The sequence below is a fragment of the Gordionus sp. m RMFG-2023 genome, chromosome 3 (genome assembly GCF_954871325.1).
Source record: "Gordionus sp. m RMFG-2023 chromosome 3, tfGorSpeb1-WG-v2, whole genome shotgun sequence".
Taxonomy (NCBI): Eukaryota; Metazoa; Nematomorpha; class Gordioida; order Chordodea; family Parachordodidae; genus Gordionus; species Gordionus sp. m RMFG-2023.
In genome coordinates this window covers 42,751,461-42,857,403 of record NC_088777.1, presented here as the reverse complement: position 1 = coordinate 42,857,403, position 105,943 = coordinate 42,751,461, and the positions used below count along the sequence as shown (strand labels likewise).

The following is a 105,943-nucleotide window of genomic DNA, read 5'->3' as shown; positions in this document are numbered from 1 at the left end:
ATCTTAGAGCAGTTATTATCTCTCTTATTCTTTCGTTTGATTTTCAAGAGGTATTTTTTTTAAGTACCATCTAATGTCACTAAATAATGTATAACTTGGACTAAACATAAGTTGTGTTCATAAAACTACCTAATCTAACCCTTTCTAACCAACAAAAGTATTTTTCAGAATTTATTGAAATTTTACAATCTCGTTTTAAATACAAAAGTCCCAAAGAATTTTCATGCGAATGATTTTCTATATTTATTATTTGCGGTAATAATATCAAAATCATTGATATATATTAAATGCCTAAGCAGACATTATCCATTTTAAAATATACAAATAAATAGTATCCTTTATAGTTTTCGATTTTTGATTGCATGATGGGGCGGCACATGTATATGATAACAATTTTATTTTAATCAGAGTTTGGTTGGAAAATACTTGGATCCACGAAACAAATATAAATTTAGGAACCAAAATTTGAAAACTTAATTTTAAATTACCAGGAATAAATTCCGGAAACCGATTAGAATATCTTAAACATTTTGTCATTCCTTGAAAAGGAATTATTTAAACGAAAGAAATATTGCTAAGAATTTATTATTTCATAAATTACCATTTCTAGTACTTGTAATTAATTCTTCTTATTAATCTTGTGTAAAAATCATATTGATTCATATAATGCTGCGAGAAAATTCGTAGTTAAATTTGTTGAGCCGAGCTAATACTAGTTTGTATCTCACGTAAATACTTAAATTAGGAGGGCATAGCAAAAGGCGACAAAGTTAATGGCTCCAATCTTTTACATGGTGTTCGAGATTATGCGTAATGAATACTATGGTAAGTATGTTATTTATTTTTACATAACTCCCTATCTTTAATATAAAATTTATTTAAATATCTTTTAACCTAACTTTAAAAATTTTAGTAATTAGTAACAAAAGTTATATTTAAATTAGAGCTAAAATTTAAAAATTATTAGATAAATATATATTCTTTTTTATACAAAGATTTTATATTAATTATGAGATTATAGCGTAGATAGGTATTCGTTCGGAGTTGTTCTCTACGAACTACTAATTAACCCAGTCGATTTATTAGTGTCTGATGAAGCTAGCTCTCGCTAATATTAGGTTCAATAAATTACACTTTTAATGTTACTTATTTATTTCTTTTACAAATAATTAGCTATTTAAAATTATATTTATTATTAATAACATGTAATTTGTTTAATTTTTTGTTAAATTCAGCAATACTTTCAGGTCCATGGCGTGTATCAGTCGAAGCCGCCTTGAATGGATTCCTCAATATGGTTTGATAATATAATTAGCTTATTTAAAATATTAATTATATATATTATAATAATATAATCCCGAGGAAAGACTAGGAGGAAATCAGAAAATGGTATTAATGATATTTCGTCCCATTCATTTTTTGCATCGATACCTTAGGATAGGGTAAAATGTGTTTTAAAATTTTAAAAAAGAAAAATATTTACATAGTATTATCATATTTTTCAAATTTTTTCTTCTCTCTTCCATTTAGCTCCAAGCAAAGAAATTATACCCACCTTACAAACAGAAGAGAAAAATAAATTTAGTGTTTTACGATATTTCTTCAATGCTCTTCTATGCATCACTATATTTAGCATAGATGAAGGATTTAATGTGATTATAATTATTAGTATCAAATCTAATAAATAGTTGAATAACTAATATTGAATATTATTTACTTTGACCTATGTTTTATATCCCTAAAGAAATTTGTTAATTTTTAATTGTCTTTTATATGGGTTATATTTTTAAATGTTGATAAATTTTTTAGATTTAAGAACAACGTAAGTTAAATTTCTTGAAATTAAAATTGAAATATATTATTAATTTGTAGTAAATTATTGAAAAATATTATTTTTTGAAAAATTTGTTTTGACAATGTTCCAACATATGACTAGTTTCGTTTTGCCCAATGCTAATATATTTATTTTATTGTTGCTTATGTAATTTTGGCGTATTTTTATAAGTTTAAACAAAATGCCGTGATCTTGATATAATTCAGGAAATGAATCAAGATTTTATATCTGGTTCTTTAGTAAAAAGATATAAGTTAGAGAGTTCTCTAAGTTCTCCCAAAAGCAAATATATAAATGAAACAAGGGTATGAGAATATAAAAAAATTATTTCATTTTATATTGTTAAAATACCAATACCAACTGGGGTATAATGTACAAAAATGGGAAGATTTACAAAACTAGAAAAACATGAAAATTTTAAACAATCCAAGATTTAATTTATAAAATGAATTTTCTTATAAAAAATTCAATAATATAGCTAATTAAAAAATTTTTTATAAAAATATTTTGTTTATCAACGCTTTTACCATCACAACCAATTTCCATTTGAGGTAAGCTCTATACCCATTAGTCAAATGTTCTAAATAAATCCTAGCTTTTATCTTTCAGCCACAAGACTGTGACTTATCCATATATTTTTCAAATGTCGTTTGGGTTATAAAAATAGAGGGTAAATATTTTCAGGTCCATGTTTGGAAATACAAGCCAGGAACCCGGGTTCAGAACTTCGGGTCCAGTTTCTTGAATTATATAATACTACCTATATTAACAAGACTTTCTTTTAATTCAATCCTTATTATTTCAATATATTATTTTTACATATATCTTAGTAATCTTGAATATTTAGTATTTTCTCTTGTCATTCTCCAGGATTTTTAAGTATTATCCAATAAATAGCTTAGATTTTCTATAAATATACGAGCTATTTATTGAACTAATTATATTATGAATATAAATCATTTCTTGAAATTATTGATTCTCGTCAAGTAAAGTATCAAATTATTTAATTATAGAAAATACCTCGGGAAAAGGGCATTTTATATAAATACACATAGGCAAAATGTTACTGCACAAAATTCCCTGATTTTTGAAATACTTAAATGTTTTTAAATATTTATATAAGACGATTTTCGCGTACTCTTTCCAATTCATGTCAAAATTATGTTTTACCATCATTTTGACTCCTAATTAATCTAATTAGGGCGAAAATATTTTTGCCAAATTTTAATTATTAAACTTAAAAATTCTAGCTGAGACCTCATTTGAATTAGGATTTAAAAATCGTTAATTATAGTTTTTTTTATAGATTTAAGAAATTTTATTTATTTTGATGATATACCTGATATTGTTAATTTTGACGAATTTAATTAGTAATACTATTCTATCACTAATTTCTTCAATAATATTTTTGCTTTATATTGCTCGGAATGGTATATCATGATTCATATATAAAATATAAATATTATTATAATTAATTATTTAAAGATTTTGATCAATATTGAAATTAAAAGATATGGGATTAAGGATGGTATAGGAAGATTTATATAAATATTTATAGAAGGAAATAATCGTGGAAATATTTATTTATTCCATTATGTGATTGCATTTAACCCCCCCCCCCCTTCTAGCACACTCCAACATTATAATGAATAATGAAGAAGCTATTTCTAACCTCTCCCACCCCCATCTTGGGATAAAGAATCTAAAACTATTACATAGTTATTTATATATTCCATTCCATTTAGTTGGGGTATTGATTTGCAAACTGGTTATTCTTTAGCATTATGTTATATAGTTTCATGTTATATTAACATCCAAATCATTCATTAATTTTTTTTTTATCTTTTTTTTTTAGAGATTTGATAGAAAACTTATTTATGAAGTCATGCCAGTACCTTCTAATATTAATTTAATATCGGTAAAAACTATGAATTCTGAAAATTCTTACGGTGAATCTTATTCAAATACTTCTATCAATTATTACCAAAATAATAGAACCGAAAGTTATGATGCCTCAAATCAGTCTGCTCAATTAAATTATGATCAGAATCATATTGAAGGGCAATATTTATCAAACAATGCATCAAATATACAAATGCAAAATGATTCACTTAATAATAACACAATAAATTGTAATTCAATTTCTTTAAGTCAGACTGCAACACAAATTCACAGTGAAATCCTACTTCCTTCGAATTTATCTTCTGAGGTAAAATATTTTATATTATATGTTATTCAAAATTTTTACATTTTAAATTATATAAATTCAAGAGGCTAGAATAAAAGAGGCGATTGCCCTATCTTTATATTTAATACCCATTATTATTTATATATCCCTTTGTAAACATAATGAGAGATAATGTTTATGACGTTATCATTGACTAATTATATTTTATAACAAATATTTAAATGAAATGGATAATATATATGATAATTAAGCTCTAATATATATATTTATATGTATATTAATTGATTTGAATATATTCTATTTTAATCTTTCAAATAGACCACACCAAATATTCTTCTAAATAAAGCAATAAACAATGAAAATCTTAATAATGTTGATAATAGGTTTAACAATATGCAAGATAATCACTCTCAGTTGGTTACATCAACCACAGATAATAGAATGCAGTCAAACCTTAGGAATACTTTTAATAATATAAACAATAATCTTTCTCCAAACAAAAGTCATACTATTAATGATCCTAATTCATATTATAAAAGCATTGATCAATTACCAAAAATTCCCAAAAAACCACATTTATCATCTCATAATAGTAGCAAAGACAAAAACAATAACAAAACAAAAATTATCAATTCATCATCTCATAAGAAACAAAAAATTCATAGTGAAACAGAGTCAGAGGATGATGAACCTTTAACATTAAAATTGAATAAGCTCTCAAAATTGAAAGTAAAAATTTTTTAATATCCATATTTTTATACTAATTTTGCTAAAAAAATTATAAAATTTTTGAAAATATTTTATAATAAATATTAGAGATCAGGCCCAGAATTGGGCTAAAAATGGTATTATTTTAAAAATACAGGATGGGCTTAAATTAAAAATTCATGCTAGACCTGTTTTAAAGTAATAAATTTTAATTATATCAATGGGGCATTTGATTTTCATTGACTGCCCACAATTTCAATTTCTCTTTGAAACAGTTTACAAAATATAGCCAAAACTATTTACAATAAAGAAATTTTAAAAATTCATGGCTAGGCCAAAAAATAACAATCTGGGCCAGGCCAAAAAATTCTCAAGAGGCTGGGCATGATAATAAATTTTTAGAAATCCCATACATGAAAAGAAATTTTTTTCTTCAAATTTAGACTATGTTGGGCTTAATTTTGACCTTTACTTTGATTAACATTAAACTTAAAAAGACATATAACACTAAATTTTTTAATATTATTAAAATTTATTGACTTCTCAAAATGATTAATAAACCTCCTCAATTTAAAACTTATATTTAGTTTTTTTGATGTAATTTTTAATAAAACATTTTAAATGCAGAGATATTTATTAAACGATGTATCAATATATCTATTTATTGTCTTTAATATAAATATTAATGCTCTCATTTAGGACCAAACAGTTAAAGATGAATCAAGCTCAAGCAAACCCCACCTCTCTACCCCCACCAAAAAATCAGGCCTTCATGTTCACCAAGAATATAAAGGGGGAAGCCCAAGAAACGATGATTCGATCGAAATTAAATCAGAAGCTCTACTTTCCCCTCCCAAAACTCCCAAGAAGGATCATATTTCGAGCCAGCAAATAAAGAGGCCAAAAATTGCTCCAGCAAGCGAAGATGATGATGATACACCCCTAAGTCTTAAATTTAAGCAACCGAAAGTTGATATTGAAATAAAAAACGAACATAGGGAAAATAAAAAGCAGACACACTCAGAATACAGAGAGGGTGGGAAGATTAAAAAGGAGAATAAAGAACATAAAGAAGAACATGATAGGCACAAGGAGAAGCACAAAGATCGGGAAAGAAAACAGGAAGTGGTCATTAAGGTATGTGTTTCATTTTTGGGCTGAAAAAGTTTACTCTTAATTCATCTATTTAAGGGAGAGAATTAGACTAATTCTCTATTTTTATTCTCACCTCCCAGCTTTTTTTATAAAATTTTTTAAATTAATATTTAATAAAGAAATGGAAAAATTAATGAGATATTGTTTTAATATTCTCATCCTAAGATTTAAGCAAATTCCAGGCCATCCCAGCCCAGAGCGTTCTAAAATTTGAGAAATGTGGTAGTCTTAAAAATTGAAATATAAATTTATAGCTATAAAATATATTAGTTTTAAATATAATTATATTATAAAGTTATTACTTTATTAAGAATATGGAAATTATTCGGAATATTAATATAATTAATGAGCTTAAGCAGACGGTAAAAAATGTGATGTCCAAACTTTCAAAAATATTCAAATTTTTTGGAAACTATATTTTGTAATGTTCTATTCATGGCTTGATATCTTTCAAAGTTCTGCACAGATACTTTAGAATGCTCTGATATGGCATTAGTATATAATATATTTTTTTTATAAAAAAAATTAAATTAATTTGTCAACTTATTTGACAAAAGACCGAAAAAAGGCACGGCGACTCCAAGTCATCTTCCGAGATCAAATCCCCTGTGAAAAAAATAAAATCAGAAAAATCCGATTACGAAGAACCGATCGGGAAAAAATCTACCCTCACGACGAAGACCAAAATTAAGAAGGAGGAAGGGAACGAAGGTGCAGATGGCGCCCACGTTTGGAAATGGTAAATACTTACCTTACTTCGCCAAAATTTATTCATTACAATTAAGGATGTACCGATATTTTTTATCGGATCGGGCCGATAGTTCACCTATTATATAATATCGGTTATCGGCCAATATTAAAAAATTTACCGATCCGATATAAAATGGCGTCCTTAACAAAAATAAAATGTTATAAATTTTTAAAAAGTTATATCGAAAATCATTTATTTTTATAAATAAATCGAAATCCATATTTATTTAATAATAACAATAGTTAATCATTTATAATTGTCTATTTTAAATCGTTTTTAGTGAAGCTGGTGATATTGACAGTTACCATCGCCGCAGGCTGATTTCGATAAATTGAAATTTGATATTTCTAAAAAGAAATCTTCGATATATTAATGTTAAATATTATTTTAAATATTTATTTAAATTTAATAATATATTTGTTTATTACTTATTATGTATATAGATTAAAGTTGTTACTTATTATATAAAAGTGATTTATAATAAAAATATTTTATATACTTTTAGGCAATAGAATTGCATATAAACTATAACTGATCATTATAATATATTTAAATGACATAAGTTATGGTATAATTAAAATATAGATGTTATACTAATAAAAAGTATATTACAAATTAAAACCATTGGTATCTTTACAGAATACAAAATTAGATGATATCGGATCAGTTATCGGCCGATATCAATTTAGTATCTAGAATATCGGATCGGATCGGCCTCCAAAAAGTGGTATCGGAACACTCCTAATTACAATACTGTCAGGAGGGCGCTTTAAATCATCTAAACTATAATAAGGCTGACCCCCCCCCCCAGCCTTGTAATTTCCTTCCTCTAGTTCCTTTTTGCCCCGCCACAGCTATAACAGATTCAATGCTTGATAGTATTAATATCCCCAAACTTCTATTTTCTATATAACCTGACTATAGAAAACACTTTTTAAGTTAATCATTATGTAATATTATAAAAATGTTTCCATCTTGTACGATTTTGTAAATAAGAGAAAAACAATTGAGTATTTAGGATTAATATAGCTATTACTTTTAAAAATTTAAATTCGCCATTTTATAAAATAAATTACTTATAAAACTCGAATAAGGTGGGAGGAAGATTCGACAGGGGATGGAGTTAAATGGAATACATTGGAACATAAGGGACCAATTTTTGCGCCTGATTACATACCTTTACCGAATGACGTGAGATTTAAATACGACGGTAAACATTATTTTTATTATTAAAAAAACAATGATAAATGTTTGTAAATGGTTTTTGTACTAATTATTGTTAATTTTTGATAACTGAAAATTTTATTTTCTTTTAAAGAAAAATAATGATCCCCACGTTCGTTCTAGAAAATTACGTAACATTATATTAAAATTTTGGCTTTAAATAATGATTTTCCAAAGTAAAATTAGCTGTTCTTTAAAAAAAAAATTATATTAGCATATAAAGTAATTTTTTCCATTTTTGGAAGAAAAAAAAGGAAAATAATATAATACCCCCTTTCCTCTTAGCTCAATAAATTAACTACTAATTCTCTCGCCTAATTTAGGAATTAATAATTGTACTCGTCAAAGATGCACAGCTAAAATAGCAGATTCGCTTGAAATTCAAACAAATATTTAAAAAAAGACGAGAAAATTCGTGGCTAATTTGATTGAGCGGGGTATGGGAAGGAGGGAAAAAAGGGAGAGTTTTGTTAATAAAATAACTTTGTGGGGACAAAAAAAATACAATAATTTAGGTAAAATAATGAAATTATCCCAAGACGCCGAGGAAGTTGCTGGCTTTTACGCGCGAATGTTAGAACACGATTATGTCACGAAATCTAAATTCAACGAGAATTTTTTTAAAGATTGGAGAAAGGTAATAAAAAACGAGAAACTATCGTAAATATATTTTAAAAAAAATACATTATTGATTATTTTAAGAAATTCATAAATGTTTCCTTTTCCGTTTATCAATATCCACATTTAAGCAATTTGATTTTTCTGAATAAGAAAGTTTATACATAGTACATATATTAAAAAAAAACATTCCGCCAACATGGCGATGTAAATTAGTTTTTATTTCTTTCATGAAAAAAAAAGAAAGTGAAGTTAAAAATGAAAAACTTTGTAATCGTAGCTTTTAGTTAATTTCAATGTTTTAAATTATTTTATGAATATTTTTAAATTAAAAACAAAGGTTATGAACAAGGATGAACGGGCTTTAATTATGGATTTGAACAAATGCGATTTCACCTCCATAGCAGAATATTACAAATTGAAGACGGAGGAAAGGAAGGCCATGCCAAAAGAAGAGAAATTGGTAAAAGGAGAATAATGGATAATATTATTTTTTTTTATAAAACGTTGATTTTTTTTGTAATCTTGACTTTTCATAATCAAACAATTTAAACACAGGACAATTATATCATTCATAATACATCATTATTAGTTTTCAAAAGTAAAATTTAAAAAAATTAGCTTTGGGATTTATTTTGATTTTTAAATTTGCCCGGGTAAACTAGTTTCCTCTTTGATTCCCCTTCTCTATTTTTTTACGTTCCTGAACATCGCTATGTATGAGACATTTTTCTCATATCTTCCGTTATAACTGGACCTCTTGAATTTTCCCAGTGGCCTTGATTTTCTTACTTCCAACAACGTGCATCTACCCAATCATCTTTCGTCCTCCGCTCGACATGCCCATACCATCTCAGTCTATTTCTTCTCATCAACATTTCGATCGCCTCTATTCCAATCCTTTTCCTTTCGCAATTTCTTACTTGTCTATCCTTCATAGATACTCACATTCATTTGATAATTAAAATCTCGTTGTAATCTTCCCTTATTTAACATATACCCCCACTTTTTAAAAACCATATAAAGTGTGAAATCAACATATTTCAGGTTTTGACATTTCCCACATTTGAAACTTTAAAAATATTTAACCCCCCCCCCCCCCTCCCCCGAGAAAGGCTAAATATAAATCTATTTAAGAAAAAGAGTAGTGAGTTTTTAAAGAAATTAAAATAAGTCTAATATTGAATTCAAATCAGGAAGTGTTATTAGGTCTTACTTGACGAAAATGTCTGAACCAGTTCAGATCGCTCTGCAATCTTAAAAAGCTCAATTATCTTTCTCAATTGAATTGAATTTTTTCTTTTGAAAAAAGCGCCTTAAAAAGGAACAGGAAGATATGCAAAACGAATACGGGGTATGCATTTTAGATGGTCGACCACAAAAGATAGGAAATTATAAGATAGAACCGCCCGGTCTTTTTAGAGGACGCGGAGATCATCCCAAAATGGGCAGGCTCAAAAAACGAATCACTCCCGAGGATGTTATTATAAATTGCGGAAAGTATGCACCCTCACTTTTTTTTATTGAATTACACTTTATTTAATATTATTTTATTGTACAATTTTACTTTGTAAAATAATCACAAACTAAATTTAATGTATCTTTCCAAATCTAGATAGTATCATTTTTAAACTTGAAATGTAACTTTTCAAACTATATATTTAAATTTTGCCAATATTTCATCATAAAAGGCTACGAGAAAACAATTAATTATGGGTAAATTTAAAATAATAAGATCAATTTTATTGTAGTCAAAATACAAGGCTATAAATTCCATTAATTAATCGCGGTTTAATTCTAGTCACATTATTATCATAAAAAATCATAGCATTTTTGTTAAAATAATACTTTTTTAATTATAATTTTACGTAAATAAATTGTTTAATCAGAAAAGGTAAAATACCGCAACCCCCAAAAGGACACAAGTGGAAAGAGGTGCGTCACGATAACAACGTTACCTGGCTCGCTAGTTGGACCGAAAACATTCAACAGAGCATCAAATACATCATGCTTAATCCTTCGTCCAAATTAAAAGTTTCGATTATTTTAGTTTTAGCCAGAGTTTGGAACTGGAATTCACCTAATTAGACACTCTTCTCTTAAAATTTAAAGAAACTGGAAGGGAACCTATTTTTGTAATTTTTCTGGAATCGAAACCGGTTCCACTAAAAGTGCAACTGATATATTATATTTTTATTTTTTCTTAATAGATTATTCTGATATTTATTCCGACATTTCGATTTTTTAGTTATCATTTTCAAGCAATGGAAACATATAAAATTTAAAATTATAATGAAAATTTTAAAGTTAATCCCGAAAGAAATAGGCCAAATTTTAAAAAGAATGTGAATAATTAATATGGTGAAAATAAATCATGTAAATTGGGGATATAATTAGGAAGGTTTATATTATAAATTTAAACATTCTAGTTTTGCTATTTAATATAATACAAATTTTTTTTTGACATATAAACTATAATGCACGTTAAAATATAAACATCTTAAATTTATATATTACAAATTGACTCTTTTTGAGTTTTAAATTCAAATAATATATTTTAAATGGGTAATGTAGAAATTTGGAAACTTTTTTGCGCAAAAAAATATACGAAAGAGTTTGCGAGTTTTCACATTTTTAAAAACAAATATCACTTCAATAACAATGAAGCCTTTTTTTTAGAAAAACGCAACGCTAAACGCTTTTTGAAGCACTATTAAATTGAATGTCGTGGGATTTATATGACAATGATGTATATATACTACTAAATTGGTAATTCATTAATAAGTGTCCAGACATAGGAGTCAGCTATAGCACATTTTTTGGTTTGCACTAGCAATTGGTTTATTTATCATTATATATAGCACATTATTGTCATTTAATCGACATGCGAACCATGGCGCTACTGCTGATTTCTATGTATGGACACATACATTTAATGAATGAAATTGCCTATCTAGTAAAATATTTACATATTATACATTTAGATGGCTTATTTTTTTATTGCTTAAATATTATTTTAATCCATAGCTTTTGAACAGAGTATAAAGCCAGAACCCTAATCTCTCAGAACCACTTTAAATCTAATAACCCATATGTCATTTTTAAAACTTATATAAACCAGAACTTTTAATCCAGGTTCCTAGCTGTTTAAAGCCTTTTTATTTAATTTATTTAGAGCAAGGAGAAGGGTCAGGTAGTTAAGAATAGGCAAGATTAAATAGAGATGAAAAAAAGGGGAATGTAAGCTATTTGGTTTTTAAAATTACTAAGTCTAAAAATTTACCGTAAAATTATTAAAGGGCGAAAAAGATTGGATGAAATACGAAACGGCTCGACGGCTCAAGACCTGCGTCGACAAAATCCGTCAACAATACAAAGAGGATTGGAAATCTAAATCCATGCTAGAACGTCAGCGTGGAGTAGCCTTGTATTTTATTGATAAGGTTTTTTTTAAAAAAAATTATTAATTATCACGATATTGGATATTATAACTTTTTCCGGCCTAAAAGTGTTTCTTTGTTTGAAGGAAAAAATAATAATTTAGAAAAGTCGCATCTCCAACTCTTTAAATTTAATTAGCAACCTAGCTAAAAAAAATTCCTTTTCTAAATGTTTTAATGATTTTGTTTGATATTCTTGCAGGGGCGAATCGAACTAATTTTTTTTTAAAAAATACAATTGCTATCGAAAAACACAAAAATTAATTTAAATGCTAAATTAAAAAAAAATTCTTTTAAGTTGGCACTCAGGGCTGGTAACGAAAAGGATGATGAGACCGCTGATACAGTAGGTTGCTGTTCCCTCAGAATCGAACACGTGACGCTACACGAGAAACTTGAAGATGACGAATGCGTCATTGATTTCGACTTTTTGGGTTATCATTTTCTTTTATACCATAAATACAATTCGGAGATCTTAATTTGAACGAGAAAAAGAAGGATAGGGAAGATGGTGAGGTCCTTTTATATGAAACGACCTCATTAAGTGTCAGACCACCTTTTTGAAAAATTGTTCCAAGGGCAGGTCTGAACTGGGCTGCGGATTTTTAGTTATTGGCGTACTTATAAAAATTCTTGTAGTGCTGGACATTTGCCTCTTTATATTACCTATATCCAAGTTGCTCAAATGTCTCACAGCCTAGTTAAATATAAATATCGTGATAGAGATTTATAGAACAAAGTTTTAGAGTCATTTCTCATTTCTATCCTCCATTTTCCGTTCCAAGACAACATACCTGTCATGCAATCAATTGGGAGAGGAAAAGAATATAGAGTCAAATTTAATATAAATTATTTTTCTGATAAGACATTAAAATTTTTCATTTTATTCCCTTACTCTTTACTTACCCTATTTTATTTATTAAATCTCATCGTTCAAAAATAAATTAAATATTCAGGTAAAGATTGTATCAGATATCAAAACAGGGTGCCCGTCGAAAAACGGGCTTTTAAAAATATCCAACTTTTTATGAAAAACAAGAACAAAGAAAACGAACTATTCGATAGATTAACGGTTTTATATTTGTTTTTTAAAAAAATGCATACTTCTATTTTACCCTTCATTCATAGTTAGCGCAAATTTGCGGCGAATTATACTAAAATACAATCTGAATGAAGGGTTACCTTGGATTCTCAATTAGCATAAATTCGCGGTGAAGTATATAAAATATGCTGTATTTTGGTGTATTTTTATATACTTCGCCGCTAATTCGCGCTAATTTTGAATACATGGTTACGTATCGATATTTTGTAAATTGAATGTCTAATTTACTTATGAATATGATAGTTTTATTAAATATTGATATTTGGTAAGATTCTAAGTGGTAAATAATTATTTTTTTTTTAAAAAACAAATACATAATTTTTATGTAATAGCAAAATATAATTACCCATAAAAAAAATTTACTTTTTTTTCCTTATCCAAAAAAGACTCAAATTTTGAACAAACATTTGAACGAACAAATGGAAGGTCTAACAGCTAAAGTGTTCCGTACTTTCAACGCTTCTCTAACCTTACAAGATCAACTCAACAAATTGACTGAAGGTATATTTTTTTTCACTTACATGTTACAACTATTGTTGGGTAATGCCTAAAAAAATAGTCTAATTCCGCTCAATCTTCAGTCGCGGGCGTAAGAAAATCCGCCAAGTATTGAGGCCAAAATTAATTTATTTATTATTTGTTTAAAGTTGGAGCTATATTTTTAAAAAAATCTGAAACCTAAATTATAGATTTCTATTAAATACTAGGTTTAATCAGCAAAGCTGTAAAAATTAAAACAATAACATAGTTATTACATATATGTATAGCTAGAGGATTCCAAAATTTATGGAATATTATATAAAATATTATGTTGTACGAAATATTTTTTTTGCCCCTCTCGCATTGATGAATATGTAAAAAATTAGATGATACAACTCTTCACGAAAAATTGTTGTCTTACAACAGAGCCAATAGAGCTGTAGCCATATTGTGTAACCATCAAAGGACTATTCCCAAAACGCACGGTAAACAAATGGAAAATTTGCAAGAAAAGGTATGATACACTAATCCATTTTTATCAAATTCTCAAATTTACTTTTTAATATTTAAAAATAATCGTTTTTTAGTAGATATATGTAAACTTCCCCTGAAAATTTGATTGAGAATTAACGAAATATATAGGGGAAATAATGGAAAGTTTGGGAAATTTGAAAAATAAATCGATTTTTTTTAAAAATGACTTTATGTTACCTCAAAATTGTTTGATGTTGATACACAGGATTTATAAATGTTTTGTATTTATTTTGACATGATGGTCAGTTGATCCTTTGAATTTATCTTTGATCGATATCAATTTCCAATCTCAAGTGCCTATAATACTTTTTATAATGAACTGGAAGGTGGCAAAACATCTTCTTGCTACTGCGCAAAGTGCCACAACCTTTTGTTTACTATGATTGGTGACCATTTTATTTTTGATTAATTAAACTGATCAGACCCAACCTAAGTTTTGGGAGAGTTATTATAATGAAAATTTTTATAATGATGACAAGCTTAATTTAAATAAATAAATATATTATCTCGAAACCAGGTGAAATCTAAAAAGGAGGCCATATCGGAAGCGAAGAAGGAAGCCAAAAGCGCTAAAACCGACTTCAAACGGGAAAAAAACCAGAAAAACGAGCTAGTTTACGAAAAAAAGAAGAGCAAACTGGAAAGGCTTAAAGAACAATTGCTCAAACTCGAGCTCCAGGCCACTGACAAGGTTTCACATCTTATGAAAATCTGTATATCTTGATTCAGGAAAAATTGGGTTGCTAAATTATTGAAAATGGCGCCTTAATTATTAATTTTGGAATTCGATTCCCAAATAGAGTATAATATTATAGCTCAGAATAGACACATTTAATTGTAGTATATATATAATTTATATTTTGAAATAAGTGTACTTGTAAATGTAAATAACTTTGTTTTTTAGTCATGGTAGATTTTCTTATTAATGTGCTTTCATATCTACTTTTACATCTTACTCGCCAACTATTCGTTTTATAATTTTTTTTAGGTGTAAATTAAAATATATATAATCATTTAATCTTGTTTTGTTTTCTGCATATAATTTATGTTGGTTTCTTATTTATTTTTTCTTATATTTATTATATATATAAGAAATTAATTTTTTTCTTCTCTTTATAATTATAGGAGGAAAATAAAACGATAGCATTGGGAACTTCCAAGCTAAATTATCTAGACCCCAGAATTACGGTTGCTTGGTAAGTAATACTCCCACCCCCCCCCCTCCTCATTCCATATATTAAAAGCTGTCAATGATTGAATTAATAAATAAGAGTTTAAAGAAGATACAAGCGTATTAGTTATAAATGAAAAATGGCTGCTTCTCTAAAATTTTAGTTTTATTATCTTAGTTTCCGTTAAATTAGGTTAAATTAATTATTTTTTATATAATATAAGTATATACGTGTTAAGAGGCATTGTTCTAGTTCACCGTTAACCCTGCTTTTTAAACACATTGAAAACGTTTTTTTTTAATGCTACATTCAAGAGGTGATTCAGGGCGATCTCTTAATTTTCATTCTAAACTTTTTCATTATATTTTTTTATGTGCAAAATAATTACATGAAACGATATTTTATAAGATAAAATTTTATATAATACAATTCACTCTAACAGGTGCAAAAAACACAGTATAAACGTGACCAAACTTTACAATAAAACTCAAAGAGATAAATTCAGATGGGCCATTGAAATGGCTACCCCAGAATACGTTTTTTAAATCGAAACGATTGTTAAAGAAAAAATTATATTATGTCTAGCACGAAAAATATTTGCATCTTTTTATACACGGTTTCATACACTTTTTTAAAAAAATGTGATTTTTTTTCTTTTGCTATAAATATGTCCCAGTTGTTTTCTTATAATCGGTTTTAAAAAATTGCAAAATATCTAATAAAAATATACGAATAACCCATTCCTTTATACATTTATTATATATAAACCTCTAGAAGTAATATTTTAATTGAATATAAATGATTATTAATTTGTACGCATATAACACTATAAAGCACGTGTTTGGTTTTTTCGAATGATTATGATTGATCTGACAGTCGACATACCGTATTTTTAATAGTAAATTATTAATCGAATTAAATATATTTTTAAATTAATGAATTTGAATTGTTTAAAAAAAGAATTTATATTATGATCTTTTTATTTTTTGTGATCTTTAAAATAAATTTTGGAATTTTTGTAAAAAATAAAAGACGATTTTAATGTATTTTCTATTTTATGTATTTTGTTTACTAAGTTTTAACTATATCTTATCTGAATTTAATTATTTATATATATTTATTTGTCCACTTAATATGTTTTTTTTTGAAAATGCAGAGTAAGTACCTTTTTATACTATAATGGTTATTTCTTATTTTTTATTTATATTTTTTTAATTCAAATTATTTATTATACAATTTTGTATATAAATTTTCAAATTTCTATAGAAATTATTTATATCTTATCAATCTACCTTTTCTTACCTCTATGAGTATTTTTTTTCAAAAAAAATTATATAATTATTATGAAATATTCTTGTTTTTGGCCTCTGTATATTATAGTTTTTTCTATAATAAAAATATAGTTTAAAACTAAGCATTTTTATTTTTAAGAAATGAATTCTGATTGTTCTTTTTTTTCTTTTCTTTTCATTTATTTTTAATTTTCTTATCTTATGTTTATATCGATTTTAATTTCCTTTATTCACTTATCTTAAAAGCTTGTATTAATCTATAAATACAAGGAAGGGACAGACTTAGAATTTATAGTTGGATGATGGCTAAATATCGGCTAATTCTACTCAATTTATAGGCGTATGCCGAGGAAAATCCGTTAACATGAAAGCGTTTTAATTTATTAGTTTCTTTCAAATTTGAGCTGCTATATTTTTTAAAAAAGAGGACTGATGTTTTTCGGACAAAAGATGATCGACAGTGCCCTCCCTAAAATATCAGCCTCTCTTACGTTTTGAAAAACACTATATAAAGGACGGGCTATTTGACTTAGAGCGTGTTTCATGTCATTTATTTTATTTTTTTAAAATTACAAATATGTTTTCCATCACCCCTTCCCCTCCTTTTTATTTTTTTAACCATATTTGGTGCCTCTCTTAGGCAATGCTTATTGGGAAAGGTTATCGATATCCTCTAAAATAATTTATAAAAAAGTAAAAATGATTTAATTCATAATTCTATTTAATAATTTTTTGGTTGAAAATTCTTTATCATCTTAGGAGTAAAATATGTACAAATTTGAATAAGAACGGTGGTGTATTGCTTGAAAATTTATTTATTTCCTTTGGTCTGTTTTTTTTAAAGGATTTCATTCGCCCCGCGTTAAGTCCTTTTAATATTTATGAACATTAAATTTGACAAATTATTTACTCTTAAATTCGTTCGATTATATATGAACAAATTCGTAAGATGAAACCCCAATTATCACTCTGCAATGATGGAGGATAAAGTATTAACACAGGAATTTTTAAAATCTTTTGGAATATCATAATGATTTTTATTTTTTTAAAAATATGAATCAATCAATAAAAAATGGTTCATTGGCAAAAGCCCACAGAGGAATCCGATAAATATTTTTTTGATGGGGAAATTTAGACCCTCTTAAAAATTTGGAAGGGGGTTAAAAATAAAAAGGAGGGGGGGGGGAGTGATGATATACCCCCCGTACCCTCCCCGCATATAACATTTTTTAAAAATAAATAAGAAGGAAATGGAGGACTAAAACAAAAAATAACAAGGAGGAAATGTATTAGAATGACTCACGAGCCCCCTCCCCCCACCCCCCGAGTTTTTGAATTTAGACACTAGTTTAAATAATACCCAAATTTGATGAAAGGAGCTTAATTTGTATGCCTATATTACTATGAAGGGCCAGACCCTCTTGGCCAAAGTGACCAAAAGTGCTGGTAATGTTAAAAATTTTGTGATGAAGCAAAACAGAATAGCTTATTTTTTATATAAATTAATATATAAAAATATTTAAAAAATTTCACCACGAGGAGTATTTATTTTCAATCTCAACTTTTGAAACGAGGTGTTTTTTGATCATCAATTTAAGCCATAAAAATCTCATACAATCTCTATGAAACTAATAATTTAATTTCTATTATTTATAACAACTTAATTTCTCCTCAAAGTTTGAAAGGAAAAATAATAGGAAGAAGGAAAAATAATAGGAAGAAGGAAAAATCAGACATTTCTGTCGGTCTAGAAATTTGTAGGCTTAATTATTTCTTTAAATTTGCAATAATTTATTTAATGTTTGGATAGGAGTTGAAACTAAAAAATATCGCCCGTTACAGATACTTCCGATATATAAAATATCTGCTCTGAATCTCCATGCAAGCAATCGATTAAAAAAAGAAAGATTTATTAAGGTTTAGTGAGATTTTATTTAGCATACTAACATTAATAATATAAAAAATAAAATGCAACAATTATGACAAGCAGAACATTTTAAAAGTGATATAAAATTAAGAATGAACTCGGAAATAAGCCAAAATATGAGGAGCTAACAAACAAAATTAATAGAACGCATGGTTTATCCTTTTTTTAAAATAATTTTTTTTATAAATTTATGTTATAAGTGTTGGGATAGTTGCTCGTCTTATATGTAAAATAATACATGTAATAATTATTGTTCAGGTGGTGTGCAAAGTTCGCATTGGCATGATTAATTTCAAAATCGTTACAATAATTAGAGTTCTTGTTTGGCTGTTCTAATAATGCCTGGATTGAAAATGGCAATGGTTGTTGATTCATCGCTAAAATAAGAGCGGCAAATTATAAAAATGTTAAAAAATCTAATGATTTATATATATATACAAGAGCGATTCAATATTTAACACTAAATAATGAATATACATTAATCTCATTTAATGGACATGCAAACCATAAAAAGTTGTTATAGCCATTGCCATTTATGGACACTTTTGCATTTAATGAATGATCCCCAATCTAGTGGTATATGCTGGGCTTTCCATTCAAAAAATGAAAAGTGTCAAACAAATTAAGGAAAAGTTAATCAAAAAAAGAAAAAGGTCCTACCAAAAAAGGGAAATGGTCTATCAAAAAATGTCAATCAAAAAAGGAAAATTGTATTTTTTAAAAATTTCAATTCTCTTGTCAATTTTTCTTAAATTTTTATTTTTTTTTATTTTACCTTCTTATTTGATTTCTAACTTGCGATTTCTTGAAGTATTTTTTAATCTTTATTTTTCTTATCTTTTCACAATTTTTTTTCTTTATTTTTGATCATTTTTTTTGTCTTTTTAAAAATAATATTTATTTTACCTGCCATTTTTCTTCGCTTCTCTATTTTATGTCATTTTTAACAATTCTTTTTCTTTTTTTTTCATCCTACTCAAGAAAATTTTTGACTTTTTATGATTTTTTTCTTGCATTTTTTTTAGAATTTCGCATAATTTTTTTTATTTTCGGCAATCAAATTTTTTTTTATTAATATTTTTTGCATATTAAATTATTCCACCATTATTCAATTATCTTAATCGTGTAGTAATGTACTATTTTAAAATTAAATAAATGAACTATAATATCTACCAAACAATATGTAGATTAAGGAATTATAATCATAAAGATATTCTTATTTTGAAATTTAATATTTATACAACAAGCATTCAATACTACTGAGCAAGTAAAAAGTTTTTTTTAGTTATTTTTAATAGTATACATTCATTCATCTATGAATAATTAAAAGTAAAAGTGAGGTAAATGTTATAATCTAAAGAATTTCAGTTTTTTTGTCATTCATTCCATTTGATGATTATATATTTTAAAAAGAATTATTTTTTGTTTTAAAAAATAAAATCATGAAGAAAGAAAAAAACATTAATAGTGCAATAAAAGCTCTAATAATTGACAGGTTAAAAAATCTTTTTTGATTAACATTTTTCCTTTTTTAATAGGACTTTTTCCTAAGACTTTTGCTTTTTTGATTGACAATTTTCATTTTTTGTTCGGACCTTTTCCTTTTATAATTGACCTTTTTTTGGATAGGAAACCCTATGTAAAATACTATAAAAACCTACGAGATTTTTAAAAAGGGTTAAATCAAGAGCCAAACATGTCTTACCTAACTCTAGAGATTTAGCCAAAAACATGGCAGATGAGTTTTTCCTCTATAGACAAAATCTCGAGGCTTCGGCACTGTTTGTGAATTTAGTCAGGTTTTAACAAAACTAGTAAATTATTAAATACAAAATATCTCTATAATTCCTCTTTAATATAAGGAGATTAATATGAAATTATATTCTTGTTTGTTTAAAAATAAGTTGAATTTTCTTAAGGATATTTATTTTCAAAAATTAGCCATCACTATTTATTCTAGAAGCGAAATTTCAAAAAAAAAATGTTCCTTTAAAAGGGAATCGGAAAATGTATTATTATTTTACGCAACGGGATGAAGGATAGAAATATTTAGAAAAATTGTTTTTTGGCAGATAGTATATTTTATTACCATGATATTAAAATATCATTTTACTTCTTACTATTATTAAACCTAAATTTTTATGTAAATTAGGATTTTATAAATACAATTTAAATTAGGGTAATAAAAGGGGGATTTTCATCTCTACCTGAGAAATCATGGTTGACATTTTTTCCACACTTTTTCATGTTCGAGCATAGATAATTATCTTGTATTGGAGTCATTCTATATGCCCTATGAAATAATCTCTGATAGAGGCCCACTTTATTATAAAAATCTAATCGTCTGTAATACATAGCCCTTTTCCATTTCAATCTCCCCTTCTGAACAGCTTTGATTAAATGAATAAAAGTAATACCAAATTTTAGACTAACAAGTCAAAAAAAAAATTGATATATATTAATTTTAAGTAACTTTTATCATAGTCAAAATGCCAACTATATTAAATTTATTGTAAATCTCGAATATTAAATAATCTTAAATAATTGATATATAGGAAGAAAATTAAATTTTAAAAAAGGTGGTTATTTTTTGGCCATTGTTAGTTACTACCAATGGCAGTGCAACGAATCGGTATTTATTGTTTGGACCAAGGCTGCTAATTATAATATTCGGTATTTATTGTTTGGACCAACGCTGCTAATTATAATATATATATATATTATAAAAATCATCGCTTTGAAAAGCGTTTGTGGCATAGTCGGTAAGTTTATCTATTATTAATCCCTAAGTTATGCTTACGAATCCAGCAAGAACCATATTTTTTCCTGAAGCCAACTAAGAAGGCCCCGTGCTAGAGGGGGTGATATATAAAATATCAAAGACGATATTGTGATTCAATCACTTAATATATATTATTTTTAAAATGATTTTATTGCATTTGAAAAAATAGGTCGTTGTTTAGCAAAGTGGGTTGTTGTTTATAATTGTTATTATGTTGACTTGGCAGTAACTAACATGAACCTTTTTTTTTTCAATATTAAAACCAAATGATTTACATTTTTTAAAAAATTAATAAAAAAATAATAGATTCAAAAAAAAAACTATGCTTCCTTTTTTCTACATTGATGTGTCCCGATAAGCTATGAATTTTAATTTATAATTACCATGACCTGCCTAACTTTACTACAGTGTCTTCATAGGGATGGGTATAGTAGAAGCCATTTCTCTTCATATATTTCAAAGTCTAGGGAGTAGGGATCTGTATCTGGCCCAATTTTTGAAGCACGCCTGAAAAAAAATATAAATCCGACTCGGCCATATTCCGAATAATATTTTTTTATTTACCCCAAAACCGACCCATAATAAAAACTATTTGCTGGACCAGCCCTAATTTATTTAAATTCGAAAAAATATCAATTTTTTTTTAAATTATAAAAATAATATTCTAACAAATAAAAAAAATATTGGCGCCTTGTTGTATCTTGCAAAAATTTTATATATCAAATTTATTTTACAAAATTGAATGATATTTTATTTAAAAATTTAAGTATGGCCCGGCCCGATTTATTTTGAAAAAAAAAATAGCCTCAACCCAATCCTGGCCGATAGTATTTTTAAATAAATACCGGCTGGGTTTTGCAAATCTCTACTATGGAGTAAAAATTATTTTGGGGATAAAGAGTTGAATCTAGGCGCATTGCCTCCAAAATATTTTCCCTCATTGAGAACCTCTAACTAATATTATTTTTAGGCTTTCAATTTTTTTTGTTTATTAATTTACGTGTGTTCAAAATACACTCAAATAGATGCCTATTTTAGGGCGTGCTTTTAAGAAAATTTAGAAGTTCCGAGTAACGATGTTAGCAATTCATACCACAACACCTCTGATATTCTGGCATATGCAATATTAGTTAGATCCATGAGAACTGCAAATATTTCATCCCGACTTTAGCCCTCCGGTCAGCTTCGTTACGGCCTGATAACGTGACCCTTATCTCGGGACTTTATTTGCATTAATCGTTCGGCAAAGTCTATCGTAATTTCCTTCATAGGACTGGAAATAATAAAACAAATATATGCTCATTTCGCCGACCTCACTCTCATTCCAATTGTATCAGATACTCTGAGCTCATTCAGGCTCATCAAATATTAAAATCTTTTGATCTAAATTGAGATCATTCGTAGGCGACTTTCAACTTCAAAGCATCAATGAATCATTGAGCCCTACCATATTTTTTCAACTTTAAATATTTTTCCTTTTTTAGCTAGTTAAATTTTTGTTTTAATAGTATTTTATTTCCAATATTTTCATATATTTTTTAGTTGCATATATATGCTTTTATATTGTGTATTAGTTAAATTTTTTTAAAGGTTACATAGGAAAATATGTTATTTACTTAAAATGAGTTTAAATAGTTATTCTTATCCATCAACGGAGAATATAAAACTGATGTAGTTCGATAGAATTATGCAGGGAATGACGATCAATGAGTCAGCAGATGTCTGGCGCAAAGTGAACTAAGCATGTTATAACCCGTTCTCTATTAAGTCTGAGTACGATGGCATAAAGTAGCTCATCGTTTGTAGGTAGTAAAAAGATTACTTGAAGGCGTGACTTCAACAAATTCATAACCTTTTCAAAAGGGTAAATTCCAATCTCTCTGCTATAAGATTAAGGAGAGTCGACTAGGAAAGAAAACTCGATGGCCTGAAAGAGTAGAGGGCTGGGTGAGTCATTAATTTGTTGATGATTGAGTCACATCATAAAAGTTAAGGTATGACGGCACTGACGGAGAGTAGGGGGCTGTAGCCAAGATAATTCTTCAAACTTAACGACTATTTGTTTGGTCAAGATTTTGTTTCATGGTCGTAGGTAGCAAGGATGGCAGGATATTGAATTACGTGTTAATCGTAGGATGTAAAAAATCTTTGGAATTACAAGATAATTCTTTTGCAGAAAAAAGACCTGAGTGGTGGGAAATTCAGTAAAATCTCATGCATTTGTTTCAAATCCCTTGAGGTATCTGTAAAAATTTAGTGAAGGAGTTCACTGCCTAAGGGTTAACCTATATTTGTGAGGTACTCTTTTTCAGTACTGTTAAACCTTAAATCATTTTAACATTACTGTTTGGGGGGTGGGCAGTATTCCAGAGGATTTATTTTTAGATCTATGTTTTCATAGGATTTTATTATGCTTGCCATGTTGATTTGGTGGGGCGAGTCGGCTATTCCAACAACATTGTTGCAAATGTTGAATTAAAGAGAAAAATAAAAATGTTTATTTATTTTCAAGAGATGTCATTCAGATTATTATTCTTTTAATAATATGTTTTTATTGTAAAAGTAATATTTTATTCAGTGTGTGATTTTTTATGAAATGAGTTGGAGATTTTTTTTATGAGATTATTAATATATATAATTTTGAATGTGAAAAATAAATAAATAATAAAATGCAATTTTTAAGTTAAAATTCTACATTTATTAAAGTTCCAAAAGTGTATATTTCTTATTTTTAGATAGTACAACATGTAATATCTTTAAATATTTTAATTCGATTTAATATTTAAACAAAACAATAAATCAATAAAATTGTTGTTATTATGAAATTCTATAATAAAATAAAGCAAAGTAGGCAGGACATGAGATATTTAAAAACAGGAAGTGAAAGTTATAGAATTGGGGAAGTTCTAAAGAGAAATGAACAAATAAATAGTTAAAATAAGAATTTATTAAACCATTCCTGTTCATGCCTTTATCGAGGCATTTTTGGAAACGACAAGCTTGACATTGATTTCTGTGGCATTTATCTATAGTGCAATTATTATTTTTCACGTGACACCTATGATTAGTATAAATATTAATATTATAAATAGTCTTACTTGCAATTTTTAAGAATACGCAAATGAAAAATTGTAACAATTATTATTTTGCAATATATTTCAAACAATTAAGGACACGGCCCAAGGGCTGGGCTAAATAAGCAATTTTCCCCTGTCGCTTAAGTTTGTGGCAACGATTTAATTTTTATGAAGGATATTTACTTGTTATTTACTATACTTAACTCAATATTTTTTCCAGTATCTTGGAACTTAACAACGTATAATGTTTCATAGCTTTTCCTCTTAAATCTATAGGTTTCTTTTGGCATTCTTTAAAAAAATTTGGCTATCCCGAGCCATATTCTATTATAATCCAGCCACGCCACTCAACAATTTTGTTTATTTTATAGAATCTATCGATCACCATATTTTTCATTTAAATTCAACTTATTTCGATTATGCACCACGATTCTTATTCATATCGTCCTTGCCATTTTTTTTAAACTCATCAATTTACTAAATTTTTAAAGGAAAAATTAAGCTGAGGAAAACCTTGTAACAAATAAAGAGATAAAAAGTAAAAGGTAGAAGTTAGATTTTTTAAAAAAATATATAGTATACGAATTTTAGTTTTACAAAGGATATTTCAAATTTGATTAAAAAAAAGGAAGAGACCACAAATAGCAGACCGATGGGTAAGCTGAATTTTTTGACTCCAGAGGAGCTATACTTATTTTTTCTTCTTCTACCTTATTTTATATAGTCTAAATGTTTAGAGCTAATATGTTTTATTCTTTTCTTCTACCTTATTTTATATAGTCTAAATGTTTAGAGCTAATATGTTTTATTCTCATCAATGTGTTGCTTAAACTTTAAATGAATTTTGTGTTTTTTTTTTAAAAAAAAATTAAATTTCAATTTACCGTAGCACTTGTAGAACACCTATTTTACGAATTTTATAAATTTCGAGGTCAACGTTTGAGTCATTTATAATTTGTAAACAAAAGCAAATTAAAATAACTATAAAAGATTATGATAAAATTTTCTAAAAATCCTAGTGTAGTTTTTCTAAACATCATAAAATACATTTCCGCTAAAAATCTAGATTTTTAGAATTAATAAAAATGCGAACGCATTTGCAGAAAAAACACATTGTGCTGACATATAAGGCCCTGTCATAGTTCGTCTTATTTTTAAAAAAACTCATCTTTGTTTAGACCATTCTATTCAGAATTTGAACTAGGACACACTATTCTGTTTTGTTTTAAGTTTGTATTAAATCTAAATAGCCTCATTCTGGGGAAGATATATAGAAGGCTAAATAGATTTATGGTTAGAGGTAAGACAAATCAGGACACAGCCATATGTTTTCAACACAATCTTCTTTTAGTCTCGTGAAAACTTTCTCTTTCATTAATTCCCAAATAAAATAGTTTCCCTTTTTTAAATTTCATATAAATTATATGCCAATTTCCAAAAACCTTCGATAAACCTAGAATAATAATTCATGAGTCCGACCAGAATAACTCATTCTAAACTTTAGGTTCAGTCATTATGCTAATCTGTCAATTTTTTCTTTATGGCTGTGTCCATTACTACTTATTAAGTAACCCAAATACTTATTGTTATCTTTACCAAATTTTCCTATTAAGCCAAATTCTATTATTCTTTTAAAAATCTTTTTCAATTTGCTAAAGTGATCTTCAGCATCCTTACCAAAAATGAATAAATCATCTAACTAATAAATGGCCCCATTTATGGAAAATATTTCATGTATAGTTTTTTGGTAATATGCAGTTGAAACTGTCAGCCCAAAAGGTAACCTGTTAAATTGAAGCCGACCTTTGTTTGTAGGCACCGTATGAAATTTTGATGTTTCTTTAGAGACAGGTTTGCAAATAAGCTGAAGAAAAGTCTACTTTTTAAATAATTTACCATTTTCAACCTTAGCAATAATGTCACTTATCCTTGGAAGAGGATATTCAAACTTTCTAATTGAGGATTTACTGTAAGTCTAAAATCAGCACAAACTCGTAAAGTATTAACTTTTTTTTTAAACCAAAACTAAGTAGCCAATTGCAAAAATCTAATAGGACTTATAATATCCTGCTTGTGCCATTGCTCAAGAATTCTTTCTAATTCTTCGTCCAATTAAAATGGCACTCTTCTGGCCCCAAAAATTTGGGCTCATAATCATCCTTTTAATAAAATGTTTATTTTAAAATTTTTTAACTCTTCCTAATTCATCATTAAAATCACTAATATATTCTTTAATTAAATTATTGAGGTTAATTCTAATTTCAGAAAATAATTCCATAGTATAAATTGAAGGAATTAACATCTTTCTTTACTTGGTTTAAAAATTGGTATATTTTTTATTTTTACATGGTAAAAGGATTGTTAAAAAAAATTTTATTATATCACCTATATTTTTTTTATTAATAATGTATATATCAAAATTATATTTTATTATATCAAACACTTTAATCCCCAATCCTAACCACATAAGGATGACTAATCTCCATTCAATACATAATAATTTAAATATTTCATAACATTTAAATATTTGACCTTACAATTGATAACTTTCCCAAGTGATGGCTACCCCTTCTTAAGAATGATTTTCTGGAACAACCACTCAATTCAATGTTTTCATAATTAGTGAGCCTTTCAAAATCTTTGATTGGCAAGGACGTCACTGGAGATCCATTATCAAACATTGCGATTATTTAATTCAAATCCATCGTATTTCCCTCTCAGTCTTACTTTAAGTTTTTCATTATGACAGCTAATCATGAATTGTACCACAATATATTCCGTATATTCAGCACAGAACCACAGCTTTTAAGCCGATCCAAATATTCTCTGGATGACTCCAATCTATCTGGTATGGAATTAAAAAGTTCAAATATTCTAGTAACCTTATTCTTTTCAACTTTTTTGAATCAAGTCATTCATTTGCTGCTAAAATAAATTATCTAGTCTTTAAAAGCACTTTAATTTTGATGTAATTTGTAACCTCCACCATGATGGGATTAACTCACTAATTTAAAAAAAAATCACTTTTCAAAGGACAAACGAGAGCGCAGCCTTAGATATAATAAATATCGAATTTAATAATTAAACAATTTATAAAAACTTTTTAACATATTTCTTTTAAAAAAATGGATTGGCCCACCACCCTAATGTTCTTATAAACCCCGAATTAGCAGATATTTTTTTATAAAAGGGATAATTAAGTTTTTATCCAAAAAATGTGTACCTAAGTATCAAAATTTCGACAAATGATGACAAAATGGTTATTTTGACAATCTATTGGTAAATCCTCGTGGCTTGGTTAAGAAAATCTTGGGTTAAATCGTGATTTAACCATTTAAAAAAAAGAACAAATTTAAGTTTTTTATAAAATCTACAAAAGATTTTACTATTTTTTAGTATCGTAAAGCAAAAAAAAAAAATTGAAATTGAATTTTTTTTTATAACTTGTATGCCAAATTTTTTCGGATGCTTCTTTTGAAAAAACCACTGCAGCCATTGCACGCAAAAATACCGTAATGTCTTCCGTTTGAAATATCGCCACAAACTAAACACGTTAATGAAGACATTTGAATTTTCATAATAAATTATATTTTCATTTTATAATGATAAAGTAATAACTATTTTATTTAAAAAATTATGAAATCAATTTGTCTATTTATCTAATTTTTTTTTATTTATGATTTGGATTTTAATGTTATATTCTAAATTAAAATTTTTATAAGTGTTAATTAAAATTTATATTTAATATGATTAAAATTAATCATATTTCATTTATAATTGTAAAAAAAAAGAAGTTTGAAACTTATAATAATTGAAATAATAAGAAAAATTATCAGTAATATAACAAAAATTTAAGAAGTCTAAACAATTCATGATTAATTTTTTGTTGATATTCTTGATAAAATTTTGTAACGTTAATGTTAATTAAATATGAAAATTGGATTTAAAAAAAATAAAAGAAAATTTCAACACCTTATAATAAGAAATACAATTTTATATCATTATTTTATATTAAAGTATAGTATCTTATAATATTTCTTCTTAAGTCATTTTATCTAACACTTATATTATGTTCGCAATTAAATTTTCATATGGCGAATCGAAACTAATATGAAAGACGTACACCATTCGATGTTAGATTAATTTAAAAATATTACTGGATCTAATCTTGTATTTACTTTATTTTTAACATGTTTTAAAAATGATTTTTCAAATATTTAACGAAGCATATCAATTAATATTACTGTATATTTAGACTTTTTTAAAGACCTCGCTGATTTTTTAGTTAAATTAATATTAAATATACACGCGCCTAGAGATTTCACAAAAAGATGGCAAGATGTCAAACCCTATTTTGGCGAAATTTCGATATTTTAAACTTTAATGAAAACGCAAACTAGTTTGCTTTTTTCAAAAACGCTCTTTTAGGTCTCACGATGCCTTTGTTTTGGCAGACATTGTCATTAACGTGTTGTTTATATTTTTACAAAAATTTGCGAATGAGCGAATATGCGCATTTTAATTTGCTAGCGAAGACAAAGGCTATACAAAATAAATAAAATAATATTTAAAAATTACTAAACACAAATCAAAGATTAAGCTTGGCAAATAAAAAGTGAGTGATAAAAAGATGTTAGAACACCCCCCCCCCTCTCCTACCACTATTAACGTGACTAAGAATACAAATACTTTCAAAAAGTTACTCTTGTTTACGCAGGCATGTTAAAAATAAATATATATCCGGAATTAATTTCTTGCCAATGATGTAATTTGTAAGTAATATAAAAATCGAAAATTTTACAATAAAAAACCAAAAAGCTTTATTTTAATTTTCAAAAATTACACTTCTTAGAATAGAACCAAAAAATATAGAATTTATAATTGAAATTAATTTAATCCTAGAATATATAAATATGATTATAAAAAAATATGTTCAAAATGTTTTTCAACTAAATATAAATATTTTGCAATGTATAAAAATGTTTTTCAACTAAATATAAATATTTTGCAATGTATAAAAATGTAATTCAAAAATAAAGGAACTTTAAAAATTTACTTCTCTATGGAGGGGAGAGGATGGGTGTGGGTAATTTTCCCTCCCCACCACTATTACCAAGAAGCTATATGAAAGTTAATAATATTATTAATAATAATCAGAGGCCTGCCCCAGGCCGGGCTAAAAAATTTTTAAATAAAATATCCGGGCCGGGCTATATATTTTAAAACCAAATATTTGTAATCGTCATTATTAGATATAAAAATCAAAAATAAATAAAATATATTTTAAAAAAATCCGGGCCGGGCCTGAAAATTTTTTTTTTTAAAGACGGGCTGGGCCAAAAAAATTTTTGAAAACAACATCCGTGAAATGCAAATGGTACATCTGCAGATCTCTGATATAAATAGAATAAAAAAGGAAAAAGAAAAAATAAATAATGTAAAAATTAAAATAATAAAGAATAAAATTAGTTAATGAAAATATTATCAAATTAAATGGTTGAATACTAAATATGCAATTAAATGTCTATAAAAGAATTTAAAAACTCTTGCATAAAATAATTTTGTTCACAATGGTATTGTATAGAAATATATTAGAAAATAATAGAAATTATATTTTTTTAATAAAATGTATATTTATAAACCTATTTTTGAATAAAAAGAAATTTGTGATTATTTATAGAAAAGAATACCAGATATCCTTATTTTTGAAGAGGACAATTTTGCCTTAAGAATCAAATTCTTTTAATGAAGGAGGTTTAAAAGAATGACATCATGTAATTTTATTTACTAGCTAAAAGAAAATATTGTTCATCGGTATATATATAAAGAATATTAATAAAATATGCATGTGCCTAATTAGTTGAAATTTGAAGAGAATATATTTATTAGCGATTTTTTTAATATTTTCAATTTAAATACAAGTGTTTACTCCACTAGCATCTATTATTATTAATTTTTCAAATTTACTTAAAAAATTTTCTAGTAGATATAAGCTAGATTCCCAATTTTTAGCGATTTTTGTTTTAGCGATTTAGAAACGGGAACCATATTTACTTCTTATAAATATTATTTAAAATGAATTATGAAAAAAGAAAATCATCTGTCAATTTGAAAGATATAAATTCTTGCTAAGCCATGGCTTCCATTAAATATTAAAACTATAAAAAAAAATTAACATGTATTAAATATTGATTATTTATATATAAATTTTTTTATAGAGATTATTTCGTTTATTTTATAACATGGTTTTATGCAATATCATTGGTGCACAATATTAAAGCTAATAAATTTAGAGATTTAAAAAAATAATTTTATAGATATTCAGCTGATTTTTTAAATTATAAGTTTTGTGAAAAATTATATTTTTTAATAGATGCTCGGTATAAATGGGAATTTGTTTGAATGAATTGTAAAAATAGCGGCAATGATTTTTTAATGATATTCGAATTGTGGAAATCTTACGTATTTTGTGCTCTCCTTTTAAGATGGCAATCCCTGTATAATGGATTTAAACAACTTTAAGGTATTTAATGTATAAGGTTCCTTTATTTTATATAAGAGGATCAGCTAATATAATAATAATTTATAAAATAATTATAAATAGATATGTGTCATATTTTTTTGCTTGCGACGAAATGAAAAAGGAAATACTATTAATTTAAAATACGCTTAATTTCTTAAGATTGTTATGGTGCTAATTATTTAAAAAATTAGTTGCTAATTATTTTAAAAGAGTGCTGATCAGGGTTGCCAGGTACAAATTATTCCAATATGATTGTAAAAAAAATTTTGCCTCAAATCCTCTTTACATTTACTTTTAAAAACATGAAAGAAAATGTCGAGAATTTAAAAACATGAAAGAAAATGTTGAGAAAAATATTATTTTTAAAAAAAATTTATTTTAATTTAACGAAAATTTTAATTTTAAACTTCTTCAAACCAAATATATTTTTATCCAGCTAAAAAATCGGCTAGACCAAGTGTTTTATCCTAAAACTATCACTCTGGCTTTTCGGGGTTATTCTTAAAAAGATAGAGGCTCAAATTTGGGAGAAATTAATATAAATTTAAACGCCTCAATGTTAACGGATATTTTTCGGCAAGCGCCTGAAGATTGAGCCGAGTTAGCTTGTATTTAACCATTCTCAATTAAACAAACTTTATATAAAGTGTAAATTGAAGATTTTATATATTTTGACTTCAGAATAGGCATGACAAAAAGAGGCTTGTTTATAACCCCCCCCCCCCTTAAATAAAACTAATCCAAAAGAATTCTAAATATCCCATTCAAGCTCAATCTTGCCACTAATGTTATAAAATGTACTTGTCTAACATACATTTCTAAAATTAGAAAAAAAATCAATACGTGGTGATAAAATAGAGACGAAATTAAACAAATCCAATCAGAAAGTTCGTATCTAATTCTGAACTAGGATGATATAGGTTGAAATAATCGCTTGGCTAAATAAAATAATAACTCATTTTAATCCTATTTTTTTGGTATTTCTTAGCTCTAAAGTGGTCCCGATTAAATTTTTTTAACCCTATGCTAAGTTGCTTGCAGGTCTTTACTACCTACAGAAATTGCCATTGTATTTTGCTGTTTTATATTTTTTATTTGAACTATTTGGAATAATATTATTCACCTGAACCCCGGGTCAGCTGAACCCCGGGTTAGTGCTAAGAGTAGGCCTGAGCACAAAATTGTGTCGTAAATATTACGACCAAGCAAATTAATAACACTATTTTATGATAAAGAAACATTTAATCTTTGAAGACAATTTTATACGAAAGAGGAACAACTTACTGATGAGATGAGAACTGTAATTAAATATCCAGCCTAGCATTTAGGTAAAGAAATATGATAAATTTTATCTACTGAATAGTAATAATCGAATTTTTGATTATATGGTCTAATTTTTCTTGATTTACATAGAGAATGCCTTGTTAATAAAACGGATAATGTAAAATAAAATAAAAATTTTTATCAAGATTTTATTTGGTTTTAATAATTTCCCTCCCATTTAGTAAATCCTGGCTGCATCTATGTTTATATTCTATATACATTGACATTGATATTACTAATTAATATATATTATTTTTAATTAGTAAAATCATCCATCACTTTTATTTAGAAATCGTTTTATACGATTACCTTTAAATTTAAGAAAATGTATTTGTATCGGTATTGTATCAATTTAAGATTATTTTGTCAGTAGGTCTCAACTTACTACTATAAAATATGTTTAAACTCGTAAAATTTCCGATTATTTATAAAATATTGATGTTTCTAGTGCACATTTAAAAAGCATATGCTTTTATATTGGATGCAGACCAGATTGAGTTGATAAATAATGAATAAAATTGATTTGCAAGTTCAAACATTAACCGGGCATGTATTCAATCTTAAGGCATTAGAAAATGATACAATTCTTACTTTAAAAACGAAAATACTATTTAAAAAAAGTAATCATGATAATAATTTAATTATAAAAACATAAAATTTAGATGTGCCTATATCCCAACAACATCTAATATGGAAATCAAATGAATTGACAAATAGTTACACACTTAACGAATGTGGAATTCAAGATGGTGCAATTTTGCAGTTAGTATTGCATCTCAAGGGAGGACCAATGTTAATGCGAAAATGTATTGATTTACAAATGTATATTTTATTAATGTTTAATTTAGTGTCTTTATATAAGGATGCGGCTAATTTAATTAAAAGAGCAAATATATTAGAGGCTTTAATTGAACAGCAACATTGGGATGATGGTGAACTTTCCAGTGAAAAAAATTTAAAATCAAATAAATTAAATTCATATAACAAGAATCCTGATCAAAATCCAGAATATAGGAAAAAAATATATAAAGATAATACTGACTCATTATCAGTTAATCAATTAACATTTGAAGAATCGCCAAAATCTTGTACAAGTGATAACTCACCTAAATCTCCCTCAAAATCTCTTTCATTAAAAAATTTGCCTAACTTTCTTATGGCAGAAAATGACTTAAGCATTGATAATATACCTCTTCATGATATACCAATTTATAAAAATAAGAATCAAAGTGTTATCAAAAACAACAATTATGCTACAAAAATTAAGAATGATAAAAGTGACCTAAAATTGTGTTCAGTGTCGATACCTACCCATAACTGGATATGCAAAACTAGTTATATATTAATTGAATGCATTTTTTTAAATTTCATGTACTACCATACCACTAAATTATATTAAAATATGTTGTTTATTTAGGAATATCAAGACCCTTGTTATCTCCCTCAGAGGATATGGAATACGATGAATGGGATGATGAAGAAGTTAAATCTAGTAGCGAATATTTAAATCTCAATGAAAGACCAGCAAAAATAACTTACTATAATCATAATATTACAAATAATCCATATAAATTATCCAATCGTACATGTTCATTTCAATCTAATAATTCTATAAACACAAGTGCAAATTATAATTCAAATATCCTTAGTAGTTGCAATACAACCTTCAATAATTTAAATAGTCTAATAGGCACAACTTTAGTGGGAAAAAGAGCAAGGGAAAATTGGATTACCATGACAAAAATGAAAGCCTTGAGACAACAAATGGAGAATTTGAAATTGAATAGAAAGGTTATTGCATTGTTTATTCATTGTTATTATATATGTATGGCATTATATTACAATTAATAAAGTTCTCAAACAATATCAGTTCAGACAGCTCCACAATCCAATTCAAAGTTTAGATTGAGCAAACAAAAGAATCTATATTCTATATGCCAAAACCAGCTTTTTAAATTTTTAATCATGGAGAAGTCTGCTGAATCATTCTTGTTAACTTTCATTAACGAAAATGTTTAGCTTACATTTTTATTAAATTATAGCCATATTTTAAACATATATACAATCCTAATTATTAGGGCTGTGCCGATATTAAATATAAGATCGGATCGGCACCGATATTCAGCGTTTTAAAAAATATCGGATTTCGATATTTTTTTAAAAAACCGATCTGATATTTATTGCTTTTGGTTATTTTATGATCTGTATATATAATTAATTTTTTTTATTTTATAAATAATTTCATTATAATAAAAGGAACTATAATACCATTTATTTGTTGTAATGTTTAAAAAAACAGTTAAAAATTTTACAATTTTTTGTTAAATTATCTGTAACAAGAAAATGATTTTAAAATATTTAACAACTCACATTCAGCTAGTGTTGTTAAATTACTCGATTTTGTCAATTTTTAAAAACGGTGAACTCAAATTTTGGACAAAAGTAAATTACCCAAGCTTATTTATTTTGCCCACATTTGGCAGAGAGGTTTGGACTTCTATTATCTAATTTTCGAGGCTTAGATACTAATATTTTGGTTAAAAATTATGATTTGGCCTATTTAAAAATCGGCTAAATGGAGATGTTTAATACCACTACACATTAACCCATAGACATTACAAATATTAAAATGACTTTATGAATTTGGAGAATAAAAAAAAAGAAATATTTATGTTTTTGGGTAATTCCATACCAAATCGATAACTTTTCGGCTCGACCTTTTTAATTTCGATAAAATTTTGTATACTGAGAGAATATCATTAGAAAGCATCGAATCCAAAATTTTAGCCTCCTAGTACTCATAGTTCCTGAGATATCAATGGTCAAAAGTGCCAAAAATGACGTTTTTTCGAAAAATGCGATTTTTTAAAATTGAGATAAGTTAAAAAATAATGATTTTAAAAATATAAGTTATGTGTCAATTTATAACTCTATTAAGGGCCTTTTATTGAATATTAAAAAATTTTTCAAAATAATATTGTTGCGGTTTTTATTTAAGTTATAAATTTTAAACATGAAAACTCCAAGTGTTTCGCTTTCCAAATTTTTTTGAATTTAATATTTTCTTATCCTCTAACCTTATATCTATTCATAAAAAAAATTTAAACTTGGGACAGCCATGGGTTTTTTAGTTATTGCGATTTAAAAAATCAAAAAATAAATATTATTTTCAAAAATAGATGGCGCTCCTTTATAAAATTACGCGTTTTGTTAAAATTATTATTTTTTTTAAACTTTTTTCCATTTTAAACATAAATAATAAGATTTTCCAGCATTAATAATTTTAAATTTCGTAAAATTATTTTATTAATTTGTAAATATAATAGATAAATAAAAATTCATGAAAGATATTACTTATTTTCGGGTTTTCCTTAAATTTAATTGTTTTGACGCCATGATAATTTCGTCTTACGATAGATTATATGTACGCCCAGTAGCCGTTGATGGGTTAATTATTGTTAAAATATTATTTTTTGGTATGTAAAGGAGATCTTGTGCCGCTGGATAAACAAAAGAATTTGCTGGTCCTTTAGGATGAAGAAAATTAATTTTTATTTCATCTCTAACCAATCGGAAACACTGCGTGAATTTTTTGTGTCCCAGGTATTGAGATAGCTTTACTAAATCTCTCAAGTAGCCTCATCTCTTCCTCATACTCTGGTATGGTGGCATAAGAAAAATTTATACCTTTTATATGCTCTTCCGCATATTTATAAAATTATAAAGGTGTAATTATTTGATCAGTATAAGGTCTTTGTAAGCTTGCCTTGACAACTAACCTTTTTACTGTGCCGCCTATGCGGTTGCAGGCACTTTTACCATGTGCCGTAGAAAAAAAATGCCATTCTGCTTGGACACCAAAATCGATTTCATGGTAACAAACATTGATGAAGATTTTCCTATTTTTATATTGAGCTGCTGAACCATCAGAAAAGTAGTAAATTTTTTCTGGTGGAGTGTCGAAATATTTTTTAAAAAATTAATCAAATGCGATTGGAATAAATGGAATGAAACAGTATTATGAATTAAGGATTCCGATATTACCACAAAACTTAGGTTGTTAATTAGATTTCCTATTTTATAATAAATTGAGAATGGATGCAGCGTAGCTTGCGAAGTTGTCCAATGATAACCCTACTTCATCTTGGACAATAAAGGAATAATTTTCTGAAAAGTCACAAATAATTAGATAGTGATTATTTTCTAAACTATTTTTAAGGTTATTGTGAAATGAACTTTGTTGTTCACAAATAAATGAATGGCGTATGAGAATATTTATTTTATTGAAAAAATAATTAATAAATTCGTCTGAAGATTGAGAAAGTCTCCAGAGTTCTATCTACCGAAACCAATTGTTTAAACGTAATAAGAGCTATATCATTTTTTATAAATAATTTTTCAATGCGTTCTTTTAAGAGTGTCGAGCCAGGACACTCGCTACAGTCACCAAAATAACAGATTGGTAATGGGGGGTTGCAAATCATTCTGCCTATAACATCTCTATAAGTTGTTAATATATCCTCACCATTTTTAGTCAATGTTGCTAATTCACAGCCTAAAATCATTAGTTTAATACTCTGGTGTATGCTACAAACGCATACACTATGTGTTCCGCTAGCCCCTGCCAATATGCAATTTTTTGGTCTTAAGCTTGCGAATTTCGAAAATACAATTATTATGCTTGAATTACTCTCCTTAAAATGATTATATAATTCTTTTAAATTATTAAGAACTAGCCTTTTTTGAGCGTTCACTCGTTCCCCCTTTTCAATAATAGATATGCAATCTTTTTTTCCTCGTAATACCCTGCTAACTTCATCACTGCAAAAAAAACTTTTAACAATATCAACTGTTTTTTGATTGAGAAATTTTGCAGGCTTTCGATTTGGAGTTGAAAGAATCCCCTTTTCTTCTAAAATGATTTTGGAATTATATGCCATATGATATGTAGCGTTAAATTCCGTTTTTATTTTATTTGCACTCCAATTAGGAGGCAGAATGGTCAGCAATTGATATTTTTTATTTTTAGATAAATTAGGATAATGTAATTTCATATTGTTGAGAATATCATTATTGTCTTTTGTGTCCGATTCTGGATTGTTAATTATTATATCTGAAAGAGCTTTTGATATTTTTGCTATCTTTTTTTTGGATAATTTTTTTCAGTTAGTTTTTTTTTCTTAATAGGAGATATTCCAATTTCGTTTAAGGTTAAATTGATTGTATCTATTGATGCGGATGCTGTGGGGATATTATTTACATATTCGCTATCAGAATTTATATTTTCAATATTTTTTTGTGATAAACGCTTACGACATTTATCACAAATATAGTGTTCTGCCTCAATGTTTGGAAATTGTGTCATCCACGTCGTGACTTTACGCAGGTTCTTTTTACAATTAAAGTGTTTAGATTCTTTAAAAGGATTTGCACATTTATATTTATACATTATAAATAATTTTAAGAAAAAATTAATATTGAAATATTTGTAAAATAAAAATTAATTAATATCAAGGCAGGTGCATGAAAACTTGCTATTATCTTTCAAAAATTAATTATATTTTCTTATATAGGAATTGTAATTATCTTTTTAGGAAATTAATCATTTATTTTAAAAACTTAATTTTTACAAGTTATCAATAAAGTAATAATAATAAGTAGTCTATCAAATGATCTAAATAATATATTTTCATAATATTAATGCTGGAAAATCTTATTATTTATGTTTAAAATGGAAAAAAGTTTAAAAAAAATAATAATTTTAACAAAACGCGTAATTTTATAAAGGAGCGCCATCTATTTTTGAAAATAATATTTATTTTTTGATTTTTTAAATCGCAATAACTAAAAAACCCATGGCTGTCCCAAGTTTAAATTTTTTTTATGAATAGATATAAGGTTAGAGAATAAGAAAATATTAAATTCAAAAAAATTTGGAAAGCGAAACACTTGGAGTTTTCATGTTTAAAATTTATAACTTAAATAAAAACCGCAACAATATTATTTTGAAAAATTTTTTAATATTCAATAAAAGGCCCTTAATAGAGTTATAAATTGACACATAACTTATATTTTTAAAATCATTATTTTTTAACTTATCTCAATTTTAAAAAATCGCATTTTTCGAAAAAACGTCATTTTTGGCACTTTTGACCATTGATATCTCAGGAACTATGAGTACTAGGAGGCTAAAATTTTGGATTCGATGCTTTCTAATGATATTCTCTCAGTATACAAAATTTTATCGAAATTAAAAAGGTCGAGCCGAAAAGTTATCGATTTGGTATGGAATTACCCTTTTATGACATTGGTTCAAAGATAAGTAGTTAAAAAAAATTAAAAATCAATAAATATCTGAATCAGATCGAATTTTTAGTAATATTGGATTGGATCGGATCGGTGAAAAATTTTACTAAATATATTTATGCAAAAAAAAATTTATGTTTATTTTATTTTTACCCCAGCCCAAGCGAAAATATAATTTTTCACACCCATGGGTTAACAAATATTTCAACAATGTATCCAATCCTTCCTCTTCTTCGCCTGTTAATAATGGTTTCAACAATTCTCCCAATAATTTTCAAAAATCTCACACTATCACCAATCCTTCTTATTCTCATTTCATCAATGACGATTTTATTTACACTTCTAAGAACTCGAAAGATTCCAAGGAATCTAACTCTAGCCCACTTGGTCAGCAATCATCATCTTTCAGACTTAGCCCAGACTGCATCACTGAATCCCAGCTCAAAGACTATTCCTCCTGGATTCAAAGGTTTGATAGCACCACAACAGATCAAGATGAATGGGATGAGTATAATACTAACAGCTCATCATCATGCAAAGAAGAAGAGAATACTAATCCATTAAGGATCGCAAAGTAATATTTAAAAAATGATTCCATTTATATTCACATTTTATATTCACATCTGTCTAAGCCCCCCTCTCCCAACCCATTTGAAAGACCTTTTTGGAAAATTTGGGTACCTTTTCTTAAAATTCAAAGATCACATTTTAGGAAAGCCTTTTTAGAAAATCAAATTATTTTCATAAGAATTATTTTGTTGTTACGGAAAAATCTTTTTATTGATTTAACTTTAAGAGGATAATAAGGTCAAATATCTAAAACACAGGATCCCTGAATATTATTAATGGGGTGAATGTTGTAATTATTTAAAATTGCATGGGACCGGGATTTGTGGATGTCATTAATAAAACGTTATGATGGTGCCACATTGCAATACAATGAAGGATAAATATAATTTTCTTTATTTTTTAAAAATTCGTTTTTAAATCAGTAATAATTTATATCCAATTTAATTGATTTTTTAACCTATATTTGAAAGTATTTTTAAATATTGTATTTTTTTCTTCACTTAACAAGTTTAATTTATATATTATAAACTATTTCATGATATAAGAGGAATTAAATGATTTAAATTTTTTTTTAAATGATTGGTTAGTTAAATGACAAATATAACATTGTGAAATACAAAGTAGTTTTTAATTTTATTTTCCTTCTCCCTTTAATAAATCTTTTTATTTTTTTTTAAACTAATCTTTAACCCTTAACTAACCCGACTATATGTGCCTGCCTAAATCCTTATAACCTAACATATTGAACAAACAGAACACCCTCGAAATATGTTTGGGGGGGGGGGAATACCGGGTTGATTCCTGTTATTTATCATTACAATTTATTGTCATTTTGCATATCCAAATTTTATTATTTTTTTTAGCGTTATTTGATTGTAGAAGAAATAATAAAGAATTAAGCTTTCTCTCAGTCTCAGGTATAGTATTGTCATATGAGCGATCCGTTATAAAATTTTTATATTATTACTAAAATATAATTAGTTAAGGTAAAATTAGCAAGGAGCAAAAATTTACATTCTTTATTAATAATAATTGTCCACATGTAAACATGAGCGTTGTTGCGACGTTACGCTGTTTCTTAACTTAAACGTTCTGCATAGAAAATATTTGATTCGCTGCAGCCTCTCTTAGCAATCACACTGCGTGTATTTTACGATTTTTTTTTTATTGTTCTTATTTTATTATCATCTTTTTACGTTATTACCTAAATAATCAATATAATTGTATTTATTATATCATTTTTTTATAAAGCTTAAAATTGGCCTTGAACGTTATGTGATAAAAAAATTTAATTTAAAAAAAAAATGTTTTCATAAAACGCTGAACGAATCTATAAAGAATATGGTTCCATACGCTATCGCCAAAAGGAAAAAAAAATGAGAAAGAAGAATGCGCGAATATAAAAAGGAAATCTAGGGGCTAGTTTGAGCTATTAACCTTAAATGATAGAATAAAAAATAAAAAAAATTTTACCACTTTTTTATTTTTTAATGCGTATTTATTATAAAAATTTAAAATAATTGGCAGATCGGATTGTATAACAATTTATTTTACCTGTACAATGTTAAGGTAAACATAAAAAATAAATAAATACATTTTATTTGATGAGTCACATAAAGCCTAATAAAGAGAAATATATTTCCAAAATAAATATTATGAATAATATTCAAAAATATAATATATTTAATTCAATAAAATTAAGCATAAAAATTTGTAATTTGTTTTTTTTAAAAAAAATTTAAAAGATTGCCTTGACACAAAACGCCCAATATCTCTTGTTTTTTTTAAGTGATTAAGCGCATCGCCCTCTGTTGAAGATCCAACAGATCTACTTTGGGTATTCTTCATTTCCATCTAACTGAAATAAGTTAGATTGGGGAAAAATTTATACGAGGAACCCTTTACATGTTTTTGGGCAAGCCGCACGTAATTTTGCGCACAACAACCCAAATCTGTCATTTGAGGCTAAGATGAAAAGAGTTAGGCAAAGCAAAAGCTTATGCCCGAGAATTGCGCATATATTTAATTACTTTATGGGTTAGGAGAAAGGCTGATTTTAATTTTAAATGTCTATGTTAAATAAGTAAATTCTTTTGGTGTTGATGTATTGAAAGACTTGTCATGTTGACCAGTTAAACTTAAAACATATATATTTAAATAAATAATAAATTTTTAATCTTGATAGTTCATTGAGATTCGCAATTGATTTTTTTTACACCGTAAAAACCCTAAATCCATTTTGCGAATGAATAAATTTGAAAGTCATATGGCAAAATCTTGTTTTTAAATATTATAAAAACTGGGCTGTCCATAGTGTTAACGACCGAGTTAAGCTGATTTTTAAAAACGGCACTCAATATTTTACCCAGAAATATATTACGCAAGCCTGAAGATTTTGCTCATAATAGAACATTTTTCTGGCTAGAATATTGAGTTAGGTGTTTTTAAAAATCGGCCCAAATCGAGCGCTTTGACAAAACAAGCTGTCCGCAATTGAAAGAAGGGGGCGGGGAGCAGAGATCTTAGTGAGCTTTAATTTTTTAACCAAGCCCTGTCCAGGTCCATATTAATTAATTTTTTCTAATTTTAAAATAAATTCTCAAACCCATAGTATGTTTCAAAAAAATTTTCAAGCCCGGCCCAAACCCATATTTAAAAATTTAATTTATTGTATTTAATATAAAAAATAAACAATATTTAAGTCTATTTAGGCAATCATTTTGTTTACAATATTAAAATTTATTATTAATAAAAGAAAAATATGGCAATATTTATTTATGTTAGTAACTGTTTTAAATAAGCAAAATTTAATAATTTTGGACCCAAGCCCATTAAAAAAAAAATTAAAAAACTCAGGCCCGCTAAAATATAAAATAATTTAATTTCAATTTAAAAAAAATTAATTTCCGATAATTGAAATTAAATTATATATTAATCAATATTATATATATTTTTTTATAAATACTTTTTTTTTATAGTATACGTTAGGTTAGCGTCAATGTGCTTTTTCAACTTTGAATCATTTTTTAGCGCGTTTTAAATTTAATAATCTGGTTTTACCAGAAATGTGTTTCAGCATGCTTATTAAAGCTACAGCTATTTCTTAGGAAATTTTGCCATATACTTTTGAACTTAATATGATTATTATTCGTTTTTTCCATAGATTTTTTTTTGAAATGATAAATGACTCAATATTTAACGGCAAAATTGCCTAAAATTTATTGGAAGGTATTCCAAACATGCTGGAATACCTATATAGTTAGATTTTTAAGTTTAAAAAAACGCGCTCAAAAAATTGATTTAAAGTTAAAAAGGTAGCACATTGACGGAAAAAACAGCTTGACGCGAAACATATAATTTAACATTTATCAAAGGAAAATCAGAAATTCGAAACGCTCTTTAAAATCGGGGAAAGAAATAGTTTATAAATGGTAAAGTTTTTAAATTGTATACTTTGGAATTTTAAACAAAGTAATTGAATAGGTGAATTGAAATATTATACTTTTTTAAAAAAATAATATATATAAATTTTTATTATTATTTGAGAAAAAACAAACAAATTCAATGACCCTTTAAAAGGGAATGAAATAATAAAAGGATGTCTGGATCGGGCATTACTACGTTGAAATTATAGTAAAAGCGTTATATTCATGCATTTCGTTATTTAACGCTATCGAAATCACAGATGATTCTTCATAACGGTAGTATCTTTTAAAAAAAAATTCAGAAATATCATATGCCTACCTATGTATCGAATACGCTATTACTTTTATAGACTCGCATATTTTTTATAATCTCATCGCAATATGTTTTTCAAATTTTATCATAGCGTTCATAACGCTCCATATTTATAAATTATGGCTATTTATTGGCTTGAATTTGTAAATAACGCACTTTTGAACATAACGCGTTTACTATAAATTCACCCTTAATATTATTCTATCATAGCGTGAATTCGCGGCGAAATTTACAAAATATGCTGTATTTTTATATTCTTTTCGCGTTAACTATGAATTCAGGATTACATGAATAGATTTTATTTATGGTTGATGTTAAATACTGCCAAGTTAATATATTGCAATTTTCTAAATAACAAGATAATATACTAAACAACGACAAAAATTGAATAAAATGCGCTAAGACCAACTTATTTTTAAATATATTTTAACGGAATCACCTGTTCGAGTCCCATCTACTATATAACACCCCCCTAAAGGATAGAATCACCAAGTTGGCTTCAGAAAAAACACGATCTTTGCTGGATTCGAACTCAGAAGTGTTGGATTGGCAAGACGCTTTGACTAGGCAATATCCATTTTTCAAAAATTACGATTTTTTAAATATATATTATAACCAAATGTAGCAGTCTATCCAAATAAAATAAGATGCTGATTGGTTCAAACCCTTTTGTTATATTAACAAACATTAACTTATATCTACACTTTGTATAGCAGTATAAAATTTAATTGTTATGTAAGATGATTATCTAGGACTAAGTCATTATAAGAGCGTTTGAGTGCATGTGGCAAGCCAAAAATCCAGCTTTTCAAAAATATTGTTTTAAAAAATTTGGTTTGGGACGTTTGCATATTAAAAAATTTTTCTTCTGCTGCTAGTATGTATTAATACTGAACAATTTCCATATTTTTTTTAAATAATGGCTACCCACGGCGATTTTTCTTAACGCTAGAACGGTCTGGTATGACCTAGTGGCCTGAAACGGATTTTGAAACCTTCATAAAATTATCTGCTATAAATATCAGAATTAATTGTTAGAATTGACTTATCCACTATATATATCCTAAAATGACCCCAAAATACTTAAACCTAAACGCATACAAATATAATCCATTAACCCAGTGTCTACTTATAAATAATGAGGTAAGGTTAGGGTTGGCAACATTACCAATATTTTATTGGTTTTCAATACCAATACAATGCAAAATAAAATCAGATATTATATTTATTTTTGAAACCAATACCACTCAGTGAACAATAACTGATAAATAAATCCAATAGTAGAGGAGGCAGGGGATGGTGTTTAGGGGCAGGTAATTTCTTCTCAAATAATTTAAAAAATAATAAAGATTTGAAATTTAAGCCAAATGTGTATTTTAATAAGGTGCTTAAGTAGGTCTATAAATGCTTCACACAAAATTGCTCATAAGAAATTTAAAATTCAAATTTGAATTTTAACACGTGAAAAGTAACTTTTTAATTTTTTACATTTTTTATTTATAATCTTTTTAATAAATACTCAGACTGAATATCAATTCAACGATAAAATAAACTCAATTTTATCATGAATAAGAATATTGACAATATTTATGATAATTTAATATCTTCAAATTAAATTTTAATTAATTATGAAGATCTGGGTCAGGTTTTGGCGGGGTACGTATTACCCATTATAGCAGGGGTTATTTTGAATAAAAAAAATTCAAACTAAATTTATAAATTAGAAGCCACTAGTTTGTCTAGAGCCACGAATGACAATATGAAGATGATTGATAACAAATTCTTATATTTAATGTATATAGTGAATTTTTAGCTTTATTTCTTGGATAAAACTAAAAATATTTTATGTATCTAATTTGCTAAGTGATATATTTTTGCTTTGAATTCATCGCAAAATATATTGATCTTATCCCCCTCCCTCGGTCGCAATGCAAAAATATGATGTACTTATCCCCCCCCCCCCTGGTTGCAATCTTCAAATTGCACCCATTTAACTGAACGAAAATTATCTTCATCAGCCAAGTTATACTTGACATCCATGCACATGAGAATTAAAACAAACCAAATACATTAAAGGTAACTTCAATACCCGCCTATATTCACATTCATCAAATAAATTTGGAATTTTAAATTAGAAATAGCTGATGTCTAATGTATTTCTCACCCACATTTACTAATCGGTTCTTATATTTGACACATATCATAAACACTACCAATAGGAACTCGACCTCAATTTCTGTTTGTGAACTTATAGCACACACTGGTGAGCTAAATATTTCTTCCAACCTCCACTAAACAGGGGGACAGGAGCGTGCGCCGTGACTGCATTCCCGTTGATTTCTCTTATATTCCAATCCAAAAATCATTCCCTCTCCGCGGCGTTGAACAAATGGCCCGAATTAACAAATCTTTTTATAGGGTTAATTAACTCAAAATCATGATTTAGTTTTGACCTTGCCATATAACGGTCACGAGATGTCCGATTCGGTCGTGTCTGGAAGACATACCTTCTGTACATCCTTCGCAGCCCGACCATAAAAATCCTTGCATTATACAGACAGGCAGGATGGCAAATTCTTAGAGTGGTTCACCGGAATCGACCCTCCAGCTCTTTTCAATAATAGGGACTTTACATTCAGGCTACCAAGAATTCGACAAATTTTATTATATTCTTTAAGGAAAATTTTTTTTCCGATCTTGATAGCCATGTTCGGGACGCAAGCAAACTTGGCTTCATTCAAAATCGGCAAAATAATAATCTATAGAACTGAATGCCTCAAAGAAGTCTTTTTTACTTCCGGCCAGAGATTGTAACTTCATATCATAAAATTTATTTTGTCACATATATTCTATTCCCGAATCTTGACTAAAAATATGTTTTTTCTTCTTCTTTTTTTTCAAATAAATAGTTATCCCGACTAATTTGCTTTTTCTCTTTGTCTTTTTCCACTCTTATTTTTATGCAATTTATATATTATTTAGAAAAGAATGTTGTTTGTTTAATGCTTCATATTTTAATATAGTATATAATAAAATACAAGTTTAAATATAAAAATTATATTACCTCTATTATATGCGTAATAAATATTACGTGAAATATACAAATTAATTAATTTCTATTTTCCGAGAAAGTAATGCTTTCACAGAATTCGAGATTTATTTTTCTTAGAGAAAAAAAATTACTATTTGTCAAAGGGGATTTAAAAAAATATAATATTCTAAAAAACTATCTTTTTATCGAAAAATCGATATTAATTATTGTTTAAAAAAACATTACTTTTTCTTTCCTCGCACTATTTTAGATAATTAATTATTTTTTTAATTTAAATTTATTTAGTATTCCTCCATCCTAAATATTATAAATATATATTTATTAAAGAATCAGCCAGAACTATAAATGTATTTTGAATATCTCTTTTATAAAATGATGATAACTTATTCATTATTAGAATTTCATACTATCATCGTGCCATTATATTAAGTAATTATTTCACTTATCCAAGGGTTTAACTTTAATTATTTTATTATTTTAAAAAAATGGTTATTATGGCAATTACTGTCTTGAGCATTGTGCTGGCTAGTGAATTCAGAAATCTTCATATGCATCTTAGTAGGCCTTATCCAGTATTTTCGTAAGGGGGGGGGGGGATGTTCGAAATTAGATAGACTGGGGTTTTCCCCAAAAATTTTAAAAGGTCTTTAGGTCAACTTATTTTAAGCATTTAGCTATTTTACATCGTTATGAAAATATTTTTGGTTTTTAACTTCTTTTTTTTTCTAAAAAATTTTGAATTCAATTCGTTATTTTTCAAATTATTGTTTATAGTGGTATATAATATTGTACACATTTTGGGAGAAGAGGACCGAGTGGGTCGTCTGTATAGGGTTTTATTAGCTTAAAATGATATTTACGAGAAACAGGACTCCGAATTTTGTTTTAAACGGTCATATATTAAGCTTAATGGAAACAATTCAGAATTGGGCCTATTACAAACTAAACCGAAATAGCTAATTTTATTTATTAATTAGCAAACTGCTCTTTGCTATTACACATATGTAAACCTTAAAAAAAATCTCCGATGATTTGGGAAATATACGAATTTTATTAATTTGGCGGCCTTTAAATGTAATTTTATTTTCTGCTCTATTATTGGGATTAGTATTTTTTTTACGTCTAATATTATATTTATTTGATTAGGGTAATTCTTTCAATATCTAATTTCGCCTTATATAATTTTAAATCCTATATAACCTTGATTTTCAAAGTTCTTACCAAACAAAACGAAAACAAACTCTGAAAGGAATAAAATTTAAAAAAACTCAAATAAAATAAAATATTATAAATGTTATAATATTTTTTGGCAGGTGACGTTGTTTTATGGTTATAAATGGTTTTAGAATATCATATACTTTTTTTTAAAATTAAATTAAAAATTAATTTCTAGACAGTGTTAAAGTTATTTAATTCAATTGACTATACAAAAATTTCAATGTTGATAATATTTTTTTTAAATTAATACCATTTTACATAGGTAACAATGCTAACCCAAGGCCCAAACTTGATAGGTATTCGGGAAAAATTTTTTTCAATAATTGAAACCACAATTAAACATAGATCCAAACAAAACTCATTTCAAATCCCTATTCATTTCTGCCAAAAGATCTCATTTTGGCTATGTTTTCTTATCTCCATTTCGCCTTAATTCTATCACTTTATATGACCAACCACAAATTTTTACTTACTTTTTTATACGCTTCTCACTAGTAGAAATTTAATATTCCCTACTCGTAAAAGCCACCTTCTATTACCTATTTCCTTCCTCGAAATATTTCGCATTCTATAGGGTTGGGAAAAATAGCATCTCTTTATTAAAAATAAAAACTGATTATTTTTTGATTAAATCACAATATTTTTGATTTAAATCATATATTTAATAAAATAAGAAATAATTTTTGAAACTATATTCTAGACGCAAAGTTATTTATCTAAAACGCATTAATTTTATTATATTATACATCAATTTTCCTGTGAAATTTATGCGTAATCCATGGTATTAACAATAATTAGGACTTTCATCATAAAATAATTTATAATTAAAGAAATGAAATCTAATGTTAACCTTTATCGATTTGCGCGATTTCTGTTAAAATGCATTATTTGAAATAAAACGCAAGAAAAACATTTTAATTTTTCTAATATCAACAAAATATTGAACCAATATTTATATTTATCAAACAGGGCATAAATAATTATGGAAATTTTTTGAAATCTCCTTAAAATTTTAACAATATTATAATGATTTTCGCAGGAAAAATTTAGGATTAACATTACAAAAACTTATATGCTAAGTAAGTATTGGTCAAAAAAGATAATTGATTTAAATCATTTTTTTAAATTCAAAATATTAATAAATTTGATTTAAATCATGTTAACCCTATCTTTTTAACTCTTTCCATTAAGACTTTTTTTTGGTATGAGTTTCATAAATGGGTATTTTTAATTCTTCAAGTCAAATGTCCTTACATTGTTCTTTCCGCGATATCGCTCGAATTCTCTTTCGAAATTAGCGGTGAAGTAAACAAAATATGATATGAATATATCTTTACATTACTTCGCCTCGAATTTGCACTGAATGCAAGGTTAGAGGTGCAATTATAAGATCTTATTAACTCGCTCTTCCAAACATCTAGATTTATGATACAATACTAACATCATGACGCTTATTATAATATCAACCTTTCTATCTCAGAACATTTTAAGACCCAAACCTTAATAAAACCGCCTGTCTTAACATATTTAAATCGCGAGGTTAAAGAAACTCACACTCATCATCTCAAGAGGGTGATTGAAGTTATTAGTTATTAAAATGCCAATACTTTTTCTCCTCAAATTTATTTGGAAGTCGATCTTTATATACAAAAATATATATAAAAAATTTGTATTGATCGAACCTGTAATAACAAAACCATACGTTTTTTAAATCTATAATTACTAAAACCTATATATTATTATTTTTGCATTAAAATAATTTTATAAATTGCACATTATCTTTTCAGCTATGAAATAAAACTTACCGCTAGTAATAATTTAAACCATTGTATTTTTAAAAATAAAATAATTTCTATTTAGATTGGATAAATCTCGTAGTTCACCAATCGATAATGATGTCGCAACGACCTTTGCCAAACATTTAGTGGATCGTATTATGATCGGTCAAGATATTCTAACACCTAATACAATTGGTAAGGGAAAAAAAAATTACTGCCGTTTATAATTATCTAAATTTAATTAAATCAAAGAATAAACCAATGTAATTTATACGATTTTTGATCCAAAATTAGGCATTTTAAAAATCAACTACAAAGTTTAATTATGAGTGGCCATGTTAGTCGATGCCCTTTTTACACTATTTCTATCTTAACTAGGGCTGTGCCGTTATTAAATATCGGATCGGGCCGATACTTCTAAAAAAATGATCTGATACGATCTTTTTACTTTTCTTTTTTTTTGATATTTTATGTATATTTATTTTACATTAATAATATTTTCTAATTTATTTTTTTTAACAATGCAAATGCACAACACCCAATAAATTTTATTTATTTATATTTATAGTATTTTAAAAGTTTTTTTCATAAAAAGAAAGTAACACCCAAAGTTTTATTTATTTTAAATCTTCTTAAGTAATAACGCCAATTTTTTATTTATAATTTACCTAAAAGAATTTTTTTTTAATATGATATTTGAATTATGGAAATATTTTACAAAAGACAAAGATAATTTTGCAAAATTTATATGTGAAATTCTAATTTCACGGGGAGGAATAATGAAAAATTCATTTAATATTACCAATATCCGTAAACCAATTTTAATTATTGTAGAAATAAAAAATGCATAATTCGATTTTTTGCATAAAAAATATTGATTTCTTAATTTCATTTGGTTCAAGGGGAGGGGGGGGGGAGAAATCAATATAAATATTGGTATTGGATCGGGCTTGTACCAATATCGGATCGGTGGGAAATATGTGGATCGGCACAACCCTACTTTTAACAAAAAAATCCATTAATTGATAACTAACTTTTACATCCATTTCAATAATGTAACTTAAACCGTAACCTTTACTTTCTTAGCTTCCTTCTTAAAGAGCATCATACATTACATAAGTATCGATAATTTCTCATCCCCTCCACTGCTACATACTAATATAATGTTAAATTTGATATGATATTTAGATAATAACTCGAATAACGTCATAACATCGTCACAATTACCCGGTCCATTATCGAACGAAGTAACTGCTCCATCCGATCCATCACATAATGACGTTACATCACGTGATATCACAAGCGACGAATGTGAATCATCTGCTTCCCCGCGAGGGAGTGCCAGCGAGGAAGAAGAAACGGGGCCTGGTGCGCGTACACAACAAAGACGTTCACCGAGAAATCGTTTGAAAAATAATTTTTGACATACATTTTTTTCTTTTAGTTAAATAAATTTTTTAAAATTGTTTCTTCTTTTTTTTATAAAAAAAAAATATTGACAATGACAATATTTATTCTAAAAAAAAATTAAAAAATAATAATATAATATATATTTTATATAATAGACTCAACATTTACTCATCAAACTTACAACAAAGGATATGACAAGGTTGAAAGAATATATTTATATTGAAAAAATCTGCTGAGGTTTCATTTATTTTTATAGGCTCTGATCAATCTTTTTTTTTGATTCTTTACAAATCTTTCATCCTTCTCGACAGACACTATCACGATTAAATATTAAAATTGTCTGTTTAGTGGATTTTTTTAAACTTATTTATTATCTATATTATATATCCTTAATTGTCCTTGCATTCTATAGAATTTACTTCATTTTATCATAATGTCAAATAAAAAAATATTTTTATTGAATAAATTATGACAAATAACTTGTATGATTTAAAATTAATAACTCAAAATATTTTATTAAGTTTTTCTCCTCAAAAAAAAATAATATTAAATTATTATTTTTCTTCCTTTAATTTAAATGCGATAGAAATCTAGACCATTGCACCGATCCAATTTCAACTCTAACAATTATTCTAGAATGTCGTCACTCGCCAAACCCCAGAACGATATGCCACTCCATCAGACATTCCAAAATCAGAATAGTCATTTAAATTTACTGCACGATGAAGCTATCAGCGCGAATGACAGTTTTGAAGAATCGACCACCATACTAGACAATATAAATAATTCGGCATGCATTAGAAATCGCTATATAAGAGAAAGAAATGATAAAACGATCGAAAATAGTATTGTCAAGTTTGAAAATGTATCTAATAATTCGGTAAACAACAACCGGTGTTTCACTTGTCGCAAAAAAACAGGGATAATTTCTTCTTTTAATTGCAGGTTTTAACGAAAGTTCTTATTTAAAAATATTATTTAATAGTCCTTTTAATGAATTCAGGGCTTTGCTGTAAAGACCCCTGGGTTTTAGCAAATTTTTATATTAAATTTTGGCGAACCTGATTTTGCTGAAATCGTATTTCAGTATGTTACCCAAAAAATTTCAGGCAATTCTTACTTGGAATTTTGAACAATTTTAATAAAAATCGATTAAATTCCATTGTAAAATTGATCAAGGTTGGGAAATATGCGTATTCAGATACTGGTGGAATATAATTCTAACAAAATCAGAGATTTCAAAATAGTAAAAACGCCTGCCATAAATTTTTTTTTAAAAAAATTAACTAAAAGTCTGAGTAATGAAGCATATCCTTGAATGTCGTTGTAAAATAAATATGAAGTTTCTGTAAAATTGATTTTAAAAAATCTCAAACAAATTTGGCAGACTAAATGTCAAAATAAATTTTTTAAAAAAATATTACAAAAATTTTGCTTCTTTTTTGGGTTAACTGAATATTTTGCCCATTATTTTTGCATCATTTATTATAAATAAATATTTTAGCATGGTTTTACGACCTCACATAAAATAAAATATGAGGATTAAATGCCCTGAGTTTATAAAAAATACAGAAATTTAATGCCCCCCCTCACTTGGTAATTATAACCAACTTGCATCTTGCCCTTTTAATATATTTGTCATATCATTTAAACAGTATTCAATGTAAATATACACATATAGATGTGGAAACGAATTTTGTGTACTTCATAGACACCCAGAAAGTCACGATTGCACGTTTGATTACAAAGTCGAGGGAAGAAAACTGATGGAACTTGCTAACCCAAAAAATTGCCCTACTACCATACAAAAATTGCACAATTTATGACAGATATAGATTTTTTTTTTAAAGTTATCATTTCGATTTTATTTCAATAAGCGTCGAGTATTTGTATCACCTTATTTTCTTAGAAAAATGTCAATTTTTAATATATCTTTGAATCCGTCTATTTCATAGCAGAATTTTAAAAAAATAATAATGATAAATTGAGCATCCCTTTGAAATACTTAAGGGAGATATCAACCTTTTTTTGTATAAATTTTTTTTTGGAAAAATTTATTAAAATGAGGGATCGTAAAATTTTAATATATTTTAATAAATTTTAAAGAGAAATATCAAAAATAAATAAAATGGAATTCCTTTTTTTTCTTCTTATGTATAATTTAATATATAAAAAATTGATCAAATAGGGTTCGAAATAAATTTTGTTATGGTCACCCATCGCGATTGAAAGTCTGCACTATACCCACTTTATCACCTTATTATTATTATCATCATTTGCGTCTTTATCATTATCACCCTATTATTATTCGCGTAATATAAATATCTCAAAATTTATAGTTTTAAAATATTTTGTGTAATTATTTTGATGGTATGCATGTTTGATCATATTTTATAATAATTAATATGTCATCATCTAGACTAAATTTCCCTTTCAACTATTCATGTCAAAAAAAAAATTAATGAAATTTTCTTAATTAATAATAACCAAATAAAGTTAATTTATTGAATAATAAAATTCTAATGGAACTGCAAGACTAGACAATTAATTGCAATTATCATTACGATTAAATTAAAGAGTTTAAAGAAATTATCTATATTTATAGGGGTATTAGATAAATTAATATTATATCTTAAATATTATATTATTAGCCAAGCTTATATTGTGTTTTATAGGCAACAGATAAGTACTTCCCAAAGTTATATTTAACATTATATTAAAATGATGTTTTAATAACCTTTTATAGGCAACGTAAAAAGATATTTTAATTACCTTTTATTTGATAACCCTATCGAATTTTAATATTTGACTCCCTACCCAGATCAAATCCCACCAATAAAACTAAATGGGAATATTCATTGCACTTAATTGATCCTTTAATTAGCTTTCATTTATTACCCAAATTTTTATGTTATAAAAATTTCTGCCCCTCCCCAATTTAGACCATCCCAAATAGTTAACACAATAGTCAAAAGATGTTATAGTTACATTATATTTGATACACATTGAATATTTATGTTATAACGTTTTTGATTTGACATCCTCAAGACCTATATCCGCCCACTTAAAGTTGCAATTATTATTAAAAGATATTTTAATTGCCTTTTATTTGATATCCATATCGAATTTATTTATAACCCCTCCCCCCCAACACCTTCCTCTTCCTAGACTAAGTCATACCCATTAAAACAAAGTACTATCCATTGATACCAAGAATGAATATGACTTCAGTCAAAAAATATTTCAATTAGCTTTTATTTGATTACCCATATCGATATTTTGTGTTGATAAAATATTTCTGACCCTCCAAAGCTTAGAGCTTTAGATGGAGATGCTGGCCTCCGATTGAATTTATTTTTTGTTTAACTATCCATCGATACCTATATTGGATGTATCTACTTTCATAAAACCTAGAAAAAACAACTTTGAAAATAAATAATAATCAAATTATAAATAGATAGTATCACGGTTAAAACGTGATGAAAATATCCCGTATTGTTTGCTTCTCATATTGAACCAATGTTATAGGCCTTTAATATTATGCGAAATTTGATTCTTATTTATCAGAGTTGTTTAAAAGAACTTTCAAAAGGATGTAGGTACAAATACAGATATGTCGTCTAAAAATGGATCTAGATAGTAATGTCATCCAAAAACATCTATATACAGATAATTTTTATTATACTTAATTTAAGGTGTGCATACTGCTTAATTTATGATTCTATTGTTAAAATTCAAATTTTGTAGTTAAATAATATTTGAGCTGATATCACATCTATATACAAAAATATAATTAAAATAAGGATTGCTATATTTTAATAATTTATATACAAAGTATATAAATAATTGTTAGATTTTAATAATAAAGCAAAGTTTTTATTTATATCAACAAAAAGGTGCCCAAAAAATCTAATACCAATATTTTATTTCTTTTAAGAGATTGTCTAGAAATATTTATCTATAAATGATGATAAATATTTTTTAAGTTAATATAATGTAAAATTTACCATGAATTTGTCATTCAATTTTTAAAAACGGCCCGATTAAGATTTTAGGTAAAATAATATTACATAAACCTCGAGATTTGGCAATTAAAGGTCCAAACCTTTCTACCATCTATGAGCAAAATCTTCAGAGTTATATAATATTATTTTCGCTAAAATCGCTTTTTAACAATATTTATAATGAAATAAACAAGGACATATTATTAAATGATGTTAATTCAAATATTATTATTTTAATATTTAAAAAAAACAAAATAAAATCATATCAAAATGTATCTAGATATAGATACAGATATTCCTAAAAATGCATGTAGATATGGAAACTTTTTGATATAGTTACCATATTTTTGTATTAACTGATATTTATTTAAATATATTTCTTTGGCTTGAATTCGTCTATTTATATAGATTATAAGAGTCTGGTGTTGGCCATGTAATAAATTTACTAGGAGTTTATTATGTGTGATCCCTAAAATTTGCGATAAGGAATATTATCCACCTTCAGGAATTTAAAAGATTAATCATTTTAACTATTGATCTTTAATTTAGAAGGTATGAGGGCTAAATAAACATTTCTCTAGAATAAATTTCATTTTAAACACTCAAAAATTTCAAACATATATTAAATAAAAGTAATTAAGTTACATTTAGAATTTATATCTAAAAACTCAAAATGTTAAGACTTGATATTACAGTTAAATTTACAGATAGATTATATAAAATATAATTACTTGATAAACGAATTTATTGAACTCTTATTTTTTAGTATTTTTATCACATAAATTATTAATTCATTACAAATTTATACTTTTTAAATTTATCAGTTCATCATTTAACAAATAGAGGGATGTATATAGTTCAAAGATCTTCTAAATCATTCTTTTTTAAAATTATATAAAGATTTTATCGCTGGTGACGATATGAGTAGATGATAGCAATAACTTTAACTATAATTAGATCTAATCTAATTACATTAACTTTTACCGTGGGGAAGAGAGGCATGAAGTAAAATGGCTAATTAATTATGGGGGAGGGGGGGGGTAAGGAGATATCAAGACGCTATAATCATTTGAACAAAATTGGAAAGGGAGGGGTATTGACATAAGCTTATTGAGTGTATAAATATCTGATCACATTTATTAAGAGGTAAATGTTTCATTATTTTTGAAAAATATTTTAATCTAAAGCTAAGTTATTACTGTTTAACTAGAATTTTAGGAATTTAGATTATAATTCGACATATACTTAAAATACGTCAGTAATGATAACGTAAATTGAAACCACACCATTCACTTAATTTTATTATTAAAATCAAGAAGAGTTCCTGCAAACAAGCGTTAATTAATTCAGGATTCCCCTAAGTTTATGATTATGAGGAAACACAAATATTTGGGCAGGAGTTAATTTTTTTTAAATCTAAAATTTATTTATACCCATTTTTATACATAAAATAAGTTGTAAGAAGCTCACCATAAACTCGGGGCTGCGGCTTCCCTCAAAAAACAAAGATTCTTACGGACTCTTCCCACACCAATTGTGTTAGGTCTTTATATGTGTATCTACCTCCCTCCCATGCTTGGAAGTGTCTGTTACACCCTCCGAAGACATAAACCTATGGAGTTTATTTTTGGGAAAAAAAATTGTTTTGAATATTAAATTAATTGATATATTCTTATTAACAAATCGAATAATGATTATATACGTGATGCGATTATCGGAAAGGATTTTTTTTATCAAGAATTTTTTTCTAGGTTTTTTATTATAGAAGTTTCATATTTATTCGAAGATAGTCTTTCTTTCGAATGCCTCGTGATATTTAGCCTTTTTAGTTTACAAATTTATCGATAAGTTTTATAATTGAAAACAAAAGTTATTATAACTTATTAGATATCTTATCACAAAATATTATTTGTTTTGTATTGACAAGGATCTAAATTCCCAAGAGGAAAAATGAAATAAAATTTGAAATTTTTTTCATTATCTAAAAATGAGTTTATATAATAACTCCAGTTTAATTTTTTTTTTTTGCTTTTTATTATTATAATCATTAATAGTATTATACATTACGTCATTGAAATAGAGAAGGGAAGGGGGCGGGGGGGGCTCCTTTTTCCGCAAATTTTCAATTTTTTTAGATATAATTTAATTTTAAACATAATATACTATATATTATCTTCAATTTTTTAAAAATAGTGGAATTCAATTTTTTAAAGATTTTATAAATATAAGCGTAGGTTGATTTTACTCTTACTGACGTTTTAATGTAATAAATAAATACGATGAGTAAAAAGTTCAATTTCGATAAACATTAATATATTACTTGAAATTATAATATTCTAATTTAAGTTAAAATCAAGTAAGGAAACTAATTTTTTTCCCCTTCCCTTTTATCTTAATTTTTTTTAAGTGTACAATTAAATATGTATATTATATTTTTGTAATAAAATATTAAAAAATGATTTCTTAATTAATTTTTAAAAATATTATAATCGATTGTCCTATGATATCAAAAATATCTAAAATTAATATCACAACGTTATATTTAAAAAAAATATATATTGAAATAAAATAAATTTTACTAAATATAATTTGTAGATCTAAAATTATGCCCCTTCTATTAGATATTAGAAAAACTCTGAGTTTAATAAGATTTTAAATATAATTTTTTATAAAAATTTTAAAGTATGTATTATGTAAGCGGCAATATATTTTTCCCGGCAGTGTGTTATTATTTCAACTTTAAATCAATTTTTAGGCGCGATTTTTTAAATTTGAAACAGATTTTATCGGAAATGTATCCCTGCATCTTTAGAATAATTATCACTTGAATTGTAGATAATTTTGCCGATAACCTTTAAGTCAATTATAATTACTATGGAAAAACTAATATAAATTACAAAAGATAGTAGCGAAATTGTTTGAAATTGATAGATGGGTATTATAAAATCAGATTTTAAATTTAAAAATTCGCCCAAAAATTGTTTAAAGTTTAAAAAAAATAACACATTACCAGAAACAATATGTTACTAGGCTGTTTGTTTTGTCTTATTATAATTCTAATAAAATATTGCCAATATTTAAATGAAGAATGAATAAAATTTTATTCTAAATTGTCTGAAAATAAATTTACGGTGTTTTCTAGAATACATTTTCGGCATGATCAGATTTTCAAATTTTGATCAACAAACATTCAAGCATTTATTTAGCGCGTTTTTAACTTTGGAAAAATATAATTTTTCTTAATTATCCCATTCTAGTTAAACCATTTCGTAAGATATTACACAAACTACCTAGTTTATCACATAGTCGATGGCATATATTATAGATAAAATGGCTACATATAAAATTAAGAAATAATTTTAAATTAATATGCTACGCTTAGCTTAAACTTGACATATAATTAACTAGAATAAAACTTTCCTCTAAAACTTATACCTACTCCCCTCCAATAACAAGCTCCGAATTTCATTAAATGTTTGGCAAATATTATATATTAATATAAACATTTATAGAAATTAAATAAATTGTCATATATATATGATGTAAATTATAAAAAAATAAGTTTCTATCTTTGACGGGAAACTTTTTATTTTAATTGACTATAAATGTTTGCAATATATAGAGTTGGTTGATATGTAGCAATCTATGTATATATTATAATAGGTTCTATAATTGAATTTTTTATCCAAAAATGTATTGGTAACCGTAAATATATTTACTCTAACCTCGATAGATATATACCCTTAGATTTTGTAGCTTAATTTAAGTGTGTGGATGGAGCGTGTTGTCTGAGGCTGTTTGCGTTTTAAAGTAGACCTTTATTTAAAAGAAGAGATTAAATTAATAATTGCTTAATAATTAAATAAAAATGTTTCATTTTTAAATATTAGTGAATATAATTTTACGGGCCATTTCGAAAAATAGTGTAAAATATTTATTTTTTTAAATTTAACACTACTGTATGGTACCTTAATGTCTCAAGAATAAAATGAGCAATGATTTATGTAAGATAGGAAATTATTTTGAAAAATTATGGGAGTTTTATAATAATCAGCCCACTAATCCCGTTCTCCTTTATACCGTTTAGATCAAGTTTAAGTCCGTTATTTTCCTTAAAATCTGCCTACATTTTGATCTTGTCTTTTTACTACTAATTTTATAATAGTTAATATATAATTGTTTTTTCTTCTGTAACATATTATCATTCGTTATGAATTCATCCGATAAAAAAAGAACCAATATCTAATATCATCTCATAGGCGTATCCAGGATTTTGCTAGGGAGCGGAGCGCTATTAGGTGGGGTTCTCCACCATAAATCTTAGTGGGGGTATTTAGGTCCACTTAATGTAGATCTTTGGCTATATTAGATTTTAATTTTTTTTTTAAATGCTCTTTTTCAAAAAATTTTGAATTATAGTCATTATTTTGAAAATGTTAACTTTTTCTAATTTTTCATCAAATTCTAATTTAGTTATATTGTATAAACATTTGTGGGAGAGGTTTGAGGGGGAGAGTATGTAGATGAATTTTTTTTATTAACTTAAAATGATCTTTACGAAGAGAGGCAACCTATATAATCTACTTTATCTTAAATAAAAAGTTCATTATCTATCTTTATAAAAAAAACGTGTTGAGTTTGAAGATAGAATTTAAAAGGATTTATATAAAATTACATATATTGCACGCGAAACGCTAATCGTAAAAAAAATAACGAAAGCAAGTACTCATTTTGGCATCTGACATTCAATTAAGGCAATTTATAAACCTAAATAAAACCATCACAAAATAATTTCAAATGTGTACTTTAACTTTAACTATATTCTCTTATTTAAAAAATAGATAACAAACATTATATTATAAATCCTGCCTATGCAACATGTTAACAAATTACCCAACACTTCTGATTCTAATTATATCCGCTAATTTTTATTAATTTTAATATTAATTTTAATATTATTATTAATACATAATTATAAATAAATATGCAAATAAAATTATGCTTGTTATACACTTTAGATCAGTTTAAGTAATAGGAGAAAAAAAAACACAAAGCAAAAATTTTTTCTTATATTATCTTCAATCGATAAGAGAGAATATTGATTTAAATTTATTATTTATATCATAATAATCGCAATCATCATTATCTTATACTTATAAACCATATCTTATTTTACCATTAAGACATAGAAATTATATGTGATATAATGATATGTTAATATGAATAATGGTGTTTAATGTATGTATAAAGTCTCATTTTTTTTGAAGATGAAAGATATTCAACAAAAAAAGATTCAAGTCTTTAGCAAATGGCGCAAATAATTTTAGTATTTATTACTTACCAGTTTTCCCTCCCGAAAATCATATCTAACCATAAAAATATTTGTAATTAATGTTTATAACATTATAATAATGACCACCTCTCTCTATTTTGACTCAAGAAGTAAATGCCCTTTAGGTTTTTATAGTTTAAAAAAAGGTTTTATAATTATAACAGAAAACAGATTCCTTTTGCTTTAAAAAAAATGTGACCTGTTTTCATAAATAGTTTGATATAATTATGAAATAGATTATCTAAATATTTAGTTGGTATTCATAGTACTATATTTAGACCTTTTTTAAAAAAAATATACATGTAATTTTATTTGAAATTTTTTTCTTCCTATTACAGAAAATTATTAATAATTCTTCTTTCTATCATTAAATTAAATTAGATATTTATTTTATATACGATTATCATCATACTCACTTTTAAATTATATAAAATATGATATATAATATAAATTATAGAAATATAATTTTCAATGTGAAAACTAAATTTTATAGAGTAGATAATTATACCAAAAACTTACAAAATAAAAGGGTGTTACATTTTTTTTCCTTTAAAAATTTTATTCAATTTCTTGATTGGAAGGGAATGAAATGATTTAATACTGTATAATATGTTATTAAAAATATAACATATAACATATAATTAATACCACTTTTCCATTATAAAAAAAGAAAGAGAGAAGATTATATTTTTTGCAAGAAATTTTATCTCCTCTTCACTAAACTAAAATTGAATAATTTTACAGCACAATATTACAACAATAAAATTCGGGATGAAAATAAAAATGGTATGAATATAATATAATAAACACCAAAAAAAATCAATACTTTTTTTTTAATATAAAAAATGAAACCGTTTTTCCCCCTAAATCAGAAAAACTAAATTTTTATTTTTCCTCATATTTTTGAATTTAATAAGCAAAAGTATTTATATTTTATAATGTAATATTTTGCATAATAAATTTTTTTCTTTTTTAAATAAGTAAAAAATAACTGTGATTAAAATTTTTTTTTTAAATATTAAAATTATTTAAAATTTTCTCTTCACATATGATACATACGCGCGTGGAAAAATCTCGATGGAAATATTTAGAATCGAAACGATCTATACAAGTGTTAGCAAGAAATAATAAATAAATTTTATTTTAAAATATAGAGCCATAGAAAAATTTCTTAATTGGTTTTTTCGAGTTTCGGATTATAATTTATAATATTATCAATTATTAAAATTCGTGGGAAAATTGATTCTATTTGATTCGCATATTTTGGCTGAATTCATATGAATATAAAAGATTGAATTCATTTCTAAATTTATTGCTCACTTTCACAATAAGTTACCATTGATAAAAAAAAGGAAAGAAAGAAGAATATGAAATATTTATAAAATTATACAACCAACAATAATTTCCTGATTCCTTAAAAGACTATACAATTATTTACCAATTAAAAAAAATTAATCTACACTTGAAAATTTGTTAAAGTTTTCTCTTAATCTGTCATGAAACTATTTTATAACATAAGACACACGATGGCGAAGAAGAAATAAAATAAATCTATAGATACAACATACACAAAAAAGTTTACATCATTAATATTCACACATGACTATGGGTTGTTTATTCGGCAAATATTTGAGAAAATCTAAATACAAAGATGGCAGCATAAAAGGAAAATCCGGGTCAGGAACAGGTTTTAAAAGATTAAGCGAGACTCTGACCAATCGCAAGTTTTCTTGGTAAAAAAAATATTTTTTAATTTAATATCATAATCTATTTTTTTTCAAATTTTGAAATAGGATAAAAGCATCCCTTTACTTCTTTTATTCATTCCTTTAAATTCATCTTTCTTTTTTGCCATAATGATTCACGATAACATTCTAGTTAATCTCCAGATCTGGGTTTTAATTTTTTTTTTAGTTTCTAATATATAGCTTTAAAATTTAAAATAATGTTCATAAAAGTATCTTACTATCAAAAACATAGCTTGTGAAACGTTTTAAAAGCCATAAAAATAGTAACTGGTGTTGTCAAAAAACCTCGATTTATGCTATACTTTTTTTAAAAAAAACATGGCTAAATCAAAAACAAATATTAGCTATGCATTGAGATTTCGTATATAAATGGCAAAAAGAGTTAGCCCTATTTTAGTGTTATCTCGAGGTTTAGACAATATTTACGTGCTTAGATTTTTTTAAAGCAAAAATATGAAATATATAATATTTCATAATTTTGTTTTGCTTTGCTTTATTTTCGACTTCCTAATTCTTATATAAAACTTGGAATTTAAAATAGAATCAACCACACCTCAACTAACGGCTAGCTTTTTTTTCTCTGCAGAACCTGATGCTTAAATTTGTCTTAAACCCTAAATTGCTAAAAATTTTGGAAAGTGTTTCGACAACTTTTAAACAGTTTTGATATACTAATTTCATCTATGATATTAATGTATATTTTAATGCAATGTAAATATTAACTCGTAATTCAATTTGAGTAGGTCGTTCAAACTGAAGGACCTAAAATAGTAACAAATTAACGGTCTTCGGTGGTGTTTACGGGGTGATTATAAAACTTTGTTATATAATCGGATGGGACAAAATTGATTTTCTGGTCCAGCTTTGACCTTTACTATTATTATATGAAACCTAGTAAAAGAGAAGGAATTATACTGATAAAAAGGCTTATGATAAGCTAAGAAGAAACATATTAAGCTGTACATGATAAAAAAAGGGCTGAAGCTGTGTCCTTACTCATGTTTCCTAAGAAATCTGATTAGCTGTTTATATAGCTTCCTCTAAACAAAATATAAAGAAAGAGAATATTTAGATTCAGTACACACTTAAAACATTACAGAATTTCCTAGTTCAAAATCTGAATAGACTGGTCTAAACAGAAAAGAGTTTCATAAAAATGACGAGTCAGAACATGGCCTGATGCTATTTAGGAATAAAAACTAAATAAGGATAGAATATCATAGATAGGAGTAAAAAATTGAGAGAGCTATTATTTACGGAAGGGTATTGCTAATATATAAAGAACGGACGTTAAAGATATACTATTTGTTTTGATAAAAGTAACATTTATATTTGATTTTTGAATCGCAATTTAAAATCCGTTATCCAAGACACGTTAGTTTTTATTTTACTTAATACTGGTTTTTAATGACTGGAAAATCGGATCTGATAGTGACACACCTTGATAGCTTCAATAGTTTTTGTTTTATTTTCAAATTTTTTTTATTATTTGACAATAATGTGTTTTTAAATACTATCTACCTAACGGGTTGAACTAAAATGTACTAAATATGCAACTGAAATAAATGTCAGAGTTAATTCTTCCAGAAATTTGAATCACTCTGGGCATAAGGCTTGATATGATAGTTCTTATTAGGTTTATAAATCGGTTAATTTTGTATGGTTGGCAAAATAGATTGAAGATTAATAAAAGTAAGGCATATATTGATATAAAACCAGACATCTAGAACTTATTCTCCATTCTACTATAATTTTCAATTTTGGTCACCTTTTTTTTCTTATTTTAACTAAAAAATTTTCCCTCTTTAAACGATCTACCAAACAGATTAAAGCAATATAATATATTAAACAATACTTAATGGTTTGTTATATGTTACAGAATTTGTGTTTTTAAAAGCTTGGCTCACACTTTATGTTTTAAAGCGTGACATTTCTCAGTTTGGTGCCAAGTCCTTCTGTATCTTTTATCACCTTCACCTCCATTCGAAATAAAACTAAAAAAAATGGCTACAAATTTAAATAAAAATATTCTTGATTTAAGCTGCCATTAAACATATGGACATAAAATGAAATACGAAACTCGAATAAATCTAACAAGGAGGATGTATAGTGATGAATGTAAAGATGAACGCTTGAAGATTCAAATAATCTCTATTTTTAAAGCATTTCGTCTTATAATTGATCAAATTATTAATAGTTTAATTTAACAACCATAAGATTTTCGGTGAATAAAGAGCTTATAACGAATGTGCAATATTTGTATTCGAAGAATTTTGATGAAAAGAAAGTTTCACAATTATAAAATGTATTTAGTGACATATTATGACATGAAGAATAGTCTTCATTTACCGTTATTTACAAAGATTTAATTGTCAGGTTAAGGAAAATATTGATGATATAATTTGTGATAGTAAGGAATCTAATAAACGTTACAAGTTATAGTAACTCCAACCTAAAAATCAATGCTTAATATGTATCTATTAGATTCTTTGATGCTATGATATGCATACAACTAAAGTTGGGCATGTTACATAATTCAGATTAACGGTTATCGTTATGAAATATAACAGCTAAACCATTATTATATCAAAATAAAAGCTAACGGTTATGTTATCTTTATTTAGAATATGTAACAGTTAAAAAATTATTTGTTATATAATCAAAAAAGAATTAATGAAAATAGAAAAGTGCGATGAAGAATTTTGGATTCATTTTTCTGTAAAGTCTAAAATAAAAATCAATATAATAAAGAAACGAAAACAAATTTAAGAATATTTTATTGTCTGATTTAATCAAAATCAAAGATTATCAATTTAAAGTACCATTTGACAAAAGACTAATTTTTCAAATAAAATCATTCTTGTCTCCTGTTTGGTGTTTTAAATTTTTTGCAAATCAAAATAAGGACTATAAGGGATTGGTAAATATGTATTGTAATGAATAAATATACATATTATTGGATTCTTATGATATATTTTTATTTAAAATGATGGATCGAGATATAGGATTCTTTCATTTTATCTTTGTACAAAAAACTATGGAAATAAAAAAAAAATCATTTTTGTCAGTTCTGACTTGTAAATTAGTTTAATATTATAATAAAAAAAGTAATGTTACGAAACTTTAAATAATCTGTTTTTCACAATCTATACTACAATACTTGACTTTACCATCATCGTCTTCATACGCTGAAATAATCATTTTTTCAATGGCTGTCATTGTTTATATATAACTAAACCCCACAATGAAAAGATTTGAAAAATTCGCATTTCTTTTGGATTCTCTTTTCTGTATATCAATACAGTCAGACATTCCATTTTAACGTTTAATGTATTTTTATAATAAAAAAATTATAAAAATGTTTTAAAAGTAACGAAAAATTAACGTTACTTTAAGTTCAAACAAATATAATGGTTACAGAACCTCTTCGTTATATTGTTATACTTTATAAATCGGAGATATAGCGTAACACTATTATAACTTTCTGCCCAACTCTGCACACAAAATTGCATACATTAATCTATTTTTTGTCAACATTGTGAAAGAACATCTATTAAATTTAAATTTAAATAATAGGCTGAGTGCCAAGTATGAATTTTGATATAAGAGGGGTTTTTTTGAACTATATATGTGGTTTGGTCGATATACGAATGAGAATAATTTAATCTTTTATTTTCTTTAAACTTCAATAATCTATTTTGTATACATCATCTAGTCATATATATACTTGGTCAAATCAATAAATCGGTAATATGTTAAATTGTCGCCTCAAAATAAAAAACATTTAAATGAACATGTAAAATCAAAATATAATATGACATTAATTCCTTTATAAACATTAAACTTTAAATTGAAATACAACATTATTTTATAATATTTACAATCATGTAACATGCACACACTTAAAATAAAATTTAAAAAAAACATGTATGAAAACGATGTTATCATGGAAAAATAATATTGAGAAGTCGATATCTGGGAAAAGAACAATAATTAATATACCAACAAATTAAATAAATTGGGTGGGGAGTGAGGAGGGGTCAAACTAGCAATCCAATATAATTTTTTTCGCAATTATACCCTTATGTGCCAATAGTTATTCTTATTCATAATAGTTTGTTTTTTTTAATTATGCCCTTAGAAAGGTATACATTACACTATATATGTGCTAATGGGAAGGGGTCAAAAAAGCTATCCATAAAATTTTTTTTCATAATAATAACCTTGACTTAGAATGATATAAGAAAGGTATAAACACTATATATGGGCTAATTGATATAATCTATATATATAATCAGTAATCAAGAAATGAAAGTTTTCTCTTAATGTTAATTTTTATTTTTCCTATCAACTTTCCTATCATCTTAATGTTAATTTTTATTTTTTCAATCAACTTTCTTATCTTCTTAATGAATAAATCGATGGAGACTATCTATCTCTAATGTTAGATTTTAAGAAAATTTTTTGTACATCACGGGATTCAAACCTATGACTTAACGGTTTAAAGGCAAGCGTTCTTCCCACTCAATCACCTTCTATATTATATTTTGTAATATAATCTTTCTATGTTATTATTTGCTATTAACATTTATTTTTCAATTAATTTATATAATTTAGATCTTATTGTGTTATATTAAAAAGCAATCTCACCTCAAATTATGGTAAGAATGAATATTATTAAATTTAAAATAGCAAATTAAATTATATTTAGCCAATTGAAAAATAAAAATTTATCTCATATTAATTTTAGCATAATATTTATATTCAATCAAAGTAAAATTTATTAATTTTTATAAAATTATTTTTATATTATAATTTTAGATTTAATTTAACAAATAAATTTAAATTATTTACCACCCCAAAATATGACAGTAAAATTTTTTATCTCAACCACAATATGGGAGCTCTGCAAATAGTATAAAATACCTATTATCAATATCTTCCATGCAGAAAATTAACCTCCCTCACTAATCCTAATATTACAATTTAGATTTAACAAGATTTAACAAATAAATTTAAATTATATTTAGCCAATAGAAAAATAAACATTTATCTCATATTACCACCCCAAAATATGCCAGTATAAAAATTTTATCTCAACAACAATATTTGAACTCTGGATACATTTTTTATTACAATTTCATATTTTAGGCTAAATTTAATAAAATGAATAATAAAATTTGTCATTTATTTAAATAAAAATTTCATATAATAGTTCAAGATTTTATCATTCCCGTCATTCTTGGGCTATCAACTAGTATAAAAATATTTACCAATAATGATTTAAAATTTAATTATTATATTACAACAGGCCTGGTATGTATTACTTTAAACTAATCATTGTTATTAAAAATTAAACTTAATTTAAAATACAAGTGTTCATGTCTAAAATACCATTCAATTTTGAGGAAGAACAGACGAAATTTTTTTTTAAAATATCTAGTTCTTTCTTTAAACAAGCATCTTCGTTCAGCCCCATACCAGGCGCGCTTTAATATTTTGTATACATTATATAGTCATATTTATACTTGGTCAAATCAATTAATCGTTAATATGTTAAATTGACGCTTCAAATAAAAACATTTAATGATTTTATAATATTTACAATCATGTAACAAATTTATATGTGTAATTATTAAAATATATTGGATTATCATTTCATATAAGTCTTTTTTAATAATTAACTGTAATATTGTGTTTAACCCAGACATTTTTGTTCAAAAATATAAGAAATAATATATGTTATAAAAAATCTAATAAAGGGGTCCCAGGCTGCTCAAAAATTTTACTTAAAATCATATATTGGCGAGGCCCTGCCTAATTTATATATAGGCCCGTAATTTAGTCAAGCCATTATTATTTCTTAAAATATTTGGGCTAGACTTTTGAACTGGCCTTCTAGATTATACTAATATGACTTATACAAAATTATTTCTAAAAAAAAATTTTGTCTAACTTCATTTGAACAATAATATCACTTAAACATAATTATGACAATCTATAATAGTAAAATGTGGTTATCACCATGTTTCTCATGGTAATTTATTTGAACGGAAAAATTAATATATATATATATATTTATATCTTTTTAAATCGATATTTTAATATAGATATTTTCCCTAATTAAATCAAACTATGAGTTTGCATTTTAATGTTGACATTTCTATTAACATATCATTAATAATTCGTGAGTTAATTAAAAGATGATGAATAATGAGACTAATATGATGATGATGACGATTATGATGAGGAAGAAGATAAGAAAATTATTTTCGTGGAATTATCTTTATTTTATAATTTTGCATAATTATCAGAGTTTGGAACCGAAAATCCTCTAATCAGGCACAAATGAAAACTAGAATACAAACCCCTTCTCATAGAACTATAGAAACTGGCAGAATTCCTTTTATAATTTCTAGGTATCTGAACCAGGCTCTGATAAAATTCTAACTAATATGTGTTGTATTGTTCAAAGTGCCCCCATTTATTTTATAGAGCGTTTAATTATTATTTTTTCTTTATTGCTTAAAGTTTTGATAGAACCTCGACTTGGAGTAAAATTAAATTTAAGAATAATAGCCAATACCTCTTTTATAGATTTTTTTAGTAACCCGCTGAACTTTTTTTTCAGTCCATATCATATATATTATATATGCCATTTTTAAAATATAATAAAATTAATCGTTTTTCAAAAATTAAAATTAAAAATGGAAGCCATAAAATTCATGAAATCTAGCGAACTTATAACCTATTCGCTCTTAATTTCGATTTTCAAATTTGGAAATGTGTACACCTGAATAAATTATAAAAAATTACAATTACGTTGTATTTCTGAGAAGACTATTTTTTCTTTAGATTTATTTATAAGGATATTTTAAAATATTTGCACTTAAAAGTAAATAATATTAACTCTTCTCTTCTCCATAGTAAAATAACAACAATACCATTTATTATATTTATTGTATGGATAGCTTTTTATCAGAACCATTAGCAACGAATAGTAACGCCGACGTCATGAAACACTATTGCTGCAGATTTTTATTGAATAGACGTCATTAAGGCTGTTAATGTTACACCTATTAACGAAATCATTGCAGCGAATAAAAATAATGACGTTAACTTTTACAGTGCATTTTATCAAACCCATTAGTATCGAATATAAATCATATTCATGGTAACTTTTATTGATTTTATGATCATTAAATATTATTTATTTTTACTTCTAATTTTGAAATAGTATATTTTAATTTCTGCTCTGCAAATAAAGAAAATATATTAATAATTTATTGAAAGATATCTTGTAAAATGATGCCCCTTCTGATCATAAAATATTATTACTTGGGAGACTCTTTTTTTTATAATCAAAGCCCATTAAATTATATTAAATTGAACGGACTGCGTTTTACAAATTGCAAATTATGACAATGTTTGACAAGAATAAGTTTGGGTTAAAAATATGAGAAGAGGATTAGCCCAATCATCGTATAATCTTTGGTTTATTTAGAATTGGCAATAGATTACAAAAAAATGATCTCGAAATAAGTTCCCACACTATAGAACAATGTAATACTAACAGTTACACATATCTAAATCTTATGAGTTATCACAAAAAATTGCCCAATAATGAATTAGGATGCTTAGCTTTAGGAATACATACAATAAATCTATGACCTCCCTAAAACGAAGAAGATATAGTTACCCTATAATATTTATTCAGGTTCAAAGGCCTTCCGTTATGATACCGTATGAATTGAAGTTTGAAATATCAATAGTAAGGGTGGCTCATATTTTTGAATTCTTTAATTATCAAAATATCTAAAAACTCAATGGCATTGACTCGCAATTAAATGCAATAGCGTCTTTGTAACTTGGAAATCTGGCTATTATTGCTTTTACAATAAACAATAATTGATAGACTTTTAGGTCATGCTGGTATTTGTTGTAACTCCCGAAATAATGCCAAATAGCTCCTATTTTATAGCAATAATAATGATAAATTTTATACTTATTGTATAAAAATAAAATATTTTTTTAAAAAAAAATATTTATTAGATATTTTTCATGTCCGGTTTTAAAAAGATATATTTTTGGCTCAGCTCAGGTATTTTTAATTTTAAACCTTCCCCGGAAATTTAAAATTTTATAGGCTCGGATGGGAATTGTTAAAACTTCCTCTTTTAAAAAATTTTGGTTGTATATTTTAAAAAATATTTCAAAGATAAATTAAAAATATGAGCAGTAAATAAATGATAAATGACCATTATATAATTTTCCAACCAATTAATTATTGATATAATAGCAATACAACCATAAAAGTGAACAAATATGCTTTTAATTATGTTTTAGTTCATTTAATAATTTTGCCTGTATATTTATTGGATGTTAATTATAAATATTTAATTTTTCCCAAATTGACAACTTAAGCATTGTTTTCCACCAAATAAATTAACGGTATATGGATAGCGTTCTCTGATTCTCCATAATTTCATAAAAGGAGAGCTTTATGTCATAAGTTATTTCTGTTTAATATAAGTAAGAATTTCAGGCTTCAATATTAGTTGATTTTCTTATTAAAATGACTCCACTTTAAAACAAAAAACTCTTTGTTATATCTGTATATGTTCCAAACGAGTTTATTATATACATTTATAATTATATACTACATTAAATACATTTCTTATAACTTTCCTTTTTTGTTTATAACGCGTACATTCACGATCAATATTATTATTTGGTTCAGTAGAAAACTTTATAGTAGTTTCACTATTTTTCCCAGTTTTAATGTTCTCCTTTGATTTTTACTTTTTTTTATTTTTTCCAAAGATCTGTAGTCCCGGCCCTAACCCCGGTATCTGTACTTCTGCCGGGCCGTATTTTGATTTTATTAAATTAATCTAGACCGGGCCGGCCTAAATTTTTTTTAAAAATACCCAGGCCGGGCCTACAAAGCCGGGCTGTGCAAGTGGTACCTCTGCAGGTCTCTGATTTTTTCCTTTTTTTATTTTTTCCTTTGTTTTATCTTTTCCCTGTTTTAATATTTCCCGTCATAAAAACTATAAGCGGTTATATTGCATAGAGAAAGATTATGACATTTTCATGTTATGTGGTTATTAAATATTAATATTATGCATATACATATTAGTTTATTACGAAACAAAACTTTTTGAAGATGTTTAAAAAAATAAATTAAATTTTTTTTGGATAATAATGTTTTATTTTTGTGAATTTGCTTGAATGTTAATAATTTAATTTAATTAAATTTTTAATATCAAATTTGTATTCTATAATTTTATAGACATTTGGAAATTAGTTTTTTTTATTATCATATATTTCCGATATAATAATAATTTTGATTAAAGATAAATTTCTAATATATGATATAATAAATATTTCGAGTCTTTTGTAATTTTGAAGAGAAGAAGAAAACCCAGACTTAAAGCCAAGATCATTTTTTTAAAGAAAAACAGACAGAAATTTGCCGAAAAAAGTCCATGTTATAAAATAATGTTTTTTAAAGTTTTCATTCTTAACCAATTGGGTTTATAAAATTTATTAGCTATTTGAAACCAACATTCCTGTTTTATATATTAACAGGGAACATTGTATAGTTGATTGATTATATAAAAATAAATTGAATCTTTATTAATATCATAATAGATGAAAGCATGATTCATAGTTTTCAAGTATGATTTTATCTTCTCATTATCTTGAACATGACTAAATTATATTATTATACATTTAAAATATAAATTTATAAATGAATTCATGATATTGATATAAAATTACAATTCACTGGATATAACATTAATAACAGTGTTTATGGTGTCCAAAAATTTATTTATTTTTGTATTTAATCATTGATATAAGACTTTCTTTCAAGAGAGTCTACTTTGTTACGACTTATCCCTCTAGGGAATGACGAGCGATGAATAAAATAATAAACATTATATATTTATATTTCATTGTCCAACAATTATTGCTATTTGGACACTGATACTATGTATAAAAAAAATAACATTTGGGTAACCTAAAAAATCGGGGATAGTTCACTTATATAATTCAGTGAAATCCATATATTATTCTATAGCAATATCTAACACTATTGCAGATTATTTCTTTTATGTGATTTAGGGGTATATGCCCTATCTTGTTGTGGATACAAAAGAGCTACGCGAGGTATTCCTCATTTGCATCTAATTTGATGTTAATAAAATTTAGCGGAAAATTATGAGCAATCCTCTATACGTTTATGGGCAAGTATTATGCGTAAAGATTATGTTAACGTCTGTGATTAAAGGGAGATTAAACTAAGACTACTACCCACCATGAATTGCATATACATTTAATTACTCTATAGATAGGGGGCTGATTTTAATTTTAAATTACTTCTATGGTTAAGGAGTAAAGTTTAAAGAAATAACTTCTTTCTTCATCGTGTAGTTCCATTTTGGTTATTTTTAAACAAATTTTATCGGTTCATTTCGATTTTGAAATTCATACAGGTTCTTTTAGGTTCGTTTCAATTTTTATAATTTTTATTTTTTTCAAAAAAATTAATCATAATATATATTTTTTTAAATTGTTTAATTGTTCCATTTATAATCTAATGAAAAATAGTTTTAAAATATTTTAAAAATTAAGGAAAATAATGTTAAAATTTTTTATTGTAAAACATGAATAAGAAAGGAAATAACAAATTAACTAACCAATAATGTTATTAAAGGGCTAGATTTGAGCCGATTTAAAAAAACGGCTAGTTGAATATTTTAGCCAGCCAGGCTTGCGTAATATTTTTCTGGATAAAACATATAAGTCATTTTTGAAAATCGGCTCAAATTGAGCCGTTCAACAACACTAACAAAATCACATCAAAATTTGTAGTTTTACTCTTTTTTAAAGAAAATATTTAGAATAAAGCTAATCATTAAAAATAATTATGTAAAAACTGTTATTGAACCTATTAGGCCAGTAACGAAGTTTTTCGGTGTGGATACTATTAAATAATTTAAAACGGTTCATTTCGGTGTGTTTTGACACCCTGGTTTTATATGTATATAGTATTGTTGTTAAAAAGTTCGATTTGGGTCTATTATTAAAAAACTGACAAATAAATATTTTAACCAAAATTATGTATGCCTCAAGATTTGGCGAATAGATGTCCAGACCTTTCCGCCAAGTATGAGCAAAATTTCCAGGTTTACATAATATTATTCTGTGTTACTAGGAGCGTTTTTAAATATCGACCCGATTCGGGCTTTTTAAAGACACTAGTTTATAGCATATTTTTCCAATTTTAGTTCATAGAAGCTTTAAAAAAAAGGATAAAACTTTCAAATTTTTCCAATTTATTGAATATTTAATAATTCTTTGGTTTTAACACTTTTTTTAAATAAAATAAAAATTTTTTAAAAAATTCAAATATGATTAATCATTTAACCTTCTTCTTTTTATTTATATAAAGGGAAAAGCGTTCAGGCGTAAATATCCGAGAGTACAAATTCGAAAATTTAACAGACCAGTCTTATTTCAAACCTCCAGGGAGCGTAAACGGAAATCAATTCATAATTCATAAATGCAAGGTTCATAGTAAAAAAAAAATTTCCATACTAAACAAACAAAATATTAATTATAAAAAATTGTAAGTATTTTATTAATTGATAAGAATAGGATATAACAAATCTACCCCTCCCCCCACCTATTATTTAGATTTCCAAAGAAAATTATTTAATAATAAGTTAGTGTAGATGATTGATAATTCGTATTTCATACTAGTTAAATTTTTTTCGAATAATTTAATATTCGTATTGGTTAGTCGAAAAACAGAGCTATCGCAATTCGCTCACTGCGCTTTACTCAATTTAAGAAAAATCGATATAATGATAATCCTTGGCTTACCCTTACTTTATTTTAATCAAATCCAAAATAAGAACAGTTTTGATAAATATATATTATTCTTTTTTTAAATCTAGCTAACAATTTTAAATAACTAAATAATACCTAAAATATTTAGGTGTAATTTTTCTTTTTTGGGGAAATCAATTATGGAATTGTATTTTTAATTTAAAGTATTTTAATATTATAGTGTTTTAGATATTATGATAAAAATATATGTGGCTAATATAAGTTTGCAAGTTCCAGGTCAGAATAGGCAGGCGACTATCATAAAAATGTGACCAGATTTATAGGTTTTACTATATACCTTAATTCTATATAATGTCATCTAAAAAAAATATGTTTTTGTTTTTTAATAAGTTCAGTTTTGTTTGTATAAGTAAAAGAAACCTCTTTCATTTCATCCATAAAAAAAATCAATACCATGTATACCACTAATACCACCGTTTTTCATTTCAATTATCAAATTTTTTTTTTATAATTAATCGTAATATATTTTTTTTGTAGAGTCAGAAAAAAAATAATAATATTTTTTTTGTGAAAAGTCAAAAAACTTAATTGGATCTTGAATTAACTGAGCTTAACTTTTTAAAAGGGCTGGTTCTTAGCGGGCTAGTTCATTTGAGACTGTGATGGTCATTTTTCTTGGGAGGCCTAAATTAATTGTATCAATAATAATATATAATATAATTTGATTACTTTTTCATTAATATGATTTCGTTTTGTTAAATCATTTTATATTATATTTTAATATAATTTTTATGGTTTCCGATATGATATAATTGCATCTGTAAATATCATGTTTGGATTCATATAGAATAGTTATTATTATTATGATTTGGTTAAATATTTGAAAAATTAATTATGTAAATGATATAAGGCTTAAATTATATCAGATAATTATAAAAATAACTGGTATTTGGGCATTTTTATTTTTGTAAAAAAATATAATTCTGAATTAAGAATTGCAAATTGTTTATACTGGACAACAGCGATTCCGTTAGTATAGACCGATGCAGCGATTGTATAATATTCGTCGGACCAACCAAAAACACGTTATTCATAATAATAACTTATTAATTTTTTTTATAAATATAATATGATAAAGCAACTATGGCCGTGTTCTGTCTAGTCTCATTAAAACTTATTTCAATTTAGACCCTGTTAAACTTATTTTGAACTAGCACACCCTATTTTGGTTTGTTTTAAGTATGTACATTGAAAATATTTCGGTTTTGAAAGAGTCACGAAGCTATGTTTACCTAAGTAAATCCAAATAACCTCTTTCATTTTAGGCTGTTTAGAGAGAGCTACATAGATGACTAAAAGGTTTACTCTTTGGAAATAAGATGAACAAGAAAACGGCCTATAGGATAATTATTATATCTCATAAAATGTATATATTCTTATATAATATTCTTTAGAGTAGTTTATTTTTGTCGACTTACAAATATATATTATATTTTATAAATTAGTATATACATCAGAAACTGCGAAAACTGCAAAATAATGGGCGCCTCGCATCAATTCAGAGTTCGCGATTGTAAAAATGTGGATATATGGTTGTTCAGTTTAACCAAACCATCCATAGAATCGTCTCAATCCATTAAATTCGCGTGTTTTTGTTACTATTATTTGGGTCTGACAGGTTACATTTATTTTCCAATTATACATAATATGTATAGGGCCTATTTAAAAACGAAATGCAAATCAAATAATGAACTATTCGTATTCATGAACGAATTGAACAAGTTACTTTTAGTAATTCTACCAATCTACAAGCAATAGTATATTTTAATAGGAATCGAATACGAATAACTTATTATTTGATTTATATATTTTTTTAATATGCCTAATATGTATACATCATAGGGGGTTTAGAAAATTCTGAGGCTCTGCTTCATTGACCCAAATTTTTAGCAAAATTTTAAAAACTTAAAATCATTTATAGCGTGGGTTATTTTAAAATTTCAGTCAATTTTGCCCTGAGATTTTGTTAGCTTTTTTTTAGTCACATAGTATTTTTTTTTCTTCAAGTAGATAACATCGGCTGAGCATGATAATGTTGTATATATACTCTTTCTTTTTTATAAAAATGCATTATTTTTCGATACATCAATCCTTCAATATTGTATTCTTCTATATCGCCAATAAAAATGATTAAAATGTAATTTAAAATAATTCTTTATTTACATTACTATGGCGTGACCAATCCTATTCTAAAATACAAAAAAAAAATTTTTAATTCTCTTCTTAAAAATTATAAAATATGGATATAGAATACTATATTGTTTTATTACATTGAAAATTAAGTGTTTGAAAAAGATATTTGTAAGATAAAACTATGTGACTAAAAAAAGCTCTAAATAAAAAATTTAGGGTAGTTTTAAAGTTCCTGCCAAAATTGTGAGATATTCACAGTGTAAATATTTTATATATTTTTGGAATTACGCTTACGTCATCAACAAATCTCTGAAAAATTTTAAAAAACGCGCACTCTAAATGATTTAATTTTTAATTCGCTAAACTCCTACGACATAATTAAAGTCACGCGCTCCTCTATTATGTCGATACTTTCTCAAGCCGACATTTAATCACTTGGACATTTATAATCCTATGACACCCTAGCACGCAAAATTTTATCAAATTTTGAAATTATAAAATTTTTTATTTAAATTATAGTATATAAGGAGGGCGGAAACTGAAATATATTTTAATCGATAGTCTCGTGATAAAGTGTCGCTCGATAGAATGTTGAGCAATAAAATGTCACGTGACCTGGTGATGTTAGTATAAGATTAGATCTAAATCTTATCGTTTATTTAAATTGAAAAGTATAAATAAATAGTGGTTTAAGATTTCTCTGAAAGTTTAAAATATATATTTACTTAAAAAACCCCATAGAACAATTTAATACAGCTAACCTTAATCCGTTTAACAATTCTTGGAGTGACGTGCAAGATTTCGATGAAACGGATAAAAGACCTAGTATTTCTTGGGATATTATGTCAAACGTATAAATATCTTATTTATTTACCATAATATAACAACCAGTAATTTGACCAATTATTTAGTTTAGAGGAGATCGTAGTGAAATGCGACCTAAAATGTTTTACGATAAATAATAATAAAATAATGTTACTTTTTAATAGAATGTAATAATTTATTGTTTTGGACATAAGGTCTAAAAATGGTTATTAAATTTTACTTTTATCATGTTTTAAACTATTGAAATTAACATTGCGCCATGTTCCAGAAGGTTTTAATCAAACAAGACTACTAGCCTGAAATTTAGAAATCAATTACAGGTATTATATCAAACATATTTAATATCAATGTGTGCCCAATTCTTAAAGTAAAATTTGAATCAAAGCTGTATCTATAATAGTTTTTGAGCTAGATGAGTTTATGTGAAAGTTGATTTTCTGACCCAGAACTGGTTATGAGATATTATTTAAGAATTATATTATAAATTAAAATTACAATAAATAATTACTATTTACATCTCATTTTATCATCAAACTCATCTAAATTATTATCTGAATGTTAAATATAGCTGCTATTGTTTACTCTATCAAGTTGAATTGCCATACATTAATTTGACTGAATACAACGGGCAACTTGTTAGGCTAATGGTAACGTTAAATAATACTATACGAAACCAGGATACCCTAGCCAGATTAAAATCAGCACCTATTATAGATGATTTTTTTGAAATAAATAATAATACTATTGAAAATCCTCTAGACGCATTTTTTAAATCTAAAAATAATCAAATAAATATTTTTGATGATTATTCTTAAATCTTATCTTATCTTATCTTATCTTGCACGTTGGTCATAGACCTGCCCAAAATGAGCGAACGTGAATTAATGAAGGCCTATCCTTCATATAATTTAGCCGATTTTTTTCTCAGGATACCGACAAACCTATTACCCAAAAAATATATATTGAATTTAATATTGCATTGTCCTCAAGAGCTAGTGTTGAACAATTATTTAGCATGAAAGCTTACTGGTCATTGCTCTAGACTTGCGTAAGACAGTATAGACATGTTACTATTATTGAAATTCAATAAAAAAATTAATAAATTATATTTATTTGAAATCATAATCATATTTTATTTAACCATTTTGTTTTTGGAAATAGAGATATGGAAAAAATATTTTTAAAAAAATTCTAAAGTAGCGTTCGCTACTTAAAATAATAACTGTAGCAATAACGTGCTACTTTTAAAAGTAGCGTTTAACAACGCTTTTATCACTTGAAACGTTTAGTTGTAGATGTTGTGTTTGTCCATTCAGTTTTTATTATCGTTGGTTTTTTCATATCCTCATCTTTTTATCTAAACATAACGTTAGCTCTTTATTTACGTTTCATCATTATCATTACTTATATTATTATTATCATTTTCATTAAATATGACGGACTGGATTTAGAAATAAATAATATTTTTCCAATATTGAACAAGAATATTAAGTAATGGAATTTGAATTTTGATAAATCTGGTTAATGATTTTTATATGTGAAAATTTTATAATCTTAATTCTTTTTGAAATACTTTTTTAATATGATTATTTTAATATTATTATTAAGAATTTATAAATAAAATTATTTGTAATTTTAGTAATATTAATAAATCCTTCAGGTTCTCCCTTGGTAAAAACTTTACTAGTTTTATATACTTTTTTTTATTAATTATATTTTTAGCTTCTCTTCTACGTGATTTAGATTTTTTAATTTTTAAAATGTAAAGGATTTTTCTTTAATTTTATCGTTTTTTATTATAGGTTTGGTTATTTCATTTAATATATAAACAATTCCCTTAGTTATTCTATAATTTTCTCATTCAGGATTTTTTTATCTATACTATCTCTTTATCATTGAATTATGAGCTTGAGGTTAATTTTTAGTAGGTTTGTTTGCAGTTGTTGCGCCCATCACATATACATTAGAATCATCTGCCCATTTGCTTTTCCTTTACCTGTTAAAAGAGAAAAATTTTTCAATTATTTGAATTAGATTTCAAAATAAGTTAATTTTTTAAATCGGTAACCTTTACCTCTTGCTGCCAGAAAAGCATTAGGTAGGAGAGAACTAATGATATTCTTTTATTAATAAAATCAAAGATGAGTAAAGTTCCTAAGATTATCTTTTAAATAAGGTATTAATTTGAATGATAGTTTAAGATAAAAAATAAAGGTTAACTAGCGTCTCTCAATATAAATGGAATTAAAAAAAAATTAGTAGTACTGCTTAGAGATTTTGCATACATGAAATTAGACATCGTAGGTATCCAAGAAACCCACTGCCCAGGAAATAATACCGCAGACTTTAAAGATTATAAGCTCTTTTGCTCTGGTACCACTTTCAACATCTGGTCTGGAATCGCATTTCTAATAAACAAAAGGATGCAAAAATCAATCATTAAATTTGTATACATATCTGAAAGATGTGGTCTCCTCTACCTGAATACAAATTTTAAACCTACAATAATTGTTATGCCCCACCAAAGAGAAATGATAGACTGAGTTTTATTGACACAATGACTACCTTGATTAATTCTTTGCCATCAAGATATAATATTATAATATTAAGTGACCTTAATCTAAAAATCGGCAAAATTGTAGAATATGTTAATAAGAATATTATCGGAAATGCAACTATACAACAATCCAATAGTGTAGATAGTAGAAAATTACTTGATTTTTGTAAAAACAAGAACTTCAAAATCGAAAATACATTCTTTTACCATCGTGAGATAAACACATATACTTTTGTAAGAGCAAATCAGAAATCCCAAATAGATTTCTTCATATTCAATATTCACGGGTGGTTTGATGATGTTATAGTGTCTACTAATATTAAATTATTAGATCACAGAATGGTGGTAGCTAAAATGACTGAAAAAATATATGGGGATACCATAATGGGGTCAGTCCAAATACATCTATGCACAGGACAAATTTCTTTAAACCCCTCCTCTCTCGAAAACAAATTAAAGCTCAGTCGTAGGATGATATGCTGTTATTTGATCAAATTCTTGTCAGAAAAAGAGATAATTTTCTAAACACGACCTTGAATGGAAGCGTAGAGGAATGCTAGAGCCTTTTCAAAAAAGATATTACAGATTCTTATAACAGGCTACCAAATATAAATATCTATCAAGGAGAGAATGGTTAACAAACGAGACAATAGCAAAAATTAGTCAGCTTAGAGAAGGTAACAATTTAAATAAGGAATTGTGGAAAGATATACAAAAATTGTTGAGTGATAGAAGGAGATACATTGCAAAAAAAGCCTTTGAAATTGTTAAAGACATTAAAGAAAATAGAATCTATGATGCTTATAAAAAATTGAAATATTTCTGTAAACCGTACAGCTTCAAGAAGCTTCCCTATCTAGTTTTAGCAAATGGAAAGCTAATCCCGGACCAAGAGGAACAAATAGCACTATGGCTAGACTACTATATGATGGTCTTCGACTTAAGAAGAGCTATCCGCCCAACAAACACAAACGAGCACTCAGTTCCGCCCCCGTCGGGTTTCTCCACATATGAATTGTAAAAGTAATTAAAAAATCGCTCAATAATAAAGCTCCTGGACTAGATAAAATAACAGCTGAACATCTCAAAATTGCACTTAGAACTGTATCAGCCTTTCTAATATCTCTTTTTAATAAAATATGGGAAACCGGAAAAACCCCTGTGGAATGAAATAATTCTTTCTTCTGTAATTTTCCCAAGATAAATGACCCAAAGAAATTTAATGACTATCGCACTGTAGTTCTTAAATCTACTGTATCTAAGATTTTTATAGTCCTGCTAAAAAACAGGATTATGTTATATGTACCAAACGTACTCCCAAAATATATTTGTGCTTACAGACCCAACAAAAATATTCTGGAACCTATTCTTACTTTAAAAATAATGGTACAAAAATGTTGGAAATATAAAATTCCAGCTCTCTTCACTTTCGTAGATTTCAGTAGGGCATCCGATAGCGTAAATCATGATGCTCTGTGGAGGACACTTTCGGAATGTGGGATTGAACCTAATATAATCTACATCCTAAAGAATCACTATTCTAATTTATCCGCTTGTTTTAAAATTAACAATAAGGTATCCCCCTCTTTCAGAATAAAAAAGGGTGTGAAACAAGGATGCACACTTTCACCTTTCTTGTTCAATATCATAATGTATAAAATCATAAAAGAAGCCCTGGGAGCTGCAAATCTAATTGATATGGGTTCCAATGTTACGATATGTGTGGAAAATCGGATAATACCATATGCTGATGATATCGCCATAGTATCTACAAGTGTTGAAGAAACGAAAAATTTGCTATACTTATTAGAAACCTTAAGTCTGAGATTGGGTTTAAAAATTAACTTTGATAAAACTTTCATTCTTCCTTCCCCAAATGCAGCCCAAAATTTAAATTTTATAATTGGGGAAAATGTGATTAAGATAGTAGACAAATAAAATATTTAGGCGTTATGCTTAACAATAGGGGATGCTGTTAAAAGAGTTGAAAATAAGAATATAAAAAGCGAGAGGGGCTTTTTATAAATTTTTGAAAATTTGGAAAACCAAAGAGATTTCTGTGTACACCAACTCAGAATTTTCAACTCTACTATAATTCCTATATTACTATTTGGTGGGAACTTATGGGAAATCAATAAAACAGAGAATAGAAGACTGCAATCATTCATAAATAACTGCCTCCGAACTATAAATGGCATCTTTTACCAAAAGTGATATCAAATAATAATCTATGGAAAATATCAAAACATACCCCAATTCATATTACCTTAAAGAAACGTCGTATCCGATTCCTAGCTCACATCATAAGGAACTCGGACCATAATCTAGTTCACGATGCCATTACATGGCTCTACACTTATAATAAGAAAGAATACACAAAATATAAATCTTTATGGTATTATAAAACTATAAAAGATGTAATGGAACTAACTAAACTTAAATATGAAACAATTTATCAAATTAAACAACTGTATCAAAAAACTCTTCCGGATTAAGAATAGATATTTTAAATGAAAAATCTCTGGGCTTGATTAAAATTTGTAACGTTAATCTCAACTAATATTTTCTAAACCATTGCTATTAGTTCAGGACAAACCGAAATTGAATTGGTATGCTCTTTAAATTTTAATTTTTGATAGTAACGATTCACGGCTTTAACTAAAAAACTTAAATTTAAAATCAGCCACAACCCACCTTTAAAGTAATTAACTTATACTGCAGTTCTTGGGCATAGGCTTTTTTTCTGCCCCGCCCTTTTTCTTAAAGCCTATGGACGTCTGTAACAATGTTCGAAATGTTGCGCGTACAAGTAAGTGCGGCTTGCCCACAAACGTGTATTCACCCCAATTAACTTATGTTCCAATTAGATGGAAATGAGGAAAACCTAGAGTAGCTCTATTGTTAATTCAACGTCAGAGGGCATATGCGCTATATGTCACGTATCACGTAATAGAATATTATTATATGAAATAATATAAAGTTATTTGAATATCAATATAAAATAAAATGTTTTAAGATTAATAATAATAAAATAATGTTACCCCCCTCATTCATAGTTATCGCGGAGGTGAATTATACAAAATATGTTTTATTTTTGAAGACGTTGCCTTGCATTCAGAGTTAGCACGATTTGCGAAGTATATAAAAACGCTGTGTTTTATGTATTTTAACCTTATAATTAAATTAATTAATTTATAGTTTTGGACCTAAGATCTAAAATTGGCTAAAAATAACATTAAGCCATCTCAACAATATATAATTACTTTAAATATGAATATATTTAATTTGTTACCAATTGTATTTTTTGGAAGAGATATTTGCAATTGTAAGCAATTACAGTAATTTATTTTTATAGATCTAAATGAATGAACTTGTAACACGAGTTTACCCTTTGACTTCTCATAACCTGATTTGAAATCATATAATAAAATGATATACTAAGATCCAATAATTTAATTTAACATCATGCAACAAAAATTCTTACTATTTTTTAAAAACCAGCAATGCATAAGTTTTATTTTTTTAAATTAAGTTAAGTGTTTAGAATTAAATAACTAACTAATATATTTTCAGAGGCTTTTATTTATACATTAATCATGATATATTTTAATTCATTTAGACGTATCATAGATTTTATTAAACAAATTTTTACACATATTTAAGTGAAAATTAGTAACCATGCTCTATTTTTTAACGGTCTCACCTAATCGATTCTTCAAATTTAAAATTCAGTTAATATTATCTAAATTTGAGAATAAGCATTATGCCTTGACTTCATATATTCACAAACTCACGAAATATATATTTTAATTTTCAAAAAAGGAAAACTCGGACCAAAAATTACATTTGTTTCTTCCTCCTCTAGGTCTGGAGATCTATAGTCCTTATATAAGAGTGAGTTCTCCACAAATCACATCCTCCGTTGTGAATTCTGATGATTATTCAAATACAAAGGAAATCAGTAAAATATCCGAAAACCGAACATCTTTAACTTTGCCCTTCATAGAAGAAAGCAGTAATGCCTCGAGTCACATTGAAACAATTCATTTTTTTAATGGTAAAAGTAATGATTCAAAACTTAATAACACAATCACTAGTCTTAACGGTTATATAGATCATAAGAGAGTTGAGCCAGAGAAGGGTAATGTTGTTAACAGGGATGATGAACAAGTTAAGCGACCCTCTTTAAAAGACGAACACAATAAAGCGCCTAGAAATTCAATGGTGGTTGCCGATAAGGAAGATAAAGAAGTTAATAGTAATAGCAGTTGCGGTGCTCAGATCAAACGAAGTTCACTTAATGCTCAATATCTACCCTTACCACTTGATAACGCTACACTTTTAAATTCTATTTCTATAAGCAAAGAAAAAAGCGTTGTTTTACAGACGATTGGTATAAACAATATTAAATCATTGCAAATAGCTCAAATCAAAAATAATAATTCGACGGCTTCTTATTATAATAATTGCCAGGTTTCTATAAAAAATTTTAATGTTTATAATAGATCAACTAGAATAAATGAATCTATGTATGAATGAATGAATTATTTAATAAACAAACGAATGAACTAAAATAAACACTACAATTATCTTTGGCACAATTTTGAAATTTCGTTAATGCAGAATTGGAGTGTTGAGGAGTGTATTTTTAATTTAAATTATTAATTACCAATTATAAAAAGTAAAAATTAGATTTATAAATATTTATTTTTGACGCCATTTGAGCACTGTCAATTTTACTATTTTCATAATTTTTCTATATAGAGATGTAAAATTTAAAAAAAATATATATCAAGTAATCAGTTAGAAATAGTTAAATATCCAAAAAAAAACTTGAAGCAGGTGGTCTAAAATTCTGACTCTGATATAAATATGGATGAGAAATGCTAAGAATTAATGATCATTGAGATATCTTATTCTACTTAGTACTTGTTGGAATTTTAATATTAGAGTAATACTCTCATAATCAACTTTTGGCATAAAACAATGCTTCTAAAAATACAAATTATTAATTTTGTATACCTAAATTTTTTGAAGTAATTCTAAAAAATAATTATTTCATCACGATTAATATTCAGAGGCTTCTTTACTGTAAATTTTTATTAGTTTTGATTATATATATATTCCGTATTCTGATTGATTTTGCAAAGTTAGTATATTTTTTTTAAAATATATATATACCATTTAGTATTGTCTAATCGTATTTTTTTGGGATGGTCAAAACGATGACAGAGCCAAAATTTTAGTTAAAGAGATTGAAAAGCGATATGTAAGTTTATATATTATAATTTGTATATAGTTTTAGAAATTTTTATTTATTTTAAAAGCAAAGAAAAACTTAATAAATATTTTGTTTTTAAAATTTTATAAAATAATATAATACAATCTCTCTCACGTTCCCGTTTATAATAAATTTCCTGCTTTTCGCTGTTTTGATTTTGCCTCCGATAAATATCATAATATAAAATATTCTGGGGTTTTGATTTAAATTTATGGTTCATCGATACTGCATCATTGATTTATATATAAAAATAAAATGATAAAATTATCTCTTTGTTTAAAATGGAATTTCTTTCAAACTTAATTATGATTGGTAAAAAAATATAATAAATTTTCTACCTCATATCCTATCTTTTTATAAAAACTCAGCCGGAATGTTTTCTCATACAAACGCGACAATTGAATATAAATAAAAACGATTCCCAAAACATTTTCGGTTCTAGTCATTACGAACAAACAGTTGAGGCTGGTTAGTTTAATTTATACATTTTGTTGTATGAAATTATTTATATGTTATATACATCAAATATATTTTTTACCCTGTAAAAAACTAATTTATTCTTTTAGTCGGCATATATTAAAATGCAACTATCTTGAGTTTTTCATTGGACATTTTTTATATCTTAATACATTTGTTGTCGAAGAAATAAATTAGTTTTCGACTCACCTTAATTATTATTATCAATATTACTATACTATATCAAAAGCAGGGTATGAAAGATGGATATTTCAAAACAACATTATTTATGCATTTGAGATATTAATAATTAAACAACAAGGACAGGAGGGGTGCCTAAAAATTTTTTAAATTATTCTAAGAATTATTTAATAATAAAGTTGTAACTATAAAATATTGACAAAGATTGCAACATTTGGGCGCAGATCATCTCTTATTATGAAATTTAAGCTTTCACTGGGTCATATATTTAAATTAATAATACCTAATAAATTGACAAATTATTCGTAAGATTTTTAAATTAAATTAAAATTATTTAAATTGCTGGAAATTTTATTAAATTGCGCTTTTCTTAGCATTAAATTTATTATATCGATTATTGTGAATGAAAAAAAAATTTTAAATGTGTTTTTAAATCAAAATCTATCTGCAAATTAAATTTTTTTTCATAACCTATTAGATCAAAATAGGCTTTTACTTTGAACTTTCTTTGGTATCAATAATAGGGTCACCATAACATTCGTATTCGAGTTGTTGAGCTTTTGTACATTTTGAAGGTCAATTTCAACAGCAAAATTAAGTAACTTCCTTATATTTCCTCAAATGATTGGCCATTTCTTATAGATTTAAAATTCTTTTTTAGAAATATTTTTCCTATAATCAGTTATTTTTGTCATGATTTGTTTCAGATTTTGCATTAACTTACTTAAATTAATTTTATCTAATATTTTATACCACGTATAAAAATAAATTCAAAATTTTTTATATTATAATGCCACAGCTTCAGCCACAATATTTTTTCGAATACTGATTTGCTTGAATTTTAGTCAAAAGAAGGATTCATATATTTTTTCTCTCATTGTGTATCTAGGCATCTTTGAAAAATGTTATCTTGTAAATTCTCTTTTAATCTTAATGAAGCTGCTGTGAAAATTTTTTATATATTTATTTCTGATAGATAAAATGGCTCAGTGGAATTGCAGAACAACCTAATAATTTAGTCATTTAAAACATAAATTAACAATTCAAATATAACTTTTATACTAAATAGATATTATATTATTAAATTTTTAGATATTTTTTTCTTCAAAACTCAAATTTTGTTGACACTCTACACACAATGTGTACTTGCATAAATAGAATATCAGAGTATTGTATTCACTGTTAAAGAGATTATATTAATGCAACAAATTTTATTATTATTTAATATAGGTCCAGCCATAGGATTAGAATTTTTCGGTGAAAATGCCATAAGTAAATGTACCAACACGCTTAAATGCTTAGTAATGGGTACTCCTGGTCTAGTCTTTGTAACCAATAACCCACACACTGCAGATCTCCACATTCAAAATTTTTTTGGTTACCAAAATTCAAATATGAGTTAATATTTTAATCGAAAAATTGACATATTATAATTATGCATTTAATTTAAATGGGAAAAATAATTGTAATTTTAGTTTATATACATAAAAACCTTAACTATGTCATATTTTTGTAAATTTTTTTACTTATAATTTTGTTACTTTTATTTCTATAAAATATACATATATAATAGTAGTATGATTTATTTATAATAAAACTTATCAATAAAAATTCTTGTTATATTAAGTGATTATATTATTATATTAACAAACCATTTTTGGGTTTAATTCTCGAACCTAAATCTTAGGGCTTTTGTCCAAATTTTGCTTGGCCCTCGGTCGAGTCGCCTTAAAAATGTATTTTTAGTATAAGGTTTTATGAATGATACAATATTGACAATTAATCGAAACAATTGATTGTCACAAAATATTACAATATTGTAAAGGTTAATCCACGATATCATGTACTTTATTTTATTGTGAGATTTCCTAAATATTTTCTTAATTTAAATGTATTTTATTATGCACCTGTGAAACAACGTATGCTCCCATACTTACTAAAAACAGGGGAATCTCTAGCTAGGTTCTTTTAAATCAGTACCAATTTTGAAAAATGTAAAATCCTATTTTTAGAAAATTAGCATCAATTATAATAAATAAATTATACTTTACTTAAATAGGTTTCTTAAAATTTTAGGGCTTATTTAAAATAAATATTATTTTCATTGAAGTATTAAATCATTTTATTATAATTTTCTTCCTTTTGGCATTAAGTAAAAAACAAAATGGTGAAAAATCAAAATATACTATAATATATGAAAAGAGCCATGAAAATTAGATTCATATCTTCAATGTGATTATAATTGTTGAAAATTAGTATAGAATCAATATTTATTATATTATAATTTATAATATGGCATTTTAATAAGTATAGATGTTTCGATAAAAATGTTGAAATATTTAATTACATGAATTAGTTCAATCCATCATCTAAATATTTCATAAGTTATTATAGATTTAATTTTTTGCAAATTATCTTATAATTGACATATTTATTATTTAATATTTACGCTTAAATCTGCAAAATATTTTATAGCTACAATGCAACTGTTATATACGCAATTAAATTTCGATAAGTTAACCCTTCAATACTCCGGTGAAAAAATGACGAATCTCTATTTGTATTCATTATTTTGGTTTAATATTTGGATATAAGATAGATCTAACATTAAACTTGAATTATTTTAGTTCATCATGCATAGATTAAAGATGAACAGGATATTTATAATTTGTGCCAAAATTTCTAAAAAAGCTTACTTATTTAAATTTCAAATATTAAATTTAAAAAAATAATTTATCTATCATATCAACATTATAATTCATTATTTTAACATCTATTCTTCAATATTAAACAAAATATTGGACATTGAAATATGTTAATTTTGACATTTAAAACATTTATCACATAAAGCATTAACTCCTAACATAATTTTTTTTCTCATATTTGGCAAAAAATTTAGTTTTGTTATCCATATTTCTGGGAAACATACTATACCTACCTCTTGAGTAGATAAGATTTCTATTTTGTTGTTTACCTAATATAAAGTAAACAGATTTCTTTAAAAGTCAAGGCAATATGAGAATTTTTGTTTTACTTCTAAATATGGCTTAATACGACCATTCATAATATTTTATATGAAATTGCTTCTTGTAGTGGATTTTTTTGTGTTTTTAGATGGTGTAAAAGAATTGTTAGAGGTCATCGATTTGACTTTAAATTGAATAATTTTTTGTCATTATATCAATCATATATAAACTACCTTTAGTCATATTATAATATGTTATAATTTCAGGTGCTTGGGTCATTTGTATCAACATTTTTAATATGGTAGAAAATTGATAGCATACGACATCCTTTTCTTTCTTTATATATGAAAATAATTATTTATTCATGTCAGCTCAAATATAATATTGCATTTTAAATAATTTTATTATATTTATACCTACAGAATCTGCAAAAATCATTATAAAAAAATAATTTGAAAAATGCAATAAATATTATAATTAAAAAAGAAAAAATTTTCAATATTTACTCTAGCGGGGTCTCATAAACCCTTATTAGTCATAAAATGCTTATATCTTAATAATTACTCAACCAAAATATATAAAATTTGGAATTTAGATTCTAAAATATATTTGATGAAACTACTGAAGATTCCAGATTATAATAATTAACCATTTTTATGTAATATCAATTCTAATTTTATAAACATTCAAGCAGGGCTCAGATTTAATAAAAAAAAATTAGGCTCAAAAACAAAAATTGTCTATAAAATAATTTTATTATTTTCTTGCTAAATGAAATAAACAGAATGGATAAAAGAAAAAAATTTTTTTCTAACGTTAGAGGTATTTAATTAAATGTACATTTATTTTTGAGTATTAAAAATTTGTGCTAATATTCCAATTAATTTAATGGTATTTTAACTGTAATAATTGAAAATTAATGGCCAAACTTGATAAAAATATTTTTCTATTTTTTTTTTGATAAGAAAATCGATTAAGGATTTTTTATTAATTATGAGGATATTCGAGTTAGATTCTATATTTGTTAAAGTATTTTGATTAGCGAATATATATTTTAATTAAATAGAAGCTATAAATTTAAGAACATAAACGGGCCAAAGCGGTAAAAGGTCTGCCATAATCCTATCTTTCTCTCCTTATATACCGCAGAATGAAGAAAAATCTTTTTTTTCCTTCTTTAAATATAGATATTTCTTAGTGTTCAAGTCATGAACATTCCAATATATTCTAATCCTTTACCCAGTGGTGGACTAGCTAATAAGTGGGAAAATGTCCGGGCCTTCAGATTACAATAAACTGGGGCCCAAATATATTTCTTTATAATATAAATTTTTTTATTATTAAAAATGATTGCAAATTAAGAATATAATTAGAGATTCTTTTGACTGAGCAGAAAATAATAAAGTGAATTGTTGTTTGCAAGCTCAAATTACGCAAATTTTATTAGATAGTATTTATATTTGGTACTATAGCTTATTCTCAAATTATGCGTTTTTGTGATGTATGTAATAATCTCGGGGCAAAGAATCTCTTTGCAGGATATTTATCAATAAGTTTAAAAATCATTAAAGGCTATAAAAAATTTGTAAGACGCGATGTTGAGCACGTCAGAAGACATTTTAGGTTAAACGACAAGGATACGCTTATATAACTACTATAAGTGTCCACTACATATATAGAAAATATTCATTTGAAACGAAAACGAATTTTGATGCTGAAGCTTTTTAAACTATATTGGTTAATTTCAAGCATTATTAATGGCTCAAATATTTTTTATTGGACCCTATAAAATACTTACAAAGAAGAAATTTATACATCCTAACAGCGTAGAAAATAGTTGAAGATAGTAAATCTTGTGTAAGTTCTATAGACTTCAATAAAAACATGACTGATTTGATGATACCCCAAAATATTTTTATTTAAAATTTTACACTATTCTGTAGAATTAGTTATTAAAAAAAGTTTTGCGAAATTTTTAGATGAATTCCAAATAGTTTTGTTTGGCTCGATTTGAGCCGAATTCCAAAAACGGCTAACTCAATGTTTTCTTCAGAAAAATATTATGCAAACTTAAGGATTTTGCTAAGAGATACTACAAAGGTTTATACATAGCGATATCTCAATGTTTAGGCAATGTTTTTTCTGTCTAAAATATTGAGTTATGCGTATTTTAAAAATCAGCTCAAATAGACCGTTTAACAACACTATGCCTAAATGATGCTCTTTAAATCTACCGAATTAAGGTGTACAGTAATATACTAAAAGATTTTTTAAAAGAATTAACATCTTCTAACGAGTGCTCAATATTTTTATCCTAGATGCTTTGTTAAAATTAATAAAAAGGTATAACTGTAAAGGATTTGAAGAAATATATTCGTTAGTGAAAAGTAGATATCGAAAAATTATGAAAAGAAATTAATAGCCTTTTTGAGAATTTATAGCAATTGACTTGATTATTCATAGTATTGATGACATATCAACAGAAACAAAGAGTGAAGATAAAAGAAATTCAAGGATATACGAAAAAAAATTGCAGTGTTGCTAGCCAATTGCCAAACAAAGTGGAAGCAAGCATACAACTGCACAAACCAACTAATATTTTGTATACGAATAAATTCTTACATTATCTTTTATACAAGTGAGTTGTGACGGTGATTAAACTAAAAAAATTGCTAACCATTATTGTTCAGAGTAATCTAGGTAGGAGTCATTTTAATGATGGCAGTTGATCTTGAATTAGTAATGATTAAGTGAAATTCTTGATTATTTGCCTCTATTTTCATTATACTAATATGAAAATTATTAAGCTAAATAAACGAAAATGATATTAAATTGGTAATATATAATATAAAAATATGTAAGTAAAAATTATTAATTAAACTCAAAAAAGATTTTAGGCCACTCGAATTTTCGTCCCATGAGGCCTGTTCTCGCTCAATGCACCACTGCCTTTACGCCTTAAAAAAGTTTAAAATTCACTAAAATTTCTAAAATTGCTTTTAACCAAATAATCATTTCTAAAACATTAGTAATGTCGATTTAAAATTACGACTAAGCCACAGCTAATAAAAAAATATAATCATACCTATTGATTAATCACAGAAAAATACTATGACCAAATGTAATAACCAATTTGAATAATTGTGACTTATAGGCATTAGAGATGTCGAAGTAAATATTTATATGGCCTGGGCCGTCATATAGGGATTTTTTTTAAAGCATAGAATTAAAACTATTACATCTGTTTTCGCTATAAAATATAGTTAAGATATTTTTATTTTATACTAAATTAAAAAGCTTATGGTCATGGGTTTAAAAAAATTAAAAAATAAATGTCCAGAGGTATTTAAAAATTAAACAGGATGGATAAAATTTGATAAAAATATGTTAGTTATATTTCTCGTTTACTCACAATATAACGTAATTTCATGCAATGGATGACGACAAAAATTTGAGTTTATATTTAAATCTAGCCATTATTACTTATAATATATTATAATTATATATTTTATATATATGTATTGTTAAAATGTAACAATTATTATTAATAATTATAGGCGTAGCTGGAGACAAGGGAATCCCCCCTCCTTCAGAAATAAGTCACTTTTTGTAAATTTCATTTTAAGCTAATAAAAAATATCCTCCTAGCCTCCTTTCCACTCCCTGCCCCCTAAAAATGGATGCTTATATCTTAAACAATAGAAAGAAATTTTTTTAAACTAAAACGAATGACTAATTCATATTTTTTGGAAAAAGCATTTATTAAATCAACCGAAGATTCAACCCGACCCTCTTCGACTTTTTTTAAAATTATGATGGTAGTATATACACTAACTAGTAAAAATAAAATTTTAATTCTCAACTCAGCTTACTTCATGAGATATGATGCCCATCTTTAGAAACACGAAAATTCAAAAATACACTACATTTAATTTTAAATATCTCAAAAAATAATTAAGCTAGAAACACAATTTAAATTTATTAAATAGCTCTAGAATAGCCCTTTAATATGATACAAAATTTATTTTATTGAAAAATAGTCCATTACCAAAAAACCGAAAATGGCTATAAAATAAATTGATCTTTTTTTTTCTTTCTGATATTTTTTACAAATAAACTTTATACTTCTAAATATTTGTGCAAAATCCTAGATTGGGACGAGTACGGGGCCAATGGTTATTACACTTTAAATATAAGTAGTATGACTTAAATACTATATTATACCAATTATATTTTATAAAAAATTGGACAATATAAGTAAATAATAGTATTAAAACTAAAATCCTAAAAAATAACAATTTTATAATTATGACGAAAAGAGCAGACTTATATGCCAGGTATGAATAATTTTATATCAATGTAAGTTAATGGAAAAAAAGAACCAAGTGCATAAGAGATCAGTTTTATGTAATATAAAAGAATTAGTTACCAATTATAAAGAAATAAACAATAATATAAAGATAGGTTTTACCAAGTTTGCTATCATGAGACCAAAAAACTTTATTTAATCAGGCGGGTCCGGAACGCAAACAATGTGCATCTGCACATTTGATCAAATTTTAAATTAATTATAATTGGTGGTAAATTATATTAACAGCAAACCAGCATAACTATCCATTTACTCCCTTAAAAGATTATAAACACTGCACAAATTCTATGAAATCCAGCCCAGCCTTGCTGTTACAAGGAAATATTTCCTCGGAAGAATATTCATTTTTTAAATCATTATAAAATCGAATTTGAAGGATGGGGAATATCTAATAATATACGATTTTGCAGAGAACTACGCTTTTGTAGTTCAAGATAAGGTTCAAGGTTTCGATTGGACTAATAATCAGCAGTGTTGTTAAAATAGCGCGCTACTTTTTTCAGTAGCGGTAGCTATAGCGCGCTACTTTTTTAAAAAAATAGCGATAGCGGTAGCTCGCTACTAATTTAGAAAGTAGCGAAGTAGCGCGCTACTTAGCTACTTTTAATTTTACATAATAAATACATCTAAAAATTATTAAAATATATTTTTTATAAAATCTAAAATTATAATCCTTTTATTTCATTTAATTTTGAAATTTATATTTATATTTAAAAATATACATTATTGTTATATATTAGATATAAACAGTTGTTAAATAGCAATCTGTATTTAATTTATATTTCGCGCATTCATTAAATTATATATTTTTGAAATTCCGTTATTGATACGTCCTTGCTTTTATCTTATTTTATATTTCATTTTACATTTTATATTAAGCATTATAAATCTTATTATGTGTGAGATTGTTGTTGAAGATATTGAAATTTCTTTGGAAGAATAATGGAGCAATATAGATGATTCCTTTTCCCAAAAGAGTTCAAGGAAATACTTTAAACCTTGAAGAAAAAAATTAATACTGGATATCGGTTTCGGTGCAAGATGTGCCCAAAATTATCTCTTCAAAACATACGAGCAGCTTTAATTTGAAAAAACATTTAAAGGTAATATATTAAACAAATTTAATATCAATGTGTAGGCTAATCTTTAATTTTTAAAATAAATTAAAATCAAAAACCAATCATTTTTTGTATATATTCATAAATTTTATCTAAATTATTTAAAACATTTTAAAATAGTTATTTCAATCATTTTTATGTACTTATCTCCTACATAATTTTTATTCTAAGTATTTTATAATTTTAGACTGTGCACACTTCAAATTATAAAGAGATTGAAAAATATCTCAAAAGTTTTGGGGTAATGGAAGAAGATAAACCCACTTCCAAATCAAATTTAATACAAACAAAATTAACCAATTTGGATTCATCAACACCTGGTGTATTCCAAAAATTGGCTGACAAAGTCATTATGAACTTTATAATAGATACAGTTCAACCATTATCCTTGGTGGAAAATGATTCTTTTATAGATGATAAACACTTTTTCTCCACGGACCAAGATATTTTGCCGGCAGACATTGATGGCAAGAATTTTGGAGAGCTTTAAGGAAATGAAAGAATCTTTGATATTAAATCTATCAGATGTCTCCTACGTCTGTACAACGGCAGATTGCTGGACTCACAATAAAAGGTAAAAATGTTTATTTTCTGATTTATAATATGTCATATTTTTAGAGCTTATTTAGTAGTAACTGCACATTGGATTGATCCTAAAAATCTTAAACGAAAATCTGTAGCGTTAGCTTTAAGGAGAATAATTGGCTGTCAGACTTATGACATTCTAGCCAATATTATTGCAGAAATCCATAGGTCTTACAAAATTCAAAACAAGGTTTGTAAGATGATTACGGATAATGGGTCTAATTTCCTGAAGGCCTTCAGGTTTTAAATTTATTATAATTTTTTTATAATATGATATAAATAATATAGAATATTTGGGGAAGATAATAATAATAACAATACTAGTAATATTCCTGACAAAAATATTGAAGATGGAAAACAAGAAGAGGATGATGATATGGAGTTTGAGATAATTGATGTTCATGACATCCTTGGTTTTAAATTATTTTATATTTAATTTTTCACCAATATAAAATAAAATTTATAATATTTAGGATCTTCAATAAAGTCTTCTATGTTACCTAGCCATCATCGTTGTTCCTGCCACAACCTAAATTTAGTTGCGACAGTGGAACCTGAAGAAGCATTATTATATGAGGATTTTAAAAGAGTATTAAGATCTACATTTTCTAAATGCCAAGCTCTTTGGATTAAACAAAATAAGTCATCAAAGACGTCTGATATTTTCAAAAAAAAATTAGGACGTTATTTATTGACACCAAACACTACAAGATGGAATAGTGTTTACAATGCTACGAAACTTTTAGCATTGTTTCTAGATGAGAAAAAAATGGAAATGAATTATATATTGTATCAAATGGGAATACAGTATTTTAATGTGGAGGAGCATACTTTTATTAAAGAATATACTGAAGTATTTTTAATTAACCTCTAGATGCTTTTTTAAATCTAAAAATACTAATTTAAATATTTTTGATGATTTTTTTCATATAAAAAGTTTGTTTATTAAATTTAATACTGCGTTGCCCTCAAGTGCTAGTGCTGAACGATTATTTAGTATGGCAAAGCTTATACTTTTAAACGTCGCTCTAGACTTGGGGATGACAGTACCGAAATGTTATTATTATTAAAGTGCAATAATAAATAAATTATATATATATATGTAACAAATTATAGTCATGTTTTTATATCAATATTTTATTTGTGGAAATAAAGTTACGTAAAAAAAAATATTTAAAAAAAAAATCAAAGTAGCGTAAAAAGTAGCTAATAGCGCGCTACTCATTTGAAAACGATAGCGGTAGCGATAGCGCGCTACTTTTTTTATAAAATAGCGGTAGCGATAGCGCGCTACTTCTAAAAGTAGCGTTTAACAACACTGATAATCAGGTAACACTTCATCCATTTATGTTTATTACCACGAAAGCGATATCATCAAACATGTAAGTCATGTGGTTATATCAGATTGTCTAAAACACAATACTTGTTTTTTTATTTATTTCAGATAAAATTAATTCTATTCCTGAAAGAAATATTTGACAAGATTTAAAAAAAATTTTTATTTTTATGATGAAGCTGTTACACAGTATAAAAATAAAAACTTCGTAAACCTCTACATACCATTATATTTATTTTGGGATCAAGCACATGGCAAAACTCCTTATGATAATTTAGGGGGAATTACTAAGAGGTTGGCGGCTAGAGCAAGCCTGCAACGTCTTTATGAAAATCATATACTAACTCCTATGGATTTAGGATTTATATAATTATGCGAGAATTAATATCCCGGGGATTAATTACATCTTTCATCAACATTGAATATTTAAGAATGGAAATCAATCTCGAAATTAGATTTTTAACGGCCAAACGAGTTACCAAGACACAAAAATATCATTCATTTATTCCAATGGAAGGAAAAATGAAAGTCAAATTTTATTTTAATTTATTAGATTATTTAATGTATGATATTATTTAATTAATATGTATATCACAATATTAATTTCCCATTGATATTCATGTAATATAATCCATTAATCCTCTGTAATTTAATGATTATGAATAAATAATAAAGATATATTTAATTCCAAAAAAAAAAAAAAAATTAGCTAAATTAAGTTATAAATATTTTTACAATTATTTTCTTTTTAAAATAAAATAGCTAAATTTATGTGTTAAATATAACACAAAGTCTACGTGATCTGCATAGGGCCTAATTTTTCTAACACGACCCGAACGATTTAAAAAAAAATATATCCGGTCCGATCCCAAACGAATTTTCTTTTTATTTGTTTAGTAAATTACTCTATATTTGGTATAATATAGAGCCATACTTCTTTATTTAAAGTGTAATAACTATTGGCCCAGTGCTCGTCCCAATCTAGGATTTTGCAAAAATATTTAGAGGTATAATGTCTATCTGTAAAAAAAATTTGAAAGAAAAAAAAGAGCAATTTTTATTTTATAACCATTTCCGGTTTTCTAATTCCTGTTTTTGGTAATAGACTATTTTTCAATAAAATAAATTTTGTATCATATTAAAGGGCTATTATAGAGCTATTTAATAATAAATTGTGTTTCTAGTTTAATTATTTTTGAGATATTTAAAATTAAATATAGTGTATTTTTGAATTTTCGTGTTTCTAAAGATGGGCATCATATCTCATGAAGTAAGCTGAGTTGAGAATTAAAATTTTATTTTTACTAGTTAGTGTATATACTACCATCATAATTTTAAAAAAAGTCGAAGAGGGTCGGGTTGAGAATTGACTTTTTTTGGTTGATTTAATATGAAAATACAACATATATAAAAAAGGGACAAACCAAAAATATTATTTAAGAAATGTTTTGTATTAATATATACATATATTTATGAATTTTTTTTAAATTTTATGCAAACTAATAAAAATTTATTTCCTATTTGTTTCAGACTTAGCTTGATACCATCTTGGTAACCAATTTCGTACATTTTAAATAATGATAAGTTTGTTTTTTTAAATTAACCTCCTAAAGAATATTTTATAACTATTTATAGGCTAAGGTACCAAAGGAGTATATCTCTATGGTGCAAAGCCCTCAGAAATTTATTAACACTCCCCCCCCCTTATGATAATAATTATCTATTTTGTGTTGGTAATATTAACATTTAACAATAATTAATTATCTATTTTGAATAAAGATTATATTTTTGAAATTTGAATTTTAAATTAGGTATTATATGCATACCTTACATAAATATAATAAAAATGTTTCTTGCGAAAAATTGTCTCATACTTAGATATATTAGTATAAAATTGTATCTGTGTGCAGTTAAATTTGTAAATTTCTAAGATTTTATCTAGATACCCATATATTCTTAAACGACGCATCTACATTTAGATCTATTTTTATACGATTTATCTTCAATATCTAGATCCATTTAAAAGGTATATAAAGAAGAAAAATACATGTGTATGGTTCATAACAGTTAGTCATTATTTTGCTAAGGTGTGGGAGGTAGGGGGGGGGAATAGATGATGTTCTTTTCCCAATTAGGAGGGCTTCAGACCCACTTTTTGTAGAGATCTGTTTGGGTTACATTTTAATTTTTTTTTGTTATTGTTCAATATGACATTGTGGGGAAAAACGGGGTGGGGGGGGGGGGGTATTTTATTAGCATTAGCTTAAATTGATTTTTATAAAAACAGGCAAATTTAGTTCCCACGCCTTGCCCTCCCCCCTCCCGGCTACGTTTATGAAGTGATCTATTAATTCTGCATTTAAATATAAACTTAGTTTTAATGATTTTTATTTTTATAGTATTTTAATGGTTTTTCTTTTTAATATTAAATTTAATTAATATATATGCTTTCAGTTTTATATTTATTTTATTACTAAATTCAAAATTTTACTCTTTTTTTCTTATTAAATACGGATTTAATAAATTGAAATTAAAAGAAACTTTATTGAAAAATGTATATACAAATTAAGAATAGTATAATTAAAAATGTTTTAATTTGTTGATGATTAGATTTTGAATTTTATGGAGATACTTTTTTTAAACAAATCAGATATATTTTCGTCACTCTCTAAAATGATTAATGTCGTTACGTATAGGATTGTTTACATACTTTTTTAAAAGCGTCCTTTTCTAAGCTCTACCCATAAATTGCTTTTTGAAAATAATATATTTTAGTTGGCCCTCTTCCAGTTTAGCTGACTTAAAGATCTTTTGCTTTGATAAAGGATTGACCTCTATTTAGTTTTTATTTCTTAATTATAAGTGGTCGGGTCAGCAATTCGAAATTTTTTATACTGTAAGAGTAAACGAGCTGTTTGGTAAGCTATTTCTTTATAAATCTTTCTTTATAATTAATTGGACTATCTATGCTAAGCTATGAGTTTGTGAGAGTTTATGATTACAATAATTGCTCTTATTTTTTTTTTTTTTAAATTTGTATTTTTTTAAGTTTGGAAAAAAAAAATCTCCAATAATTTTTTGAGCAAAGTTTATCTTTCAAGAAAGATTTTTGATCAAATTTTACTTAAAAATGCCAAAATCTATTTTTAAAACTTTTATTTTGTAATATGCATAAAATATCCTTTAAATTGATGAAATCACAATTTTTTTAAAACATTAGGCTAATCAGATGTGTCAGGAATTATTATTGAGTTTTATATTAGAGTAGAGTTATTTCTATTATAATATTTTTACTCCTTTGTTTATTTTCACCTCGTTCTGTTACGATATTATAGATATAGATATTCTGATTTTTTTTAGGGGGAGGGGGGGGTATTAGAAACTTTAGTGATAGATAACTAGTATCATAAAGGTAAATTTCATTAAGGTCTAAAATGAATAATTAAAGCTCCATTGTAACATGAATTCTCCTGATTTAATTATGGAAATTTTACTGAATTCAAATATTTAAAAATATCAAAATTTTAATTTTAGATCGCCTCTGATGGCGATGCCCTTTAATTTTCAACTATATTCTTTTCTCATATTTTTTTTATTCTTATAACATAAATTAAACATCAATTTTACAATAATCAATAAAGTAATCTTTTTACAATTTTTTTTTAATCTAATAATATTAATAATCAAAATAGCTCTTTCGAAGTTAATACATTTGTTAAAAGAAATTATTTACACATAAATATGTGTGAATAAATATAACAGTTAATAAGAAGATGTTAATAAAATACATTTATGATATATCCCCCCCCCTTTTTGTAAATTAGATTGGAAATTTTATATTGGTGATAATTCCGCAAGTAGTTCTTAAAAATAAAAATGTTAGGTTATTGTTATTTTTTAAAGGAAAAGTAGGTAGGGTGAGGGAATGTCACCGTAAGCCATAAGTATATCGAAAGGTTAATAGAAAGTTTTTAATAAATAAGTCAAGGTACATTTATTTATATATTATGATGAAATTGTGAATTTTATATTTAGTATTGGGATCGATGATGTATAAAATCCCACTAAATTGGCGATTCATTAATCAAAAATGTTCATATATGGAAATCAGCTGTAGCGCCATTTTGTGATTTAAACTTCAATTATTGTCTTTATTTATTACTATATTAATGCACATTAATGCATATAAACCACAAAATGGCGTTACAGCTGACTCCTATGTAAGGACATTTTTGATTAATGAATCGCCAATCAAGTAGTATATATATATGCATCATTGATCGGGATATGGAATCGACGGAAATTCCGAATCTTTCAATTTTATATCATTTACCTAGGACCATTTTAAATTTAAAAAATTTTTGACCGGAAATATATTTCATGTGTATCTATATCAAAGATTTCCGACAATATTAGTTATGAACTTTTATGTATTTTCTAATATAAAAAATCTATGCGAAAACGGATATAAATTAAGAGTATTTTCAAAAGTTCTAAGCAAAATTGTCTGCAATTTATAGTGTGGGTACTCTATTGTTGAGATACATATTCGATCAAATCAGATTTTTCAAAATTAATAATATTAAAAATTGAAATAGTCTAAATCCTAATTAATTCCATATCCCATTACGACATTATATATTTTAATGTTACCTAAGAGATTTATGTTTTCGTATATAAATATAGTAATGATATATTCTTATTTTATTGTTGGTTAAAAAATTATTCAAAAATTTCTTCTATTAATTTCTAAACTAAACTTTGATGTGACTAAAACTTGAATATTTTTAATTGTGAAATTATAGATGAAAATAAAATTAACTTTATTATTCTATTTTAAAAAAAATTTTAAGTTCGAAAAATAAAATTAATCACATTAATTGAATTTCAAAAACTTTTGAAATTTGATTTTTCAATTTTTCAACTCATCTGGAAAAATTAAAAATACTTTGAAAAAAAATTATGAAGGCCAAGTTTGATCAACCTTGTAAAGAAAACGTAGGGCCAGTCATGTTTTAAATATAAAAGCTTTTAATTTATTTGATTTTGAGATATAGCATATTTAATTTGAGGTTTGTCTGAACCCCATTTTGTTTGTCACATTATATTTTTTTTACACCTAGGCTCTGGAGGGTTAAAAAGGCTGGTAAAAATTGAAAATTAAATTAAAAATAAAATAAATAAACGAATCAAAATAGTTAACATTATTATATTTTACTCATGGCGAATTTGTATGCGCTGTATTTTATTTAATAATATATATAACCTTCAATCTCAGATGTGAACTTTTGGTGAAAAAAAAATATTACAAATTTATGTAAATTATGACATAATCAATCATAATTTTTGGATAAGGGGAGCATATTAATTACAGGTTATTTATTAGTTATATAAAGATAGGGGTGTTACATAAAATATAAAATATAGCATCAAACTTAGATATGTAAAACATTCTTGTGGGTGGGGAAAGGGGAAGCGTGAAAATAATTTAAAAAAAATTTTTTTTTTTATGTATTTGGGAAAGATCGGTTTTACTTAAGTGTTATATAGGATATAATTACCTCTATTTCTGTTTTATACCTCAATGTTAGTATTACAAGTTACCTTAAATATAATAAAAATGCCCTTTACTCTCAATTATATAACTTAACAACCCAAAATAATTCTTTCTAATAATATTAAATAAATACCATTGACCATTAACGACGATCGATATTTAACATAATTATCTTTATTTCTAATAAAACCACAACAATCTAACATAAAATATGTAGAAAAATATAACATAATATAATTATCCAATTTTTCATTTCTCAAAGGTCCACAGCTGACATCCAAAGGTCCACAGCTGACATCTAATCCAATATCTCTTAATCTCCAACTACGGGTTTTTCCGAACAATGAAACACACCCCGTGATCCCTATCTCCTCTTCTTCCCCCAAGGAAAACTTAATTTCCCTGTCAGAAAATAACTGACATTTGATGTATTATATTAAATTTATTTCTTCTTTTTTTCAACAGTTACAACAGTTAGGTTATAAAATAAATATTTCCATTTCAACTCATTATAATTTTATTTTAAAAAAATATGCCCTTTAATCTCTCAGATTACATTTTCAGAACTTTAGATATACATGGACTTATGTGCATAGGCATAGTGACCCGGTAGTCCTCCTCTCCCTCTTTAAAAAAATTTACTGGTTTCGTAAATATCATCTTATCTAATAAATTATAGGCTATTGTTACGGAACGCGAGGTTAAATAATCACATGCTAAAAAGATATAAGTCCCATTTTTTTTTAAATTTGAAAAATTCTGAAATTTAGCTAAAACATAGCCATAGCCAAAATCGGGCCTTCGCCTATATTTAATATAGACCACCCCACTTTCCAACATAAGGCATTAGATTTTTTGTAGATTTCTTTTATTCTAACCAATTTTAAGTATATCATTTTAATATGTGACTATTCACCGATATGGTGTTCCGTAACTATCTCTACACTCCCCTCACTCACCCCTCCCACCTCCTAAAAAATGTATGTATTACAAAAGAAAAATAAGTAAAAGTTGATAATTTTTTAAAATATTTTAATATTTTAAAAATGTAAATTCATATATATTTTTTAATGTAACTCTACCAATGGCCTGTAATAATTGAGTCTAAGATCCTGCAATAAAATTTAAGAGAAAATTCTTCTTAATATTGTTCCTTTCTCTATAAAAACTTTCTGGCTACGAATATGCTTCTAGTGCCCCTAGACCTGGCGTTTCCCGATCTCGTAGATCAAAACAAAGAAGGGTTTATTTTATTTTTATAATTATATCTTGAAATTTAATTAAAAAATTACATATATCAAATGAATCCGTCCTTGATTACATCCGTCAAGAAAGCCTGTAATTTTTTTTTCCAATAAGGCCAATTTATTTTCTTTAAATATAATAAAAAAGTATGTGATTTTTTTTCTAAAGGCCTATTTATTTTCTTTAGATAAAATAATATAAGATAAATCAAAATTCACCTTCCCTCCACTGTTTTCTTACTGAAAAAATAATATTGTAAATGATAGTTCTGTAATTTCCAGGACTTCGATATTTTAAGTTTTACACCCAATTATAAGATTGATTTTTTATTACTTAAATATCAAACACAATAACCAAAATTACCCCGGTCAATAAGACACTATTCAAAAAGACCCAAATTTTAATAAAAAAATTTTTTAATTGCATAAGTCGTAATCTCTTCCACGCATGGATGTTAATCTTCAATAAAATTATTCAGCTAATAATAATGCACAGCCGATGGGCATTTTTTAGACATAAATTTTTGTAAAAAAAATGCATATATGTGAAGTAATGGGGCAATGTCATTTACATTTAGAAACAATTACAAAAGAACTCGTTAAAATTATTTTGTCATTTTCTTAAGGACAGCTGGTGGACCAGTAGTTTCAGGGATATCAAGTTAAGTAAAACAAATTGTTGGCGGTTTGATCTTTTGAGAACTATTTTTCGGGATCCCATTTTCTGAAACCAGTTCGCATGAGAAGTTTGCGAATGATTAGAGAAATGGTAGCTACCCAGAACGGATACAGGAATAAAGGTAATATATATTTTTTAAAAAGGGCTTAATAAATTTTAATAATTACATTTTCGAAATAATTTTTTTTTTATAAATATTTTAAAGTATACTAGTGGTATTAGGCAAGAGGTTAGGTTAGCCCTTCTTAACTATCCCTTGTTAATGCGTTCTATTTCTGGCGGGACCTATCTTTCAGGAAACCTTTCATGAGGGAAACCAACACCAGGAGTTAGCTGAGATCTGGAGAGAGGGAAGTGAACCAGCACGGACATTGGGGTAGGGTATTTAAAAAAAGGTAAAACAAAATTTGCCGTTATAGTAAAAAAAAAACTCCATTTATTATGAATATTTAAAGCATCGTAGTTGTTGTAATGGCTTAGAAGCTAGTTCAATGCAACATGTGCAAAATAAAATAATTTCCATAAATTTTTTACTGTGTATTTTTGTGCTTAACTTTTTGTCTAGGGCACGGGCGCCTTAACCAAAGGGTGTCACAAATTTGTTTGTTCTCGGAAATAACATTTTTGGCTAATAAACCCCCTCCACCTACCCTCTCACCAAATAATGAATTCAATATATCACTATAAGGAAGAATTTGAAATAAAAATTATTAAAAGTAATAACTTAGACTAATGACTATAATTCAAGATATTTAAAAAAATAGCATTTTTATATAGAAAAAAGTGGACCAAAATAATTTTTATAAAATTCGAATATAGTTAAAGGCCTATAATAGGTGGAAAAGGTTTGCAATAAAATTTATGGGGTAAACACTCACCTAATACTGCTCCCCCCTAGCAAAATCTTGGATATGCTAAGATTTGGATTTATAAATTTTATAATAATATGCCATACACCAAACAACAACATAACTTTCAATGATAAAGATTTAAATAAAATGTTAATAATGAATGGTATAAAATTATAAATAATTATGTATTGTTTAAAACTATAAAAATATTAATTTTACATCAAAATTTAAAGTATTATATTCTATATGTCCTACTAAAAAAACTTGTATTTAACTATGAGCTAATATCAGGGGTAATCGGTAAGAAGTATCCTGGACATAAAGACCTGCAAAAAGTGTACTAAACAAAAAGACACTGGAATACTCCCTAAAAAAAGGTAACGGACTAAAATACTCAAATTTTTATCATTTTTTTAAAGGTTAAGATATTTTAAAAAAATATTATTCGTTTGCTCCGCACAAATGTTTCATTCTTCACTGAAAATATTTAACTATTGATAATGCACTGCCGTTGTCCATTTTAAACAAATTTTATTTTAATAAAAATAGTAAAATGTGGAGTACTGGGGAAATGCATATGTTGTTGGCTAAATGTATCGCTAAGTGTTCATGGTAAGTCCTGATCAGGGCTAGGGTTAATCAAAGATTGAAAGTATATTATGAGAAATACTTAATTTATTAAACATTAAACGCACTAAATTTGGTGTAATTAGCAGATACTTAGGACTTCTGATCAGTGTGAAGCAGCCAATTAGTTTCTATTAGTCTTTACCGAACTATGCGGTTCAGGTTAAGGCCTGTTTCTAAGCTCGTGTACCACGTTAACGTTTAGCTCAAGTCTATGCAAAATAAGGGTTAGTTTGTATTAGATTAAGATAAATAATAATTTTATTGGACACCATGCCCGTTACATCATGTGAAATCGAATATATATTCATAGCCATGTAGAATAAATTCCTAAAAAAAATTTTATAAAGTCCCCTTTCTAAGCATATAAAAAATTATCAAATTGTGGTATTTTTCCCCTGTCTTTTTTGTCCTTTAGAACTTATCATTTTTTTTGAAATTAATCATAATAAAAAACAACTCTGGTCTTGGATTTTAAAACAAAATATCCAAATAGAATCATTAAATTTGGAGGAAACCCTAGAATTTCAGTTATGATTCCAAATTTTGAGCGAAAAATAATTTATCAAAGAAAAAGATTCTTTATCCACAAAACAAAATAAAAGTGAATATTATTAATAAATTTCTTGTAATAACTTATTCGCCAAATATATAAACATGTCAAACGCGTTTTTAGGATAGAAAACTCCGTGTTAATTACGAAACTCTCTTCTATATCAAACAAAAAAAATGTTAAATTAAACATCAATAGAAATATTTTTTTTTATCTAATTTATATATATCATATTTTAAATATATTAAATCCGGACACCCCCTCATTCACGTTGGCGCGATTTAGTAGCGAAATAAACAAAATTTACGACGATGGATACAAAAACACAGCATATTTTGTAAATTTCGCCGCAAATTCGCCCTAACTTTGAATGCAGGGTAACCGTTCCTCTTTTTTTTGTAAAAACTTGAGCGTCAAAATTAGTCGAGTCTACTTGAGCCGGTATTTACAATTTTGGTATAATCCTTTTCCTACAATTTATAAATATAATCAATTTTGTTTATTTATTGGCAATTAGGCGCCATATATCTTTATTTTGATAATATGACGGATTCTGTAAAAAAAAAAAAATTTTATATTTTGGTCGTCAATTATTTGACAAAAAAACTTGATTCGACTAAATTAAGTTGTTTAGCAACACTAAATTTTTATTTTTTCAAAAATGTATAAAACATTACAAATATTACCTACCTCAATATTCAAAGTAACTTATTCAAAAATCCCATTTTAAAAATAACTAAGTTAATTATTATATAATTTTTTCTTAAACCTAGGTAAATTAGATATTTTTAAGGGTCACTTTATTTTGCCCCGGACCCAAAATGTATTACACGGCTAATGTAGCCTGATACCAAAGGTTCGCTATTTAATAATAATTATACAATTTTTACTTGGAAAGAGAAGATTATTTCTCTCTTCTACTTGATTTCCATTTTAAACAAAGATATGTATAGGTTAAGGCTATATAATTTAGAAAATGGGGATATATTTTTGTGATTAAGATAATTTTTAGTAGAAGGGTATTTATCGACCTGGTTACCCTTCAAACGAGTTCTGTTAATTATTCCGAAGAAATATTATTTTAAAATATAAATTACATAAAAAATATAAAATATTTTGAATAGTATTATAAAATTTATGTAATTTGAAGAAAAAAAACCGTCATTAACCCGGTCCTTGAAATTATAAAATATTCGGATTTGTTACTTCTCATTTTCTTATAACGATTCGAGTAACGGTTCCTGCAAATCTACTCGTTTCGATTTGAAAGAGATGTTCAGATTGGCTTTATTTAATGGTTTGCAATAATTATAATAATGATTATTCCATTTCATCTGTGACCTTGAATTTTTTTTAGATTGAAACCGAGCCAAAATAAAATTGTTTTTTTTTTCGAA

The 105,943-nt window shown here is 26.1% G+C and overlaps 4 protein-coding genes across 5 annotated transcripts; 3 read left to right on the top strand and 1 right to left on the bottom strand.

Moving 5' to 3' along the window:
* The first annotated feature begins 3,679 nt into the window (after positions 1-3,679).
* Positions 3,680-16,051, top strand: LOC135925881 (DNA topoisomerase I, mitochondrial-like). Its single transcript, XM_065461435.1, has 17 exons — positions 3,680-4,043; positions 4,341-4,751; positions 5,430-5,867; positions 6,443-6,624; positions 7,731-7,846; positions 8,376-8,497; positions 8,819-8,941; positions 9,791-9,978; positions 10,368-10,512; positions 11,778-11,921; positions 12,217-12,352; positions 12,875-12,990; positions 13,407-13,521; positions 13,887-14,014; positions 14,552-14,725; positions 15,160-15,230; positions 15,649-16,051. Exons 1-17 carry the CDS (start codon positions 3,720-3,722, stop codon positions 15,749-15,751), a joined length of 3,036 nt encoding a protein of 1,011 aa, XP_065317507.1. The 5' UTR covers positions 3,680-3,719; the 3' UTR covers positions 15,752-16,051.
* A 1,094-nt stretch (positions 16,052-17,145) lies between these two features.
* LOC135926994 (retinoic acid receptor RXR-alpha-B-like) lies at positions 17,146-27,850 on the bottom strand. Its single transcript, XM_065462928.1, has 6 exons — positions 27,729-27,850; positions 24,162-24,265; positions 20,633-20,815; positions 18,664-18,802; positions 17,859-17,983; positions 17,146-17,171 (listed from the first exon to the last, which is right to left on the bottom strand). The coding sequence occupies exons 1-6, from the start codon at positions 27,848-27,850 to the stop codon at positions 17,146-17,148; spliced, it is 699 nt and encodes a 232-aa protein (XP_065319000.1).
* A 4,758-nt stretch (positions 27,851-32,608) lies between these two features.
* LOC135927672 (uncharacterized protein DDB_G0283357-like) lies at positions 32,609-52,669 on the top strand. 2 transcript variants are annotated; one of them, XM_065463815.1, is made up of 10 exons: positions 32,609-32,750; positions 32,793-32,936; positions 32,979-33,464; positions 33,548-33,921; positions 38,784-39,010; positions 48,875-48,987; positions 49,981-50,196; positions 50,358-50,401; positions 50,789-51,147; positions 51,884-52,669. In XM_065463815.1, the coding sequence occupies exons 1-10, from the start codon at positions 32,639-32,641 to the stop codon at positions 52,026-52,028; spliced, it is 2,220 nt and encodes a 739-aa protein (XP_065319887.1). In that variant the 5' UTR covers positions 32,609-32,638; the 3' UTR covers positions 52,029-52,669. The 2 variants fall into 2 exon arrangements, with proteins under 2 accessions (XP_065319887.1, XP_065319886.1); XM_065463814.1 differs by having other exon boundaries at positions 38,595-39,010; positions 51,884-52,668.
* An 8,280-nt stretch (positions 52,670-60,949) lies between these two features.
* LOC135926339 (protein XRP2-like) lies at positions 60,950-86,147 on the top strand. The gene is made up of 9 exons (XM_065462180.1): positions 60,950-61,271; positions 72,748-72,865; positions 74,142-74,233; positions 74,654-74,826; positions 76,083-76,192; positions 82,546-83,196; positions 83,912-83,992; positions 84,373-84,472; positions 85,892-86,147. Exons 1-9 carry the CDS (start codon positions 61,138-61,140, stop codon positions 86,062-86,064), a joined length of 1,632 nt encoding a protein of 543 aa, XP_065318252.1. The 5' UTR covers positions 60,950-61,137; the 3' UTR covers positions 86,065-86,147.
* The last annotated feature ends 19,796 nt before the right edge of the window (positions 86,148-105,943 follow it).

Bases quoted from the DNA above. Each gene is read 5' to 3' on its own strand.
- LOC135926339 (XM_065462180.1), top strand. From the start codon at position 61,138: ATGACTATGGGTTGTTTATTCGGCAAATATTTGAGAAAATCTAAATAC. The intron at 61,272-72,747 runs GTAAAAAAAATA...ATTTATATAAAG, and splicing joins ACCAATCGCAAGTTTTCTTG to GGAAAAGCGTTCAGGCGTAA. The intron at 74,234-74,653 runs GTTATTCATAAT...TTTATAAATTAG, and splicing joins GTCGGACCAACCAAAAACAC to TATATACATCAGAAACTGCG.
- LOC135927672 (XM_065463814.1), top strand. From the start codon at position 32,639: ATGAATAAAATTGATTTGCAAGTTCAAACATTAACCGGGCATGTATTC. The intron at 32,937-32,978 runs GTATTGATTTAC...TGTTTAATTTAG, and splicing joins ACCAATGTTAATGCGAAAAT to TGTCTTTATATAAGGATGCG. The intron at 33,465-33,547 runs GTTATATATTAA...TTGTTTATTTAG, and splicing joins TAACTGGATATGCAAAACTA to GAATATCAAGACCCTTGTTA.
- LOC135926994 (XM_065462928.1), bottom strand. From the start codon at position 27,850: ATGTCTTCATTAACGTGTTTAGTTTGTGGCGATATTTCAAACGGAAGA. The intron at 18,803-20,632 runs GTAGAGATGAAA...CTCTTATTTTAG, and splicing joins TGTCAACCATGATTTCTCAG to CGATGAATCAACAACCATTG. The intron at 17,172-17,858 runs GTATTATTTAAA...AAATTATTTTAG, and splicing joins GCTCCTTTCATCAAATTTGG to AGGATATCGATAACCTTTCC.
- LOC135925881 (XM_065461435.1), top strand. From the start codon at position 3,720: ATGCCAGTACCTTCTAATATTAATTTAATATCGGTAAAAACTATGAAT. The intron at 4,044-4,340 runs GTAAAATATTTT...TCTTTCAAATAG, and splicing joins CTTCGAATTTATCTTCTGAG to ACCACACCAAATATTCTTCT. The intron at 6,625-7,730 runs GTAAATACTTAC...AACTCGAATAAG, and splicing joins GGCGCCCACGTTTGGAAATG to GTGGGAGGAAGATTCGACAG.